Source organism: Harpia harpyja, chromosome Z (genome assembly GCF_026419915.1).
Source record: "Harpia harpyja isolate bHarHar1 chromosome Z, bHarHar1 primary haplotype, whole genome shotgun sequence".
Lineage (NCBI taxonomy): Eukaryota > Metazoa > Chordata > Aves > Accipitriformes > Accipitridae > Harpia > Harpia harpyja.
The window spans coordinates 47325293-47447188 of record NC_068969.1 but is presented as its reverse complement, the minus strand read 5'-3'; the positions used below and the strand labels follow the sequence as shown (position 1 = coordinate 47447188).

The window sequence follows — 121896 nt, the reverse complement described above, 5'->3', positions numbered from 1 at the left end:
GATAACTATATTTAAATAAACAACACTGTTAAAGTTTAATTACAAGTTCAGAACTTGTTTCAATTAAGCAGTAGGAAAAGCCCCTGAAGAAAGATACAACGAAGATTTTACCTCATATCTCAAACAAATGAACTCTCAAACTCAGAATGGCACTTAAAAGTCAAATGTTTCTTAGTGTACAAAGACCTTTCAGTTTTTCAGCATTCTTTCAGAAAGTGCAAGACAGACATGTTGGAGCACCCAGATATATCCACCAGGACAATAGTATTAAGTTCTTCAAATTGGCAGTATAATCAAAGGACAGAGATCACAATTTAACAGGCCAGTATTTTATTGGTCTCCAGAAATTTTCATATCATACATACTTCTGATAGGCTTTTCCAGCTACCTGATAAATTCATGAATTTGTGAAGTCTGTTCAAGTTTAAGAATCTCCTACTTTTTCTCAGTTGAGATGTGTTTGATAACACAGTCCTAGGATTATCTCCTCAATATTTTGTATTTTCCCCTCTCTTTTGACATTCAAGTCCTCATATAGTTTAAAGTACATTTTTACACACAAAAAAAGCCTCCAGAATCTCTACTATTTCTACAGGGCACAAATGATGTTCTTAAAAACCTTTCATTCAAGTCAGAGTATTTCATAAATGGTGGCACTACGTAATGGGACTTGTGAACCAACACCATATGAGCATACATTAATCAGCAGACAGCACACTGAATACATGAGGCAATCTTCATTAGTAACAGATGGTAAGTTCAGCAGTTGCTATTTTATAGGTTGCAAAGGATAAGGACAGTATAACAAAAATGTTCAAACAGCGGTTGTTACTTCGTAAGAAAATACCGTGGGGTGCAAATCTGCAAGAATCCTTTTTAAAAATCTCAATTTACATATAGTCTAGTCATCAAATTTAATCTTTTTCCCTTGGAATGCTGTAATTTGAGACATTTGTTCCCGGCGCCTCTTGCTTGCTTCCCACGACGGATGAAGAGGCTGCTCCAAACATGCTTTCTTATTGTCACGTTTAACACCTGCAGCTTTTGCAAATGGTTGCTTCTTGAGCTGTGGTTCCTTTTTAAGAAGAGCTGTGCAAGAAGCACAGAATAAAACATTAGCTACATCATGAACCGTCATAAAAATATGCTAAAACTACCTTGGGATTGCAGGTATTTTCAAGAATTTCTTAATGAGCCATGGGGATCAGATTCATCTGCATGTTCACAGCAAGATTTCCTCACCTTGCAGGCCAGTAAATTGTCACTTCATAGACTGCAGATAGTTAAGATTTATTATTACTGACCACATTGAAAATTTGTGTAGACAAATATTCAGCACAGTCTCAACATTTTTCTTCATAATAAACCAATGAGATATTACACAATGTAACGAAATAAGACTGAAATGATGTCCTTGATCCAATGAATTCCAAAATTGAACCATATGCTACAAATAGAATAAAATATTGAAGGAGATATTGAAGGAATTACTCATAAGATAAACGACTTGTTAAATATCATAATCTGACACCTTTAGCTGTGCACAGGTAACACTAACTGCTCAACATGAAGACAGATGGAAAAGCACTTTCCTGTTTAAACCCTACTTTAAGTATTTCTAATATGCAAAAATAGGAAATAGCAAACAATATCCACAGATTAAAATGAAAGCTCAACAATTTGACCATTTTAACAACCAATGTTAAAATATGTGCCACAAAACTGAAATGAAACAAAAACCAGACTGTCATGATTAGGCTGCAGAGGCAACAAAATCTCAAAATGTTTTTACTCTTATAACTTTACCAGGTTAAGTAACACATACCTGTTCTTCCATTTTTGAGAGGATGGTCTTTAGTATTTCTAAAAATAAAAAGAGAATTTAGGATTTTTCAGGAAGCTTGTAATATGACAAACACCTGTGAACAGAGAATTGTCATCACCAAAACATTTGTGCAATGACTTTTCAAGCATAATGTGCAAACCCCTTACACATTATTTCCTTTTTGTTAAAAAAGAAATAAAAATAGAAGTATCCAGTAGTGATTTAATTTGGATGCAGGTCTAGTTAGGAATCCTATGCATATGTCAGTGCTAATATGAATATGAAAAATACGTAAGTGTGAAGAAAGCACAAGAAGACGGCAGAATAGTTTATGTGAAAATAAGCTGTAATTGGCTGAAATTCTCCTTGTTTGGTAAGGGCTACTAAAAATCACAACAATTTCCATTACTGGGAAGGAGGGAGGGAATGGAGAACATAACAAGGTGAAATGGTTTACCTTCTTCTGTTTTGAGATTTCTGATTAGACGTAGACAAAGAAGTGCAGAACATTGATTCCAGCTTGCTTGCTTTTGCGCATGGCTTTCCTTCTTCCATGATTAAATCTCGCAGTGCCCCACTGTTCTTTTCTTTCTTTACTATGTTTTTCTGAAGTCTATCCTTTCCTTTTGCTGAAGAATGATCAGTAACTGCTGTTATCTTTTTCTTTCTTTTTACTTTGCCAATGAAGAAATCATCATTGCTGTCATTGTCAGAATCTGATGACTGGTTATAAAACCTCTCTTCAGTACTATCATCAAAGTAGTCCTCTTCATTAGGATGTTCCTGGTCACTATCATCATTAATTATTTCTTTTATTGCTTTTAATTTGTTCATGCTCATATTTTCTTTCCTTTTTTGATAGCCAAGTTTCTTTCCTGTTTTATTCTGAGCGACTGCTTGCATTTCTACTGCCTGAAATGAAGATTCTTCTGGAGTATATGCTCTCTCAATTTCCACAGTTTTCTGCTCAGATTCACTGTCACAAAGGTCTTCAGCCACCCTGTCAGTTTCTATTTTCCTACTCATTTCTGTTTTGCGTTCACATCCTTGCTGTTTCTGACCTAGTTTAAGAGCTTGGTCATCCAAATTGCTATTGAAATGTTGTGCTGATTTAGGCTGTTCTTCTGACTTAGCTTTATTCAAAGGAGTGGCTTTTGCTGGGTTCTTTCTTGCATCCTTAAAAGCTTTTACAGCAGCTATACAAGGGACAGAAGAAAAATGTTTTGTTGCAGCTGCACATGAGTTTCCATAAGTTATTTTAATATATTAAAACATTTTTGCAAGTTAAATATGTTGTACTGAGCAAGCATATTTTGAATGTCCTTATCAATCATTTACTAAACACATGGGGCAATAAATACCTTAAAGTACAGCATCAACAAAAGTTAGGAAAAGAAATTATTACCAACTGAATACACTGTTAAACTTGGGTTTAACTGTGAACTTCTCTTCCAGAATATAATTTTCAGCTGATAATCATGCTCATTTAGGGCATTACTTTGTGTGTAAAAACTGCAAACAAACAGTAAATTGCTCAGATAGAATTAAATCGGTATTTGACATGCTCTGTTATTAACAAAGTAACTTTGTGACATTATTACTAGGACTTGACCCTTTTTAACATCAATTTTAGTCCAAAACTTTGAGTTTAAAGAGAACAGGAGATAACCTAAAGAACAAGGAAAGATTCCCTAAGGATTCTGGGAACAGTTTCCAGGGAAGTTTAAGGGAGTAATTTGCAAACCCTTTTAGCTGCCTTTGGAAACCTAGTTGTAATGCTCCTTTTACCTTTGTATCTGCATGTTATTGTGCTCATTGCCAGTTCAGTCCTATATAATTTAGAGATACTCCATTATATCAATTTGATTTTTTAGAGTTCCATTTATGAGCCCTGTTTGTCCTACACCCTACACATTAAATGTCATATTGCATACTGTCACACATAAGCCCATTTCAACCAACACAAATGACTACAAGCTTGTGATACTTGGTTCACTGCAGCTAGTTAAGGTAACTACAGGCGCTTTTTTTTTTTTTTTTTTTACTTTTCTTTTTATACTGGTTGTTGGTGTCAGGAACATCCAGGAACAAGGTAACACAACAGTAAGCTACTGAAGTCATAAATGAGTTAATAAAATATTTCATACCTTTAAGTTCAATGAATCTGGGTTTCAAGAGGGGGTGTGTTGCCAGTCTTGCAATGGCTCGCTCAGCTGCAGTACAATTTGGCTATACAAAATAAATTCAAAGATGTGAAGTCAATAGAACAGTGAATACCTATACAGGTCTGTATCAGTTATGCTACAATGCATACTAATATGATTCTGGACTATGAATTGGACAAGAGGAAAAACTTATGACACTATAATATTTGAATATTTCTTATTTTTTCTTGTACTACTGTCAATTCTAAATGAGGAAAAATCTGACTGCCCAAACATTGACAGAAATGTGACAGACATGCAAATCAGCTATTTCTCAGGTACTGAATAGGGATAACATGATTTTTATTTTAAAGGCATACCAGACACATCTCTTAGAGCTAACATGCTAATTTTTACATTCACTATTTCTTACCCCTGCAAAGCAAATTAATGAAGCCCCTGAATAAAAACCATCATATTGGTAGAAGGCATTCTGCATGAAGAAATACAGCAGCTTGCAAGAGGTGCAGTATGGATGCCATAAAGTAGGTGAAATGACAGAGCAGGTATTGAAGGAATATACATTAAATGTCGTTGAGAGGCAAGGTCTAACCTGATCTTAAAGACAAACCACCTTGAATTTGATGTGGTAGAATACTGGAACACTGTAGACTGATTTGAAGAACAAATATGATCTTCATGCTTTAATTTGAAGAAAAAGGAGAAAAGTAGGAATTGCTTCCATTTCTGACTTCCTTTTTTACATATTAGAAGTCACAGGTATGACGCATTGTAAAAGCTATCTCATTTTCAGGTTCTTGTTATCAATCTGCTTGAAGAACAAAATGAGAGGTATCTAAGACTTTCCAGAGGCAGTTTTGTCTCCTTTTTTTTTGAAGGTAGGGAAAGAAGCTGTAACAGGCTTGTAAAACACAAATTTAGCAGGAAGATTTCTTAAAGCCTGCAGTGGAATTCTTTGCGAGAGAAAAGACACACCTTCCTCCATTCCTCCTAGTGGTACTGTAATAGATATATGCTTAAATTGTTGCTACCCGTGATTTGAGCTATATGCTACAGGAAGTACTACAGCAGAAGCCACCCAAACCAACAGATGATGAGCCTTGTAAAGAACTGGGAAGGTGTCCTGTGACCCAAGCTGAGCTGGTTTTGGTACCCAACAACTCAACACGACACGCTGCCTATCCTGTCCTAAGCAACTACTGTGATGCAGCCAAAGTCACAGGTATGTAAATTGTAGGGAATAAGGGGTAGAGATTGTACTGGCTCTGCCCTGGGATGGAGTTAACTTTCTCCATAGCAGCCAAGATGGTGCTGTGCTTTGGATTTGTGACTAAAACATTTTAAAGTTGGTAACACACCAATGTTTTAGTTATTGCTGAGCAGTGCTTGCACAGCATCAAGGCCTTCTCGGTTTCTCACTGTGCCCTCCCAACAAGCAGGCAGGGGGTAGGCAAGAGGTTGGAAAGTAAACACTCCTGGGACAGCTGATCCAAATTGACCAAAAGGATATTCCATTCCATATCAAGTTGTGCTCAGCAATAAAATCTTAAGGAAAGGAAAAGGAAGGGGGAGGGATGTTTGTGGTTATGGCGTTTGTCTTCCCAAGTAACCGTTACATGAAATGAAGCCCTGCTTTCCAGGATGTGGCTGAACATCTGCCCGCCGATGCGAAGTAGAGAATAAATTCCTTATTCTCCTTTGCTTTGTGTCCTTTCTCACACAACTTTGCTTCACTTATTGAGCTGTCTTTATCTCAAGCCATGAGTTTTTCTCACTTTTGCTCTTCTGATGCTGTCCCTGTCCTGCAGGGGTAGGGTGTGCAAGCTGCTGCTGGGTGCTTAGTTGCTGGCTGGGGTCAAACCATGACACAAACACTACCTAATACATCAGCAATGCATGTTTAAAGTATCTGGTTTGCTTGACGTGAGTGCTCAGTGGGGAATCTTATTTGTTTGTATGTGGATTTTCTTCCAGCAGAAGAAATGCCACTTAGTATAAACAGTTATGTATTCATTGCATAAAGACAGATGGACACTTCATGCCAACTAACAGAGCAGAAGATGACACTACAGCTACAGCAGAGACAGTACTTCTAAATGCAGAAACATTTAATTGGTTTGCAAAACACAGATCTTGTTCCTCAACCGATGCAAAGCAAATCCCATTTGTATTTCTTTTGCCATAGTTCTAGAGCATACAATACATACTCTAGGTATGTCCACTCATATTTCATGTTTGAAGTGCAGAGCATCTGGGAATTCTAGTACCTTCCTTTCTCCTCAAGCCTCTGCTATTACATCGTTATTTCTTCAGGTCAAGAAAAACTGGAAAAATATTTTCTCTGTAGACTGTCTACAGAACTATGAACACTGGCCAGAGGAGACGGGTCAAAAGATGGGTCCATTTCCAAGGGCCACAGACTGGCTTACTTTCAGGCTAGCCTAGCTCTGAGAACTTGAAATCTGGATTTTGATCCCCATGTGACAGTGCTGCATGCTGCCACCAGATTCCTGGGACAGCAAGCTCACATTTCTGAAGATCAAACGCTATTTTCTTTGGAGATTTTTCTATAGCTGGAAAATCTATTTCTGAACTTAATTAATACACTTTTTCCCTCAGCTACTTCCTGTGGGTTTTGAAAGAATATACCATGAAGTTCAGAAAGCAGCAGCAGCTTCTGTGCAACATCTGGTGTTCTTTAATTCAAATATTTATAGAACGGGTTTAAGCATATACATGCCAATCCATATGGAATAACCACATTTTTTCCTTATAGCAAAATACTTCACAAACACTACTCACACTGATAGACAGTAGCCAACAAACATACAATATGACATTCACATTCTTTAAAATTTCCCATTTTTCCGTTTTTTTGGCACATCCAATGCTCAATTTATTTTTCCTCAAGTATTTTCCAGTATATAAAACCCTGGCAGAAAATAAAACTTAACAGAAAAAGGTCAACTGTATTTACAGCATAAGCACCCTTTCCCCCTCCTCCTGCCCCCAGCACATTTAATTATGCAGATACTGGAATTGTACATCTTTATTCTCACATGTTCCTGCTACTTCTTGTATTGTTTTGCACTATTCATTTTTTCACTCAAGCATATCCCAGTACTTTCCATAGGAACACTCTTCCTCATTCAGTGTGCAACTGAGGTGCTGCAAAGTGAAAAAAGCAACTGAGCAGTGTATAATCACACTTTTCAGTGAGAAACTGTAAGCTACATACAGAACCGCCTGAAAGTCAGAGTCTCCTCAAACTTTTTGTCTTCGTGATGCATTATTTCTGTATATAGTATTAAAGACATCTGTCTATCATCACTGACATGATTCATTAAACTTCATGTGGACATTTAACTGAATTAACTGCACTGATCTCTATATTTTCAAATATCTTAAAATGAAAAGAAACCCAAACTGCATAAACAAGCATTCTTCATCCTGAATGGTAGCTGTGCATACAGATGCAAAAACCTCAAAACACAACTTGTCAGTTATCACATATTAAAGCAGCAGTTGTATAACTTACACATGTGCAAACACATACACATGCCCCACATCAGGGAGACAAACTTTGTACAATGTGGCAACGATTGGGAAGAGAATGGACATTACAAGCTTGCTAAGATAAAAACAGATTCATAACCCAAGTTTTGAGATGTGCTGGAATAGGGGTCAGAAGTATGGAATGGCTCTGAGAGGTGGCAGCACTGGGTAAAAAAAAAAGTCAAGCAGAAGTTGTGTGGGTAGTACCTGCTTCATACAATGCAGGTGATAAAGTGAGAATGAGAAACTGAGTGTTTCAGGGCCTGGGGCAGATGGGATTGCAGGAGTTGAAAGGGATACCTTGTTAGCATGCTTGACACAGTAGAGTTTCAGGAAGAATTAAAGTGCAGAAAGCTGGGATTAAGTCGGGAACATGAAATGGAGACTTCTGACCATTGCTTCATTCTGATTACTTTTCCTGCTCAAATCTACTTTTGTTTGTATGCTTTCTGCTATAATTATAATCAACAATAGGAAAGAAAGAGGTCATACTTCTATTCTTCAATTGACTTTTGCACAAAAGGGGATTGCCTTGTTACAGCTCTCACCAGAAACAAGACTGCTACTAGAAGAGTATACTACTACAAAGACTACTACTAGAATTTCAACTGGGTCAAAGGACAGTGCTACCAAACTTGTAATGCTTGGTGGCCCCGCATCTGTTATTTTAGATCATCTCTCAGTTATTTAAAATAATGACATTCACATGGAAACAGTCAGAAACCCCACTGACAAGTGTGCAGTACATGGCAAAAGCCATGACACAAAAAGTAACCTCGAAGCCATGTCATACTCAAGTTTCTAAACTAACTGGAAGTGCAGTTTAATGTCGAGGGTCACGACAGCCTGATTTTAAGCAAAAAAAAATGGCAGAGATAATGCTATCCAGGGTAAGCACTAAAAAAAAATAAAATAAAAAAAAAATCCCCAATTCTGGGCCAAAACAAGATGTCATTGCAATACCCTTTGTAGCAGCTTAGGAGAAGAGCTGTTTCTCTACTAAAAAAACCCCAGAAAACCTGTTAATCCACACGTTCCTCCCAGAGCTCTAACTAGTTACAGCTGTCCTTCGTAATAGCAGATGTGGTTAATGTGGAGTCACAGGGTGGCTGAAGGTGCCAGATCATGGCTGCCACCCAAGTCCATCCCATGACCTCATACTGCTTTGGAATGAGACCCTTGAGAAAAGTTACTTTCCGACTGTGAAACGCTGATAGTTCTCCCTCTTCCTTTATGTCTGTAAGACATACAGTAAGTGACTTGTGGCCATCAGACATGGGGAAGATTTTGGTACGAGAGGCAATTAGTTATGGGTATCGCTTGTGGCAGCATTGTTGTGTCTCAGCTCCTGACAGCAAGAGATTGTTTGTTGACCCTGGCTGGACACCAGGTGCCCACCAAAACTGCTCTATCACTCCCCCTCCTCAGAGGACAGGGTCATGTTATGTTGTCTCTGCTGCTACTTCCTCCTCAGGGGGAGGACTCCTCAACACTCCTCCCCTGCTCCACTGTGGGGTCCCTCTCACAGGATACAGTCCTCCATGAACTTCTCCAACATCAGCCCTTCTTATGGGCCTGCAGTTCTTCACAAAATGCTCCAGTGCGGGTCCCTTCCACAGGCTGCAGTCCTTTAGGCACAGCCTGCTCCAGCGTGGGTCCCCTCCAGGGTCACAAGTCCTGCAGAAAACCTGCTCCAGCGTTGGCTCCTCTCTCCACGGGTCCACAGGTCGTGCCAGGAGCCTGCTCCAGCGTGGGCTTCCCACAGGGTCACAGCCTCCTTCGGGCATCCACCTGCTCTGGCATAGGGTCCTCCATGGGCTGCAGGGGGACAGCCTGCCTCACCATGGTCTTCCCCACGGGCTGCAGGGGAATCTCTGCTCTGGCGCCTGGAGCACCTCCTGCTCCTCCTTCTTCACTGACCTGGGTGTCTGCAGGGTTCTTTCTCTCACATATTCTACCTCCTCTCCTCTGGCTGCTGTTGCCATGCAGTTCCCCACCCCCCTTCTTAAATCTGTTATCCCAGAGTGCTACCACCATCGCTGATGGGCTCAGCCTTGGCCACCAGCAGGTCTGTCTTGGAGCAGGCTGGCTTTGGCTTTATCGGATGGGGGGGAGCTTCTAACTTCTGTTGTGTTGTGTCTGTCCGCCCCCCCCCCCCCCCCCCCACCTTGCCACACAAACCCAATACACTCACCTTGATAATAGGAGAATGGATCAATGAGGGAATGCAGTAAACAGGTCTCTGCTGGATTTGGCAAGAGTTTAAAAGAGAGTGGTTCTCCCAAATACAGAAATAACAGAGAGCAATCCCGTAGTATTCAAAGGATAGAAACAGCACTAAATGCTTCAGACTCTGCACTGGCAATGGATAACCAAAACCTGTCAGATTTATAATCAACTTTTACTCAGTTTTTACTCAAGCTTTCCTAATTTTCCATGCAACATCAAAATGATGGTACAGGTGTTAGGAAGAAGTAGCTATACAAGCTTAATAGCAAGACAGGTGAGAAGTTCTTATAGCAATTACTTCTGTATGGATCTCAGGAAATCATGCAAGTTTCAACAGATTTTTTTTTTTATTGGACTATATACAATTTTTAAAATAGACTGATGAAAAATTTCCAATTGAAGCTAAAATGTATGTCCTAACAGATCTAAAGCCTTTGCAAAATAACTCAGCAGGGTAATGTCTTGTAGTAGAACAATAGAAGAAAAACTGAACAATTTCTTACAAAACATCATGATACACAAGTAAACCTGAAGTGCTCCTTGGCTTCTTGTTTATTACCCTCTTCAGTGCTTGCCACAGTTTACATTGTTTTACAGTGTTTTCTGTTATCATGGTAATTCAGCCATGAAAGTATTTTTATATTTACTTTGTCTTGCAAACATTATGGAAGTTGAAGACCCATGGCAACATGGGGTATTCTCGACAATCTTTTCGCTCATCTGCAGAACTGCACACAATAGAAGGTAAAGGTCTGGAGAATCTAGCTGACCTTGCATTGATAGCAGTAGCACTGGCAGTCAACTCGTCACTGACTTCTGCAGACTTTTGAATCCGTCATCAGGGAGAAGCACGAGATTCTTCTAAATACTATCAAGGTGCCTACATTGCCCTAACTTCACTTGCATGTCTGGACCAAAGCTGTTCTTTTCCCCATAATTTGTTCATTAGATTTACCTTCACTTGTACATCCAGTTTGGCTTGTCTTTTATCAAAAAAGAGTACGAAGTATAAATTTGTTTCTATCATTGGCTCATCTTCTTTTAAAACAAGAATTTCATAACAGGCGTTAAATTCAAACAAAAATAGATTTCTTGCTGTTCTTTGCTGCATGCATGATAAAAAATACCCACTATCCAAGCATCTGAAAAAGTTTAAAGGACTTTTAAGCAGCCTAGCACTTTACAAGTGTTAGAAGACCATATTTAATTGGAGTATAAAAGAGTCAAGAGTTTCTCTTGATTAATCTGTCACAACTAATTTAGCCAACCATACAACTGTCAGGTAAATGCTTCTTTTTCAGACTGGGAAATGGTCAAAGAGAAATGGGAGTGTTTCATCCCAAACTACCACAGTGATCTACAGCAGAGCTTGGCATAAACCCTAATCCTGCCAAAGTACAAATTATGTACTTAATCTTCTACTAATTCTTTCCTTCTTCTCTTCATGCATAAAATAATTCCTATGATTGTTTCAATAATGAAAAGTCAGAGCAAAAAAATCCTGAATAAAACAGGCATGGATTCCTAATTATCTCCTCATGGAGAACAGGGTCAACTCTAGGTGTAAACTGAAACAGCAAGATTGTGGGAAAACTCAAATGCTGCTAAGTCGTCTTCACTTCTTTCAGGGCTAGTAAGAATATCTGTCTATAACCCTCTCAGTTTGGCATTCCCACACAAACAATGCACAAATTTTTTAAGGAAAAAATGTGAACTACTTAAGGTTATGAAAGAGGACATAAAGCGAGCACCGTGCCAACTCCCCCACACAGTTGTGGTGGTCTAACTCATTGTGACTACCAACACTGAAACCTCTGCTGGCCTTTGAGAAAACATAGAAGCATGCTGAACATTACTTTAAGCTATGGACAAATGTGCCTACGAAGTGGACAAATTCCCAGTGGAAAGCAGTTGTGAAGAGAGTACTCCCCATATTAGATTCTAAAAAAATTATTAAGAAATATCTGTAATGTAAAAATATTACATAATTTGAATTGTACATCCAGTACAATTAACGAGTATAAAATATGTACAGTTCTGACTTACAGCAATGTAAAGTCAAATACGTAAAACATAACAGTATAAAGCCTACATGTTTTTGCTTTTTATATATAGCTTTGTATAAAATACATGCATTTCATATATTTTGACATTTGAACAGTTGCGGCACTATATCACTATATAAAATATATGCACCCTGCCAAACTGAACAAAAAAATTTGGCACACAGCACAGTAAAATAGATGCCACTAAAAAAAGAAGACACCACCAGTCCCCCCACCCCCTTTCAGGCAAAAGACAATCATATTGAGAAAGTAAACTGGAAAGCAAAATATGATGAAACAGAAACCCTGAAGCAAAAAATGTACTTCAGGGGTATAGAAACAAAATGCATCTCGGATAACATGCAGTAGCTGTGAATAATACAAAGAGAAAAGTCTTTGCCACAAAATTCACATAGACTTCTTCAGAGAACATAGTGAAATTTGGAGGAAAGGTCATATATAAATTAGTTTAACAACCACTATATATCAGATCTGAAACCACAACTGACTTTTGCAGAAAAGTGAAGTTGACAGATTGTTTGCTCATAACTGTCCATCTAGAATGAGGATCTGGAGACTCAAAATAGGCAGTAGTTTATTAACTGTGAACAGGGAGTTAAGCTGACCAATCTCAAAATGAAATTTGAATCAAGCACTATTTGGGAAAACAAAATTTAAAAAAATTTATTACTTATACTTATTTGCTATGGAAAAGACAGCAGAAACTGAAAGTAGACCAATAACACTCAGGCAGTGCTGCAAGCTGAGCAGGAAACAGAATTGTCCGAGTTCACTACGACCTGAATGCATCTGAGCTCCCAAGACCCAGCTGTGCATCACGGGCATGTCCAAAGACTGAGTGGAAGCAGATGATAGCAAATAAATTAGCAAGATACAAGGATAAGCTCCACATTATTAAAACTATCTAATGGACCAAGAAGTTCACAGTATTCTGTCTTGAACGAACCTGAGAAGTTTCAGAACTGAGATATCCACCAGCCTCCTTATGAAATCAATTTGGTGACAAAACCCTGTACCAAGCTTTCAGGGATGTAATCTTGAGATATCCTTACAATATTTCACTGTAAAACAGATGCTCAAATCTCAAATTATTACTTGTCAGATGCAGCCTGATACAGCACGATATGTTTAGGCACCATATGAAAGACAGTTTACAACAGAGAAAGCAGACATAGTTCACATTTTCAAATTTAAAACAGATGCAAAGTGCTTCAAAACTAGCTAACATTTGAAAAACAAGCTCCAATTTAATTCAGGTGTATTTCAGATAATTTATAACGTAAAGGTAAAAGACTTATCCCTGCCAACAAACCTTGTCCTGCTCAGACCTTCTAATTCACAAGCATTACCACCAGGGAACACACCTATACATAACTGAAGTACTGTCAGGTCAATGTCTTCAGGCAAAACTCTTGGGAGAGATGTATTTATGTTCAGAGCACTGCTGAAGGAACTAAATATGGGACCTAGGTATTTGGAGGCACAGATGACTTAAAGACTTCACGAACACGGCACACACTAACCAGGGGTAGGCCATGTTATAATATGCTATTCAAAACAAGACAGAATTTCTTGGCATACCACATTGCAATTTTCGTGCACAATTGAAAACAGATTCCTTTTAATCTATATGTTTTTCAGCCACTTTCTGAAAAAGACAATGGAAATACAAATTCTGTTCACTGAAAAACTATTAAAACATCTGAGATAAACATACCAGTTCTTTGGCACCAAAATGTAGATTTTCCATCATTAAGTCTATTGAGGGAGTATATGCATTCAAAACTTACTCTAATGATAAACACATGTCAGATATATATGGAAGCCCTGATATTACTTGAGCATATCAGCAGATGATGGATGTAAAATAAATGGAAATCCTGGATGTTCACATTTTATAGCAGGTATTTCACCATATGGCACACAGAACAGTCACCTTTATGCTTAAAGGCTCTCAGGCATCTTCTCGGCCATTACATTATTATTACTGAACTCTGGCATGCAGAATTTTCCTAATGTGTAATCATCCAACCACTTCAATCGTCATGTAGTTATTTGTATTCCAAACCCAAGAAAAACTAGACCATCACCCTTCAAATTTAATGCTATTATACTTTCACTAAGTGACCAGTTACCTCACATTTCCCATACTTTCCCTTACCTAGTAATATTGCCATAGAGGGGCAATTTGCCATAAACTTATGCTGCCATTTTACCAAGCTGTAACTTTTTAATGTAGCCGGTCTTAGCAGCTACATTCATTGACAGCCCAATAGATAAGATTTTTCTTTAAACAGAATTCCAATAATTCAAGAACATCTATTTTTTCTCCTTCAAGTTTTAAAAAGTTCAAGCAATAGTGCCTCCAGCACTTTTCATCTAATTTTCCAGTGTTAGTAGACTGATGGGCTTCATATTGACCTGAAAGAGCCCTCCTAATTCCGTAACTTTTTTTCTAGTTTTTATTTTTATAAATATCAATTTCTTAATTCTGAGTTGCAGCACTTTAAAACTGATCTGGATAGGAAAGGGGGGAAGAAGTAGGAACGGTTTTGTACTTTATTGTTATATGATATATAATGAAAAACTTATAGAGTTTTATTTATAAAAATAAAAAGCAAAAGACAGCAGCAGCTGTTTTTCATTTTTAGAAATATCAGGAATGTCATTTATTTTCTTCTGATTTTGTAATGCAATTCTGAGTCACACTACAAAGCATATGTACAGAAACAGCTTTTCCAGTTAGTAATGTGCGAGTAGCTGTCAGTCTTTAACATAAGTGATTACAATAGTTTATATAACATTAAAGACATCTTAACACTTTAAGTTCTCTAAGCAACCAAAATAATGAAAGATTCCAAATCATGTATGTTCTACCTTACGTTCTCTCTCCTTGCGCTTATCTTCTGTGCCAAGTCTATGGTGCTTCTCAAAACAAGACCAAGAGGTAATGAACTACGGCCGCTTTTCCTTCAGTGGTACAATGATCTTGGTTTCTCATACAAAAATAATCTGTTGGAAGTTAATGCTTTTAAAACCACCTCCAGTAACCTTGGTTGAAATTGCTCGATGAGTACCAATACTTAGAGGATTAGCAGATAGACAGATGGCAAGACAGGGAAAACATTTTGCTTTCTCATTTGGTTGAGCATATCCTTCTCCCTGCCCCTTCATGTGGATCCGCTTTATAAACTGATTGCTTTCCCTACGGATACATAAAGCATGCAATTCAAAGATGCTCTCTTTAGTACCCAAATGAATTAAGGGTAACTGAAAACTCTCACTATTAATATCTGTCCTAAATTTGTAGCTTCTCTAATCTCATTTAACATTTTCTGTTCACCATCATCATTCTGGCTGGAGGCTGTAACACAGTACTAGTACCAAACTTTTATGACAGTTGGAACTTCCATTCAAAAGGCTTCTTAGTGTTTCTCTTTTCCTGCAATACATTTGTGCTGTTAGATTTAAATACAGTGCTTCACAACACAGCACTGTCATGCACATACATCCTACCCCCTTATCCCTGTAAAGATGGTACCTTTCATTAATTATCTTGAAGACCTGGTGGAAGGAGGATATCTATTAGATCTGTGATGACGTTATGTGTCAGGTATTCTAGTTTCCCCCCCAGTCATTTTTTCAGTTCAAGGATTAGTATGGAAGCATTCATAATTTACACCCTTTCTCTATAGCTTAGTATTGGAGGTGCTAATCAACTGGCACTGTAGGCAGTTTGATTTACCTTCCATATTTATTGGATCAAGCTGTTCCCTCCTTGGCCTTTAAGAGACATCCTGAAAAGCAGCCACATGCTCCCTGTCGGTCATGTAATTGCGAACCAGATATTAAAGGAATACTTAATGACCTTTAAAATTTTCAGTGCCAGCAGCCTGGCACAATTTTGATTATGATGCAGCTCATCTTTCCTGTTCAGCTTCTCCTTGCCCCACAGGTTCCCCAAACACCTAAATCTCTTTCTATACCATACTCTCATCCATGCACTGAGATTCTGGACCTCTGCCTGCCTCTTGGGCATTGTATGCAAGTCTGAACAATATTTTGGAGAAGGATACCAAGGAGATTCTGGACACCAGTAACTTGGCCTTCCTTTATTAAAAAAAAGGCCATAGCAACCACCACACTTTGAGAACCTCTTCCTACGCTACATTTTTTTCTGCATTTTCTTCAAGGAAAGCATAAAAACGAAATTGCTTCTAATATTTTCCTCTATTGTTCCCAAGACAGCTCATATCCAGTAAGATATTTATACACATCACTTAAATGCTCATTTAAAATAGGAATGAAAGTTGAGAGTTGCTTGTCTTTTGTAAATGCTGTGATATAAATCTTTCTGGGACTGAAAAAATACAGCCATGTGGTTGTGAAGCACCATGCATCACATCACTACCACAGGCACATCTGACCTTAAAAACACTGCTCTTCTGCACCACCTGTTTGTCCATTTATGCTCTTGCAAGTGTGTTTATTGTATCTGAATTACCTAGATGATCCAAGGCAAATATTGCTTACAAAAATGTGAATGGACTCCCTCTGAGCTTTATCGACAACAATATGCCTGCCCACATTCTGGTCTGGCACCCCAAATAAGTTAAATGAGCATATTCAAATCAAAAGCAATCCCATCACTTTTGAGATTGAGCCTTGTCCAAGGACAGGAATACACTTTAATAATCTTGAACTATCAGTTCAGCCAGGCAACAAAAATCAAGTAATACAGCTTCAAAGGAATGCAAATGAGTGGTAGTAAGATCCCTGGATTAGTAATTTAAAATTTGACAGGAGACATCCTTTCTGTGTCAGGCATAAACATAGTATCTCTGCAAAAAACTGCCAAAGTTACTAGCAGTTTATTTCAATAGCAAACTTTAAAAACATTCTTTCTAGAATGGACAAAATCCAAGCTGTAATTAGTCTGAGATCACTGCTGTTGAAAATGATGGTAACTTTGGTCAAGTCTATCTCCTTGCTCTCAAGTGGTGACCCTACTGAGGCACATGTGTGGTGGCAGCCTAGTTTGAATGCAAAGGGGCTAATGGAGAAGAGATCTACAAATTGGCCCAGAGAAAGTAAGGGAAAAAGTGCAGGGGTGGGAAGGAATGGCTAACCAAAGGTGGGAGGGCAATGGACAGAACACAGCATAGACAGGAGCCTGAACTCTCCCATTGGAAGCCTGGGAAGGAGTTGATACTGGCTGGGCTAGCAGACAGATGGACAATCAGGTGGAGAAGCAGGTTGGAGAAGAGTGGAGAAAGATTTATCAAAAATTGACAGACTTAGTTTTACACTGACATAAAACTTCAGTTGCAGCCATGGCAAGAGATTCTAGGCTCTAAAATATAGAGTATATATAAAAGACATGCTAAACAGCTCACAGTTCAAGTGATCAAATTTGGAAGATGAGGAACCTTCAGGGAAAGAAAACAAAAAACAAATCAGACACACAGAGAAAGTATTTACGCCTGAATGTGATATTCATCACTGAATGCAAAATTCTTCACTTCATCAGCAGTCTTAGGAAGACCACAGACATTCCTGTTTAACGTTAACATCTGGTGTTTGACATGGAAAATTCTCAGGAAACAGTGGCTTCATACATGCTGTGTAACTTCCATTCAAACAGAGTCAAAATACTCAGGACAAAAAGAATTCAACTCTGCAACACCGATCCCAGTATCAAGCCAATTATTTTAGCCTGTGTTACAGGAAATTGTGCTATTAAATCAATGCCACACATTTCCAAAAACATAAGAGGTTGACAGATGCAACTATTACATAGAGAAAAGTACATCTGGTATCTGATATGCAAATGAATAGCTTTATTTCCATACTTAAATAAGAAAGGAACATAACATTTTAACATGCAGGAAAATAAATGGAGTATTATTATTTTACTATTTCAAGCATAAACCCGGTCTTGGAGAATGGAAACATCTTTGCATGTACAAGGCAATAAAAAGCAAAAGTAAGTGAAGTTGGTAACACTGTTTCCAATAATTGATACTTAGAAAGGAGCGGGGAGGGAGGGAATGAGATGGAGAAATGGAGTCCAGGTAGGTGATCATTAAGCTATTAAATTATCACATATTCTTCTTATAATTATGTTCTGATTGTCTATACACAATTTCTAATTTAAGAAGAGCGTAACAACCAGAGTTTAGATAAAAAAAGAGAATGAAGTTTTTCACGTGTCCCTCAAAACCACCAGCCTTTCACCCCCACATTGTCAAAATCAAACCACAAAACAAAGTGCAAAGAACTAATGATAAGCATATTATACAAAGCTGATGGACTATCACATCAGTATTACACAAAAGACTGATTCATACAGTAGTCCTCTCCCTATGGTTTATGGATTGCAAACAAAATATTTTCATAAGCAAAGAATGTCAAAAATGCACATAAGTAATTATCTAGTTATGCTTCTATTAAAGGCACTAACAACAGAAACAGAAGTTTTATATCCATAATAACATCTATCCTAATCAGAATGTTTTTGTAGTGAGTAGAATTCTTTAGGGAGGCTCAAGGGGGTGGGCGGGTGGGAGAAGGGAGGAGGTTGTGGAAAAATCTCCCAAAGCCCAAAAGAAAGACAGCAACTATTCTGTGCTTGATCCAAAGCCTTTGAAGTTAATGGAAAGTCTTCAATTAAACTGCAAGAGACTTTGCATCAGGCCCCTTTTATGATTTAGTGGATTTCCTCAGATTAAATCCACAGAGAATATGGAGGTTTTGTTTTTATCTTTTCCTCTAGAAAGTGTATTTTTAAAGTAAATTAAGGCAAAGATCACAAGTATACATTTAGGATTGACAGTTAAAATAGAAACCTTTATATTTTTCAGTTAAAAAATACAGGTATGACTCTTCATCCTCGGATGCAGATGTGTTTAATCAAAAGTTCTACTTGATTCAGAAATTACATCTTCCTTTCTTTCCCTGACACACAGTTAAAAAGTACTAGCAGTATCAAGTTTAAAATTTCCTTAATAAGTAAGTGTATTTGTTAGAATAGGTGTTATGCATTTATTGATTGTGTAACCACGTCTTGTACGTGTGTCTTGTAACCAGAGATTACAATCTAGTGATATACTCTAGGAAACCTGATGCTCCAAGTAATTACTTACTATTAATTAATGCTTCAAAGTTAGCAGCCTTTCATAAATTGCCTTTCACAGATAGTTGGTGTGAAACATGTTTTCAGTGTAAATCTACAAAGAAGAACATAAAACAATACAAACACTGTGACTACCCTTGTCCTTGCTCTTTTTTCGTTAGTGATGGACACTAATGTTGTGGACTAATAAACAGACTAATCTCAGGCCATCAGCTGCACGGTTTATAAAGAAATGGTATTTTGACACATGATTTAAACACTTTTCTAAAAGAAATAAAGGTAATAAATACATAATCAGTCCTGTAACTGTTCCCGTCTGTCCTGGGCAGAAATACCTTTCTACCTCTTTCTCATGTAACTTCTTGCCTAAGGACTTCCTTAATCCTGCATCAGAGATCCAGTGAATTCAAGGAGGAGTTTGGGAAGTGAAACAGGGTCTTCTCACACGTAAAGCAGTAGAACTCTCTAAATCACAGAAAACCTTTTCTTATTACTGTTAGTACTTTAGCTGGTTCCCCAATCCCAAATTCATTTGAGCCACATAGGTAAAGAGCCATAGATACTAAATTCACTCACTCCTGAAATAACCCCCAGAACTTTAACTGTGGCATAACAGCCTTTGGGCATCCATTAAAAATACCTGGACCTGAAGCTAGACAGCACTAATGTCATCTATTCAAAATCATGTTAAGTGCAGCTGTCCTCATCAGGCAGCTTTAACTTTCAATGATCAAAATCATACTCTGCACCAGGCTGCTCAGTCAAATCCTGGCTTGTCTCTCTATGGCCGTGCATGAGCTGCCTGAGATCCTGTTTCTAAAGCCTTTGAATTCCTATTAAATTCCAAACAAGACAAAGCTGGTTCCTGAACATGAAGCAATCCAAAATAAGCTCACCAGGCCTTACATTAGCAAAAAAAAAAGCTTCTAAGAGCTAGTAATGGCTTACATTTCTGGTCTAGAAGAAATTTCTCAACACACTTAGAAATTGTGGCAAGCTTTTCAGTAATTGTGAGACTCAGAGGGATGTGGCATGGCCACAACAAACTTTGAAGATCACAATATACTCAAAATTTGCTATGCAGAATCCTCTTTGCAGACAAGCATCTGCATGATTCAAACACCACAGGACTGGAGTAATAGGTGAAAATACAGGACTTAGTAGGAAAAAGTGGTGCTCTTCTCAAGGACCACAGATTAGAGCTCAGTGCAAAAAAAAGGAAAACTACGCTACTAAGATTATGTGAAGATTGTATCTGGAAGCAAAAAATAGAGGATGTATTTATCTGTGAATATTTGTTGGTATTTCTGCAAGTCAGAAGCATGTGCTCAATTCAAGCTCTGACAATAATGTATACTGGTACGCTAGTCTTCACTCAAAGAAAAATACAATAGTTCTTTGCAGTTTCAGTTGCACGCCCCCCCCCCCCCTAAAAATCTGAAAGTTGCTGAATTTTTAAGCACATAGACTTTATTATTTAGAAAAAATGAGAAGTATTTTGACTTAAGGCAAGATGACAGTCCAGGTTGTTGCTTGTAGTACCGAGTTCCATTATGCTGGAGCAGAATTCTGTCATTCTCAGTGTTTAAAACCCAGGTGTTTTTTTTTCTCATGTCCTATATACCAAAGACTTACTGGAAGAAAAACTAACTGAGATGCTACAATAAGTTAGTCAGTATCTGTTAGCATTAGTGCAAAGGCCACAAAACCAACTGTGGTTATGATGAAGGTGTTCACAGGTGGACCGAAGTCTCCTTTTCTGGAGAAACAGCACAGATAATACATATAATTTCTCTAACACTGGAAAAATATTGATACACATTAACCTACCTATCCTGCCTATCTTAACCTAAGTTACCTTAAACCTAGGTTAGCAATAAGTTGAAGACAACAGTTCAGACCTTTGTCAGTTCCCAAGCCAGCTTCCTGCTTGTAATGAACAGCATTTTTAGGATTAGGTTTCTGATTTTTAACTTCGGTGTGCTGGAGCACAATACTAATGAACCAAACCTCCCATAAGAATTCAGGTACATATGCTGTAAAGAACACTTCAAAATGCAATCACAGCTGGAAATACCAGTTTAAAAGAAACATTAGACAACAGATCTGCCACATGTTTTTTAATTTTATTAATGACTGGCAAATATATTTGTTGCAGACAGTACACAACTGTGTATAGAAAGTGCACAAAAACTTAGTCAAAACCTAGAAAAGACAGGTTCCATTTTTCAGTGGCTGTAACTAAGCACCAATAAGATAAAGGCTAGTTTAAGTTGCATGGCAACATTCATTACAGTTTTTACAATAGAATTTATCACTTGTTGATAGCAATGGTGCCAGGTGCAGTAATATTAAAATAGATTAAAATTATTTCAGCAGAGGTGCACAAAGAACTGTTCACCTACTGCTTCTTGTCTTACAGTATTGTGGAAGCCCTATAGCATTTTTATAAATTAGAAAAGGAAGAAGTCTTGTGTCATGTGGCTGGTGACTCTTGCCAACTCACTCTGCAACTATAATAAATCTGATTTGCCTCCTAGCAATATTGCTAGTAATATCAACACCTAAATCATAAGAACTCAAGTTAGAGTGCCACTTGCTAAACACTTAGCACAATTTTATTGTACTTGACTGAAATCTATGCAAACTCTTTTTAAATAGAAAAGTATGCTTACCTTATTCTGAAAAATATATGGGAGAACATAGAAATGGAACATAAAATCTCAGTGGGCAGAAGGAATTAAACAAATATCTTGACTACATGTCCACTACGCAAAACTAATATTCAGCATTCCATAGTAAATTAAAAGCAGATTGCCTTTTATCAATGAAAACAAACCTATTCTGAAAATGAAAACAGCCACAGGATGTTCTCCTTCAAATATTTCGAAACTCAAGTTAATGAGAAGGTAAACAGTGTGGTCTGCATTTCATGTGACCTACAGAATATTGCTAGGGATAGAAAAATCAATTATTTAAAAAATTTTTTAGTTGTATGTTTAATAACTAACTGTGTGAAAAGAAGAAATAATATATTGGAAAATTAACTTTTGTTAAAGCACGGAAGGGATGTCTTCTTTAGTTGGGGATATACTATGACCAACCAATAGCAACAAATAAAGTTATGATGGCTTAGCCACCACTTGCCAACAGTACTGTAATAATTAATTGTACATGTTCTTCTACTGTAGTGAGGTTAAAAGCCCTCTATGGGTTTAAAGAAGCATCAGCACCCATCCATAAACTTTATTTGAAACATGAGACCCATTCACTACAAGGTGTAAGATTAACAGACTTTTATACCACCGAAAAACAGGACCAGCAGCAGAAAGTAACAGAAAACCCAAAACAATTCCATGAACATGTGCTCTGTTTTCAAGGATGACAGCTAAATGAAAGCCTATTTTAAGTAAATATGGAAAGCATACAGTCAGACATGACTATGAATACATCAAAAATATTGGGACAAAATAAACTAGTAAGATTAATAATATTCCTTCTGTATTCTTGGCAATAAAATTGTCCTCTTCGAAAATAAGATTCCAACTGTAAACTCCTTTAAAAAAATAGCATCAATTATTTCATTTTGGGGCTCATATACTTTATGCAACCAGCATGAGCCTGATGCATTCAAATTCTTGGCAGAAGAATCTCCTACAGGAAGTGACAAAATGTCTTACTTGCATTTAGCATCCCTCTTCAAGCATGAAATCCCTCTCCATGTGTCCTCACACATCCATAATCTTCACTTCTGCACCATTTCTAACATTACAGTAAACAGTTTCTGACTAGCTCACCTTCAGACTGGAAAATCTTGGTCAAATAAATTTAAAAGAAGAATGCTGCTTTTTAGCTGCATGTTAGTATATCTGTGACCTTTTCCTTACTCTCTTCTATCATTAAGAGAAAGAAAAGCAATAAGAAGCTTCCATCCAAACACTGCTCCAGAAATACCAAATTCCCATATTTTCCTATTAACTTGATTTTGCTCACATGAAGCATGGAAATCCTGCTGCACACTATGCTAATATTTGAACTGTATCACACATGACTGTGCTTTGCAACAGCAAGCTAATTACAAACTAATGATGCCTTTATAGGAGGAAATGATCCAATTCTACATTAAAACTTAGCCTGTGGACTATAAACATTTCAGATTTCAGACTCCCTCAGTGGGCCACCCATAGGAATTTAGGATAATGTGGAGGAAAATATACAATTTCATGTACTGATATTTTGTGATTCAGAATTGCTTTCTGGCATCACTTCTGCAGCACATCCCTTAAAACAGTACTTATTTCTGCTCTTCTTCACTCTTCTTTTAGACTGAGAGCCTGTCTGCTCTCAACCTCAACTGCTCGTTTCAACAAGCATCTTCCCACTTGTATGTCTTCATTTCGTCTCTTACAGACATCCCTAGTTAGTTAATATTTAATAATGTACCATCAGTGGGCTTCAGGAGAAATATTGCACTGAAATTAATGAGTCACAGGGGTGTTAAAATTCCACCTTTATTTCAGCCTCATGTTTTGTCATGTTTTGTTCATGTGGAAACTCCTCCCTGAATCTAAAAGTATTTAGAGCCTTTTCCCAACTGTTACTGAAAGCTTAGATTATTTACACTAACTAAACCATCCATATGTACTACATAAACAAAACAAATCTATTCATAAATACTCAAAAACCAGTACTATGCTTCCTGGTATTCTATTCCAGTTACTAGAGAGTAGCCCATCAACCTAGGTGACAAGCCACTTGTACTAAACAACTACACAATTTTTTGTAGGTATGTCCGAGTGGATAAGTTTCCTTAGAAAAGGAAGTAAGGTCTACAATGAAGATGCAATATAACATACAGAACACACTGTGCAAATGGACATACTCCCACCCACATATGCACCTTTTCCTAAGGAGCGCTTTCACACTCATGCCAGCAGGGGAAAGAAAACAAAAAACAACAAGCCTTACCTTTCTGCAGACACTTTCAAAATTAACTTCTGTCCTAAGAGCAAGTCTGGTAACTTCATCTGGCTTTATTTCCTGTGGACAAAAGATATACTTATTCTTCTTATGATCAGACTTTATAAAATCTTTCTAAGGTTTACCTTCCTCATAAACATTCTAACTTTATGGCATTTCTCACTGATCTCAAAGGAAAAAAAATTAGTTTGTTATATAGAGATTTTTTTTGTGTGTATGTAAATACTACGTTTACTGACTTCCAAAACATTACTTACACCTAATCTGACTGTATCTACTACTACTGAGGGCAATAGAGACTTTCAACAGTGAAATATGCAGAAGGGTGATTTTATTTACAGAAATGTTTAAACTGCCTGTATTGTTGTGCTACAAATAAACTTTGGAAGGCTTGAAATGCCCCACTTACCTTAGACTCTGAAGTTACATCAGAACTTATCAACATATGTGAATACAGAAGTTTGAGACAATGAAAATAAAGTTGAGAAGAAAAAAAAGAATTCTCTTTTCTGAAGAGACTGAATACACATGCAGTTTTCATTCCTGGACTTAAGCATTTCCATTGGCAGCTGAAATAGAGGAATGAAAACCCTGGACAAGTGGATTTTGTTACAAGTTGCATATTTTATGAAACATGCCCCCCTGACAGATTTCTTGTTATTTTTAAAATACATACTTTATGTATGTTGTATTACAAAATGCCCTATTAACCTTATCAACTGAATGTGCTGAATATTGGCTTTTGCCTCCTAGGCCACTGCGTCAAATAAATCATGTTACATACCAGTTGTTTGCCAGATGGCCATTTTAAAAGCAGTTTAACTACTGTTATGCAGAGCCCAAATAACTTCCACACATTCATAGTTCTGAAAAATAAAAAATTTGTACAGAGAAACCTAGTTATTCTGATAGCGTTCATCTAGATCTAGCCTATATCACAATGCTGGTGGCTTCAATACCTGAAGAAAATTATCTTTTTGCTGAATTATCTGTTCGCTGAATTTCTAAAAGTCCAGGAAAGTAGATGACTTAAATATAAAATACAGTAATTTTGCAATGCCTGTGGTCAATAAAGAAGAAAACCTAAACTGGAAGTGCCCATGCAAAGTATGACAGTTTGAGAAAATGAAACATGTCCAGGTGCTTAGGCTGCACCTGTAGTTAACATTATGCTCAGACCTGGACAAGAAAGACACTAACTGAAAACGCTTAAAAGCAACTACTGTAACTATTGGCTCAGAATAATTAATGTGTTAGCAAAGACTCAAATGCAAATCAAATTATGGGAAATACAATAATTTACAAATGTCTAGAAAAAAAAATGGTTTTTTGATGTTCAACAGCTAAATTATACTTGTTCCTTTCTCTCTTTTCCCCTACTTAATCATCCTTGATAAGTATTCCAACACTTTCATTTAACATCCTGCTCCATTGCTAAGTTTCCATAGTCTACCCTGTTTCTGTCCTGAATCTGGAGCAGTCTGCACACTTCCTTAGATGTAATTTCAGGAAGAACCAAGTAGCTTAGTTTCTTAAAAAGGGTCATACCTTGTGTTTCAAAACCTTATGTTGTCCTTCCCTCTATATATTAGATACTTTATAGAGAGTTTGCATCTTACCTAGATCTTTAAGGTGTTGTGTAAATTGCATATGTCTTAAGACTATAAGTATGCATATAATAATGGGAATAAAGTAACAGAACAAAATTAAATTAACAACAACAACAAAAAAATCTCTTTTTATGACTGTCAGAAGAGCTTCTTGACAATGAGGTCTAGAAGTCTGCAAAATCATCTCCCAAAGGTATTGGTGGAAGTGCAATCACTTGGAGGACAGAATCCAGACTGGAAAAACACTGGTGGATGTAGGAAACAATCTCTACTGGCAGATGGACAGTTGGATGACCTAATAGAATCTAGAGATGGAAAAGACCTATGATTCAGTTTTCCACGACCTTCCAAAGCGTTTCACAGATGGTGAAAGTAGGACACGGTGGTTAAGCAACATGCTTATTGTCACATAGTTAGTTGGGAGCTATGAATGAAGCTCTGGAACCCAATACTATTCATTAAATCCATCTGTTGCTTTATTAAAAAAAAGATAATGTATATGATCTTCATCCCAAATAAAACTGCCTATTTCCTGTCTCTTTATAATTTAAATGCAGCAACCTGGTTCAGAGAGGAGGCAGGTAAACTTTAGCAATCCCTACACTACAATGTCAAAGGTTTAATTTTTATATGACAATATCGCAGAATTCCCTTAACATTGCAGAATCATGCACAATAATGGAGAAAGAATTACAGTTTGGAATGTGAAGTCATGAATAGACCTTCACTGAAATGTTTAGTATACAGAATGAGGCTAGGAACCTCCTGTTAAGGCTTAAACCCCCCAAATTTATAAAGCATCTCTGTCACTTCTCTTAGATTTAAGGCAAAACAAGCATTTTTGACTTACATATTCTTCAGCAGTGCCCTGGGTTTGTAAAAGCAGCCACATAAGTCAAGCTACTGAAATAAATAGACATTTCTTTTGTGTCTACTAATGGTCAGCAGCAGACAAGAAAATAGAAAATATAGCGATATTTTTCCCAGCAGGGTTTTCTCAGCTTTGAGATGCATGTATCTCAAGTACTCCTTACTCACAAAGAGAACCTTTGTATTGAATATCTATTACAACATCTTTTACCAATTATGTTAAGGGATGTTATAGGTGGCTGCCACCTCCAGCATCTCTGGGACCAGTCCAGGGATTCTTCCTGCTCTGCTGCTGGAGCCCAGTCTGGTGCATCCAGAGCCTTGGAGGTCTCTGTTGCAGGTCCATAGATGTGGCAGTTGCTTTCTCATTGGCAGGTTCAACCAGTAGTGAAGCTCAGCTATGCAGCTAGCTGCCATAGACAAGGCACTGCCTTTGGCAGCACCCACATGTTAACACCCCCAGGACTCACACGAACTTAAGTACAGTCAGCCAAGACTTCTTCCTCCTTTTCATCTGGTCAGGATTCAAGCTCACTATTTAGACTATGCCCCCTCCCACCCCCTCTAGATTCACGAGCACATGCACACTCCTGGATCCCTCAAATATCAGCACAGCATATCCCTCTGTCCATCTAATACTCCTTTGCCTGGGTCCAGAGCCCTTTTATCCATCTCATGGGCCTCCTACTTGCTGGCTGGCAGCAAGTTACTAGCAGGCAGATGCATGCACTCACACTCTTGTCTTACAGATACTCTTGTTATATAGGCACCCCGTGCTCACAGGTCCCTCCTGAACACCACCAGCATAGGTCCTCTACCCACCTGATACTCCTGCCCGGACCCAGCGCTCTCACTCACTGCTAGTCCGGCTTGAAGTTTGCTAGTGAATTACACATGACAAAGAGACACACACATGGGGTCAAACCACATGAAGTCAAGCCACGTGAAAATACAGACACTTCACCTGCCCCCGTCAGCAGCAGACACGTGTGGTCCCAGTCCAGATGCTGCTCCAAAAGCCTCACTTGCTTCACTTGCCCCAGTCTCAGCTGTAGCTGCATCCAGGACACACACTGTCCTGGCCTCCCAGTTGGGACAGGTGCTGCTCCTGCCCCTGTGGCTGCAGCTGAGACCCTCACCTGCTCCTGCTGCTGTTACCACAGGCTCAGGGCACCTACACCCCTGGTCTGACTCCAGTTGCTGGCCCACTGGAGTCCATGACCATCCACTCATGCTGGTCCCCCCAGTAGCTGGCACCTAGTCCTTCCAGCAGTCGCACACACAGGATAAAGAGTGAGATTACACAGAGAGTTAAGAAAAGATTTATAAAAAGTTGACAGTCTGTGGTGATCAGACACAGGGCTTGGTCAGAAAAGGGTACTGACTGGCACTGGTTGGGACTGGCCCCTCTGATAGCCGCTCCCACCTATTAATTGTTTAGTAAGTTTTGCATAGTCCACAGGTCCTCCCGTATCCCCAAATCCTCATGTCCATCTTGTTCATCCTTCTTATCAGTTACAAAGTCCAGGCTGGCCTTCCCCAGAGCAATACCAGTTGTTTCTTAATGGCCCGTTACTTAGTGACTGGAGACTTTTTGTCTTTGTCGCTGTCTCTGTTATCCCTTGTCCACCAGCTCTGTTCCTCGCTGTGTTTTTGTTCACCCCTTCCTCCTTTGCCTGTTATCCCCTTAGCATTGCAAAGGTCCTTTACTGGAGGCTCATAACGAAGAATGCTCTCACCACCTTTCACATGCCCTCACAGATTATAGCTGCTTTCTGAAATCATGTTAATGCCTGGTATCAAAACATCCTGTGCCAGTAAATTTCCAAGATTAATGAGGTGTTATGTTCCAAGTGAAGAGGGAATACAAAAATTAAGAGGGAACCAGATAACTATGCTACTTTATGAAGTATCTAGCCCACAATAATCCCAGATTAGGTAAATACAGACAAAGACCCCCTACCAACCAAGACACACACTCTCCTCTCCTTGAAAGTCATCTCTGACAAACATTTTAAACAACCCCCAAATACCTAAAAAAAAAAAAAGCCTTAAAAATAGGGTGTTGAAGTACTGACTGCCTCTTAAGGGATGTTGAGAAACAACTGTTGGGATCAACAGATCCTTCTGCCCTGCATACTGACCATGTTTTCTCTTGTGGGAAAGAGACTACAATTACAACAAGAGCTACTGACTTTCAGATCCACTGCCAGCACCAATGGCACCAATGCCCTAGCTGGCAAACACTGGCACGCTGATGGATAATGGGTAGTAAGCAATAAGGGAAAAAGATTGTTGTCTTTTAATTACAGACTGCATCCCTATCTCAACTTCTGTCATGAAACCCTTTAAGAAACAGGGACCTGAGCAAGGGAAGATTCTCTGCAGGCTGATGTACATAATACAAAGCACAAGAGTGTAGCTCTCTTTGTCCTGGTGCCTGAGCTGAGCCAAGAACTGGCACATGAGCAACAAAGATAAGACTGGAAGGAGGTGGCGAAGGTGACAGAGCATGATCAGCAACCTGCCCCTCAAGGGCTGGGATTTGCACAATTTTTCGACAATTTTCACAATGTGGAGACTGAAACTCCTCCAGGCATTCACTGCACGAGCAGCTGTTCCATGCTCCAGCAGGTGGTGGGGGGATGTCGGGCGAACCAACCCATCAGCCAGTTGGACCACATCACAGCTGCAGGCAGATGACTAGGCCTTGGCCTGAGATTAAGCTGAATAAACAGGATGCGAAAAACTACTGGACGTGACATAAGAAAACTGCTGGACATGGCAGATAATGCGAGAAACTGACAGAGTGGCTGGATTTTACAGATCATTGAGGGAGAGTTACGTGAAAAACAGACAAGCTTCACGGAAAGGTGGAGTACAGGGCACCTTTTGAGGGGAACATCTTGCAAGGCTTGACAGTACTGAAGTAACCGAACTGGTAATAGTACATGAAACCAAGACTGCCTATGAAGTCACACTGACATACCAAGTTTGGGGAAAAAGTAACTATGGGTGGGCAAAGACTAGCCTGGGCTGGCAAAAGGGAGTGCTGAGGCACAGGAAAAGACATGGCAGCATGCAGTGGGGGTAGCTGTGGGGCAGCTATGCAGCTCTGAAGCGACTCCCGGTACCAGAGGCAGCGAGCTTACCCCACTACTTACAGAAACTTAGAACAGCACAGACTGTTTTTTTCATTTTTTTAAAACGATGAACTTATTCTACAAAACCGTAACTGTCTTACACAGAAAGGCAAGACTATATTGAACATAAGTATGTCAAGCATAAATGGCATCTGAAAATATAATTTTGTGCCAATATTGATTGTGGTTGCTCAGACGACACTATCCAAGTGATACTGAGGAAGATACAGTTTCTAACTTACTGGGTATGGAAAAGTAATTTATTGAACAGCCTTTGGAAGACAGGAAAGACACAAAAAACCCCTGTCGGATGAGGCTTTGAGACACCTCAGAAATGCAAGATTATTCACATAAAATGCATTCCCAGCTATGCTGTCTAAGGCAGTTCTAGATGACTCAGAAAAAAAAAAAAAGTTTGCCAGTAGTGGCTTGTGGAAGAAATTTAGGAACCCTCACACTATTAAAAACTACCCAATTTCAATTTTGTTTTGACTAGTATTTTTGTTTTACCTTTATCATGCAATTCATTCATTTTCCTAATCATTTTTTCACATTTCCTTAGCTGTAAGAGTATTAAGCCTTTCCTTATGAAATCACTCCTTACACACAATCTTTGTAAGATGATTTTTGTCTTAAAATGGAGGAATTTCTATAAAAAAAAAAGTAGTAATATAATCAGGTTGTATAGGAGTAGATAACAGAACACCCATACCAAAAATAAAATGCTTCTGGTGAAATCTTGACTGTAGTTTGTTACCCATTACTGCACTTATATCTCTTAAAACATTATCATAATTTTTACCCTTGGACAGGTGTTTGAGACTACTTTCTTGCAAAGTTTCTTTTATTTTTCCACAGCATTCAGTCTCCTTTTGCTGTTTTCTGTCACTTTTATACATTCCTTAGTGAGGAGAAAGGGATAGGAAAAAAAAAAACCAAAACCAAAACACGTCATTTCAGAACAGGTCTTCAGCTTCTTTCGTCTATAATTTAATCACTGCATAGCTTCCTGTCATAACCAATTTGTTCCTCTAAGTCTGTAAAAGTTCAGTATTTCAATCATTCAGAGCAAGAGTAGTCTTTGACTCTTAGTGTAAATACTATCATTGTGAAAGTACACAAAAATGGGATCATGCACTTACAAGCAGGAGATTTTCAAAGTAGTGAAATAAATCAGCCATGGTTCACCTGAAAGTTTACATGCTTTTCAAAAAGATGCTAAATCCATGGTAAGAGTACAAGTTTGTCTCAGCTGTGAAGGCCTGTTTTCAAGAAATGCAGTACTCTAATTGGTTATACCAAAGTGATTATGAAGAAAAAGTCACACTTGTTTCCCCTGACAGTTTACAAATACAAATCCTTTGTCAGTTAACTGTGAGCCAAATATATATATACACACACGAATTTCTACAGATGTAAGTCTCACTAGCGGACTACCATAACAAACTAAATGGCACTCTGCCTATGTAAAAAAATAAAATAAATCCACCCCCAAGCCATATCCCCCCAAGCCCCTATTTTACCAGATGTGAAACCAAGATGAATAGTATTGCCAGGAGGGGAATTTGGATAAAATTAATAAACAGAACAGTAGGACAGACAATTTAAACAGGTAAGTAAAAATCTGATATTGTCTAGTTAAGTGTGGCTTAAGCTTATTAGTAAGTTCATTAAACAGATCGGTGCTACACTGAGATATCTGCTTTATTATAAAATCACTATGTAATTTTACCAACAGACAAAATTAAGCACTTTCGAGTAGCTGGGTGCCTTCCTGCCAGTACTTACAAACTATTACCAAGTCACCTCTCAAGCCCCCTTCTGAGTAATTAAATGTCCTGAACTTCACCTACCACAGAATGAAAATTTGTCCATATATAACCTCCGTAAGCTTTTTCTGCATTTGCTCTCATTTTTTAAACTACAACTTTGAAAATAGGAATAAAATGGAATGCAGTATCTGTCTTGGTAATATCATACAGAAGAAGAGAACTCTCATTCTAGACAAAGAGCCTGTAGCCTTCCTTACTCCTGGAAATTTAATCTTCCATTTGGCTTTACTTTTTTTCCTCAATGGAATCTAGGCAATCCAGGTCACTCTCATCTTTGTCCATTACCTTTAAATTACATAAAATCCTTCCAGAGAGGTCTACTGATTTGTCTCAAATTTCCCTAATGGTAACCTGATGTTAGGTAAACTCAGAGCACTGTATTTGCTATTTGTTTGTGACTGTACCTTCTGAAACCTTTTGACACCTAAAGACTCAAACTTTTGTTTTAATGATTTCCTTCTTTGTTGACTGTGACAAGTAATCCGAAATCCACATTTATCTCCTCTGGCTGAATGACAGCATGAGAATGCCCAAATGATGCAACCGCACCATTTATTTTACTTGGTGCTAAGAAACAGATTGGATAATCATTAAAATGTTTCATTCCTAATTAACAAAAATATAAGCTGATACATTAGTTTAAATGGATATAGTAGCACTACATTGATACTAAAAATTCTGTTGCTGGCAGCCCCTAGAAATCTCTGGTCTTCGCACCTCTATATTTCTACTAAAAATACAGCACAATCTGAAAGTGTGACAAGTAAAAGCCAGATTTTTTTCATCAGGAATTCAATCCAGCATTTCAGCATTTCAATTCCAAAAAGACCTGCCATTACCTCCTGTTGCAGCAGACTGCAAACAGACACTTTACATAACACTTCACATCCGTGGATGTGAAAGCATTATGCCACAGTTACCAAGAGTTTCAAATTACTGCTGAGGAGGACTGAGGTTTTCAATCCACCGGTGAGAATCTACTGGGGGCCAAACCCAGTCTCATTAGAGGTAGATTGATTGACAGGGAGTCTAGGATGTTAGGGCCATCCCTGTCACAGGTCTGAATTTGACTGATGCCCAGAAAGTTAAGAAGTTATACAGACTGCCAGGTCACTTGCTCAGAATATTATTGCCCTTCATGAGTCAAGTAAGTATCGAGGTATCTCCACGTAAAAGCTTTCATAACTTTTTTTTTTTTTTTTTAAACAGTCATTTGGAAAAAACCTGCACTCACCAATCCTGGAAGTGTCAGCTCACCCACTGGCCCATGCAGCTGAAATGGGGATTCATTCTTGGGTGTAGTATCACACTTGGGGCTCAAGGCAGAGGATGTGCTGGGAAACTTCAGCACTTCATCTCCCCCAGTTTACAGAATCCTTCCATACTACACAGAGAAGGGCCTTGCTATGCCTCTCAAGCTACACTCAGTTCATGCTAGATTTAAATAAAATGCAATTTAAAGCATTTAATTGTCATTCTCGAAACAAAACATTTATAAAATGCTTAGGTAAAGAAATGAAAGACAAGATATGCTTAATCTACTTACACTAAGGTTAAAGATCTCTCTGCCTTGCTCAGGTTGACTCACTGTTCTTCCTGGCAAGGTGACACTCAGGATTTTCAATGTTTGTGCATATTTACACCACTCCCTGCACTTTTCAGATAGAGAAAGTGAGGGAGTCTATTTGGGAGCTACTGTCATGGTTTCTCTGGTGACTCACTGGCACCTCAACAGCATAAACACTTGCTTTTTAAATCACAGATGGACACAAAATCTAAGTGGTGCAAACACGTAAAGCTTATAACTCTACTGGGTGCTAACAAAGACCATAAAAGATAATAATTAACCACTGTAGGCTGAATCTGTTTGGGAAGATGGATTCCCAAACCTTTTCATCTCATATAATGTAATATACTGACAATGTAATATACTGACAAAGTAAAGGCTGTGTGTTGAGGCATATGTGCACTCAAAATTAATATAAACAAGACAAATAAGAAAGCGTATTACTAATGTATTTTTTTTACTAAGTGAAAATGACATTTCACATTACAATGGGGGTAGGAACGTCTTTCCAGTTAGCAATGCTCTGCATGTTGTGGGAACTTCTTGCTATTGAACTGTTTTCATACTACCAGTCTTACAAATATTTAGTAATATTGTTTGAATAAATATTATTTCATAAGTTTGCACATTTTCAGGAATGCCATCTTCTTTTAATAAATACTTCAAGAAGTTAAGCTTTTGCTAAGCTTACAGGTAATGTAGTAAGTCTGATAAAACTTCAAAGTCTAGGTATACAGCTTTAACTTTCCGTAGAAGTCAAGTTTTACTGTAAATACCTGTGTCATAAAGAACAGACAACTACAGGAAAGCAAAACCACAACAAAGAAGAATTCCATAGATCTTTTTTTGTTCCACCAGTCTAGCCAACAATGCTTTTCCCGGCAACCTGACTGGATGACTTGATTCTATATCATCACATACTGAAACCAGAGGTTTTATCCAGTAGAAATGAAGACATTTTCTCTCTAATTGCAGACAAATTAGGTGAATTATAATTTAAATACATTCCCCTGTATCATTAGGGTTTAAGATTATTATTATGTCCTACAGTAATTACAGTATTTTTCACTTATCAAATATCTAGATTCTGTATTACAAAGAGGAAGGAAAGCATAAAAAGAAAGGGTTCTACAGTTGCTAATTTTCCTGAAGCATACACTACAGAAAATGTCATGTATTTTTTAATGACTTTGCACGTTTCATCGATTGCCTTACATTTTCAAAAGCTTTACAGAATTTAATGTTGTTTTAACTTGCCTTTTATTTTAATATATGACTTCTCAAAATAAAAAATAATCTTCCTTGAAATCATTAATTTTCAGCCTTGTTGGATTAATAACAACTTGGGCAGGAATACTACAGAACAGATTACGAAAAAATTGGAAAACTTAATTCTCATTTTAAATTAACAAAACCAAAGAAGTCACTAGAGGAAATTATCAGAATAGAACTTCCAAAAAAATTGGAAGCTGTACAACCATCTCACTTTAGATGAATATGTGGCATTTGCTTTGGGAATTAACTATTACTAACCTGTTAAAAAAAGAGCACTCCAAAATTACAGTTATTCATTGGGAATACAAGAACGTATTTCAAGTAGAACTTGTCTCGCAATTGTTCTTTTTGTAAACTACACTGGTGTCAGGTTTTTGCTGGCACCAATTTTAAACATTACTAAATGTCTACAGTATTGCTGTCTCATTTTAGATCCAAGTGAAATTCAATGTCAACCTGTGAGTTTTCATCTACTAAGTTTCACACTACAAAATCTTACAGTTTTCTGACTTTATTGTTCTCTGGAAAATCAAAGTTATTAAAAGACCCATCAAATAAAACTATACATTATTCCTATAAATATAATTTTGTCCAAATGGTTATCTTTCTCTGGCTAAATATCCTTATTCTGCTATGCTGTACAAGCTTTCTTAAAAGCAGAGCACGCAGCTGAAGCAAACACTACTTACTCATGTAGTTTAATAACAAAACAAAACGAAAAAACAACTCCCCAGAAGAAGAGTTAACATGGCTAGTTTGTTTAAGCTGTTGTAAAATACCCAAACTTTATTTGGCAAGTATAGGCTGCTCTTTTCTGCCACGTTTATAAACTAATTTAATATTTCAAGAAGTATGCAAGTCAAACGCCAGCAATTACATCAGCCTACTGAGATGAACACTGTGAACTTGGCATTTTACTTAGTCAATTATATTAAATGAATTGTTTAATTTCGGAGGTTCCCATCTGATTCAGTAGCCACATTCAGGGAGCAAGTCACTGTTTTCACCACAGGATACAAATAAGTTAGCAAGCCTGTAATCTTGTGACAATTTCAGAAGTAGAAGGTATTATGAAAGTAAACTACAATTACAAGCATTCAAAGAAAAGTTACAAAAAAAGGAAAAAACAAGCTCACTGGATTATTCAGTACAGCAAGCATAATGATGCCAAAATTATCATTATTAGAATTCTCTTCAAACATCTTTTAGTTCTGAGTTGTCAGTATTCACTCGCACTGGTACAATCTGTAATTTCACTCTGTACTGGCAATTTGTTGCACGCTGCTTTTCTAATATTAAAATAACAACCACATACAATTTCAGGGTTAACATATTTCCAAGCAGTCCTGTGTTGGCTGGAACTATCTTCGGTTTTGAATTACTATCCCCGGTATTCACAACTGTTGCCAGTACTGCTGGTTGCCAGATGAACTGTTTTTGTAAAAATTAGAAGAAAAACAGCGTTACCTGCCAGAAGGGGACGCTATGCACAACTAGCAGAAAGCTGCCTCTTTCTCAGTTTAGCCTCTTTTCTCCAAGCAGGAGCTTGAGCCAGCAAGACTGCCACCAAAGCATCCAGAAAAAGGATGTGCTATATTCTCTCAACGTTCCCAGTGAAGACAGTAACTGACAAATGGGTCCAATGCAGCTAATAATCTCCACCCACTAGATTCTGGTTTGAAATAGACATGGAAACAGAAATGAATAATGAAGACAGAAGAACCTGGAGAGATGGAGAAAGAGGTAGAAGAGTGTGAATACACAGAGCTGTACACACAGCCCCTTTGTCTGCTTCCAGAGGTCATAAAAGAAAAAGAGGTCAAAGATTAGACACAATGGAGAAAGAATGAATCTCCTTTTTCCATTCTTCTTCCCAGTATGCACTATCTGCAGGAAAAGTATTCCTCCTCTGGTCTTTTAAAGCGCCATGCAGAAGAAAATAAATTACTTTTTGTCCATTTTCCTAGAGGTCCTGAAACTTGAGCAAGACAAACCTGCTATCTCATTTGCACAAGGTGAGGGGTAAAGGTGGAAAGAGATCTGGCAACAAAACATGAAAAATGTGATTTTTTTCAGTACCTACAGATTTCCAAATTGGCTGCTAAAAGCTCCTGAGCAAAATGTTGGTATACAAAGTGCAGAAGAACTATCCAGGACAAATACATGAAATGTGTAAACCTCCAACATCAGTAGTTCACCTTGTATCCTGGGGAATCCTATTCCAATTTTCTTACACCTCCTGTAGATGCTATGCCATATCTCTGATCATCCTTGACAGTTTTCTTTATAGTCATACTAGTTTTCTTTTTCTCTCTTTTTTTTTTTTTTAATACACTAAGAAGACTTATGCAGTATACAGTAAAACAATTGATTTAATTAGGAACAGACTGTCTTCTGTCTGAAGACACCAAATCACAATACAGCATTTTCACACAGGTATCTATGGTAACTCCAATATCCACCTCCTCACTGGTAATAGCCAATTTCAATCCAGTGAAAATGAACCATTGGAAATGTAATTCTCACCACCACCACATGCATTACTTTGCACTCATCACTGTTGAATTTCTTTAGTAATTTTATTGCCCAGTTAGTCTGTTTTGTAATATTATTCTGCAGTGTCTTAGTGTTAGTATCCTCACTATCCTGAAATTTGGATCATCAAGCTCTGTCATTCATTCTGTTTTCCTGAATCATTTCCAGCACTATCTCCACAGAACTCCACTGTTAGCTTTCCAACACTATGAAAGCTAACCATCTATTCCCCTCTTCCACTTATTATGTTTAGTTTTGCGACTAAAAGAAGAAAACTCATATCCATGAACAGCTTTTTAAAGAAAAAACAAAACCAACCCACCAGACAAACAAAAAAAACAAACCACAAAAAACCACCAGAGGCTTTGGTGAAAGCTGGACAACGGCTTTTTGGAAATGTGAAATAATATACAGACTCAATCAGCAACATCCACTGTATGTATTTATTCCTTCAAAGAACTCCCACTGATTTGCAAGGCATGACTTTCATGACTTTAATCTCCTAAAGGTACAATTATTCTGCATCATATATTCATCCATGTGTTCACTAAATCCACTCTTTAATAAAAGTGCCAATGAGTCTGTCCAGCACTGAAGTAATATTTACATTAGTGTTACATTCCCAGAACAGACTTTATGTATTTTCATAAGCAGGAGGCAACCATGGGGGAAGTAAGATTTTACACACAAAAGCATCAATTAGAATAGGAGCCATAGCAGCTGCAGTCACCTGAATTAGTTTCCAAGTGACTATAAAAGATATTTATAGTAGGTATCCAATTTCTTTTTTTCTGTTCCCCACAATCCCTCCAATTAGAAGAAATAAGAATAAAGCCTTTACTACAATATTCAAGAATAATTTCTTTTATAACTGTGAAGAACAAAAGACCTAATTTCTGTGGGAAATTCCTTCAGAAAAAGAGTCCCCAAAAGAACAGTTGATTAAAGATGTTGAGACAGTTTAATATTGATCCGCAATACTAAGTAGATTCACTATTTACTGGAGATAATTATTTTTAGCTTCTCCAGAATAAATTAAGTACAAAGACCAGCTAGTATACAGCAAGAAATTAACTAGAACTGCCTCAGAGATGTCACAAGGACCATCTTATTTGGTGACTATTAGTACAGCTCAGCATGCGATGGCCAAAATGTAAAGAAAAGGTATGCAGCACTTACAGAAACATTCTTTTCTATCTCAAGTTCAGATGAATTACAGAGAAGGCTAATGAAGAGGCCCAAGTTGGTGTACTAAAGTGAAATACATGTTGGGATACTGAAAGAAGTCAACAACAAAAAAAGTATCTATTTGGAATATGCATAAATATCTTCAAAATGAGTGCAGCAACATACTGACACTTCTGTCATTTTTAATAACAACAATAGTAAGTATTTTGGTTTGCTGTCACTGCTCAATTTTCAAATAAATTAAGGCATATGGGTTGCATTAATTTGTTTTTTTGTACTACTGCAAAGGTTGCCTCTTTATTAAAATAAACAATAAAAATACTTATGCAGAATTCAGAAAGGAGATGGAGTCTCATCTGCAAGCCATATTTTTTAAAAAGTGAAAATAGCTTATTTTGCATCCTTACAAAAAAATAAGATAGTAAAATTCTTACGCAAGACTTGAGGAAAAAGCTTCATCTGCAAGCCATATTTTTAAGAAAGTTGACAACCTTTACTTAGAACCTACTTTAATATTTTCCTTAAGTTGTCTCAAATCCAACAAAAAGCTGCCTTTGTGATCTGTTTTCACTTTGTAACTAAGAATCTAGTGCATAAGAAAAAAAGCACATGGTTACTGCTTCTACTTAAGTATCTTGTCAAGGATGAAGTCTTGAAAATGAAGCTGGTGATATTTTTACTGACTTTTATATTTAAGAAATGCAGTCCATCTTTTTTTAGGCAATCCAAAGCAGTATTTGGTGTGGGGAAAAAAAAAAAAATCATTACTTCTGTTATCATAATAGATAGGGCAATGAAGTTGGTGAGGGGCCTGGAGCACAAGTCTTATGAGGAGCGGCTGAGGGAACTGGGGCTGTTCAGTCTAGAAAAGAGGAGGCTGAGGGGAGACCTTATCGCTCTCTACAACTACCTGAAAGGGGGTTGTAGTGAGGTGGGTGTTGGTCTCTTCTGTCAGGTGTCTGGAGATAGGACAAGAGGAAATGGCCTCAAGTTGCGGCAAGGGAGATTTAGGTTAGATATTAGGAAAAAGTTTTTTACTGAGAGGGTTGTCAAACATTGGAATGGGCTGCCCAGGGAAGTGGTTGAGTCACCATCCCTGGAGATATTAAAAAAGCGAGTGGACAGGGTACTTCAGAGCATGTTTTAGGGGGCATGGCTGATGGTTGGACTCGATGATCTTGAAGGTCTTTTCCAACCGAAATGATTCTATGATTCTATGAAATCAAACAGTAGGAATGGCTGTCAGTTGTTTTCTCATTCTAAATTAAAATTGTACAGTACAAGGCTTCCCTCCTATATTTTCCCCTCAGTTTTCCTTACAATTCTAAGTATTCTTTCATGCTCACTATCTAGAAAAAAACGTATCATATCCTACAGCTTTCTCACGCTGAGATTGTTAAGCTTGCTCAGTTAAGCTATTTTGACCCCACAAGAGAGGCAAACAGGAGACTGACTTCAGAAAACAATTAAATATGGGGTTTCTTTTTTTAGCATAAACATGAATGGAAGCAATGTATCAGTGAAAATAATATGAAATACTATGAAGATTAAGAACAGAACAGAACTCAGTCAATGAGTATACCAACATGCCTTTTTACCATTTTAAGAATCATGTTAGAAAAAGGTGGTAGGTAAGAATATTCAAGGGAAGAGGGTATACTGAGGTTATGCAGTCTCCTGACAAGGCATTCTTCCCTCATTGTTATTAATCAAGAATATCAAGAGCCAAGCCTCAAACCTCATAAACGCTGAGAAAGGCATCCCACCAGACAGTCATTCAGCTCATCACTTCTGTACACTTTTATTCCACTTCAGCTACGAAGACCAAAACATTTGTGTTTTGATAAAAAGAAGTTGCCATCATTTGCTTCTAAGGATAAGCTCATGTACATATTGCCATGAAGTAAATTCCATTTGGAAGCAAAATCCTTACTGTCTTGACTGGAGAGCAATTACAGACACCAGCATTTGCTCCAGGAATAATTTGTATTTGTTCAGACTCTTACTTCTCTCTGGAAGCGTAACATTCTCTTTGCTCATTATTTCAATGTTATTGTAATGTTTTTAATTTCAGAATCAGAAGGAAAGAAGTTTTTAAAGTAAGAATTTGTTAAATATCAAAAAGTCACAATACTTCTGAAACAAAATGCTCATGAATTACTGAGGAATTATCTCCTACAAGGGTATCACAGAAGAGGAATTCCATGGAACTTCATGATTAGAAATAAGTAGAAGGTACCAGTGAGCATGTTCAACCACCTATCATGGTCTTGATAGATGAGCTGGAGAGAGAGCGTATCGTAAAAGTGAAAGACACAAAACCCTGACCTTGACGTTACAGCAACCAACCCTTTTTCCCTTCTAATCCAATACCCAAGGTGCTTTAATATTCATATGGGAAGGATGATAAAACACTATGCCACAACCGATTAAATACAGAAATGCAAGATGCTTTCTTCCCCACTTCCAGTCATGAGACACTGATTGTCATACAAATATCTTTGCCATTTTTGCATGGAAAAATGTACTAAGGACCACTTGTTTACATCTTCTCTGAAAACAGGTCTATTTATGGATAGTACCAGTTCAATAATACGAACTAGCACAGAACAGAATAGACTATCTGTAAGTTTATCAATTAAAGCAGTATTAAAGTCCACTGTCCAGACAAGTAGAGGTACAGTACTACTCCACACAGCATATTCTTAAGCACCTGATCTAGCTGCCTATACTCAATACTGTTTATGATGCTCCTACACACACTCTTTGGAAGGTAAATATACAGTATAGCACAGTTATTCATGTATATCAAAACCTAAGCATGGAACTCTTTTGACTTACTCCCAAAGCTATTTCTTAAAGACCAAAAATAAAAACTGACTGAATGAGACAGTTTTCACCCCTAACTAGAGCTAAAATATTTTATTGTACATCTACAGTTTTACTGTTCCTAACTTTAAAATCCCTCCTGCTTATGATTGTGTAAACAGAGACTTACATAGGCTGGAAGAGACCTCCAGATCTAGTTCAACCTTCTGGCCAAAGCAGCTCTAGACAGAGAAGGCTGTTCAGGACCCTTGAGTTTTGAACATCTCTAAGGACTGAACACCCATGCCCTCTCTTTGCTACCTGTTTCAGCATTTTATCATCCCAGTGGTGAATTGCCCCCTTCCTCCCCACACAAGCAAGTCAGAAGTCTCTAGGATGCAACTTATGCCCACCATTCTTCCACTGGAGGTCTCTGAAGAAAGAATGACTCCATCTTCCTAGGCCATCCTAAGTAGCTACAGACAGTAATAAGGTTTGCCCTTAGCCTTTTTTCATTAATCGTGAACAAACACAGTTCTCTTACCTTGTACATGATACCCTCCAGCCCCTAACCAGCTTGGTGGCCATCTGGTAGACTTGCTCCAGGAATCCATATCTTTCCTGTACTGGCAGCCCAGAACTGGACACAGCACTCCAGCTTCAGTCCCACCACAACCAAACAGAGGGGAAGGACCCCCGCCAGCTACACTAATGCAGCCTACAACGCAGTTGGTGTTCCTTTCCACAGTGGCACTTTTTTTGTCTTATGTTCAACTTCTTGTCCACCAGGACACCCAGGCCTTTTTCCACAAAGCTGCTTTCTAGCCAACTGGTCCCCAGCCTAGACTGTTGCATGGAACTATTCCATCCCAGATACAAGACTATGCATTTGCTTTTCTTGAACTACATGTGGTTCCTCTCAGCTCATTTTTCTACCCTATACAAATCCCTCTGAACAGCAGCCCTGCCTGCAAGCATATCATCCGTATCCCCCAATTTGGTATCATCCATAAACCTGCAGAGAATGCACCTCATATCATCATTTATGGCATTACTAACACACTAAACAGTACTGGTACTAGTACAGACGGCTAAAGGACATCACTTGTAACCAGCAACCAGTTGGATGTTCTACCACTAATTATAACCCTTTGAACCTGACAGGCCTTCCTTCTTGCCATGTCGACACAGAAATTAATCAGGTCAGTCAGGCACAATTCACCCTTGGTAAATCCACTCTGGCTATTCCCAGTCATCTTCCTGTCCTTCCTGCTCCTGGAATTAGCTTCCAGAAAGACTTGCTTCATAACCTCCCCAGATATTAAGTTGAGACTGACCATCCTTTATTTCCTCAGATCCTCCTTCTTGAAGTTAAGCATGATGTTTACCTTCTTCCAAACATCAGTAACCTTTTTCAATTATTGTGACCTTTCAAAAACAATGAAAGCAGCCTCATCTTGACATCAGTCAGATCTTTCTGCACCCCAAGTACAAGGTATCTGGTCCCATGCACTTGTACCTGTCCAACTGAATTATGCATTCCTTAATGGCATCATTTTCTGCTGTAGGTAATGCTTCACTCCCACAGACTCTGCTCATAGGGTCTGGAAACTGAGAAGCCAAAGGGCAGAACTAACCACTAAAAACCAAGAAGAAAAAAAACGGCTCAATATGTCACCCTTCTCTATGTTCTCTCACTGAGCTATGGACCCTTGTTTTCCTTTAGCTTTACTTTTGCTCCCAGTGTACTTACTCAGTAGTTGGAAATCCATCTGAGTTTTCTATTTTCTAACACTATCTGTGTGTGTTCAGGCAGCGTGTCTACATTCCTCCCAGGTAGTCTGTTTTTGTTTCCACCTTTGGTGGACTTCCTTTTTGTGTTGGGCTCAGGAACACACTGTTTATCCATGCTGGCTTCTTCTGTGTTACGTTAGATGCTCTTTACATTGTGTTTCCTACTTGGAAGAGCTTTCTACTTCAGTCCTGACAAAATCAGAGCTGTCTGTTAAATGAATATTCAGAGTTTGTACAACAAAAATAACCTGTCTTGCTAGGGCATACATTACCTAGAAAAGCTGTGTAGTGCCACTGACAAAGTAGAACATGCTGTTGAGAACACAAGCAGTAAAATTCAGTGTTTCCTAAAAGTGCCTGACTTCTTGCATATGTACGCCTGACTAATGCACACATGGACCTACCCACCACTCAAAGCATCAAGTTGCCTGCGTTACCGCAGGGAAATGCATCATGCATGGATAACTAGTCAGACACTTGCCAAAGCAAGGATCTGCACTGCTCCATTGAAAGAGGGCTGAATGACTTTAAGTACTATCCCTTCTTCCTTCCCTGAAATGGTCTGTAAGTGGCATCTGGCCCATACCATTGTGAAAGCTGGACACCCCCCCCCCCCTCTATCTTTTGTTGGGAAGTATCAAGGACCCTTCCTGAGCTGATTATACTACAGTTTAAGAGCTTCCCATTACTCTTTCAAAAACATTTAAAGGTTAAATATTCTATAACATTAATATGAAAGTCTGTGATCTATTATGAAGGAAATATGCAAGACTGTTGTTGGAAACATATGCTAGGAGAAAGAAAAAGCAAAACAGCAAAAAAGTGCATGAGTCCTTACTCTTACTGAAAACAGTTCTACAGTGAGATGTTAACTGAGACCAAGGCTACAGAAGATGAAATCATTAACCAAAAAAGAAACCGCTACTGTTAGAGGAAAATGATAAGGGTTTTTGAAAAAGCCTGATATTTCAGGATACAAAAATTCCATGCAAAAAGACCATACTAAGAGAAAGATCTATCAAGCTCCTTAGGCTGACCTACTGTAAAATCATCAGTTACCTAGTCCTAACCAAAAGCCCTTTCTCACCCATATCACTATTACTTTGATGAAATCAGATTATTTTTGTTCCAAGGCCAAAGACTGTGAAAACATCCTTCAGACTGAAGCTCTACCTTTACAAAACAATTTGGCTTTCAAAAGCTTAACAGTAATACTGGAGTTCATACTTACCTCTACTTCTGTTCATATCTTGCTAAAATATAAAGTTTAGAGAAAATAATTTAGAGTAAAGCATTATTTTTTTCCTGTATCTCTTGTACTAAACTCATTATTCTGTGATAAATACTGTGTTTTAAGTGCACTAAAACAAAAACATTGCATTATCTGTTTCTCCAGTGATAATTTTCAGGATACAGAACATACTTTTCCAAGCCATTTAACAACGGTTGTAACCAAGTGCTGCTCATTCCCAACAACTGGAAGAGATTTTCCCTTTAAGCACTGCAAATAGTCTTTCTTCCATATCTTACTAATGGGCACCCTCCAAACATGGTATTGCTATAGCAACACCTTCCATAATACCAAGGTTTTCACTGTAAGACAAAGGCAAAAACTACTCCTAAATACACAGTAAAGCAACCACATGAAGTTGTATTAAGACCTAATTTCAGCAAAGAAATTTAAACAATTCAAGATAAGCTACACGCTGCTAAGAAATCACTAGACAATCAGTTATTTTTGTGTACAGAAACTTTTTAAAATATTATAGCCTCCTAAATATGGTAAGAAGTACTCTACAATGGATTATCAATCCATTTTGACAGTATCATCAAGCCTGACAAACAAGTAAAAAAATTCCTGCAAGTATACGCAATTTTATATTTCAAAAAAGTAGTATCATAGTAGGACTAGAAAGGATCATACTGTTCTTTTTTCCCATCTTTCATGAATCATTAAATAAATATTTTATACAGTTTTGGCAAAGCAAAATCTGAGGAACTCAAAAAACAGTGTACTATTCCAACAGCTTTGAGAACTCCTGCAAACAATTAACCCAGTTCCTGCATCCACGTAGCTGGAATTTTTCACTGCTCTCATTTCCCACAATGTTTACTTCTGATTGTTGTGCTTGAGACATTATTGTATTTGCCAATTAAGTTATTTTTAATCTCCAGTTCTAACAATGAAAACATATAGAATCAAAACATATAGAATAAAAAATTAAATGTCATTCCAACAATAACACAACAATATATGTTATTTGCAAATTCAAGTAACAAAAAGTTTCTTAATACAGCCCAGCACCAACACTTCCTAGGTTTTCAATATATGCAGAACTATGCATGAGTATGTATAGCATATAAAAAAATAAGGAGACACAGACACAGTATTTAACCTGAAAAGTGAGCATCTAATTATGTCCCACTCCTAGGAAACAGTGTAGGTACAGTGAAATTATGTCAGCAGTGTCTGTTTAGAGTCTGCTAGAAGACAGGAAAAAAGCATCCCAAGAGTTAGTGATAAGACAAGAGTTATCAAATAATAGCAAGCATTTTGTCCTTCCTGTAATATCAGATTGTAATTAGTAAAGATCCACACTAGAAAGAGATGTTAAGATCTTGTAACTGAAAGTTCACATTTGTCTCGTTCAGAAGGACAGCAGCTCTTACAAGTCCTGCTGAGCTGCAGGCAGCCATCCTCTAACAACAGATGCACCAACAGGCAATTAAATTTTGTTTGTTTGTTTTTTTTACAGTCTGGATGAAAGATAACAGTTGTTCCACGAAGTGGCAGCAGCCATGTTGAAACTGTGCTGACCAAGAAACTGATTCCCCAAGTAAATGAACTAGTATAAAAGGTTTGTGGGTTTACAGGCAGCTGAATGAAGAAATGTAATTCTTAAGAAAGCAAGGAATTCTCCCTTATCGGGATTTCAACCCCTTAGATTTTTTTCCTGAGTAAGAGAAACTTAAGCCATCACATTAAAACCTTCAGTAAGACAGACAACTGTGTCAATGTCCCAGAATCCTAGTCTCTTTTCCCTGAGCTTGAAACAAATTCCCTGTGAAATGGAATCCTCCTCTCATGCCTTTGGACATCATCATGATACGTAAAGTCCTTCACAAAAGACCCTGTTCATGCCAACAGTCCCCAGAAGGCTTTTTTTTCCTCTGGATATGTGGTAGGGGAAGGTGGTCTGGGTCTGTTCTTGACTGATGGAAGAAAAATGCATTTTTAGAAAGAGGTGTGCTGTCTTTGGCAACTGGGAAAAACTCAGAAAAAAAATTGTACTATTTTCCTTTTCTTTCAAAGATGTATTTTCTTCAACCTACAACAAGCCTTCATGTCTTTGTCCAACCATGAAGAAGTTCTAGAAGTTCTAAGTAGCCATCTCAAGAAATCTTTTAATCTGAAAATATACATGGTGTCAGACTCTAGTCTGACACTTTCTGGCTCCAAACCACTTTGGCTGGTGTAATTATTTTTGTTGGTTTTTGTCTCTTCACCTGAACTTCTCTTTGCAGCTTGCTAAAGCTCAAGACTAAACATTCAATAAGAGAGAAGGCAGACATTTTTTCTTACATAAAACATGTGAGTAGAAGTTTATGGACTATTCCTGCATGTTACATGGAAAATGACCAATTCCTATATTCTGCACACAGACAGTCAATCAGTTTTGAAAGGATTTGCATCTCCTCTGGTAAGTGTTTGGGATCCACACACTGCAACTGCTAGAATAGTCTGGATAATACAAGCCTGCTTTAAGTTGCAACTTCATAGACCGCTTACCAATTTACCTTTTTAACCATCTCTATTCTGTCCATTCTTTCCTAAAAATTCTAAAATATCCATTCAGGTTATGCAAAGAGTTCTTTATGAATCCTATGATTAATAACTTAAGACAAAAGGTTGCTGGGAGTAACGTATACCAATATAAAATCTCCCACTATCTCAAATAATATCAATGATTTCTGTGAAAGCTGCCTTGTAACTCTTCTATGCTCAATGAGGAGTATTTCTGCACCAACTCTAAAAAGCTCTCTTAGTCTAGAAATCAACACTGGTGAAAAAATATGTAAACAACCAGTGCCTTTTAGGCTGTGATTCATAAGAAACGGGAATTTTTCTTTTGTCTAAGAAACAAATACACTGTTGAGCTAGTAAGTGTCTATTTGTTCATTTTTAAAGACTAAAAAACCCCAAGAAGACCAACCTTTATTATTAATGTAAGAGTGCATTTTTTTTTTAACAAAAAAGACCACTTACAGCACAATTTCTGATAACTGAGAGTATTTACTAGTTATTTGCCTGAGAAGTGGGAGAGCTTTTCCTCTTTGTCAGCTGCTCGCTTTGAAGACTCCTCCCTTTTTATAAACCATTTCAAAGCAAAATTTATTTGCCTTCAGCTCTCCAGATTAAAAATCTATCCTTCCTTAACAATCGCTCTTGAAGTTAACACAACTCCTACACTCATTAATGCCAACTGAAGAAACAGCTTGAATGTATTTGGCCAACGCAATCCTGAGTGCAGGCAGCCTTTAAGATATCTGCATGAGCCAATCGTGGAAGGAAAAGCACAATGTGGACAAAGCGAACACTTCTGGAAGATATGTGCAAGAACGGATCTTGCAGTGAAACCCTCTCAGAAGCCCTGTAAAACATGAGCTTGTGAGCTCAGTGCTGCACCACACCTGATCACGCGATATATATACACTCCCACAAATTGAGAGACCTTTCCAGAATCCTCATCATGCTCCACCAAACACGTGTCATCCAAAAAAGAAAAAAAAGAAAGCAATCACAAGACCAAGTTTAAGACTGATGGCAAGCCAGAAAAGCAGAATGCCTCAATATGACTGTCATGCTGCATGCTGCTTGACCAGTGCTTTTCCCTTTAATACAGTCCTGCCCCTTCACTGATTTGTGAGGACTCTTTTCTAAGTACTGTATTAAAACCCCCTATGACTCCACACGATCAGTCTGACACAAAGCACATCTAAATGGGTCAGTGAAGCCCTTCCAATTACCAGCTTTTTTGAAGATTAAGACTTGTGCAAGAATCAGGAAAGAAAAAGAAAAAAAAAGAGAGAAGGGTTAAACCCCCCCCCCCCCAATAAGGGTGATTTCATCATTACAGTCATCGAGGAAAACCAAACAAAACAGACAATTATGTGAAAACAGCTTTCTTGGCCTGTACAGGACTCTTGTGCTCAAACCTTATGACTGGAATTTGTACCTCATTTCAACATACACCATTTTAAGCAGCATCAGCTAAAATTGAGATATGACTAGTACAAAACATTATGAAGTTATAAAATTTCTGAAGCATTTGCTGATATGTCATAACGTATCAGATATAAAAACTGTATCAAATGACAGTAAGGCTGAAGATAAAAAAAAAGTCTGGCTCAAGCACTGCCATTCCCTTGCAGCTAAAATTTCAAATTACTACAAAACCTTGAAGTTGAAAGTAAAATACAAGTAGCATCATACTTAAAACTAAAAGAACCGACAATAAGGATACTGTACTGTCAGGCACACAAAATGCCTTCCATACTCCTGAGCAGCCTGAGATCTTTAATTTCTGCGCTTTAACTGTTACAGTAAAAACTTCAAGCACCACACATTTCTAAACAAATTCACGTTTAGCCTGGCAAGTTTAAGACTCAAACTAACACCTTGACAGATGCAGCAAACATGGAAATATGCAAATATTCATAATTTTCCAGCTATGTTACAGTAATGACCAAGCTGACTCTGGAAATATTTCAAGTTAAGTTTCAGTAATGCAGTCCCAGAAAACAAAGCTTTTTGTTACTAAAATTAATTGCCTCTAATATTATAATAATATCTAAACATGGTATTACCTTCATGGCATGGATTTCTTCTATTAACCTCTCAACTCGTTTTTGGTTCTTTAATTTCAAGTCTTCTGAACCCCTGCAAATGAAGTCTGTCTTTATTAAAAAATATCTGGGTTTTGTTCACTTTATTTCCCCACGGGCTAATACTAAGTAGCAAAATAAAAATATCACAAGAGTGAGCATAAACACATTCCCTTGTTGTTAAATGAACATTTTAGCAAAGAGTTGAACATAATCTAATGCTTCTGCTGTTCTGAACAGAGGAAAAAACACTGAGGATTTACCAGAATAGTAAGACAAATGTTACTTTATTGGAAAATAGTAATTACGATTCCTACCAACAATACATAGGAGACACTGATATCTCAAATATAATTACATTTTAAGATCTGTAATATGTAAATATAAAAGGTCATTGGGCTTGCTTCTTATTTCACACAGTTTGCTAAAATTGTGGGAGAAGAGTACACTCAATTTACACTTTGAACACAGTAACAGATATATCTTACATCTCCTCCAGTAAGACACGTAGTAAGTTACTTTGGGCCAGTTACCTTTCAAAACATAATCTACAAAATGTTTTAACTATTTACTTAAACATTAATACTAATTATTAAAAATCAAGGATGACCTGTATATCTATGCCAACTGAACAATATTTTTTGCTACAGAACCTTGCAGACAACTGCAGAGAGAAAATGTTGCACAACTTAAGTTCAACAGCAGAATAGCCTAAAAGTTAAAGCCTAACACTTTTAAAAGTGCTGTAAAAGGTTCTGTAAGTGATTCAGATTAGCTTCCAATACACTAAATCCCTTTAAAAAAATGTTATCCCAATTCTGCTTTATGAAACTGCTTTTTAGTTAGTAATTTTAGTCCATCTAAAGCGATGTAAAAATAAGACAAATACAATTCATGCATCACAGTGCCTTAAGTTTTAAATGTAATATGTAATGTTTCTCCCACTTCTCTGTTTTGGGAAAACAACTAAGATACTGTGTCATTTATAAACACACAAACAAGAACACTGATATTTAAAACTGACTTTTTCAACTTTAATTTCCCGATGTGTCTGGTTAGTCTGCGAATAGTCAGGACTCTTGCCTTCTTCACATCTTTTCTCATCTTCACAACCTGTCAGAAAGATGGAAGACATTATAAAGTTTGTTTTCCTTGATTAGTTTCCATATACAATACATTCATTATATTGACTTAAATTTTAGAAATTAGTTCAACAAAAAACCATTTTGAAAACAGAGTGCATTCCCCTGCTAACCAAATCCCAGTTCAAATTAATTCAGATTTCATTTAAAATCAAACTGCTTCCATAAACATCAGAGGAAGAACAACCAACAGTCTAAAAATGTGTCTGAGGTCTAAACAGAAGACAAGACATTCCTAACTAGCCACACTTTAATATTTTTCTTAGACCTAGACTGTGCTTGAGATTTGAAGAGACTCACCTTTTGCCTTCACTTTGTTTATTTTTGTCCCAGTGAAACAGCACCAGTACTTTTCCGTTAGTACATAATACGTAAAACCATTTTCGTTATGAAACATTTTGAAAGACTAAGGAAAGACTCCCAAACTAAACTTTATTTATTATAGAACAGAATTTGAGATATGAAAATCTTTTTATGTATTTGAATTGATTTTTGTTGAAAATAAAATCAAAGTGATTTCCAACCTACTACAGTCTCTTTCAACTTCCTATCCTACCCAGTACTCTGCTCCCAAAATGTATTTCAAAGTAGACAGTATTAAAGAAAACTTGACAATGATGTTTTGGTGTTATTTCTTGCCCCACAATAAAAGAAGCAGAATTTTAGTTATTATTAGACAGATGGTACAAACAGACAAATCCTTGGAATCTTTTGCTATTAAATTCTGTCATGGGAAGCCTTAGGCCTAGGCATTGTCTTGTCAATGATGCACATTTTGAAGATACAGGGAGTCAATAATGACTTACAACCTTGCTTTTTTACAACTCAAAAAACCCCCTTATTTATTCAGATATATCTTAATGTCACTATTAAAATTTTGTATTTAACAGTTAAACTTAGAAAATCTGAAATATTAAAACAAACAAACAAAAACCAGTCTTCCTGACAAACAGCCAAATTTCTCTTACATTTATCCAGTGGGATAAGTTTCAAAATATGTTGGCACCTCTTTCTCAAGGAAGTTCTTTACCTCAGATTTCTGGTATCTTCTAATTTCTTAGAGATAACGTAAAAATGATTGCTTGATGGCGACTGCACCATCAAGTCAGTTCTACGAGGAATATTAGTATTATAAACCTGCATCAAGGTTGACCAAAAAAAGAGAAAAAATAAATCTTCAAAGCTCAGAGGAGCATTTCACACCTACAATGGGAAGCCTGGCTAGTATATATCCCCTGTGTAGAGACCATAAAGGTAAGACTATCTGATTTACCTGACACCCCCCCCCCCCCCCCCGATTTTGCACACCTGATTGTGTTTGTAGGTTACTGACACAAGCAAGCAGTTAACTCCTGAACTGTACTCAGCACTGGCTCTACTGAAGGCTGAATCAGTAAGAGCAAAATGATTTCTAGAGGAGGGGCATGTGGAGCAGTGCCCCCGCAAAAAGTAGGGGAGGGGAATTCTACTGGGCGAGCGTTACTGGCACTTGCACAGAGAGCAAGGAAAAGGCAAAGAAGGTATTTCAGGACAAGAATGAATGACTTAAAATTGGTCTCCTGTTCTGAAATTGGTACAGCAAGGTCAGTACTTACCTCGGTTAACCTAGTAAAAATAACTGTGCACACAGGTCTACCTACAAGCATTTCTACTTCTGTTAACAGCAGAAATCTCATGCCAGAAGGAACCTGTGCCAAGTCTCTGCTAGAGAGCAGCACTGCTCAAGTCTCCACGCACTAAGGAAGAAATCCTTAACATCACCATTGTGCCATTTGAGCCTATAAACATTTCTTTTTATAAGATATTGAATGGAATTATCACAGCTCTCTGTATTACATCTTCTAAATGGAAGAAAGAAAATAAAACATCTTCTGGTTGAATACCTCTTAGATACTATGTACGTTCAAAGAGTTTTGCACTTCAGATGCAAACTGGGTATGCCGCCTTAAAAAGTTTGAGGAGGGGGGTTGTTTGTTTTGTTTTGTTTTTAAATAACCATTAAAAACTTCCATAAGCTACAGACACATTTGAATTTAAATAACTCATACTTTACCTATTAGTTACGGTGTATCCAAACACAAAGCATATTTAACTTTCTCTCAAAAAATATTTTGTAATGTGTTTTTTAACAGAAATATTAATGCAAACACAGCATGTTTCTGGGGCCTACAAGAGCCAAACCCCAGCCTCCCCTGCTGCCAGCCAGTGAAGGCTGTATAGAGATATGACAGCAGGAATGAGGGAAGGTATTCACTCTTTGGCAGACTAGGAATATCAGTTTATGTAATCCACAGTCACTTCTTTCACATGGGACAGTATGCATCAACTGTGTTCTTGGAAGTACTCATAAAGTTCTCAAGAAAGCAGTTAGCTCTTTGAGACAGAAATCAAAAAAGTTTTGCTTTAGGTTTACAGTATGCCTGAAACAATGGGGCTTAGACCACCATGGTGGCACCCAGGACTCACTGAGCTATCTGCCTCTCCTGTTACAAAGTGAGATAGGCAACTTGCTCTTGAGTAAAAAAAAGCAATACCACCACCATCCCCGAACAGTAACAGATTTTGAAAAATAATTACAAATATTTACTCATAATAATTAAGGTATTTTTTATAATAACTATTCCCAGAGATTTCACTGTCTTGTGTGGTAGTCCAATCAAGCCTTCCCCAATCCTCAGCATGTCCAAGACCTTCTCATGCCCAAGTAGGTGGAATAGAATGAGAGAAGCTGACACAGGATTGTTTAATTGTACCTTTGATCTCTAAGTTTCCTTCTAGGTTTTTTTGCAAGAAAGTAGTTTGGTTTGAATACTGATATTTCTGTCATAGTTACAAACTACTTAATTTCAACTAACAAAAATCTTGGAAGGGCTGAATCAGTGCCTGAATCAGTGTTGGACTTCTGATCACATACATTATCCCTTTTAAATTAATGGGACATGGTTATTGTGTATAATACAAGACAAAACACATGTGTAATAGAACAGAAAGTTATTTTAAGAGCCTCCCACACAATTAAGCTGCTGCAAAAAACCTTTCATGAAAATTTTCATGCTTCCTGAAGAGAAACCTAAGGTATTTTTAGATGAAAGAACAAAAAAAAAAAAAAATCTGTTTTAGGTTCAAAAAACGTAAATCACTACAGAATGGTCCTCATATTGGTGATGGCAACAAAAACACACCAAGCAATGTAGACAATGTGACAGTATAGGTGCAATATTACATTCAAATTCACATGACTAGTCAAAGGTATTTGCCTTCACATTTTTAAGACAACAGCAGCAAAGTTCTCAAAGGAACACTACATTAGAATAAAATGTTATACTTGGCCACTTCTGAAACTTGTTTTGAGGTCTGTACAGGCAACATGCCTCCAAACTAAGCTAGTGTTCAGCCAATTAGAAAAAAGTAAAGGAAAGTGTGACTAAAGATTTGTAGATGTATCAAGAAAGGTATGTGTCTACTCCGAACTATAGCATCAAGTATACTTGACCAACCCCGCCCAAATCAAACCATTCTTCAGAAAATATTAATCCAATGGATTAAGAGAAAAAAATAAGCAATAACATATTTCTGCCCATGACTTGTTTAATGTATTCTATTAAAAAAACACTGAAATACTAGAACTGTGTAGATTTACAATTTGAAAAGTGGTTTTTTCACGTTACCATGTACAAAAGCTAGTACCATACATGAAAATACCTGGAAGACCCAGAATGTCTTAAATTCCTCTTAACTCAAAGTTAATAGAAGTTTACTTATGCAGCTGGCCCCAGCTATCCAAAATGCATGAAAGCCAATAAGCTGACGGCCATGTCTTTTTCCTCTGAGCAGTGTGAAGCACATATAACTGTTCTCCTTGGGTTTCAGACCATGAGGTGCTGAATATTTTGGTCCTGACCCAATAATGCACTTAAACAAATTATTAAATCCTTAAACAACCAGCACTAGACAGACTGGAGTTTCTTCATCCACTTCTGCTTTATGCCAGCAAACAGTCTAGTCCTAGTAGTTGTACAAGTAACCAGAAAAGACAAATCATTCTGTTCTCCTCAAGGAATGACACTGCACCTAACCTCATCCAGTGAAAAAATTAATTGTAAGAGTTTATAGTGTTCTGAAATATCCATAATGTTATACAAACACACACCCATTAAACAGAGGTCTCCCTCCTCTCCCCCAGCATGGTAAAGTCTCTCTTATACAAATTGTCTTCCAAGGTCCAGAAACAATTGCAAAAAAATTTCATTTACAATTTGAAAATATCACTCCTAAGCAATGTTCTGTAATTTTACATAGACATGGCCAAATCCACTTTGCAATATAAGGTCTCTTATGTCTTTTCTATCACTTGATGCCTGAAAAAAAAAAGAGGGTAGTTCTGAGTTTACTTTTCTGCTTCAGTTTCTTCCCGCACTCTCAAGGCTAACAGGCTTTATCTGAGATGAACGTCACACCTGAGAGTGGGATGACAACCAGAAAACATCAATAATTTACTTTGTAAATTCTATCTCAGGAAAGAATCTATTTTAAATATACCTGATCATATTGCTATCAACAAATTACCACATACCTGCACAAACTGGGTCTAGTGAATGAATGATAGTGATAATGAAATCGTAGATACAAGCTATACCTCAGTCCAAGTGGAGCTCTTTCATGCCAGGAGAACCCTAGCAAATTGAAATGTGAATCTGATCCATTAAGACCAAAATGGCTCAAAGCAAAAGGAAAGAATTATTTACATGTGCCCAAAGGTGTACAATAGCTTTTAGATTTTACTGCATTAAGAAATTTGCTTCTGAACTCCCTCAAGTTTAAGCAGCACTGCTAAAGTGGAAAGGGAGTCATTAAAAACACACCAAAACCAGTTGTGTATGTTGCTTAAATTATGCATCAACAAATGTCAAAGTAAGAAATCCTTAGCTTAAAAAAGAATAAAGTGAAATCTATTTACGTTGAACATTCAAGGTCTCTCCAATACCTACAAGAAAAACATGGAACTAAGTAATTGTTTCAGTTCTCACTGATCTTCTTTCCTTTCCTCATTTCAGGGCACACCAAAAGCATTGGTTTCATTTTATAGTTACTTGGCAGTCTTCTAACCAAGAAACTACCATGGCAACAGAGTATTCTAAACGTTAATTTTTGGTGCTATTTGGCAACAAAGGAGTTTTAAAATTCAAAACACCTGCAGTTGGATCACATATTAGCCAGAACTAACAATAGTACATAATCTTTTGAGTGAATAATTTAAGTGAAAAAATGTTTCTGGAACTTCATTACAAATATTTCTCTCTATTATCTGGAATGTCAGCTTGAAAGATCTAATGATTTTTAGATTCTTAGGAAAAGTTAGGAATTGCCAAGTTTACTTTTTTTTTTCTTTTTTAGAAAAAGAATCACTATATTACAGTATATTTTTTACACATGTCAGAATATCTGGAAATAGCCAGTCTTAGACTTACTACAGCTTCATATATCTGCATTATAAAACCATGTATAAGTAGGGAGGTAAAGGCAGCAAGAACAACATAAATGCACTTATGTGGAGTATCAGGGTTCAGTTGTTTAGTTCCAGGACAGTTTTACACAAATATATATCCACAGAAAAGAAAACCCCCACACATTCTAACCTTACAAAAAACCAAAACAAGGTGAGTTTTCAGCCAGATCAGTTTCCTGAACTGTTGTTTCTCCTTACGGTCCCATGAATGCTAGCTAGTTCCAGGGCAAAAGAGCAAAGTGAGAACATACAGAAAGAGACAGAGAGATGGGCTACAACAAACCAGACGATGATAAATGAGCTATGCCTGTATTTAATGTAACAATCAAATCCCAGCATAGAGTGCTAAGGAACACAATTTCTTCAGCTAGTGTCTGTGCCATACCAGTGTAGCACTAATCTTGCCTTTGCCTTCCTCAGCTACATGCAAACAGGTTTGAAACAAGTGGACTGAGTTATATCACACAATACAGCTAACAAAATGTAGACAAGCTCATGAAACACAAGGCAACTTCTTCTGGATTAAAATATAGCACCCTGCTGCCCAAAGCAGGCAGAAGCGCCATCACTAGCCAGAGGCAACCCGCAAAGCAAAACACCCCCAGCCTCTCAGGCCTCTGGGCACTCACCCCATCAGGTTCCTGAGGGGGGGTTGCTAAAGATGAATGGGAAAAAGCACACTGCCCACTTGGGCATGTTTCCGCCTTTCTCATGGGAAAAGTAATGCACACACTCCTTGTGAGTTACTGTCAAACACTTCCTCCACAGTCTGTCCATGCTGCTTTCTTTGTACTTTCTCAACCGAAGCACTGAAATACGAGTTTCTTTTTTTAATACAGCACCGTATTTCCTCCTGCATGGAGAACAGTTGTCATTTCTAGCATAATTTCTCCAAGTGGAAACCACAATGAGTACTCAGACTGCTAGCAAAGATCACTTTCATCTAAAGGTTTTGAAAAGCAATTCCGAATATCTCAGATAGTTGGGAGGGAGTAAGGCTATTCTAGAATTACTTGTTTGTTGCCAGAGACCAAAATTTAATGGATTTACTGCTTCAAAGTCAGTGTCTCACTGTATAGAGTCAGGCTTTATGTAGTACTTCAGAAAGCATTTGAGCTCTCAAGTCCAAACCAGGATCATGAGCTGGCTAGACACATTTCTAAACCCTAAACAAACAGCAGTAGTTCTAAACGTCCAGATAAGAAACAACCATGATAAACCAGCCCAAAGATGCTATATTACATAAATCGGTGCATAGGTCACCACATGGAAATAAAAGTTAAACAAGTCTTCCAAACCAGAGGACTACCTCAAGGCGATTTCTAACCCTGTATTTAATTGATCAGTTGGACATGAGTTTGAAAACCCCCAGCTAGCACTCTGCTAACAATACTTCCATGGAATGTTGCAGGGGAATGTGATCAAGGCAGTCAACACAGCCAAGCTCAAATCAATGGATTTCTTAATTAGACGAGAGCTCTAGCTAGAAGCCACATGTGAATTTCACACCCCCTTATTCTTTGATTTCACAGGAAGACAGTAATAGCAGAAGCTACAGTAGTGATGTAAGAATTATCAGGATGAACACACATGAATAAACAGTAAGTGGTGAAGGGTTTTTCCCCCTTTCTCTTCAAATGGCAAACTGTTTAAAAGCAGATGAAAAACAGAACACTGCTCCCATGGCAACATTATGAATCTCTACATTACTAGCATAATCTGAAGCATAACACCATACCTTAACTATACTGACTTACAAACAATCTGTGTAATTTTTTGCATTAATTATACAAATCACAAACATTATCCAAACCTGTAAAGTTGAACTGCTATCATGAAAAGAAAATTGTGGCAAAACTGGGTATGACACCTTTCACATAACCAAGTCAGAAATGCAACAACAGTGTTTCTACTATTAACTGGGGGGGGGTGGGGTGTGTGATTGCTTTGTCTTGGAATTGTTATTCTTTTTTTTAGGTGTTTCTTCTCCTTTAAAGATGCAGTGTCATGTTGCTACTTCCTCTTCTTCAAGTAAGATAGGCACATTTCTGCAGAAACTGCACAGTTGTTAAAAAGAGACAGTCAAAAGAGGTTTACAAACTTATAACCCTGTTCTGAGGATATTTAAAAAATACAACATGACTCAGGTTAATGTATAGTTTTAAAAGATTAACCTCCTTTTATCTAAAAATGAGCCTGAGTAATGCTGTTAGGCACTCACCACCCTTTCACTTACCACAGTTCATGAACCACAGTATTAGCCTAACCACCAGCGAGGAGCTAGAACTCTCTCTTCTGATTGCCTGGTACCCAATCAGCAAGTGCTTTAAATGCAAGTTAAATTCAGTCCATCTGTAAAAGCCCCAAAACATCACAGAACGGGTTTGTCTGACAGAACTAAGAGATGCAAGACTCCTTGCTACATAAGCCAGCAAGATGTCTATTAAGTACAAAACCCTTTGCAACAAAATGTAAAACTGAAGCATCTGAATAAATATCACTCCATCTTGCAAGAAAAGCAGCAGCAGAACAACCAGTTGGCAGTTCAGCTGAAAGGACAAACCAGTGCATCAGATCATCTTCCCTTATTCTACCTCAGTTTGATTGTCTCAGTCATGGGGTATCAGTCACTTGAAAAAGTGCATTGCAGAAATGTTTACAAGAGGGGAATGCCAAGAGAGTGAATAAACTTTGGCAAACTGTATACACAGTGCTGTTTCCCTTATATTCTTCTCTACCTTCCCTCATTTACATTTACCTCCACACAGCACCTGACTGTTGAATATTCATAAAATCATAGAATAGTTCAGGTTGGAAGGGACCTTTAGAGGTCACCTAGTCCAACCCCCCTGCAATAAGCAGGGACTTCAACTAGAGCACATTGCTCAGAGCCCCGTCCAGCCTGACCCTGAATGTTTCCAGGGATGGAGCATCTACCACCTCTCTGGGCAACCACTTCCAGTGTTTCACCACCCTCATTGTAAAAAATGTCTTCCTTATGTCCAATCTAAATCTACCCTCTTTCAGTTTAAAACCATTACCCCTTGTCCTATTGCTACAGGCCCTACTAAAAAGTCTGTCCCCATCTTCCCTATAAGCCCCCTTTAAGTATTGAAAGGCTGCAGTAAGGTGTCCCCAGAGCCTTCTCTTCTACAGGCTAAACAACCCTAACTCTCAGCCTTTCTTCACAGGAGAGGTGTTCCAGCCCTCTGATCATTTTTGTGGCCCTCCTCTGGACCTGCTGCAACGGGTCCATGGCTCTCCTGTGCTGAGGACCCCAGAGCTGGACGCAGTACTCCAGGTGGGGTCTCACCAGAGCGGAGTAGAGGGGCAGAACCACCTCCCTCAACCTGCTGGCTATACTTCTTTTGATGCAGCCCAGGAGACAGTTGGCTTTCTGGACTGTGAGCGCACATTGCCGGTTCATGTCCAGTTCTTCATCCACCAGTATCTCCTTCTCTGCAGGGCTGCTCTCAGTCCCCTCATCCCCCAGTCCATACTGATACTGGGGCTTGACCTGACCCAGGTGCAGGACCTTGCACTTAGCCTTGTTGAACCTCGTGAAGTTCAAAATAAAAGGCTAGTAAATTGCACATGATTAGATGTGCATTTCAAGCAACCTCATACCATTCTTCTGGCCAACCAGTTGTTCTTTGCATGCTACAGTTCACTTTCAAGGAACTACATGACTTCAGCATTCGTGGATCATCCATCCCTCATCAACAAGCCTCCAATATCCTATGGCCAAACAGTTAACAGGTCAACTGTCATACTGACTCACTCAGATTAGCATGCAAGTGTGCTTTACCATTAAGTAAAACATCAAGATTAATTTTCGAACCACAACAAAGCTGCTCAGCTCCAGCTGTAAGATCAGTCTGCTGAGGTAGGGTACTAATTAGAGATGGAATGGGAATGGGGCAATAGGGAGGGTGGCAGTTGTACGCCAATTAGCCATACAAGAATGCATGCTGCCCCTTCTTTTTGCACTGGTAGAACTGATCTCATATTATTCATGCATTCATTTATTTTGGAAGTGCTTTGTACAACATCCACTGAAAGCAATTACTTGCATCCAGAAAGGTGGCACAGCTTATGATGGGCTTTAAAAGCAAGCAGAGAATCAGCACCTGAGCTGACTCAAAGCTTAAGATGGAAATTCTGAAGACTGCCAGCCAAGCTGACTCTTCTATGTATAATTTTGATTTTTAATAGTTCAGACTTGAAGTTCTTTAAACATTACATCAATTTGTATGGCTAATTTTATGTAACACTAATGTTATGATAAATTATTTACATGCTCAAAAAAAAATGAAGGAAAGCATAATCTATCCTACATTTTAAACATACTGTGTTCGCATCATCTTGTAAGTCCCACCTTCTCAACTTTGTTTCAAAATTTAGATTTTCAAAATTTGTTTGCTGCTCAGTGTTTCCAACTGAGTTTAATTAATGATCATTTTTGCAAAGCGATGGTGGTATTGGCCTCCTAATTCACCAGAGAAAACCTCAAGAGTCCTGACAGCCAATACATTACAACTTTTCTCAGCTATCCTGAAAGAGTGGAACATTAAAACTGTGTATTCTCAAATTAAATTTGTCAACCTGGTTTCTGAGGAAATTAAGTTTGTCAGCACATTGTTTGCCTGTCAGTATCCCTCCCCAGTAACTTCCGGGCTTACTAAACAGAAACCAAGTTTGACAAATCAGCACAGGCCAGAGCTCCTACACATTTTGTAAAAACTGGTAGCCAAGTAGGAGATAAAGACTAAAATTAGCATGCCTAGCATAGAAGAAATACACAAGCAGAATTCAAATCTTTTTCATTTTCGCTGCCAATTAGTACATGCACACTCATTCGCCAGCACGTCTGGCTCTGAACCAGCCACAGAACACCAGTCACATCTCCTGATCAGCCAAACAGATGGGAAACACAGGCCGTAACTAGTTACTGATTAGCACTCAAAAGGAGCAACTCCAAGGATAACAGACTGAAAAACTACAGAGACAGAGGAATAACTGAGGATACTGGTATGAAGTTTTAAGGAATACTGGACTCAAAGCTGTAAGACGCCAGGTATCATTGGGTCTGCAACTTCAACATACAGTATGTTTTATTCTTACCATGATCTTTGGACTGATGTTTTTGACCTTTTGACCTTCAGCTTACACTAGTCTCACATGCTAAGAAAACAGGGAAAGAATGGGAAGTCTGTGCAACATTATAGTAGCACAATATTTGCCAAAAACTCATATCTTAGTATTACTAGAAAATGCATTATTTCTGTGAATCTGTCATTCAACACAACCGTTCATTTTGTACTAAGACTCATCCACTTCAAAATTTCTATTTCAGTGTCACTATGTAGTTGTTGTTATGAAGGCATAAAGGAATCATAAAGGAAAAACAGTTTCAAGTTCATTAAATAAAACAAAACTCAGCATCAGCTGAGGAGTGATCAAGTTGGAGAAATACCTATTAAATCATTTCTCAGTTTCTCTATAAATCCGAAGGATAAAAAATGAACTAAATACCACCATTTTTAGATTGTCTATAAAGTATATGTATAACGTGTTTTTGTGAAAAATTGAAAGTAACTGATCTTACTATGATAAAAAAAAAAACCAAACTTTTTTTAAAAATCTAAACTACTTTTCTTCAAACTCCTCCTCAGGTAAGTTTGTCCCTGTCCATACATGGAAGAGGAATAAGTATAGGAAACCAAAAGGGAGGAAGATTCTTTAGGTATGTGAAAACTCCCATCAAAATATGGGAAGGTCTCAACTATCAACTCCTGATGCTGAAGTGAAACTCAATATTGAGTTTAATTAAGCTTAATTAACTTTTGGACAGAAGCAAACACCACCTCAAGTTAAATCTTGCAACAGTTAAAGCTAATTTTCATCATATGAGTAAGTATCACCAGTGCTGATGCATGTCAGAGGAATAAGCAGTTCTCCCCGGGCTACACTATCTTCACAAGCCAAAGGAATTTCTGTTGTGCAAGTATACTTTAAACTAAGAATAAAATTTTCTCCTGTCTCTAATCTGTAACTCCCAAGAGTTCCTGCTTCCTTGTCTGATGCTCAAATATGACACTTGTAAAGTTTAGACTGGAAAAAAAAAAAATCTATATAACTAGCGTCACAAGATCATAACAAAAACCATCACACAGAAGATAAGTAGAGAGGTACATCATGGAATGAGGGAGTATAAGGAAAGCAAGGAATGATGTCTAGTCCAATAAAATGATCAAATAAAAGTTACAGTGAGTGAAGTTCTAGGGAGGGAAAAAAAAAGAAAAAATCATAAGCAGTTTTTTCTATGCCTGGAAAAAAAAAGCTGTGGTAATAAACATGTAATAAGGATTTCATATTCATGTCTTCAAAGGAAGAAATCCTCTATTAAAAAAAGAAATGAAAGAACAAGAAAATAGGGAAAGAACAGAAAAGATGTGTACATAGTTTTCCACTTTCAAAATATTTTGTACCTTTGCATACCTTCTTACAAAAACTCTTTGTCTATTCCTTATTTAAAAAATGCTAACAAAAGCAGATTTCAGACTTCTACTAATGGACTATAAAGTCCAGCACAAGGTTTTTCATGTGCCCTAGCACAAGGCCACTAGCATGCATATAAAATACACATATCACAACACATCCAATGAGCACAACCCCTCTTCAGACCTAGGGTAGACCAGTGATGGTCAAAAGCCATGGCTTCAGGGACCCCACTGATAACGACTGATGTAAGGGAAATCCAGATTTGCATCACAGATTTTTCTGACTTACTCAAACAGGATGAATACTCAGCCTCTGTCAAAGACTACTAAAATCACCAGAATGGGAGATGAGCTTCTGTTGGCTTCAAATGTTCTTCAATATTATTGGCCTGCCAGACTCTGAAACAGTATACTACTACCCACAAAAAACCTGCTCTTCCATTAAGGTGATTTCTGTTATCATGTCTGTATGACTTGTCTTTTTGTGGGAACTCTTTATCTCACACAGCAATTACAGATTAGGCCAAAAAAGTCTTAAAAAGTGAGGTATTTTAACAGCACTACCATATAACATACTTTTCAGTTTTTCTGGAAGGACAGGAAGAATTACCTGGAGAATTACCTTGCTACATCAGTTAGTGTTCTTCCCTGAGAACAGATAAAAAAAAAACCACCACATTTTAATTATCAGAATTTTTCATAAACACAAACACATGGGAAAGTCAGTGTTTGAAAAAAAAAAAAAATAGAAAAAAATCTAATAATCTGCACTCTTCCTGGAAGTTTCTTCATGACATAAAATAGAAATTGGTGAAAAAGGACAAGTATGAAAAGTAGAAGGAATAAAGAACTTAAAATATCCCTGCCAGATGTCTGACAGACACTATTCTTTTGTTTAAAAACTATACCTTCAAGCAATTAGTTCTCCACCAGGCAGCTGCCAAGACACCAAATCCACAAGAGGTTGTGTAACTATCCCAGTATTAGTTACTAACAACTTAGAACAGTGCTTGAAGGTTCCTGCAAAATCTTCTTTTCTGTAACAGAACAAGGGCTTTCACATTACCCATCTATTTTAGGTATGGTATGTTTATTGTCCAGCCATTTAGATCTTCTCTCCCACACCAAGTGCCAGTTCTGTTGGGGGATTCCCTTCTTCTAAAGCTTGTTGCTTTCTTCTTCAGTCTCCAGCTTTTTCATACCAAACACGTCTCCCTTCCTTATGAGCTCTCCTCATTCCTCATCCTACTTCCTCTTGTTCAACACACTGCATTACCCACCTATCATTTTTGACTGTTGCAATACTTAAAAAATTACCAGCTATCTCTCTCTTCCCTTCCTTCTTCTATCAATCTCATTATTTCTGAACTGCTCCACAAGCAAGCAATCACTTAACCGCCCTTTTGCTTTATATCGCCTGGAATTCCTATTTTATCGTGCAACTAAGTGTCAGTTATGCTCTCCTGCTCCTACACGACTCATTTCCTTTGCAGCAGTCCCTCAGTGATTTTTGCTTCTGGATGAAATCCCTTATTCATTCCTTTGAACCAGCTGCTATTAAAAACAGTTCTTACCAGCCTCTCATGCAACCAGTCTCTATTCACCCATTCCTTCCTACATTAGCATTATCTGTACATGACCTCAGACTTATTCTGATGTGCTCTCATAAAACAGCAAAGAGGAATTGTAGAATCATTTAGGTTGGAAAGACGCTTAAGGTAACCACGTCTAACCGTTAACCTAGCACTGCCAAGTCCCACCACTACACCATGTCCCAAAGCACCACATCTACACATCTTTTAAACACCTCCAGGGATGGTGACTCAACCACTGCCCTGGGCAGCCTGTCCCGGTGCTTGACAACCCTTTCAATGAAGAAATTTTTCGTAATATCTAATCTAAACCTCCCCTGGTGCAACTTGGGGCCGTTTCCTCTCATCCTATCACTAGTTACTTGATAGAAGAGACCAGCACCCACCTCACTACAACCTCCTTTCAGGTAGTTGTAGAGAGCAATAAGGTCTCCCCTCAGCCTCCTTTTCTCCAGACTAAACAACCCCAGTTCCCTCAGCTGCTCCTCATAAGACTTGTGCTCCAGGCCCTTCACCAGCTTTGCTGCCCTTCTCTGGACAAGCTCCAGCAACTCAATGTCTTTCTTGGAGTGAGGGGCCCAAAACTGAACACAGTACTCGAGGTGCAGCCTCACCAGTGCCAAATACAGGGGAACAATCACCTCCCTGCTCCTGCTGGCCACACTATTTCTGATGGAGGCCAGGATGCCGTTGGCCTTCTTGGCCACCTGGGCACACTGCTGGCTCATATTCAGCCGGCTGTCAACCAGCACCCCCAGGTCTTTCTCTGCTGGGCAGCTTTCCAGCCACTTCTCCCCAAGCCTGTAGCACTGCATGGGGTTGTTGTGACCCAAGTCCAGGACCCGGCACTTGGCCTTGTTGAACCTCATACAATTGGCCTCAGCCCATCGATCCAGCCTGTCCAGATCCCTCTGTAGAGCCTTCCTACCCTTGAGCAGATCAATGCTCCTGCCCAACTTGGTGTCACCTGCACAGTGACTGAGGGTGCACTCGATCCCCTCATCCAGACAGCTGATAAAGTTATTAAACAGAACTGGCCCTAATACTGAGCCCTGGGAAATACCACTTGTGACTGGCCACCAACTGGATTTAACTCCATTCACCGCAACTCCTTGGGTCCAGCCATCCAGCCAGTTTTTTTAACCAGCAGAGAGTACACCCATCCAAGCCGTGGGCAGCCAGTTTTTCCAGGAGAATGCTGTGGGAAACGGTGTCAAAGGCCTTACTGAAGTCTAGGTAGACAACATCCACAGTCTTTCCCTCATCCACTAAATGGGTCACCTTATCATAGAAGGGGAGCAGGTTCGTCAAGCAGGACCTGCCTTTCATAAACCCATGCTGACTGGGCCTGATCACCGGGTTGTCCTGTACGTGCCATGTGATGGCACTCAAGACGATCTGCTCCATAACCTTTCCCTGCACTGAGGTCGTACTTACAGGCCTGTTCTTCCCCAGATCCTCCTTCCTGCCCTTCTTGTAGATGGGCATCACATTCACTAACTTCCAGTCAACTGCGACCTCCCCAGTTAGCCAGGACTGCTGACAAATGCTTGAAAGGGGCTCTGTGAGCACTTCTACCAGCTCCCTCAGTGCTCCTGGGTGGATCCCAAGGGTATAGCTGATTCTGAAAACAATGAAGATAGCCTGTCATCACAGTAAAATTTTTGAGATTCCATATGACACATCATAATGGCTACAAATTTAATGGAAAACGTTCCCTAACCACTTAGAGATTCAGATATCCATACTCAGCATTTACTGGTAGCTCTATGCCAGTGATACACTGTATGTATTGCTTATACAAAAATCTCATTTCTGTTTGCCTTGCTCCACCATTAGCTTTAAATAATTTGTTTTCTTTAAAAGGGGTGGGCCTTCTTGTGAACACTTACTTTCAAGACAAAATAAATTTAATTTCAATATTTTTAGTTTAAAGAGTACTAAGAGTTATATCCTGAGGATTAAGTTTTGTTTTCCATTGTCAATTTTATTCTTCTGGCTAGTTTTCATTCTCTGTTGAAATTATCAAGGTCAGAATCTAGAGAAATGAGCTAAGAACTACTGAACTGCAGAAGAAAAAAAAAGAACAGATATAATGAAGGAATAAACACAATTTTATAACCATTTTAAAGCATGTTTGGAGACTTTTATTTGAGACTGGCCTGTTCTCTTTATTAGAGTTATTTGGAAACTGAGTAAGCCAAATCATAAGATGGCACTCTTTTTCTAAAATAGCTTCCAAAGAAAGAGCTATTCCAGATTCACTACTTACATTTGCACCTTACACACATATCTTTTAGGAGAAAGACATCCCTAATTCCAACATTTGACTCATTAAAAACAGGAAACAAAAAGTCCCTCACATTCTACTCCTCACTGAGCTCCTGCTCCTACTGGAATATTACTCATTTCTGCTCCTAGTAAGGGTAATAAATTTTTGAGACTGAACTCTTTCACACTGTATCTATCTTAAAGACCTTGTAATGTAACTTGTCACCCTACCGAGCTGCTGTACAATAATATCTTAAATTCATAGTTGTCTAATTCAATGTTTGCTTGACCACAGATAAAAAGAATTTAAACAAGTCTACAAACATACAATAAACTAGTTTCCAACACAACTGAATCCAACCAGGTCTCTAGATAGTACACTCAAAACTTACAATTTGTGAATTAGAGCCCCTAGTTTATATTTGGTGTCATGGAAATCTCAGTATCAAGCTTACTTGTGATTGAAAGGGAAGTTCTCTAACAGCCATTATGCAAATATTCTGCTGGACCCAATTTTGACCTGTTTACTCAACACAAAAATTACAGAACAGAAAAGCATGCCTCTAAGTCAGGTGACTGCAGAACAGAAAATACACCAGAATAAAAATGAACAGAATATTTGCATTCTAAAAAAATGATAATTGATTTACATTTTAAGGGGTTAGTTTTGAATATATTTATACACACACACACACACACACACACTTCATTTGGTATTAATGCCATATGAACAAACATGTATCCCTGACCCATCTTTGCAATGGAAATAATGTAATGGTAATTTTTTTCATATAAAATCAGCACAAGAATTTAAAATCCCTTTCTCTTATGCGATTTAAATGACAATCAAAAAAGTCACTGAACTTAGTAGCTGGCTACTTTTGTGCTGAAAACCCTAACTAAAAAACTTTTCCCTTAATTGCTCTTCACTACTGACCTCAACAGCATAAGACAAACTGAAAGGAATTTTATCGTTGCCATACCAATTGGCAATTTGCAATAAATTCACAACTGATTACTATTCTCTTTCTAGGGACGACCCCCACCAAAGACCCCAAATTCTATTAGGAAAAACCCCACCACCATCCCTTCCCTTCTACGCCCATTTCAGCCTTGCTTCATTCTTCATTTGGCAGCAAGCTTCAGGCCCAGCAAAGCAAAGGTTGCAGAAAGATGTCTGCAATGACAGCAGTAAGCACATTTACTGTAATAGAACCATTTTTTAAAATTGTATTTTATGCATGCATATATACCCATAAATTACAGCTGATAAAAGACTATACTGTGTCCTGCAAGTATCTCACAGTTCTTTTAAAATAAAAGTTACAAAGTTTCCCATGACCATGTTTGCATGTTTTTTTCATTATTGTACACTACCACACCAAGGAACCACAGATGTTTTGTTTTATGAGAGCATCTTACTAGTCTACGTGGCCTACCACACACACTTTATATAAACCACTTGAGCTAAGGAAAAGTTTTCCTTTCTGTCCTGAAGTACAGTAGTTTGATAATGGCTGTATACAACACTGCCAGAAGCAAAAACCTGCATAGTTTGCCATGTTTAATTGCTTCAGTAATGTGCTGAAACAAAATCTGTGTGAACAGCAGATCAGAATTTGCTGTTAATACTAGTATAACTGATGATGTGGCAACTCTAGAAACTTTAAAAACAGCTGCTGGAACAGTTCCTAGGGAAAAAAAAAGCCACAATTCCTCAGAATTCTATCTCACAGAGTATAAGTTTGGAAATTTCATAAGCTTTCAAAAGACCTTTTCCTTAGGACATTTACATGGTCTGTAAAAGAATGTCAGTAATTTAACACTTGAACTGTTTTAAGCAGAATTCAAGCCCAGTCTAGCACAACTTTCTTCTACTTCAAGAAAATGTTGTGCTTAGAATTATTTGTTAGTAACACAAGTAATGCAAGAATTTTTACATGCATTTCCACAGAGCTAAAATGACTGCTGCCAAGTATTCCAGAGTTTAAAAAGAAAGTCCTGTCTGCTTTCTAACTTTGCACAGACTTGTAATTTACAGAAAAAAGTAGTGATTTGCCAGTATACTGAGAAATAAACTGATGGAAAAGATTAGCTATTTGGTTTTTAATTGTGTAGAAATTTATTCTTTCTCAGTTCTCATAACTTGTTTATATGCCTTTCAAGACTTTAGACTGATTTCAGTGACATATATGAGACTGTATGACCAGCTTCAAGGAAGTATTTAAGACCACATGCAAGCCAGGGATATGCAAATCTTAGCAGTGCCAGAATTCAGCCACAGCTTCAGTTTTGACCACAGAGGATCCTAGGCACCTGTACTTCTTCCAAAGTATCTAAGTGCTAACCACTTTACCTTAAGAATAATTCTGAAGTGGTCACAGGTCACAGCTGACTTAAGCTGCCCAAGACACAGTGTCTCTCTGATACAGCTTAACAATACCGTCAGATAGCTGAGAACAGTACTAGAACTCGTGTCCACCGTCTGAGGAACAGCCTAGATGTTGGGACACTTACCAGAACTGAAAAGCCTAAAATTACAGGCCTTCTTCAATGTGAGGGAGTCTAGGACAAATGCTTCTACTTCAAGCGAGTGGCTTGGCCAGTATGCTGGATAGGTGCTGGAACAAACAAGGCTCATAAGCCAGAGACAAAATAGCAAAAGGGAACTCATCTGTAGACCAGCAAGAAGAATTTCCTCAGGGCTAGAGAGTTCTAAGTTCCAGTATTTCCTCTGAGGGAGCTCATGCATTTTATGTTAATTGTTGGATAAGCAGTCTTTGGAACACTGCCAAGGACTTTTCCTGTGGAAATGCTCCCATCAGTGAAATACATGACCAGGCTCCCCTCATCCCATAAAATCTCCCTTACTTGCCTGACAGTAGCCCAGCAGTAGTATTTGTTAGTATTTGTGATGAGTGCACTCTGCTGGTCATTGAGATCACAGGATTCAACACATCTCAGATTGAGGGGACCAATATACCAGCTTTCTCAACTACTGGAAAGTTTTCTAACATCTAAGCCATTAAACAAAAAATGCAGGATTTTCCCCATCAGAGGCAAGCCTTGAAAGAAGGCATGATATTTTGAATTACGAGCAGCAAGACATCTCACAGCTCAGTCCAATACCAGATACCTGGCCAGATACCTCACCTCATGCCTTACCTCCCCTTTAGGTAGCTATAAAGTCAGTGCACAGGAATATTAAATTGCCCTAAAGGAACTCCTAGATTCCCACACAGCCCCGGGGATAGCACACAAAACCAGCTCTTTGGAGGTAGCTACTTCATTTCAAAGAGAAGCCTGGATCACCACACTGGGCTGGCTGCCCAGTATTTCAGACCGCTTTAAACACCGTAATACCTACAGCACTCAGTCACTGTTATTTTCAAAGTTTCCATCTAGGATTTTTTTTTATCACCGGTAAAGAAGGTCCAGGAATGCACTTAAAAATATCACAACACACCCGAGGTAACACTAGCCTTTTGGATACACTAAAAAACTGAATGCTGACATCAGCTTGTTTATGATAGTGAAAAGCAATTTTAAAGAAAACCCAAGAAAGAAGGCCTAAGCGTTCATTTCTCTGATAACTGTGGGAAATACAACTCCTGAAAAATTACATTTTGCTTTACTTATTACTGGACTGCAACTTCTTTTAAGAGTTCTTTTGCAACAGGTAAGAGACTAGGGGTTTTTTTTCCCCTTGATATATCCTTGGTCACATTTTCCAAAAATAAATACAAACGTATTTAAGTATAACACTGAAATTATAAGATTCTTCTTTCAAGCTGATTTGTAACTACTTTCCAATGAACTCACTGTATAACATTATCAAGATCAAACAAATACAAAGGCTCCTTTGGCTTCCTATTTGAACCCTCCAGTTCTCCTGCCCTTACAGCCTTATCACTAGTTAATTTCCTTAACCTAAACACCTGCCAGACAATGAAACTGCATATCATATAACCATCCTGACTATTTTAGGTTTTGCTGGTTGAACACCCTCCACAAATCTTATGCTTATTTCAGAAAAATGCCACTGCCTAAAGAGAAACACTTAAGTGAGATGAAGAACAGGACGGTTCTACCAGCCCCACAAGACAACTGAACGTCTCACTGTGGTGGAAAGGGGACAGTCCGTCTCCATCCCTCCTCCATGCCCCTCCGATTCACCCCTGGTCCTATGTTCCTGTTGCTCTCATTCTCTGTAAGACCCTGCTACCTTAAATCAGGAGCTGTAAACTACCCTAGCAAAAAATTTACTCTGCTCATAGAAGAGGAAGGCTGGACCATCTGGCTGGAATGTTTGAGGAGCAAGGAGAGTGAGAAGCCGTAGCTTCAGAAGCAGTGAGTCCAGCTGTCCATGAAACCACAGTCAGAGAATCACACTCCTTCGGGGGCACACCACATGTGTCTGCAACACCACACACTGAACAGGAAAGCAATTCTCCACAAAATGCCTTATATGAAAGGACTTTCAATGTTAAAACTGTCCCAGTATCTATAGTCTAAAATGTGGGGAAAAAAAAAAAAAAAGTCATTAATAAACAAAACCTCGAAGTCATCTTAAGTCAATGAAAACACAGTGAGGTGTATCACTGTGAGTGATGTGGCAGTCATAATGCTGAAGAAGGCTGAAAATAAGGAAGATCTTAAGTAACTGCAAGTAAATACCATGGAGAAGTCTTAAACTCACTTTGTATGGAATGTTTCTCTGCAAAAATGGTAATCATTCAATGACAAGAAAACTTCAAGTTAATTTCATTTTGGATCAATTTAAAATTGACATTTATACAAGCATGTTGGACCTACTGTATCAACAACAAAAACATATAATGCACTAAGGACTAGCATGGGTAAATAATCAGGTTTTTCACATTTAAGGCATCTTACAAAAATCATGATGCAGTTCCTGGCTATACAAGTCAATTCAGTTTCAGGAGGAATGCATGACCCTCTTCAAATTCTCCCCTTCCCATTCTTTAATAATTCCACCTGATATCCCAGTCAGACCATGTTTTTTTTCACTGCTATACAGAAACTTTGATTAGCAAAAGTGATTTATTTCTAAAAGCATGTACTTGGCATTTCAGCAATTTGTGAGTGAAGGCATGTATAAATGCAATTTCAGTAACTGTTTTTCTATTTACATTTCTATCTTAGCTGTGTCTGACCACCTAACAACAAACATGACACCTACCCATGCTACACCAGACCAACCTAGCCTTTATATAAGCATCTCCAAATATACATTTACTTCTGGGTGCACTGTGATAAAAGGTGCAAGTTTCACAGAATAACAGATACAACTCAGACTGCAGTTTCAGACTTTCAGAGACTGTATGTCAGTCTTTATTCACAAGGTAAGGTTAGTTCCCATGGCTTTTTGTCTGATATTTTTCATTATCAGCCACGCTATCCATCTCTGACGTTGCCGTACACCAGTCTAAATCCTTAGCCAAATGTCCAGGTTTCTTTCTAAACATGTCATTCATCTAAATTGCAGTCCAGATAACTCAGAGGTCATGACGTCAGTCCTAAATCTAAAAAGGGCCTGACTATTGCCACACTGAGTATCACAGCAAAAAGTGTTGGGACCCAAACCACTACTGAACGGAATCCACCACTTTGAGCTTCGTTACTAAGCTCCCTACATAACATTTTTTAAATCTGCACTTTGTTTAGCAGATTGAAAAATGTGTGTGCACACTATTACTCTGAAGACATATTTTTTATCTTGACTCTACCTTTTAGGAAAAAAAAAAAAAAAAAAAAAAAAGCACTTCAGTTGTGGATGACAAGCATTACGGAGACATCAGCTTTTATCATCTAAAAAACATAGCTTTGTAAATAAAGCTCAACCTTTTCTAATTCAGTAAGAGGTCCGTAACATTTTTATAGAGAGAAATTATTTTGGATGCATGCAATTCATTATTAAATACAAATTTAAGAGAAAAATTCACCTATTCATCTGATACCACAGCTTCCATACCCAAACAAGTTTGGCAAATTCAATTCATACATCCTATGGACAGAAACAACTCTCAACTCTGAGATTTAAATTTGCATCACATAATATGATGCCTTACTAATATTCAACTTCAGCCATTACAGTGCTTGTGTAGATACATACTACAATACTTATTTTTTAAATGATTCATAGAGAGATCATTTGCTTTAGATTCATGGGCTTTCTGCAGCTTAATTCCTTAAGGTAGTTGTAAGCAGAATTTAATTCAAAAATAAATTAAAAAAAAAAAAGCAGAGCAGAGCGAAAACTGTATTTGTTGTAATCACACCATATTGATAGCAGAGTATGACTATAAAAACAGAACAACATAATTTAAGAAGCATGGGTTCTGAAAATACACAAATCTGGGTTGGTTCCCATTCAAAAGCTTCAGTTTTGTACTACTGTATATTGCTGATTGACAATGATCATTTTTCACATTAAACATGAGCTATCTCCCTTTAAACTTGCCCTTGTCCATGGCAGTTGATGATAACGTGCTGCCATCTAGCAAATGTTCCCAGAAAAGTTTAACTTTGGAAGCTATCCTGGGACAAGACACCTGAAAATTCTTAGAAAGCTTTTTAAAATAGGAAACTTATACACGCAGCAATAGTTTTTTAAAAAGATTCCTTCAGCCTGCATCCTTATAAAATTAAACATGAGATGAGAATCAATTAGGCTTAATACAAACCCTACAAAAGCATGATCATATGCAGTTGATACATTACCATTTCAAAACTGAACTTTTTCATTCTACAAGTTATATTTTCCCTTGTATAAAAGAACATGATGACAAACAAAATGGTATGATATACTGCATTTTCCTCTTCTTTCTCAAAAACTCTAGTCTTCATTGTTTAACTTTGTTCTAACTTTCTGCAGTCTTTACTTCCTCCCCACAGTCCCCACCTCTTCCTTGGGCACAGAAATGAAAATGCAGTAATCCCGTACAGGAATGGGACGTCTGAATTACAAAAACATTTGTGTTTTTTAACTCTTTTCAATCTTAATTTTTCAGTCATGCAGTCACACTGAAACTGTATGATGTTATTTACCAGCAGCAAGATGATGGCTTCTTAAAATTACTGGACCTTGCTAACTGTGGGTTTTGCCAAGATCTTGGTTTTTTTCTGTTATTATCTAGGAATCTATGCAATTAGAGAAAAAGAAAAAGAACAGTTATACACTTTTGGCACAATACCCATTTGTTAACATGGACATAACGTGAGTTTCTGAAGCTGTTACACTGATATAAACAACTTTACATGAAAAAATAAAATAAATGATTAATAGAATGTCTAAACTAATTATTCTGTGAATAACTGAATAATTATGACTGATTTCGTATATTTTTCTGTCTTATTTCACCTCATCACAACACCTGCAATTCCCTCTTATTTTCACCCAGGATCCGCACCACCGTACAGTAACTTCAGATCCCATTCATATAGTCACCTAAACAGTATGACATTTTCATTCTTTGTTCCCTATTAGATCAGAACAGTTGGGAGCATGTCGCTTCATGGAGGCACTATTCTTTAACCAAATGATAATTTAACAAAAACCCCAACAACTTTTGAGGTCTCTACTCCTTTCCAAATTCTCTGAAATTAGCCAATGAATTCAAAAGCTGTCAGAAAGGAGACACACATCACACTCCTTTATTTGTCTTATTTCCTTGGAGGATTAGATTTTCATAGTAATAAGATTCAACTTCCAAGTTTCTTTGGTGATAAGTTAAATCATCACCCAATTAAATGTTGTTTAATTTCAAAACACATATACACTACTTCATTATAACACTGGAACCAAAAGCTTGATTTTTACACTGTACTAACAAAACGTCCCATTAAGAGTGTGAGGGTTCTTTTGTTTTCACCAGGACAGTAATACCAAAACAACTCCTGCCATTGAATTACACTGAACTGAAGCTACCTACTCAAGTGGTAAGTAATTACCCTTCCCATTCAGAAATAAGATAAACAAGTATATCTTATCTGTAGAAAGCAGATGCTGTGCAATTTTTACCTATGACAACACAGTTTATAGGAATGTTGTAGACACTCCAGAACAAAGAAGTGTTTGGACATCGATAACTACTTGTTTTGTTAGTTACTAGTATCAAACATGTAACAGGAAGTAATGAAAATAAAGGTCAATTAACATTAAGAAAGGTGCCAAATTATGTTACTGGGAAACACTGGTCTTAGTCTATATGTTCTTCCTGTAATAAAAAGATGAATTTGTAAAAAAACTTTTGAAACCTGTCATCCTAGAATTACTTAAGACTCCGTTATTTAGCAGGCTATTATAGTTTATGATATTAATGAATAGCAGAAGCCTGTCTTTGCCAGAATTAAATACTGGAGTACGTAAATATAATACAGCTGAATTTACAAGGCCTTACACAGAACTACTGTAAATCTAGCTAAGACAAACAAGTTTATCAGCTATGTAAGGGTCACAAAGTTCTTTCTGCAACAACTACCATCACACCTATTTGATATAGCCTAAGGGGGGAAGAAACTTCTATGATCCCTAGCATTGGTTGACTGCAGAATGCCAAAGGTGTATAGTGTAGAGCTGCTTTGTAATTACAGTAAATCTTTCCCTTAGCAAATTGGAAGAATACACAAGAAAAATCCAACAGTTTGTCTAAAACATTAGACTTTGTAGAATCATTGCTTTATTCATGCTCAAATTCCACCATTTCACCTTTATTAGAGGAAGATCAGTATTTCTTACCAGTAAAATGCATTCTTACAAGGGCATCTCAGTAATAAATACACAGAGGATAGCCAGGTATTGGTAAAGAAAACATTTATTTCAGATTTTATGATTAGTCACCACAGTAATTAATACAGCTCTGATGCTTATGAAAAGGCATAGGTGTAGAAATGGAAAAGTTGTTTAATCTGTTCACAGTAGGTCTCCATCCTACTCTTAGCCAGCTGACCTTATCCCTCTTGATGAGATGGCATCCAGGATTTCAGTCTCTGTACTACCTTACGTCTTGGATGGACCTGTTATTAGAGAGTGCCTACTTTTTGTCCGAGCTCTGATGAAAGCTTCCACCTCCAGAAAATCTAGGAACTTACTTTCATTTTCCTCTTAGGATAGGGTGATGTTTGAACCATATGAAGGAATGGCATCCCCAGTGTCCTTACAGAAATTTTTCAATATTTTGTACAGAAACTCACTGAATTCTATCTTTTTCTGAAGAAATGTTTGAGCATTCCTCAGTCAAATAATGTGTCTTTTTTTCATGCCGTATTATATGAGTATCTCTTTGGTGAAAGACTATGAATCACCACCTCAATCATTCCAAAAAGATCCCCGCTTCAACAATAAATGAAACACTCTGTTCTTTCTTTGATGACTCACTGGTGTATTTCAATGTGAAATCACTCACATTTGACCTTACATTTGTTAATAGCAAGTACCAAAAGCTTGTAATAAATTACTGAGTAGATACCTGTATTTTACGTAGTATCAAACTACATTTTCTCTGATGAACAGGCTACCTCTCACTAAATTCTTGACTTGCAAATCAACCTCTCTCAAGAGTTACTATATGCCTAGAACTTAAAACTTACTTTAAATAAAAGTGCAATCTGAGAATGCTTGTATAATCTGTCATTTTGGTTCCGCTGATGACAAATAGTAATTTTAACCATACTGTGAATTATCTAGGAATCCTGGAAGGGCACAACGCCATCTGCAGAAGCTGATACAACACATGCTCAGCAGAACTGTCAGCTACTCTTTACGTGTTGCAGCAACAATTTAAAGAGGCTGGTTTAGTTGTGCCAGACTCAACATACACAATGATTTGCAAATGTGCAGTCAAAACCTACCACAAATGAAATGCACCTAGCTAATTTAATTCACGCTATAGAGTGGGAAAAAATTCTGAAAGAAATGTGAACCACCAAACTTCTTACAGAACAGGAAAAAGTTAGCTCTAACCCACTGATTTCTCATTCTCAGTCCCTCTGCCTCCAAGAAAATAGGGCAACATCATATCTTTGCTATCCAGGAGACAGGCAGCTGAAACTTAAGTAGGTCCACTAGAATCACCTGCAAAACTTCAGTGTGAACACAAACACGGTAAGACATGACATGACACGAAGATGACAGGACACCCAATGACAGAATGTTGAACCGAAGCACACGTGCCGACAATTGCGTAGCACTCCCCTAAAGGCAGTTTATCTTCGCAAGACAGATCCTTATTTTCATCCCATAGCGCTTTCGCTGAGAGCCAGCAGAGCGCGCAGCGTTTCCCAAGGGGACGGCGACAGCCGCGGCCGGGGCCGCCCCGGGGCCTCCCCCACCGCTCCGGGCAGCCACGCCGGCCCTGGGGAGGGTCGGGCCGGGTCGGGTCGGGTCCGGCCCAGCCCGCTCGCAGGGTGACACGCCGCTGCACAGCTCTGCCACTTCCCTGCCCTCCTGGTGCCCCGGCCCCCTCCAGCGGCCTGCCCCGCCGGGCCCTCCCCGGCTCAAGCCTCCCAACCGCCCCCGACGCCCACCCCAGAGGACGCCTGTGCGGGTGGCTCACCTCGTTGTTGAGGTTCAGCACGGGAGCCATGGCGCTGGCCCCCTGCCCGCAGAGCTCCGCCGTCCTCCGGCCCGGCCCGGCCCGGCCCGGCCCGGCCCGGCCTGGCCTGGCCTTCCGCCGCCGCCGCCGCCGCCTCCTCCCCGAGCTCTCCCCACGCCGCTGCGGAGGCAGCGCAAAGCGAAACCGCGCGCATGCGTCGGGCGCGCCGGGGCAGGCCCGCTCCAGGCTGAAGCTCAATGGCCAGAGCCTCTCTAGGCCAGCTCTCGAAGGCCTCGGTCCTCCGGCCCCGCCCCAGCCGCGCGGCTTCCAGGGGACGCCTGCGCGTCTGGCTCGGCGGCGGCCCCGCCGCGGCTCTGCCCTGGGAGGCGGGCTGAGGCGGCTGGAGGGTCCGCACGCCCCTGCCCCTGCCCCGCCCGCCCGGAGTCCCGTTTCCTTCAGAAATGGGGGTAAAGAAGGTTTTCTTCTGGTTCTCGCGGGTGATAAGCGGCGTGGGCAGGAAGAGGATCCCGACCCTAACCCGTCTGAGGTGCCTCGGGGGCGGCTCTTGGAAAAGAGCTCGCCTCGCATGAGGTTGATCCTGAAACTCGTGCCTTGCGTTTTATGCTGCTGCGTTGCATCATCAGCTGGCTGGATCATAGACCTGAAAAAGGTGTACGCATCTGAATCCTTAAACTGCAGGGACATCTGCCCCTCCGAATTGTTTATAATCTTAGGAATATTCTGGGATTCTTGCTTTTCTCATCTTGCTGCTGCCGTTATAGAACCAGCCTAAAAAAAGCTCCATGCGTAAACGGTGAATGGTGCTGCATTTCTAGACTTTGTGCCTTATCCTCCCCTTCTCCTTTTCCCTATGACACAAAACCAGCCTCCATTTTCAAACGGCTTTGAAGTTTTCAGATTGATTTTTCCATTTGTGCAGAAGGCAGAGTGTGGGTTGTGCAGAAATGAAGTCGTCTGATGCTTCAGCTCTGTAAAATTTTATACACAATTTTAGGCAGTTGTAGTGAAGTGGAGCTGAGCATGTGTTCTGGACTTTGCAAGATCTCAGTCTGAAAAGTTTGGCAAAGTGTCATGAGAACTTTTCCTCATTATTTCGTTTATTGTGCTAGAAGGAATTGTTTTAAATTGTTACAAATATTTTTCTATTTTACTGAAACAGGATTTTACACAACTCATGCCTAAACATAAGCAAGTCTTAGCATGTCTAGAGAATGAATCAGTTCTTGTTTCACATTACTGTTTATCTGTTGCAGTATTCAAAAGAACTGAGATCATATTTGAAAATATTTGGGGAAATTGTTTTAAATAGAAAACCTTTTTGTTTATACGAATTAAATCAGTTTCAGGAAATTCTTCGGACGTTCACCAGCAATTAGTTGGCCCCTGGATGGCACTGTTGTGCCTGGAACTCTGCTTTGAAGTCTGACTATTTAAACAAATACAACCGTTGTCAGCTCTGTAATGCGTTTTGTCTGCAGGATCTAGCATTTAGGTCTTGTTATATTTTAATGTTTGATTTCTAACTAGTGCTCGGGCATCTCCTGTAAGTGAACTGCAGCTAAATCACTTTTGACTGTAATTTTTATCAAGTCTTACATGCAAGTAGGATCAGGCCAGGCAAGTCCTTCAAAGTAAAACTTTTGAGTTCCATTTAGGATGTTTCAGAAAGTGGTAATGGTTGCTCAGTAGCAGGCTAGGTTTCATTTGGATCAATAAAGAGCCAGCTGAAACTACTCTGAACCCATCCTTTCATAATATGGTAAATTTATTTTGTTCCAACAGTGGCTGAATTTCAGGTTAAACATATAGTTGCTGAGAATGCTTTGGCTCTAACTGCAGGGGAGGGGTATTTACCACAGCTGCTGTTTTGGAAAAATTCTGACTTGAGCCGTTATACCCAGCCTACCTAAGTCAGCTGACCATCATAGAGTATTCTTTGATTTTTAGCACTACTGATGGCAAGCAGCTATAGTGTTCTACGTGAGAAGTAGCTGCATTTGATTATGTCTGTATATAAAGCAATCTTGGATGTGATGCACTCAATAGCATCAATATATTTTTAAAAATTAAAGAATATGCTCTCATACCTAGATTGGATTTGTATGCACTGAGTGTAGAATTGGAATCAGAAACTCAGTAAGGAAAGATCTTCCAAGGAAAATAAAGAGGTACTTCCCTTTGTCTTGATCTTTCATGCAAAACTAATTCCTAGATATGCCAGTCTTATATTCCATTGTGCACCTTAACAAAGAGAAAGACAAAAGCAGGACCAGGGAGCCAGCTGCGGTTCTGTGACTCCATCCAGTGCCAGCCTGGCCTCACATCAGAGTTGTTCCCTGTCTGTGTAGCCTACTGGGTCATAACTTCAATATTCCTTTCCATTTCCTCTGGACACTGAAATAACTTGCTTTGGAAGTTTCTCATAGACCCTAATGACATACTTCTGGCCCTTCTTCATCCAACAATTTTGTTCTTGTTACTCAGTCAGTCACTGACGAAAATATGTATTTTTGTTACTGTCATCTTTTTAAACCTCAGTGGCCTTCCAGAGTTCAGAATCGCTGTGCCTCACAGCTGGTTCATTGGCTCTTTGTCATACAATTTTTTGACTTAAATTCATTCTAAGTCAAGATTTTCTTGTCAGCTTATCACAGTCAGGATGCTTTGAGGCATTGCCCCATATAACACTTTCATACTTTGATGCTTTGTTCTGACCTTGCTTCCTTTCATGTCAGTATTTCAGTCAGATATTTTGGCGTGCGTTCTCAGTGTTTGAACACATTTTTCTGGACCGTCTTCTCTACTTCAAGAACAGCTGCCTGTGTGTGCACATGGCAGAGCAGCGTGTATTTGTAGGACATAATATGTTGCAGAACAATACAGGAGAGTCGGAGTGGTAAGCTATTTAAGGAAAAAGGGGGTTATAACTAGGTCCTATTTCCCTCCCTTTGTCTTGGCACTCTCCAGGCTTACGTCGTGTGGTAGCAGCTGTGCAGAACATCTTGCAGCTACATCTGGCCTTAATCCCAGAGGCCATGCATATAAGTCGTATTTTTGGAGTACTTACTGAAATTTGTGGTTATTGCAGACACTTGCACTCATATGCACAGTACAGATGTAATGAAATACTCATTAAGTGTGTTTTGTATTGAAAATGACAATAAGTAAATTTTAGCAATTTCAATTAATTGTTCAGGTTTTGTGAACCAAATTTAAGAAGTTTCACAGAATGCAAGTGCCAATAATGTTAACTAGACATTGAGGACCACAAAACCAGAAGGTGTGCTATGACTTGTAGCTTCCTCTATAGCAGCTTGTGCTCTGACTTTTCCCAGAGGAGTTTCTTTTTGCTTATACCAGGGCACCTCTTCTGGGTTTGCTCCCTTTCTTTTATTGGACATTATATTATTTTTTGGAAATTATAATAAAACTTAAAGGATCTAGCTAACATTAGGATCCTGTTTTTTACTTAGCTCTCTACATATGTGTAGTAAGAGAAAATTTCAGCATCACACAAGAAGCAACTGAAATAGCCAGGTGAACTACTGAAAATGCTTCTTATAAAAGGAAAAAGTAGGGTGTAGGAGTTAAGTGATTTATGATGGGTTGCAGAAGAAAACAATGTGCATTACGCATTTAAACTTAATGTCCCAAATTGGAGTTCACCACAAGATCATCTTTCCAGGCTCTGTTTTTCATATACATCAAAATATTCATTAAATTCAGAAATATTTTTGAAATTTAAGCGCTCACAGTGTGGCTGAATGTTGAATGAATTCTAAGTAGGACGCAATCTCAAAGTTAATTCTGCTTATTTGATAGCAGCAGGATGTGATCCCTTAGGATTGATATACAGTGAATTTCACTGAAGAGCATGTTCTAGTGTATACATAACAAGGGCAGTAGCCAGTAAGCATGTATGAAGACACAAAAATTTTTACAAGTGAAGAAATAAGAAAAATAAGTCTGCAATAACAAGAGCCAATTTTCCTATTTTGTCCTAAAAGTAAAAATAACTCATTTCATAAGATGTTTTTATAAACTACCAAGGCATTTTTTTAATATATATTTTTCAATCTTTTTATTACATAAATAAGGATTCACATTTCAATATGATAATTAAATTTTTAACCAGGTTCACTATATATTAATGTATGGCTTGTTAATGTGTTAAAAACAAGGCCAGTTGCATTTTCTGACTAATCTTTTTCTAAAGAGCATGTTGACTAGATTTTTGCTGTGAATTAATGCATTAAATCACTCATATTATAGCAACTACATAGCATTCACGAAACACACCTTTACAAAAATAATGACTAGCATTTTGTGGCATGCTGTCTTGACTGGAATAAGGTCCAGTTATAACTGGACTCATACATACACGTATGGCATAGTAGATTCTGTGTGTTGAGAATATAATACAAGAAACTTAAATGGAAAGCATTTCACATGTTAAACATAATCTTTTTTTTTTAATATGATGGGGTAAGACTTTGTAAAAGTTTAAAATATTAAATATGGGAGAGTCTAGAAATACTCCATCAGAGGAGTAACGTTGTCTGGTATAGCCGTTTTTGTAGCTGCATTGCAAGTGGTGGATTCTGTCAATGTATCCAACTGAAACTGCTATTAAAAGGTATTCCAGAACAGTGGCAGTAATTCCAAAGGCATAGAGGAAAACTTCTTGTGAGAAAGGTGCCAGCATTTTAATAACATTTCTAAGACAGTAAAAAGCCTATTTCAAAATATATTAAATATGCTTTTTCAAATAATACTAAGAAATCAAGATTCTTCAAAGTATAAAAGTAGCTTGACATCTGACAGAGGAGGAAGGGCACGTAATAGTTGGTTTTCTGCAAAGAATTATTGCCGCCTTGCATTTCCTATTTTAATGCCATTTTAATGTGTGTTTGCTGTCCTTTTCATACTACCTTGTAAATACACAATACATTGTGAATAGACATGAAAGTGCTGTTCTCCCATTTCAAATGCTGTTTGCTCGTATTTGAAGCAGACTCAAGCTTGTTTTGCTCTGAGTTGTCCAGAAGCCATATGAATGTCATCTTTATGGCACTGTTACTTGCTTGCACTAGTGAGCAACACTGAGAGGCAGAGCTCAGGTTTGACACTGCTTGCTTCCTCACCTCACCGTAATAACTGTCTATACACAGTTTTCTGTTGATTCCAGTTGTGTCTGGGAAAGAATATAAGATCTTGAAAGTGAGGATAAGAAGCTTGTATTTAATGCATAGGGAAGTCTGCAAAGAGAAGGGTGGTAAGGTGAAAATTACTTTTTAGGAAGATGATCTATACATACAGTGCAAAGGCACAGAACTGCATTAGTCAAGGGCACGGACTACGATATGGCAATAATTGTAATACAAAAGTGGTAACAGAACCTTTGATGAGAGTATCGGCTCCATGAGTGGATAGCAGAGACCGTATGTTTGAGGCAAAATCATTATGCCTTAGACAGCAAGTTCCCTGAATACTCAAGGCCCAGTATATGGGCTCTGATGCCCAGTATATGTCTATTGAAAGGATGGTGCTGCTGTCGTCAGTTCAGGAAGGACATGGGAGAAATGGCCAGAGGGTAAAATTAGGGCAGGAGCCCATTGATGGTTAGACTTGACAAGATAGCAGAAAGATAGGCTGAAACACGAGTTTGACTGAGAGGCGAGTTTGGAGTAGAAAGGTACACCTGTATGGTTCAGTCCAGAGATGACTGCTGAATTTGTGATAGCAGAAAAGATTACTTGACGGTAAGATTCAGGGGGAGAAAAGGACAAAAGACCGAGCCCTCTCCAATCCCTTGCAGGAGGATCACTTGAAAATTAATGCTGCAGAAGCACTCTTAAGAGAGCCAATGAGCAGAAGCTGCGTGAGCATACAGTATCAAGATTAATAGTGGGTCTTTGCCACAGTACACAAACAGCTGACGTGCTGGAAAAGATGAGAGTGAAGCAGGTCTGACTCTTGCTTAGAGAGAGGTTGTTGGAATTCATAGTAAAAGATGCACTGGGAGTGTATATGTCATCTAGGGTGAAAGCTATATAGGAAGAGTCCTAATACCGAGTCCCTGGAAGGGAATTCGGAAGTGGGCAATGGAGCTTGGAGGTGGACAGGGAAGGGGTTTATGGAATAGTAGCTGAGGTGACTGATGGGATTAGTGGGGCTGTCTGCTGACTGTATGGTAAAGCAAAAGCTGCAGAGAATGAGTGGGCAAGGAAAGGATAAATTGTAGTATGAAACTGAAAGTAAGTGGGATCAGGAATAGCATGGAGTCGTTAGTGCAAATGGAGAGGTGTGAATAGGCGAGTAGGTGAGAAACTTCTTGGCTAAAATGGAAGAGAATGTAGCATCCATAGAAAAATGTTAGTTACTTATGCAAAAATAAAAAGCAAAACATCATAGTTTAATTGTACTCTGACAATTCAGAAATCATTTTATTGCAGTATTTAAATTTTGTAAGCATAAATTTTCTGTATTGAAAAGTCTGAAGGCCAGAGTTCGTTACATCCAATGTTAGGCTTTTAAGCGGGATGCTTAATGAGGAGTCAAATCAGCATTAATTGTCCCTTCCATTCCATTCAGAGGGAGACAGAGGGATATTTCCAGAGAGCACTTAAGCTTATCGAAGATCTTGTTGCTGAGGGTAATAGAAGTCTAGGGTGACTAGATTCTTAACTTACAATACCTCAATTAAAAATTAGTTAGGTAGGATGAATCTTGGCATGGGTTGTAGTTGTGAAGAAAAGCTCAGAAATGTGAAGAGTGTAGTTGGTATTTACTGTCTGCCTAAGTCTGAAATCATAAACAAATGTGATTTACTCCAGATATCACAAGGTGTTTCTTGAGAGCTCCCCGGGGTAATTAAAAGTCAGTGTTTGAATCAGTGTCATCTCTCATCACGTTTATGTACAAAAGCGGTTGGGCGATTGGAGTCTCGTAGTGTATTCCAAGGGGCATCTGACTAATCAGGCTCGCTCTCTGTTTTCTCTCTCCTTTAAAACTGATCTAGGACTTAAGTCTGTGGAGCTGAGCGGAATTTAGCCAGCATTCCTCCCTCGAGAGGAGTTGAGTCAAAGAACTCCTCAAACTCCACAGACCAGAAGGTGAACTGGTGGAGGCTGCTCGCTTTTCAAGTGAAGCCTTAGCTTGGTAACTCAAATGAGTTTTTCATAATCAGAGTTTGGAAGAGTACTGCTTTGGAATTGCATATTTGCACAATATTGTTAGGTGGTGATTAATGAGAATCCTGTTTCAGCATTGACACTTGCTTCTGTACCAACAACTTCTGAAGCGGCTCGAACCCCCTCATATGCTGCTAGTATCTCTTTTTCAGTCGGGGTGTAGTGGGCTTCTGATCCTCGGTACCCCCGGCTCCAAAACCCTAATGGTCGACCTCGGGTTTCTCCTGGTGTTTTCTGCCAGAGGCTCCAGTTGAGACCATGCTCCCCAGCTGCAGTGTAGAGCACATTTTGTACATCTGGTCCTGTCCGGACAGGCCCAAGAGCTACTGCACGAGCTATTTCCTGTCTGATATGCTCAAAGGCTTGTTGTTGTTCAGGGCCCCATTCAAAATAGTTCTTTTTCCGCGTTACTCGATAGAGAGGGCTCACAAGCTGACTATAGCCTGGAATATGCATTCTCCAGAACCCCACAAGGCCTAGGAAGGCTTGTGTTTCTTTCTTGTTAGCTGGTGGAGACATAGTTGCTATCTTGTTAACCACATCCATAGGGACATGATGGTGTCCATCCTGCCATTTTATTCCCAAGAACTGAATCTCCTGCGCAGGTCCCTTGACCTTGCTTTTCTTTATGGCAAAACCAGCTTTCAGAAGAATCTGAATTATTCTTTTTCCCTTCTCAAACACTTCTTCTGCCTCGTTGCCCCACACGATGATGTCATCTATGTATTGTAAATGTTCAGGGGCATCGCCTTGTTCTAGTGCCGTTTGGATTAGTCCGTGACAAATGGTAGGGCTGTGCTTCCACCCCTGGGGCAGTCAATTCCGGGTGTATTGGACACCTCTCCACATGAAAGCAAACTGTGGCCTGCACTCTGCTGCCAAAGGAATGGAGAAAAACGCATTGACAATATCAATTGTAGCATACCGCGTGGCTGCCTTTGATGCCAGTTCATATTGGAGCTCTAACATGTCTGGTACAGCAGCACTCAGTGGTGGTGTCGCTTACTTAGTTTACAAGGTTGTCGAACCAGCACAACTTGCAAAAAAGGTTTCATTTAAAAGCACTCTGTATCATTGCAAAAGAGTACATTATGTGATATACCCAGAGTTTATGTAGCACGTGATCCTTTGGCAAAGATTAAACTTACAGAGCTTTCAATCCACAAAATGATAGAAAAATTCTGTTGTCTTTCCAATGTCAAAGCAATTGTTGAATGTTTGCTGTGAAACCATTAAAAACTGGACATAATTTCCTGAATTCTGAAGAATTATATTATTTTTAACTTGTAATACACCTTTTCTCTAGTGCACCAATGTTTCAAAGTAACATCAGTGGCTACACACTAGTTTCTATATTCGGTTTGAAGAGAAGTGGGTTTGTTATGAAAGTGAAGATAGGAGAATCACTGCTGTAATATTTATGCTACAGACAAATATATTCCTTATTTTTGAGCTTCCAGGAAATTTGCGGTGCTGACTTTATGTTTCAGTTTTGTTGTGTTTTCAGTGAAAAAATTAATTCTTTGTGGGAATTTATATACAAAATTTCTAGCAACAAACAACTTGTATTTCTTAACCTGTTCCACTGATTACTTCTAATTTATGAGATAATGAAATCTTTTGGTTATTCTTTTCTTTGGGATTTGTCTGGTTTTGAAAATCTAGCAAAATCACACATTAACAAACTCGCTGAACTTTTAACTCACTTTCAGTATTGCCAGCAGAATCCAAAAATTAAAGAGTTGTTTTAAAAAGAGTCTTTCAGAAATTTCCAATTAGGAAAAATCCCTTGGTTTTTTTAATGTCACAAAGAAAGAATTGTTCTGGGATTCATGAAGATTGGAGTGAGGATTCTGAATATAGCTAAGTGACCCCTTGTCACGTCCCTGTTTCTCAGGACGATGACTCAGGTTTGCTGATTCCCAAGTCAGGATTAAGGTAAAATGACACCAGGGATCCTTTAGCTCACAAAACTCAATTTTTATTTCCTCACAACAAGAATTGGCATGCTCACCACCAAAATTGGTATGCTCACAACAAGAATTGGCATGAAACTATGTCAGTAAACTGTGTAACATGTGCTAACCATACATCACCAAACATATACTACAGGCCTTGCTTATTTGGGAATCAGTTCAGGGAAGACAATAAGGAGAGCCCTCCCATTGAGTCATGAGGTTCAGAGTGGACCCCCTTGCTTTCTAGACTCCTTCTCAGTGAGGAGCCCAGGGGTGGCTGAATCCACTCCTAGTCCTAGACTTGGTCAACAGTTTATGTCTAAAGGGATGAGGTGCAGGGATTACAGAAAAAGGAAAAGGGAAATAGAGAGAGAGAAGAGAAATATTTCACCAGTCCTGGATCTAGCGTTGGTTCAGTCAGCCAAGGAGTCCAGTTGTGGTGGGATTGCACACATAGGGCTTCAGTTTGTGTCCTTTTATCATCCTTGCCCCTCCTTCAGGCGGGCACTCAAACTCATTAGGCTAATTAGGTAGCCCTTGGGCCATGGGCTTGGGGGTCGTTTGGGGAGTAGCTTCCTCTTCCCTGTAGATGTGATCTTTGGCCATACACGGTGAGCTGCCCTACTCAACATATCAGAACAGCACACCAGAACATGGAGCTGTGCACCCTCCAGCACGCCCTCCCCCTCCTGTTGCTGATGGGTGCTGAGGGGCTTCTTTTCACCTGTGGTTCCTTGCTAGGCAGAGTTCGTTGTTATGCAGAGTTAGTCGTTAAGCAGAACTTGCCCCACCACAATGTTTGAGACATTAACTCCTTCAGTCTCTCACCCCCCTCACGCAGGTGGTATTGTTTTTTTTAGTTTTGGGCTTTGTTCTCAGGTAATTAATAGAGTCATAGAATCATTTAAGTTGGAAAAGACCCTTAAGATCATCGAGTCCAACTGCAAACCTAACACTGGCAAGTCCCACCACTACACCATGTCCCTAAGCACCACATTTACACATCTTTTAAACACCTCCAGGGATGGTGATTCAACCACTTCCCTGGGCAGCCTGTTCCAGTGTTTGACAACCCTTTCCGTGAAGAAATTTTTCATAATATCCAATCTAAACCTCCCCTGGTGCAAATTGGGGCAGTTTCTTCTTGTGTTATCACTTGTTACTTGTAAGAAGAGACCGATACCTCGCTACAGCCTCCTTTCAGGTAGTTGTAGAGAGCGATAAGGTCTCTCCTCAGCCTCATTTTCTCCAGGCTAAACTACCCCAGTTCCCTCAGCCACTCCTCACAGGACTTGTGCTCTAGACCCTTCACCAGCTTCGTTGCCCTTCTCTGGACACGCTCCAGCACCTCAGTGTCTTTCCTGTAGTGAGGGGCCCAAAACTGAACACAGTACTCGAGGTGCAGCCTCACCAGTGCCGAGTGCAGGGGGATGATCACTTCCCCGGTCCTGCTGGCCACACTATTTCAGACACAAGATGAAGCCCCCCTTCCAGATGACTTCGTGTGCCCCATCCCCTCTGCAAAGCACAACTTCCCCAAGTTCCAGAGCTCCTGCCATGCAAAGGCTGCCCACAGCGGTGCACTGCGCTGCGGGCCAAAGCACCGTAGCTGCCTGCCCTCTCAGGGTGCCGTGTACCAGCAAGGCCCAGCCTAGGTTAGTGTTCGATTTCCGCCGTGCTCGCCACCTGCACCCACAGCACTGGCGCTCTGCCATCAGTGCCCTGCCTGCCTCCTCCTGCCCTTGCGTCCCACCACCTCCCAGGACATCACACGCTCCATCCAGCCCAGGTCTGGGGACTTGGCCCAGCCCCTCAGAGGGAATGAAGGAAGCTCCCCTGCCACCTTGGCCGGGCAGAAAGACCTCCTCATACCTCCACCCCCCCCGACTCCAAGGAGGTGGAGGATGCGTCTCTGTGGCAGTATACTCCCCCCAGCAGGAAACGAAACTTTTCTAGGCAGGGAGAAGAGAAAAAAAAACCAAAACGTAGAGGCCGTAGGTTGAAAGTTGAACTGGCCAATCGAGACATGCCAGGTACACTGAGGTGACCTTCTTGGCCAATAGGTATTAAATGACCACAGGTCAGATTCGACAGGGCTATAAACGGGGTCCCGCTGGAGGACATGTGGGAATCAGTCCTCCTCGGAGCAGCGGGTCTGCAGTCAGGGACGCCTCCTCGGGTTGGGGCACCACCTGAGCTAACTCCTCGAGGGAGGGAGCCCTCAGCTTTTAGGTGAGTGATATGTGCATTTTGAGTCATCACCTTTAAATCTTAAGGATTCTTAAGTCGGCTGTGTAGTACTAATTCCCCTTACATCATTGAGCCTGTGGTTCACTAATGTTATAGGAGTTCTAACTAACTTTTTACTGAAGAATAAATATGACTTTTAACACCTGTTGTATTTGATTGTGTGTGCCTCCTTAACAGTCTCCCAGCCTACAGGCCAGCACGAGAGGTGCTGACGCTGTGGACCACAACACCAGCAGGACAAAAAGGAGGTGGGAGGATGGCCCTACACCCGTTAGCACCCATCTGGCCAATTTCCACATAGTGTGTGAGGAAAACAAAATCCAGGGCAAGAGTGGAAGGGGAAAAACCAGAATGGAAAGGAGCAGAGGCAAAAGGGTGTCCCTGGACTCCAACCCCAGTACTAACCAGACCCGTCCCTGTTTAGCTTTCCAGACTGGGCACATTAAGGGTAGTGTGGCTGCACACACTGTCCCCTGCCAGCACTGGCGCCAGTGCTGGCCTAAGCCCCCTCACCCGGCTCCACTTTCCCCACCATCAGCTTTCCCCTGTGGCTGCGCACACCCTCCCTAGGGCATAGGTGAGGCCTTCTTCAGACAACTAAAAGAAGCCTCATGTACACAGCCTCTTGCAGAATTGAATCACCCCACTATCTGCAGCAGCAGTACAAGCCACAGCTGTCAAGCAATGCAGGAGAATTTTGGAAAGCGTCGATCATAACTCTTTAACACAGGTGACTGAGGAGCCAATCACAGAAGATGCTCTGCTGGACCTGATATATACAAACAAGGAAGAACTGATCAGCAAGACGAAGGTCAGGGGCAGCATTGCTAGCAGTGACCTCGAGATGGTGGAAATCAGGATCCTGAGAGAAAGGAACAACAAAAAAAAGAAACAGGATCACAACCCTGGACTTAAGGAGAGCAGAATTGGGCCTTCTCAGGCAGCTGCTTGGAAGAATCCCATGGGGGTACAGTTCTGGAGGGGAGTCCAGGAGAGGTTGATTTTTCAAGTATCACCACCTCCAACGTCAATAATGAACCATTCCAACACAAAGAAATTCAAGCAAAGGCAGCAGGAGGCCTGCAGGATGAACAAAGAGAGCATGACCAACTCAAATGTAAAAGGGAAGCATACATGGTGGAAACAGAGACAGATGGCCTGGGGGGAATACAGAGACACTGTCCAGGTAAGCACCTGTAGTTGAATATGGTGAGGGACATGAAAGGCAACATGAAGGGCTTCTGCAGAAATATCAGCAGCCAAACGAAGACTAGGGAAAATGTGAGCCTACTGATGAGTGGTCAGGAGACTTCTGATAAAGGACATTAAAAAGGCCAAGGTAATCAATCATTCTTCCTGCCAGTCTTTACTGGTAAAAGCAGCCTTCAGGGATGCTAGGTCCCTGAAACCAGTGGGAAAGTCCAGACCAAGGAAGACTTATCCTTGTTGGAGGAGGATCAGGTTTAAAGGATCAGATTTAGGGAACATTTAAAGAAAGTGGACATACACAAGTCCATGGGACCTGTTGGAATGCACCCATAGTTGATGAGGAAGCTGTCCGTTGTCACCAGTCAGTCATTTTTGAAAGGTCCTGGTGGGGCCAACTTGGGAGGAGCAGGGGGAAGATTCCTGACAGCTGGGAAGAAGCAAATGTCACTCCTATCTTCAGGAAAGGCAAGACGGAAAATCAGGGGTACTGCAGGCCAGGCAGCGTCTCCTCAATTGCTGAGGTGATGAACAGAGCAAATAATAGTGAAAACCATTTACAAAAATATAGAGGACAAGCAGCTGATTGGGCATAGTCAGCATAGATTTACAATGAGGAAATCACATATGACTAACCTCATAGCTTTCTACAGTGTTGTGGCTAGCTTGGTGGGCGAGATGAGCAGTGGTTGTTTATCTCTACTTCAGTAAAGCTTTTGACACTGTGTCCCATTAACATCCTCACAGAGAAATTGAAGTAGGAGGGACTAGTTAAAGGGAGAGTGAAGTGGATCAAAAACTGGCTGGACTGCTGAGCAAAAATGTTTTCGATAGCAGCATGAAGACCACCTAACTGGAGGCCAGTAACTGTTGGTATACTGCAGAGGTCAGTACTGGGTCAATAGTATTTAATGTCTTCACTAACAGTAGGACAGAGTGCATGCTCAACAAGTTTGCAGAAGATAAAAAATTGGGAAGAGTACACCAGATGGTTATACTGCCATTGAAAGGGATGTAGGCAGGCTGGAGAAATGGACAGAGAGGAAATCTCATGAAATACAGCAAAGAAAACTGTCAAGTCCAGTCCCTGGGTAGCAGTAAACCCTTGCACCTATCTATGCTGGAGGCTGACAGGCTGCAAAGCAACTTTGCAGGAAAGAACCTTGGTGTCCTGGTGGATACTAGCTGACCATGAGCAAGCAATACACCTTCATGGCAAAGAAGGCCAGCTGTCTCCTGGGTTACATTAAGAAAGGTGTTGCCAGCAGGTTGAGGGTGGTGATCCTTCCCCTTAACTCAGACCTGGTGAGACACATCTGAAGTGCTTGGGCCAGTTCTGGGCTCCCCAGTGCAAAAAAGGTGTGGACATCCTGGATCAAGTTAAGTGAAGGGTCATGAGGATGATTACGGGACTAGAGCATTAAGGAGTAGGTGAGAGAGTTGGGACTGTTCAGCCTCGAGAAGGGTGAGGGGGCTCTTAGCAATGTGTATAAATACCTCATGGAAGTAGTGGTGCCCACTGATAGGATGAAAGACAGTGGGCACAAACTGATAGTAGTAACAAAACCTGGGTATAAGTAAGTTTTGGGTGTTTATTTTTATATTTGGAAATAGAGCATAGGTAAGCGATGGAAAGAAGTATCTATGCAGTTCCTAACTGATCAGTGTTTATGATGCAAGTCTCAATTCTTTGGGTTTTTTTGAACAATTGTAATGTCACATCTTGGGGGAACACATCAGTGGTAGAATCTAGTATTTTGGTCATCTGGCTTTCTGCTGGAATGGTAAAGAGATGTCAGTCAACAGACTTGAATGCTGTGGACAAAAGAGGATGCATTCCTATTTCTGACTTTTCACTTTCCAACGTGATTTTCTAAGAAGGTGGACTTCTCTTTCTGTAGCAAGTAAGTGGAGGAATATGCTAGAACATGTAAGACTCATGGATGGTATTACTGCATAAATAGTTTGGGGACCTGCCATAGTTTTCTTCACACTTTCCAAATTAGGCCTGGCTTTTCAGTCCATTGAAAGGTAGACTGAGTACAACCTCTGCCTGGTGCTTGTCAGGGATGTCCTGATTTTTCTTCATGTCTTTTTTCAAATTGCCTAAATTACATACATCTCGTCTTGGTTCTAACTTTGTCTATCTTTTATTTCTGTAATAAAAGCCTGTCTTTGATGCAATAAGCTGTGAAACAATGTGTAAGTAGTAACATCTGTTGTTTTTTGTTTTCTCTTGCAAATGGTTGATGTTTTCAGCCAGCACTTCAGCAGTTTTATTAACCTCTGCATTTTAATTTATAATAACTGTAGGAAGAATATTCTAATTTATTATTTGCTTTTTTATCTTGTTTTTTTAGCATTAGCAAATTTGTCAAGCCTGCTAATAAATAAGATATACATTAGTGTTTCTTTTTTATCCCTGTTTGAGTCCCATGTGTGTGTGCACATGTGCGCTATAGACCTGTGACTTTGTTTTGATACTACATGAGAGAATAAATAAAAAAGTCTTTTGTACTACTGAGAAAAATTTACAGGAATTCATTCACAAGGTCTTCATAAGGCTGGTGCAACAGCATCTGCACAGCTGACAATGCAGACACAGCTCTGCACAGATTTTGTTTCTTTTGAAGCAAATAGAATAGGGGAGGAGCTAAGTTAATTACTTGGCCTCTCTGTTGCTTCTGTTGCAACAGAAAACTCCTCAAAGCATTGACAACAGTGGCAGGCAATCGTTCAGTCACAATATTTTGGGACTGGTTGTAGGCTCTTGGTTTTTATTAGTTTTGGAAAGCGATGACCGGTTTGATATAAGTAAATATGCATATGAGTTCTCCTGAAAATGGTCACCATAAGTGAATATCCATAAGTGGATGGCAGTTATGGTGATATAAGGCTCTGAATGAATAGTAGTTATTTTATGAAGAAATGCATGTGCATAGTGATCTTGTCTGGTTCTCTGCCAAGGAACGTACAAAATCCCTACAGCCCATAATAATATCTTGATGAATATCTGATTGTAATTCTTCCATTCATGGCAGTCAAGCCTGGAAAATGAACAAGTATATTCAGTTTGTTCCAATCAGAAAGAAGCACATTTCAAGAGCAATTTTCAAATGAATACATGAATAAGAAATCCTGTGAAATGACTTCACATCCTCTGATTTCTTGCTGTCCAATGACGCATACCCACCTCAGGATAATTTTAGAAGGACAGCCGTAACAGACATGTTAAGAAGGTCTTTTCAGACTATTCAGGATTTAAGTATTTAACTTGTTAAGGTCCTAAGTGGCTTGCTCAAAGTTCGTGCTCAAATTTATGATCAAGCCAAGGAAATAAATTTGGTGTCTGTTTTTCAGCTTGATGGCCTATCTACTGCATTAACAACATTTTAACTACTAGTTTCCAAAGGAAGGTTATGTCAGTCCTTCTTCTGGTTCCTCATTCATTTATTTATAGGTGAAAGGCCTGACTCTGCATGACTGTTGTGCAATGCAATGATTTTGGAAAGTAGATAGAAAGTTGATAGCTCAGCCTCTATATGACTTCTCTGCACAACTTCTGATTGTACTCCTCACCCTGAAGTGGAAGCTCCTGGGGAAAGGAAGCAAGGTCAGGATAGCCCTTAGCCAATGAATTTTCTCTGCAGTTACTGGCAGCAGGCTATCAGGGTGCTTTAATTTACGTGAAGGTCAAGTAACCCAATTTCAGTGCTGCTGGAAGTTCAAAACTGGCAAAAACTCATTGCTGAGCATAGCTCAACTGGGAACCAGAAAATCTAGGCTGAAATCGGTGTATCTGAAATCTGCAGCACACAAGCACCCTTGTGTGTCGGCTTCACACATAAAGAGTTTGGCTTCAGCTCATGTAAGTAATTCATTCACTTAGCCAGACCTTTTTAATACAAATTAATTTCAAGTCTCTTGTTAAAGCTCACTAATTAAGATTACTCTAGAGTCCTGAGTGGTTTGAGAGGGGCAGAGGGTTAGTCTCATTATAATGATCTGACCGATGGGGATTTTTCTGCTACTTCTAGCAGGTATTACTTTTAGAAATGATGAGTTTGTTTATGATGCCATTAAAATGAAAAATCAGTGAAAAAGACCAGAAGCCAATTTCTACACTGCTTTTTGAATGATTATACAGTCATTAGAGTAATACATGAGCCTCCATGGACTATACAAGTACAGCAGAAGGAATGAGGAGATTCACCTTTCACATGTAGCCTGAAAAATGCTGCATGAATAATTTATTTTTGTGGCCTAGTGTCAAACCTGGAAACTTGAAGGAAAAAAGTTCAAAATTTACTGATTATAAATTTTAATAGTGGTCATTTACACCAGTTTTGCACTTCCCATTTAAACCACATCTTTCCTATTGTGTGGAATAGCATTTGGAAGAGCATCTAGAAAAGAAGAATTTTTCATGTTATACCTTTCTTTGATTATTGTCTCACAAATCATTGAAAAGTTATCAATCAATTACCACCACTTTATTCAAAGAAGTTGCTGTACAGTCTTTGGTTTTCCATATTGTTTTTGCAACGAATGTCTGAATGGTTAAAAATCCCCAGTTGCTGCCATGTGTGATGCTTTGGATGATTCTATTATTGACTCATAAGATGCCTGCTCCACCTGAGGCCCCTGATTTGGGTTGTCTGTGGTAGCTTACTCTTGTAACGTTATCACTACGAAGTGATAAATTCTCAGTTTCTGATTTTATCAAAATTTAGATATCTTCAGCAGTTTTCCCTTTGCATCCTGAACATTAGAGAAAGCATATGTGTTCTTGATACACAAGAAGATATCTCCTCACATCCTTAATTATTATTAATATTGAATATTTCCATCAAGTCTGTTATAGAAACTTTATTTTAAATTTGATCATGCATTAGGAACTGCAGTTTCTCTTGGTTTGTCCTCATAGATCTTATAAATGAACTTCTGAGCTATTCTATGAATTGATCTCGTATCTGCCTTCTGAAGTTATGCAAATTTACTGTTTGCTACAGCAAGGTATAGAGTCCAGGTTTTGGTATTCTCTGTGTTATATTCCTTAAGGAATGGGTTATAGAGTCTTCCTCACTTTCTCTGTCTCTCCAACCCAATAAGAACATTCATGGAGCAACCTCAAAAAGAAAAAAATCTGCCTTGGAATATAACCTAACATGATGTTTAGAATACTATCATAGGAAATAGTTGTTCTGGTGCCTGTGGTGAAGGATAAAGTAGAAATAGACCCAACCATTGGACTTTGAGTAAATGATACAATCTCTTCTCCCTTAGTTTCTGAATTCCAGTTTCTATTCCTCTGTTTTTCTTCTCTGAAATGAGTAAGATTAACCCAAATTTTGATAGCTCCGAGTTGGCTACAGCTGGATTTTTCAGCAAATAATTTATTAAAATTTGCTCATCCCTGCAGGATATCATTTCGAGCCTCTGTAACTAAATTTCTTTCATTGTTATGTTTGTCAGTTCAATGGCAAGAAGTGTTAATCACATTTTGAACACATTCAGTAAATTCAGGAATGATTATACTGGCACCAGAAGTCAGTACTTCCCCTAATGGTTTGAAAGCTGAAAAAATGCACAAATCTTGTAAAAACTTATTTTGTATGACTCTCAGCCTATTTGCAATTAGGATAATGCATCTAAATGAAGAAATCCTACAGAGTTTGTTACTGGCTATTATCAGTGGGAGATCCAAAAACCACCAACATTAATTTACAAGGATGTTCAGATACATTTTGTGGCATATTTTTTGTGATATGTTGATCAAATGGATTTTCAGTCTGCTTAAGTCAGCAGAGAGAAAATAGTTTATGATAGTTTTAAAGCAATACTGGCCAAATTCTGTCTGCTTTATGAATACAAAGCCATGAAAGTGCTTGTTAAAGTACAGTGAGCAGGTTTTATGTCACATGTCTGATGTGTGGTATTTCTACATGATAAGAATAGTAGTCTGTGAAAATAGTTAGTGACATGATACGGGCTATGGGGCACACCACATGTATTGGAACAGTATGTGTTTCCTTTCTTTTACAAGAAAAAGTAAAAATGTAAAGCTGATATTTGTAACTTTATGTTGTGCAACTACTAATTAAGGTGGATATGGAAGAAATTCTCCAGCTTTTAATATCACCGAGCAATGCCCTCAGACATCACTCAACAGTCAGATCTAATCATGTATTACAGTTGTTCTTACAAATTTTGCCCACTAACAAACAGCCTGTCTTCTACCACCAAAACCTGGAATCACCTTGGGAAGGAAGTATTCACTGATGGAAAGAGACTTTTAAGTGTTTATAAGCATGTATGTCCCCTCTTTTTGTGTTGATACTGAAATCCTTTTATTTATAAGAAAGAAAATTAAGACTACTGCTGGAGTTATTGAAGGGCTTAGCACTGCTAGAAGGGACAGCTTTCTATAAGTTCACACAAGTTTTCTGAAAGTTCACACTGTTTAAAAGAATTATTTCTTTTTCAGTCTTCAAGGGAAATCTTGACAGCAGGGGTGAGATGCAGAGCTGTTCAGGTCATGAGAGATCCCTTTTTCAAGATAAAACTCTTAACACTTGTGTATCATTAGCTGATTTTACTGCCCTGGAGTTTTTTCTCTTAACTGTGTTTAATACCTAGGACCCAGAAAATACCTGAGTAAATTAAAAATCTATGAATAATTTTTTGAAAGCTGAGTTCAATCAGAAGATCCTTGATATTATTTAAAGTTACAAGAAACCAGCCAAAACTTTGTTTTGAAAGTAAATATTCTCTAGTATTATAAGTTTAACATCTGTTCTTCCAAAATTTAGGCTCTGGTTTATTTAGAATATATATTTACATATAGTAGACATATATAAACTCATATGTATAAAATACATATATGCATATAATGTAATGCTTAGATATGATCTTGAGTTTAAGGATGTATTTCAGTTTTTATGAAGAGAGAGGGACTTAGTTGTAAAACTGCCTTCTTTCATGAAGACCTTGCAGCTTTGTACAGTGGTAGAAATCACTTTTGTATATACATCCTTAAATCCTGTACTTTCTTGGGAATATAAAACTTTTCTTTAAAAAGTCCACCAAGGTTTGTCTAAAGGTTACTTTAATATTCACCTCTTTATAAGTAAAAATAAATTATGGTTAGAACTTTGGGATTTTCTGAAATATGTAAAATCAATCCTTCTATCTACAAGTCATTGTTATTCAGGTTTAGATGTGAACACCAGCTCATGTCTGTAATCTCTAGTTCTCAACAGAACAAGAAATGTGAGGAACAGAATTGTACTAACAATACTATTAGTGTTGATTCACTCCAGCTGCTTGATACCAGGGTGATTATTGCAGCAGCCTTCTGTAGGAGAGCTGTCATTACAAATGGTTGTTGCCAATATGGTTTGTGGCAAAGAATATGATGAGCAGTACCTGAAAGCAAAATTGCAACATCAAATTACAGCAGCTGAAGTAAGAGCGTAGAGTTTAAAAATTACTCAAATATTTGAACTCTTTTAGAAAAAAACCTCTTCGCTACGGCAGAAAAAGTGGCAAACCTCAAGATTTGTAATACATGAAGTAGTGAGATATATACTCTAACACAGCTCAACCAATATAATAAATACATGAACATGTATATGAAGTAGTCAGATATATAACCAGATACAGCTCAAACAAGGTAAGAAATATATTTCTTCAGCTGTTCCTTTTGACTTTACATGGTATGATAGCAAGCAGTAATGGGTCTGAGGTGGCATTCCCTTCAGAAAACTACAACTGGACAAATTGCCCTTGAAAACCCCTTAGACAGCCTAACCAACCACCTGCAGTCACCTGGATGCAACATAATATGACATAGAACTCTTACAAGGGAAGAAAATGAAGGAGCAAGTATTCCACAGGGCATGTTCTCTTCTCAAACTCATGTATCATATGGAGCAGGAAGTATATATAACAGTGTAATAGAAAAGCTGTCTTGCTATACATGCTCTGAGATCCTCACTGGAGACATGACTATGTTCCTCTAAATAAAAAGGGCAGTTAGCTTGCCTGTAGAGATAAAAATGATGCATGAATATCCTCAGTTGGGTCAGTCAATATTGCAACTTTTGAAACAAAATAGGACTTTCAGTTCAGAAAAGTCTTTGTGGTCATTATTGATTTAATATTATGGCATTTAGTTTACTCTGTGGGTACTAAAACCATGGTAGTCACAAAAGCTCCTGCTGGAGCTCCTGGAAAGTTAGCATTTAATTGCTAACTCTCATTTCAGTTATGTTTTTGCCTATGAATTTAACTTCAGAATAATTTGCTGTCTAATAACTTACAAAATTGGGAAGGGTGGCTGGAAAGCTGCCTGACAGAGAAAGACCTGGGGGTGCTGGTTGACAGCCGGCTGAATATGAGCGAGCAGTGTGCCCAGGTGGCCAAGGCCAATGGCATCCTGGCCTGCATCAGGAACAGTGTGGCCAGCAGGAGCAGGGAGGTGGTTGTTCCCCTGTACTCGGCACCGGTGAGGCCACACCTCGAGTACTGTGTTCAGTTTTGGGCCCCTCACTACAGGAAAGACATTGAGGTCCTGGACCATGTCCAAAGAAGAGAAACCAAGTTGGTGAGGGGCCTGGAGCACAAGTCTTATGAGGAGCAGCTGAGGGAACTGGGGTTGTTTAGCCTGGAGAAAAGGAGGCTGAGGGGAGACCTTATCGCTCTCTACAACCACCTGAAGGGGGGTTGTAGTGAGGTGGGTGCTGGTCTCTTCTGTCAGGTGGCTGCAGACAGGATGAGAGGAAATGGCCTCAAGTTGCAGCAAGGGAGATTTAGGTTGGATATTAGGAAAAATTTCTTTACTGAGAGGGTTGTCAAACATTGGAATGGGCTGCCCAGGGAAGTGGTTGAGTCACCATCCCTGGAGGTATTCAAAAAGCGCGTGGATGAGGTACTCCAGAACATGGTTTAGTGGGCATGGTTGATGGTTGGACTCGATGATCTTGAAGGTCTTTTCCAACCTAAATGATTCTATGATTCTATAAAATCATAATACCAAGCTCTGTATTGTTAGGTTAGAATGTAATTATGTAACTCACAAATCAATTAGTTCATAAATAATTATTTAAATATGGAATACTGTTTTCAGTACCTTTTACTTTATAAGGTTACTTTTAAAAGCTGATGTGTTATTAATTTCCATCACCATACTAATATATGCTTTGTTATAATATATTTTCATGACAATCTGGGGATATTAAGGGTGCTGAAACAAATAGCTGTTGGGACATTGAGTATTGTTTCAACACTTCTTCCCAACATCTGTTTCTTATTTGAACTTTCTGTACTCCCTTATTTCCCTGCCCTGTCTGGGCCTCACTGTGAAATGGAGCTGCCAAAAGGAAAAAAGAAATAAAAAGAAGTTTCTGGTCCCCTGAAACTGTGGTCAGGCAACAACGTTCTGCAATGTTTTCTCTTTACACCACCAGACATGCGAATGTGCACTCACCTTTATTCTACATATTTTCTCTCAGGAAAAACTCTAACCAACTTCATGATGGAAGAAAGGCAGCAAAAAAGGCTGAGAGGTTATTCTCAGGTTCCAAAAGATGTTTTAGGGATTGTGGTCTGCAAATAGATCTGCCAGTCTATTGATCTGGACTAAGTCACGCTTCACAGGAAAATCGCCTACTGGGACTCAGTGGGCAGCAATCCTTTTGAGAGCACTTGCCTCACAACAGCCAAGATGCTCCAAAGAGTTGTCAGGATGTGGCACTCTGCTAGAGCTGGTCCAGGTTTCACTGACAAGAATTTGCAGTACTACTTGTCTCCCACCTCATCAGACGCTGGTGGAAGCATTTTAGGAAAATGCTGTTTCTTAAGGAGATTTAGTGAAACTGATATGTCTCTGGATCTTCATTACAAAAAAAAAAGGCAAACAAGTATTGTCAGAAAATTCTAAAGGTTTTTACATATAAACGGGGTACAAGAATAAAATTGTATAGGATATTTTTCTAAAAGAGTGAAATTTTTCTTAGAATTCTGTGAAGCTGCAATTTCTCTAGAGCACATTGGCAGGTCACTCATGGGCTGCCAAGAAAAAGGACTCTGACAGTGGGAGTCTGACACAAGCTACTTCAACACCGAGAATGCACTTAAATGATAGCAAAGTTGGTGTATTTGCAGCATGGTCCAACACAGCAAGTGAAATCTGTGCTACGAGTTAAAGGAGTGTAGTATGCACAAAGTGTGGTAAAGGAGGATTAATGGAGGCTAGCATCTGTATTGTCCAGACAGAAGTTCAGACAGACACTGCTTTGAGAGATACCAGTCAGCTCTCAGCTTTTTTTTCTTTAAATTAATATATGATGGCATTTCAGTGTTTCAGTAGTCAACAAGGGAAGAAAAGACTAATGTGAACACATTATGCAATGCCTCTGCATCCAGGGTCCTTTCTGCTTTCCAGTTCCTTCTGTGATGAATTCAAATTTTTCTCTCACATAGCACCAGCCAGCTTGAATGGAGAGAAGTTCATATTGCTTTGTGGGAAATGTTATTTGGAGACCCTAGGCCAAAATGGAATGGAAGCCTGACATATAATTTCCATAATGCAGTATAGTGCCTGGGAAATGCTATTTAATATTTTGTTATTTCAAAAATAATAATGTCCTTTTTGGCAAACCTACAATGAAATATTTGATTTTGACTTTACATCAGAAAATCAGTTTTTAGGTAAAATAATTCCATTCCTGTGGAAAATTCACAATAAGCTTTAGGAGTAATATTAATAAAACAACTATTTATTCACTAAAGGTGTGGAACTGTGGTAGCTCTAGTAAATTTTTAATCAGAATCCAACAGCCTTCAGGAAGAACAACATTTCATTAGAAACTGGTGATCTAACATCAGTCATGTTCTTTCTAGTAAAAATTAACAAGAAACTTGTTTCTAAAGATTCCATACAATTTCTGTCATTGACATGTTTATACTATGAGCATTGTGAGTACTTACACTGAATGGAAAAGAGAAGAGTTTTGCATGTCAAACATAAACATGCAAAAACAATGAATCCCAGCCTTTCCTTTCCCCTCTGCTCTTAGCCCCCCCACACAGAATTCAGTTCTTCCAAATTTTGATCCTGAAGCATTTGTAGGCACCATTTTCTCCACAACTACTTAGTCTGAAAGTGTTTTTAACTAGAAGCTAATATTTTTGGGCAATAATCTAATTCTGAGCTGCTGCTCAGTCAGTTCCGTAGATGGCATCTGCCTAGTTTCATGCTCAAATGTGGATCAATTTGTACACCTTCACACTCTGCAACTTTGTTTTCACAATACTGTCTTGCAAGCAAGACAATACTGTCCTGTGTAGAGGTATGCCAACAATTGTATATCAAAAGTCATCTGCACACTTTGGAAACAATAGCAGACAAGGTTAAATGATTATAGCATTAGTCAGTAATCCTACATTACTGCTATAAAATACAGAAAATCCTGTGGAGAGCAGGTAGGGCCTTCTCATTTTCTGTTCAGAGAAGCAGAGAACTGAAGTGATACTTCAAAAACTGTTAAAAATGGGGGATTCCCAGGTGTCAGTCTTAAATACTTGTAGACATGAACCCAGAATGAAAAGTGGTCATCCTGCCAGATGTCATGGTTCTTACAGTCCACTCTATGTGGAAAGAGTAGTGTTGTGTACTTCATTGCCTTCTGACAAACACTTCATTGTTCTTAATAGCACTGAAGAATAAAGCCTCATGACTACTTTTAGAGGCTGTTAGGCAGTTATTATCGTCATTGTTTTCAGCTGTGGAAAACATCCCAAGGTTATTAAGAATCTGAGACAGAGCTAGGGAAAAGACTGACATTTGTTGGCTTCCAGTCCTTTGCCTTGACCAGAGGACAACCTTTTCAAGACTGTGTCTCCTATTTCTGGGTGTTTTCTCAGTACACAGCTGAAGAAAGAAAAGGGTTGTTTTTATTTAGTTTATTACTTCAAACTTTTTCTGTTAGGTCTGAATCTCCTGAAGGTAGTGCATTAGCCGACTTGCATATCCTGTGTTACTGGATGAACATCAGGAGAAAAACACTGGGAGGATATGGTAAAGAAAGAGTAAAAAGACTTTTAAAGAGAACTTGTTTCAAAAGTTCAGGTCTTAGTAGCTTTTGTGAAAATACTATGTGATCAAAGTCTGAGACTTACTACACCACAGATACTAGACTAGTGGCACGTGCGATTGAGGCTACTGTTATGTGTGCAGGAAGTTCCTTGATCAGTGCTATAAGTGTAATGTTATCAGACTTAGCATATTGAAATTCTGAATTTTATTACTGCCTAGTGCAGACTAGCAGTGTTTTCAGAGACCCCATCAGCAGTTCTGCTCAGTCTGTTGGACAACAACTTTCCAGATGGTGCCAGTTGTATTACTGAAAATGTAAAATTCTTACACATGATCTGAAACACAAGTGGCTACTTTAGCATTTTTTATGACATGGAGAAGAATGTGATTTTAAAACAAGATCTATGTTGCTAACCTGACTTTTGTGAGGTGAAAGTATGGAAAGAGGCTTAGCAGTATCACCTAGAATTTCTTCTAGCTGTCCTCCCGTTGAAGAGCTGCTTTACTAGTTTTTGAAAGCTATTGAACTGGCAGCCCTGTGCAGAGTCTGCATGAAAAGATACTGCTGGTGCTAGCCAAATACAGTGTTTTTATTCAGAGAACCTGGAGTTTGTGATTTATTATTAAGACAAATGAGTGGCAAAAGGAGATTGCCTCCCGTTTATGTTCCTGTGCATTTAAGGAGCACACAAAGTACCACTGAAGCAATTCTCTTGTAATTGGGCTAGACTATTGCATAGACCCAAAAGAAACTCTTAGCTGTTACATACTCTAGCTTTACAGTTATGAATTATAATTTTTTATATCTATCAAGATTTTTAAGTAGAAATTTTCATAGAAAGCTGTTGAATTATAAAAAATCTGGCACAGAACAAAGATGTATCCATGCTCCATGGGCACTAAGTTTTAAAAAGCAGAAGACTTGTTTGCTTTATTAACTTCCTTAAATGCTTGATTGCACATTGCCTGTGTTGGAGAGCTTCCAATTCAGCTAAGGACACTGAACTATTGCTTGAATAACAATAGCTTATAGGAGGTTTTGAAGACTTCCACAGTGTTTACATTAATAGGGGTTGTGACTACTGTTGAAGGAAAAAGCACTTTTCACTTCCCTCTCCACTGGTGCATAATGATCAAAGTCAGAAAGCTATATTTTTCTTTAGAAACCAATTTAAAACAAACAAAAAAACCCCAAGTGAAATGCAGTATTCTCTTGTAGTTACTCTTAGGCTGCCTGCCTGTGCTGTTTTACATGTCAAAAAATCCTTTCATCTAGGAGGCATTAGTGTAAAATTTAGGCGGGCATCTAGTGTTTCTGATGGTGTGTTACTAATAGCTTCAAGCAAGCACAGATTGTAAAGTATTGAGTCAGTTTTAACATGTTCCTAAACTCTTTTGCTCTATCTCTCAGAGATGCACCAAGATGAAGTACTAACGAAAGCAAAAAGATCAAAACTTCATAATTCTCAAACAAATAATAAATCAAAAGCCCAACACTTAGAATGAGTACTTCTGAAGTGTCAAAGATTTCTTGTATTTCAAGGTAAACAGGAAATTATGCTGCAAGATTTTTCTGCTTTAGCAAGAACTCTTCTATGTAGCTGTGCATTGGGATAAAAGTCATCAAGTCAGTGGTTAGGAGATGTAAACCATATTTTATAGAGAGACTCCTCTAAACAGCTTGGTGGTACAGAAATACTCATAGTAATACCCTAGAAAAGATAATAGAGTTACAAAACATTAAAGGAGAGGGAACTTGAATATCCTTTTGAGGCCATGAGGCTGATTTATTATAATATGTTGAAGTGCTAAAGTAGACACGTGATACAAATTCTTCCCTGTCATAATATGTTACAATGAGTACCTTGTCAATTTTACCTAATTACCATTGCCAGTATTCCCAGTAATACACTACTTTAAAAATAGCTGATGGTCTCATGGGTACTGGAAAATTAAACTTCCCTGCTGCTATATCTATCTATTTTTTTCCATCTATCTACATGCAACTTGTAAGAAAACTTTAAATTCGTGTAATTTTTTGAACATAATTGTAGTACCTTAGTGATTGCGCATGTCACTTCTGGCTGATGAATTTGAATACAATTCCATTCATTCTCCTCTGAGTGAGTTAGTAGACTTTGAACATGCTACACAGGGAATAAACTGAAGCAGGGGAAGAGCTATTGCCTTTTGTTCTTATTTTGAACAGCTCAATTCTGACTAATCTTAGAGGTTTCTTGGCACTCTCTGCTGAGGGATTAATTCAGCCTTTGTTTTACTTTTATTGTCATGCATCAGATCTAGTGAGTGTATCACTCCTTTCAAAGAACACCTCTCTACAAAAGATAAATACACCATGAGATGTTCCCTGGATGCTTTCATTCATTCGCATTCTTTTTTTAACTAAGACGACTACTGCAAAAAGCAAATATATTAACCAAAACACCATCAGACATTATTTTGCATTAAAATGGAGCTTTCTTACTTTGACTGGAAATAAAAGTGAAGACTGTTATGTGGAGAAGGCTCTTCAGTAGCTAATGGGAAAACAGACTCTGGAACATCAGGTCTCTGTGTTTGTGTTGAACCTGAGACAAGGAATTAACTACTAGCTAAACAGAGCCTTGAAAAATAATTTTAAAGAGTTTCAAAGTAAAAAAAAAATAAAACAAGTGAAATAGATTAAAATGAAAGAACAAAGGTAGAAGTCAAGAAATGACATTGCATTGCCAATGAACTTTCTGCCTTTATTTAAGTGCAAATGAGTAAAGGGAAGAAGTTATTAACAATTCAAGGTGAAATCTAAATTAAATTGAAGGGGATAGTAAAAAATTAAATGGTTGCAGTATTAAATCTAATTTTCCCCAGAGGGAAGACATGACTAAACCATACTAGCTTCATGGGTAATAAAGCATAGGTGATAAAGGTTGTACAGTGAAACAGAGTAACATAAATGTCAGTGAATGCCTATACTTTTTTAAATTGGTGTTTTTTTTTTTAAAAAGTATATATGCACTTTTGGAATAAAAGATTAATATTTTAGGCTTGCTTACTATGATTTAATTTTAGAAGGTAAGAAAGAATGAGTCATGGCAAGAATATCAACTAGGAAAGCATAAGACAGAGTAACTTTTCCACTTGTCTGGTGTTCGTCCTGAATAAAAGACCATGCAAAATGTTAGAGGCCAGATTCACAATTTGTGAAACTGTACTGATTTATGCAAAGAGCCATTTTTTTAGCAGTAGTTACAAAGGTTCAGATAGAAAAGGTAGGTTAGAAAACAGCTTAATCTTTGGATAGCTCTAGCCAAGTCCAGAACAAAATGCTGATTAAAGCCAGCAGAGGAACTTACAGTGAGTGTTAAATTTTGCATTACAGCTCACTGCAAATGAAATAAGCTTGAAGATCTCACCTAAGACCTTAGTAAATAATCACAATCAGCACGTCTGTGTAGGGCCACTCTAAATGATACTTTTATCAACATGAGTGAAGTGTGTGTTTCTTGTTCCAAAGATTTTGCAATTTACACAAGATATGAGAAATAGCTGCATAACTCTGAACAGCAATGAAGCAAAGGAGACTGTGCAGTCAGTTTCCAAGGTACAGGAGAAGAGGCTGACTGTTCTAGCTGTTTGAAGCTCAGATTTGCTATCTATCTGGCACATTTCAAATATGCGGAATGGCTTTAATGGCCAGTTGTCATGCACGGACAATTATAGATCATATATGTACTGTTGCACCCGTTTGTCTGAGGTGGCATTTTTCAGCAGATTAGGACTGGTGTTGGAGCCGTATTAGAAGGCATGAAGCCTTAAGCAGGCAAAGATGTAACACTGAAGAATTGGTAAGATAGTGAGGTTACTGGGGAAAAACAAACAAGAAAAGAAATTAAGGAGGATAACATAGGCTTATGAGAAGTCAGAAATTGTATCACAAGAGTTAAGAAGCCAATAAACAGATAAAAAGGAAGGTGTTCTGTGATTTGTAAGTGTGAATGATGATTCTGAGAGCGACTTTCTGAACTGAAAAGGGACAAACAAAGGTAATAATAACCTGGACAACTGGCAATAAAATTGCTATAGGAGAAGACCAACATCTAGCAGGAGAGTTTTAATCATAGATATTATAAAAAACCCTAAATTTTGAGGAAGTTAAAAGCAAACAACAGCAGACTGGATATGGGACAGGAGAGGACAAAAATATTTTAGTTAAGGAGCTCTTCAGAAGAGCTCTATTGGCTATTGATGCATGTTAAAATTTTCTGTTTGAATTAGGCATAATGCTGCAAACTCCTGCTATATACTGACTGCATACTGTAATATGTTTGATATTGTATAGAGGTGTAGAGGTGGGACCCTTGGAAAGCTCAAGAAGAGCTGATTAAGGTAAAAAACTGTATAAACAACAAAGTAATGAGAACATCCAATTATTGTGGAAGCAAATGTTTCCTGGGGTGAGCTGTCAAAATTGATAAAGCTGAACAGTCTCTTTACTACTTACATAGCTTACTATAACGCTTTAATAGTTCATGACAGGAGATAAAAATGAACTTCTTTTCCAGTCAGTCACAGGAATTTTATTGGTTGACAGTGTAGTGACATTTTGTGCTGCAATGGTCAGTTAAATCTTTGTGAAGTTATGATTGATATTAATCTAATTTGCATTATTTGACCTTTTTTACATTTGTGGAGTTTTTCCCCTACAAAGCTACTGGGTTTATTTTCTTCTTTTTCCAAGATCCTGGACCCTGACCTGGGTCTGACACCATGATTCTGAAAATAATTACTTAACCCCTTTGGGTAGGTGAGATCCACAAGTGAAAATGTGAACTGAATGAGAGTACATGAAGTATGTGCATTAACTCTGACTCATTATTTGGCACTTTTGCAAATTTTGAGTTCTAGAATAGCCTAGATGAAGAAAAAATTTCTTGAATTAAAGGTATAGTTAGGTTTGACAGTGCCATTGGGAAGGTCCACAGTTTGCTTAAGAAAGTCTTGTGCCTGTCTTGGGTTTTGAGTTCTCGGTCAGTTAATTACTGTGGCATTATAGTGGCAGTAAAAACACAGTTAAGCAAACATGCTGAATTTCTGTGAGCTCCAAGGGTCTTTTGGTTCTTATTATGGTAGATACTGGAAGTGTGAACCAGTTGAAATTGTACACAATTTTTATGTTGACTACAGGCCTGTGTTTAATGTTGACAAATAGGAGATTAATTTAAACACATAGACTTCCAGCATGTGATTGTGTTTTTCGTCCTAATTTGTCATATCTTTAACAGCCATAAATAAAAAGTTCACACCTAATTGCTTTTGAGCATATAAGACCAGATCTGTTTTGAGTACAGGTATCAGGCAGCAAGAGAGCAGGCAGCTCCACAAGGGCAAGGAGGCCGGCCGCACCAGCAAGAGCAGAGGCCCACCACCCCAATGAGGACAGTGGTGTGGTGTCGGGACCACGACCAGAGACAGCCAAGGGACCTGTGACCATCACACCAGTCCCAGCCAAGGGGCAGGTCCAAGGCCAAGCCAGGAAGCCAATGGGTTCAGCAAGGCGTGCGGCGGGGAACAAAGAGGCAAAGGATGAGGGCCTGAGCTGAAATGCACCTTCTGAGTGAGGGCAGGGAGGTCCCAGGGAGGTTCCTTGCAAGTTTTTGCCTGCCAGCAATTTCCCAGCAGGCTGCCCCAAGGCCACGGGGCTTCAGCACACCAGGGTGGGCTGTGAACATGAACCACTGGGAGAGTGTAGAGGCTGCTCTGCACCTCACCCCACTGTCTGACACCGTGAGCTTAGAAATTCAGATATGACTTCAGGTTTTTGTTCACTTTACTGATTTGAATTGTAAATTTAGATGTATATCCCAAGGAGAAGTGTAGAGTACAATCTATTTCAACTGAAATATGGACTGATAAGTTTTCATCATTGCTGTTTTTGCATAGTGCTTCAATTTCTGTTTATGGTTCTCACATGTTCACACATTTCCTGCTCAACCCTCAGGTCTTTTTTTCTTCCAGCAGTCATAATTGCCATTGGACATTGTAGAGGACCTTCTGCTGAATAAACCTGACTCAAATAAGAAGGCGCAATTGTGTAACTGATTGAAACTCCACATATGAACAAATCATTATTAGCTCCATTTTGAGCAGACTTAAGTATACTTCTATTCTAAATTAAGTCTCAGTAAAGCAATGGTTTTTTATTATCTGCATGTGTAATGAACTGGTTAACTTTGTTCATGAAATCGCATGTGGGGGTAGAGACATTCCTCGCTTATCTAAAACCACAGTATCCAGTTAAGTACCGATGATTAACGAAAGACGGTCCACCTAACAAACAAATAACGGCGCAAACGCACACACAATGCAGAAGATACCAGCCGCCACCTGAAGGCAGATTACGACCACCTAGCAACTGACGGCACAAACGCACACACAATGCAGAAGATACCAGCCGTCACGTAGACAGAAACTAGAAACTGTATAAATAAAGGGACTCTTCCCCATTTTCGGCGCGAGCCTTTGGCGGAGCACTGTCTCCCCGGCCGCCCAGCGCTGTTTTGCTCTCTTATCGCTTGCTAATAAATTCGATCTTGTCATTTAATACAAATTGGCTCCTCCAATTTGTCACGAGCGTCTATAACAGCATGTGTTCTAAGCTTCGTCTCTTTGTTTACAGAAATAAGAGTTTTTTTAATGTTTGCTAAAAATGCATAGTTAAAATTACAGGAAAGTAGTCTGGAGTGATGTGGATCTGCAAATTAGTTTGTATTTCACCTTAGGTATTGACTAACTTTCAGTTGCAGAATGGTAACTTTGCAGCTTACAAACCTTGCAGCAAACCTATTTTGCCTTAAAATGCATCTCAGGTAGGTTATATTATTGCTGTTGATTAGAAAGAATAAAAGAGTAGTTTACAGTTAGAGAAACATAATAAAAAAATATTTACAGATTTCCTTTTCAGAATAGAACTGCATTTTAACTTTACCTTTAAAAATAATATCATTAACTTAAAATAAGAAAACAAAGAAGTAACTGGGACCAAATTTCCTTATTTCTTGTAAGCAGCTGGTGGAACAAGTGCATTCAGTTCAAATTTCTGTAGAAATGAGTCCAGCCTATCTCCTCTCATCTTGCAGAATAGTACTTTTTGCACGTAAATTTAATTTACACATGAAAAGAATGGAAAAGCTTTTAGTCCTTGAGATAATGTATACATTTTAGATTGGTGTGATTATCAAAGTCACGGATATGCTATTTTACTCAAATAGTTACAACTATAATCCCTAGCATGAATGGAGTGCTTTATCCCTGTATGTTCTGAGAATGCACGTCCCCTCAGAAAGCCTTTCATACTGTAAAACTGCATTTATATTTTGGCAGATTTTCCTTTTCCAGCTATGATGGTACTGCTACATCAGTGCAACTTGGGTGTTTTACCTGTGGTGTTTGTCAATTAAAATCATGGTGACTGCCTTACGCAAACACTGAAAGTGTGAGTGACAGATGGACACTGCCTACTAGTGTGTTCACTGGCAAGGAACATGCTGAGCCAGTTATTTTGGATAGACAATATCAGGTCTTAAACTACAGGTCATCGACATGTTTCTGTTTATGGACAGCAATGTTTTCCCCTGAGTTCATCTATCAATTGTTATGCTTATAAATATTTAGTTGTACTGGAATCTAATTAGAAGCTCTGTGTGTGCCAATCTGGCAAAATCACTAGATCCACATGGGGACTGTGGCTTCAGGAATAATCAGATCTCTAGAAGGGAGATGTTAAGAAACAAATATCCAAGACTGAGACATGATTTTGTGCATCCTGAAGAGACAAACTTTGTTGTATTTTGTTCAAGTATTTTGTTCATCACAAATTGACATGCCAAAACACTTCACAAAACCAGCATTAAGTAATTTGTGTTATATTCTCAATTCATCTTTTGCTGAGGGTATAATTGTCCCGGTTATCTGCTAAAGCTGATTTATACATTCTTGCAATCTCTAGTGGTCTTTAATTATGTATGTACACAAAAAGTATTATGTCAAGACACCTTAATCTAGTGTTTCTAGTAGCCATTAAAGAGTGTTAACAGATGATTCTCATCATAAGTCACCATGACTGAATATTGACCGATGCATAAATGTTATATACAAATTTGTTAAGCACATTTTTTTTAAAGCAGTGATTTCACTAGAAAAGAGTACATTACCCTGTTTTGTTCATTTGTTCATTCACACATAGATAAATCTCTCTCAAACTTAGAACAAGGCAAATTCCAATGCAATTTCTTCCTGTGTATCAGAAACAAGGAAGCATGAATAACCTGTTGCAGAAGAATGCCCTAGGATATGTATTCCTAAATGGGCGTCTGAGATTCATGGTAAAGTATTGACTATTTTTTCCATATGGAACACATAAAGTTGGCTGTAACCATGGTCAGAGCAAAAGGGGCAAATGTTTAACCCTCCATTCTTCATACTTAGTGTTCCCACAACAGCCATGTGAGGTGTAATAAAAAACTAGCAAAGTTTTTGCTAGGTCTGAGTTGAAAAATGCGGATGCTCTTTGGATAATCAGGAAGACAGAAGACTCCCAAGTGTAATGCCATGAGACAGATCTAACAACACCAAATCCATTTGTCCCCACTGTTGTCTTCCTTCTGATACCAGCCATGTCTTCCCATCCTGTCCTTCATTAAGTAAGTGATAAAGTAATCTGGCTCTTTTACTCGCCATGTAGCCAATTTGCCACATAGACAGATCAGCTCCAGAGATGGTGGGAAGGAGATGGCCAGGAACAAGAGGGGAAGGAGATGAGAGAGGGGGTGGGCAGAGCCCTCCTGGGTTCTGGATGCAAAAGCCTGAGCACATGGATGCCTGGGAGGAGCAGGGCCAGTATTGCTTGCACAGAAAGGTGGTACCAGGGCAGGTGCAGGACAGCAGGCCCCCCATGTAGGGATGGGGTGCCTGCCTGGAAAGCACAGTGTTGCAGTCAACATGAGACTGACCATCTTGGAAGTGGCCTTCAGCCTTGATCTGTCTAATTGTGAGGAAGACTGGCAACAGTTGCACAAGGCTGCTTGCCTCCAAAGTCTGCTGCAGGCATCTCTCCTGAACTGTGGGCCCTGCTGGAGCCCTCACAGAGCTTTGGCCCTCACTGAAGACTCAAAGTTGTGTGCAGGATAGGCAGGTGCCAGGCTGAGGATGGCTGCAGAGAGGGACCTCTCCTCCAGGAACTCTTGACCTTTCTGCGAGGGTTTGGGTGTGCTCCATGCTGCAGCCCACTAGCTCTTGCTTTATTTAGATGTGGACTTCTGCTTTTAGTTGCTTCTGGCTGAATCTGCATCTAATGGTTTCTGTTAGGTGTTTCCTGATTATCTGGTTCTTGATTAAGGAAATGTTTAGACTTTAACTGATGCATGATTTGTGTATATCAGATGACTGGCTGTGTGGGAGCATTTATCTTGTTAACAGGATTCTGGCAGACAGGAACAACTAATAGCAACTTGGCAGTGAAGGTGGATGTAAAGGGCACTAGAAACTCTGCTTTAGACAGCATGGGATTGCTTGACACTGTGCAGTGATGCAGTGGTGATGTGCCAGCATGATGCCAGCACCAGCTAGAGAAGTTGTCCTGACACATCAGAGGTATTGAACTAACTGGAGTTCTGGAAGGAGGATGTTGCTGTCCAGGTCTTGGGGTTCATGAATTGCCTGTTGCCTCTGCTCCTCTGGAGGTGATGATGGGCCTGCTTGGGTTGCAGAGGAAGAAGCTGTGGAAGGGGTGAGCAGACTGTCTAGTGTCAGGGTGGGCAACGAGGAGGCTGACAGAGTCTTGAGTTTCCTTCCCACCAGAATGACGCTGTGATCTTCATACAGGCTCTGTCCATTTTATTGTCTGTGGCAAGGCACAGGGACAGGGAAAAACAACAAAAAAGGTAAATCCTTAAACCGTTCCATTGCAAATTGCCAGAGCTTATGAATGGGCAATCTTTCGTAAAAGAGGGAGTATGGCTAGGTCTGACAAAGCTTTTTTTTGTGTTATTTGGAGTCAGCTTACAGTAACCCATTTCCAAGAGGGATGTCTGCCTTCTTCCTGCACAGTGAGGTAGCCTTCAGCTCCATCCTATAAAATGCTAGGCTGCGTCTTTGTCATCTTCAACTTTCACTGGCCTTACTTGGAGAAGAATATTCATTACTTCTGAAGTCTCTATATACTTTAAATAACTGAGATGAGAGAGTCTGGAAGTCTATTTTTCCAAAGCAGACAAAATTTAGGAGGATAAGTATATAGCAAGATTTCTATGGTGGCATTTTCCCCATTCCCAATGTACGAGTAAAGAGAGGTTTGTAAAAGACTGGAAATGGTTTATACAGTCTTTGCAAATAGACCTTGGGCAGACTTGATCTAATAAATGGAGACTTAAATGAGATTCATGCGTGATATTTCTACATCATTCAGTGTTCAATCATCCTGGCAGAGTTATGATGCTAATAATGATGTTCATTTGTTATATACCTGACAATTAAGACAAATTGTGTTCAGAGGGAATAGTGCTGGTTTTGAGCATGCCTGAAACTGCACTTGGATGCTCTGGGGATTTTGAGAATAGTATCCTGTTGGTCAGCTCTGGCAAGTAAACAGGAATGTCTCCAGAATTATTCCCCTATTTATGAAATATTATATAAAGTATAAATTTTATAAATTGTTACATAAATTGTCAAAAATTCAAATTAATTTTGGTACTGAAGCTCTGTTACATGTTTCTTGGCATATCCTTGCATCTCAGCAGTTGTGTACTTGTCAATACATGTATGCTTGAATGGAAAATATGAAGATGTTTACATTCTGTTCCTTAGACTGTCAGTTTAAAAGCCTGCCTGCTATGATAGTGTTGGATAGGCTTAGTTGTTTAAGGTGTGGAGAGCAACTGTCACATCAGAAATCAAACCAATTTAACTGAACGAAGTGAAATGTTATTGACCTCTCCAAAGAGTACTTTATATTGCAGTATACTGTCAAGGAAACAGTAATACAATAATATGCTTTTCACTAATGTAATTCTGGTAAATGCCACTTTGAAATAATTTAGCAAATTACTCTTTTCTAGATGAACTCCATTATTCATTCAGCTATTATTTAAGGATCCCATAAACGTTTACCAAACAGAATAACAACTAAATGGTCAGGCATTAATTCACATTTCTCTAAAAGAATTTAATATTGCCAAGGGGTTATATATCAGCATCTTTGACAAACAACCTTGCTTATGAGTTGAATATATAGGAAATCGGAAGCAACAAGATAATGCTGCTACAGTGCTTCAGATCTGATTTGGAGGAGGTATTATGTGGTCTGTTAATATGTAACAGTGTTGATCACATCTGATTAACTTAGCAGAGGTCACTCACTGAGCTGTAGGTTGGTAATAGTTCATGATAGACTGTGGCACAGATCAAAAAATAATTTCTCAAAACTGGTTTTGGATGTCAGGTTGGATCCCATGTGGGAAAAATTCTGCTGCCTTGATTATAAGAAGAAAGATTTACAAATAGTCCCGCTGAGATAAACAGTATGTGGAAGACTAGAAGAAAACCTGCTGGATCATCAGTCTTAGTGGAAAGATTTTAGAGTCTAGGTCTTTGTGCAGCCTTATCTTCACACTTACTGGTTTTTATTGGACAGGCTCAGTTTTACTTGCAAAATTATCTAACAGTGCTTTGATACATAAACGATCACAATCTATTTTTAAGATTTCTTTTAATTCTATGTACTTTTCTGGAATTACAGCTCTTCTGGATCTGGCTGGGCTGGAGTTAACTTTCTTCATAGCAGCCTTTATGGTGCTGTGTATTGGCTTTGTGTGGCAAGGTTTTGGTAGTGGGGGGGTTACAGGAGTGGCTTCTGTAAGAAGCTGCTGGAAGCTTCCTCTGTGTCCAACAGAGCAAATACCAGCTGGCTCTAAGACGGACCCGCTGTAGGCCAAGGCCGAGCCCATCAGTGATAGTGGTAGCGCCTCTGTGATAACATTTTTAAGAAGGAAAAAAAGCTGGGACAGACAGAAACAGCAGCCGGAGAGAGGAGTGAGAACATGTAAGAGAAACAACCCTGCAGACATCAAGGTCAGTGAAGGAGGAGGGGGAGGAGATGCTCCAGGCGCCGGAGCAGAGATTCCCCTGCAGCCCATGGGGAAGACCATGGTGAGGCAGGTTGTCCCCCTGCAGCCCATGGATGTCCACGGTGGAGCAGATATCCACCTGCAGCTGGGGGAGAGAGGACCCCACACCAGAGCAGATGGGTGCCCAAAGGATGCTGTGGCCCCGTGGGAAGCCCACGCTGGAGCAAGCTCCTGGCAGGACCTGTGGATCTGTGGAGAGAAGAGCCCACAGAGCAGGTTTTCTGGCAGGACTTGTGACCCTGCGGGGGACCCACACTGGAGCAGTGTCCTCCTGAATGACTGCACGCTGTGGAAAGGACCCATGCTGGAGCAGTTCGTGAAGAACTGCAGCCCATGGAAGGACCCACATTGGAGAAGTTTGTGGAGGACTGTCTGCTGTGGGAGGGACCCCATGCTGGAGCAGAGGAAGAGTGTGATGAGTCCTGCCCCTGAGGAGGATGAAGCAGCAGAAAATAACGTGTGATGAACTGACCGTAAACCCCATTCCCCATCCCCCTGTGCTGCTGGGGGGGGTTGGTAGAGAATCTGGGAGTGAAGTTGTGCCCGGGAAGAAGGGAGGGGTGGAGGGAATGTGTTTTAAGATTTGGTTTTATTTCTCATTACCCTACTCTGGTTGATTTGTAATAAATTGAGTTAATTTTCCCCAAACTGAGTCTGTTTTGCCCGTGACGGTAATTGGTGAGTGATGTCTCCTGTCCTTATCTTGACCCACTAGCCCTTTGTTATATTTTCTCTCCCCTGTCCAGCTGAGGAGGGGGAGTGACAGAACGGCTTTGGTGGGCACCTGGTGTCCAGCCAGGGTCAACCCACCACTTGCTGTGTTTTGGATTTGTTACCAAAACAGTGTTGATAACACTAATGTTTTGGTTATTGCTGAGCAGGGCTTGCACAGTGTCAAGGCCTTCTCTGTCTCTCACTCTGCCTCACCAGTGAGTACGTTGGGGGTGGGTAAGTGATTGGGCGGGGACACAGCTGGGACAGCTCACCACAAATGGCCAAAGGGATATTCCGTACCTTATTACACCATAAGCAACATTAAAACTGGAGGGGAGATGGGTTTTGGGTAGGTAACCATTGTTTGGGGGCTAACTGATCATCAGTCTGCTTGTGGGATGTGACAAGTTCCTTTGCATCACTTTTTTCTTGTTCTTTTTTCTTTTCTTTTCTTTCTTCTACTTTTCTTCGCTTATTAAACTGTCCTTAACTCACTTACGCTCTTCCAATTCTCTCCCCCATCTTGTGAGGGGGAAGTGAGTGAGTGACTGGGTGGGGGCTTACCTGCCAGCCAAGGTCAATCCAGCACACAGTTTGTTGGTAAATATGAATGCAATTTTGAGAGTTGAAATACCAGTAAGCTTCTATTCTTACTAAACAACATTTACTGTAATACTCAGAACTTAAGCAGATTTCAGATATTCCCATTGTCAATTTTTAAATTTTTTTGTGTGTCAATTATCTGTCAAGGGAATAATGGAAATGTAAAACCTTCGTATCTTATCTAGCAAAGCACTGACACATATATTTCACTTCAAACTTAGCTAACACTCTCAAAAATAGGATGAGGCTTAATGTTTGCTTCAATGAGAGTGGGATTACTCATAAAGTTAAGAATGCATTTTAATCTTTTGCTGGATTAGCACCATGCAGCATGTGTCCTATCTAATCTGTGGATCTACAAATGAGAAGGTCACTTTGAAGTACATATACTTACAGGAGTGAAAGAAGGAATTTTCAGAAACCAGGTGTATTTAACCTTAATTTGATAAAAGGCATAAAAAGAAAAAACCTGTCTCTGTGCAGTTATATCCACTTGACTGGATTGCATATGACTGTCTGGCTGAGCTCCATATCTCTTTTCATTACAATTTCAGCACTGTGGAATAGTTAAAGAGTAGAGGAGAAACAGCCCATGTTTAAAGTAATGTTGCTTATATTGCTGCTTAGCCAAGGAATTAATAGCTGGCCTCTAGGGAACGTGGTTGGCATCTGGTTCATGGCACAATTGAGAGCGCTACTACGGAAGCTAGAATACTAGTTATCTTATTAATAAGTTGCTCTCAAGTGCATATTTATTATGTACTACATCTTCTGTCAGAACTATTCTTCCTGTGCAGAAGCTTTATTTATGGTTCTAATTCCTTTTGCATTATTTATCTACAATGACCAAAGATGAACACTGAAAGGTAGATGTACTATATAAAATAATGCCTGGCTGATTGACTGACTGAATAAATATTCATATTTTTACTGTATATATCACCCAAGGTCCCCTCAGGGCTTTCCTGTAATTACGAGAAGTAATAAAATATTGCCTTAAAGAGCCAAGGTAAATGCTAAAACCTGAATTTATTAGCCTGAGAGCTCTGCATCAGCACTCTCCAATCTTAAAAGTGCCAATGCAAAAAACTTTTCACGTGTCACATGGTTTAGAAATAGCAACCAGGGATTTTTAACAATCTGGTGGAAAGATAGCATAGAAAAGATAGATGTATGGAGACAAAATAGTAATATGACTCTAGTTCAGATTTAATTTGTTGCCAAGAGGAATATTTTTATGGCTTCATTTTCATCACAACTGCCACCCCTGCCCATGCTGTCACAGCAAGTCATTGGATGTTGCTGCCATAGTGACAGCAAATGGGGAAAAAAATCTGCTTTTTGCAAAATGAATCTAACATTGACGATGATCATGTCAATATCATTGGTTTAACTCTAACATCACTCCACCAGTGTAAATCAAATTCAGTTTCCATGAAGGTAGTGAAGTTGTGCTGCTCAAAAATTAGTCAAAATAAGATCACAGTCAGATCCAAAAATGAGAAGATTGGAAGGAGTAGAAGTAGACCCAGAAAAAGCATGTGTAATGAGGGAATAGGTTTCATAATGGCAATGGATGCAAAATGATATCTTGAGTTAGAAGTTCAGATTCAGACTCACATTTTGCAGCTAGTCACATTTTCTTCAGTGGGTCTTCTGGAAGTTGTGGATCTGGACACTGTCAGTCCATATGGCTGAGCTGCCTCTCCAGTGCAACACCCAGTCTGGGAGCTCTGCTCTGTCGTCTGAAGTACCAACTTCTTTAGAAGAAAGGGATATAAATAGTATAATATTGAGAAACTAATAGATTGTTCTGGGCTAAGAATTGCAGATGCAGTTTTAAATAACCTGCTTCAGACAGGTTTATGTGTGCCTAACAAGTTATTTCTGTGGCTGGCTGGCTGGAAATGTTTTGTATTATCAACAATTTAAATTCTTGGTGCTCTACTGTAGCTGCAGATTTTTTTCAGTGTAGTTACCACCTTTGTCTCAACTGAAAGCCTTAGAATCTAGTTTACATTAAATTTTACTGTTCTTCTTGCATTCCAATATTTATCTTGCCCAATACTGAATTCACCATGTTTATTCTAACTTTTTGCGGCTCTGAAAGGTGAATACAGCTGTCAACACATTGCTTCATGTTGCAGAAGCAGTGACCAGAAGTGTCTGAATTGAGTGACTAATCAGAAGTGGAAATGTGCTACAGACCAGCTCTCATAAACATAATTTTCTTTATGCATACATACAATCCTTTAAAACTTGTAATGCTCAATATGGAGAACTGCCAAGCTGTCTATGATGCCCATTGGGGCTTATGCAGCCCAATGTCATGGTATCTCTATCCAGCAGATCACTGGATGTCTGATCAAACAGTCAAGTTATACACAACCATTTTCAGTGAAGAAGGAAGCAATTAGCTCAAATATAATCTCAAACAGCTCAAATGTTGGCAGCAAAGGTGATAGAATCAAGGATTAGTTTGCAAATTAATGAATTAAGGCATGAGAACTCAGCACTGAGTATGAAAGCTGTTTGGTGATCCCAGTTTTGCTATGGGATTGAGCACTTTGCAAGACTTCTCACCTTTAACCGCAGTCCAGCAGTGGGGAGTACCTTTCATTGGGCATTCTGCCCCATACTTCATTTACTACTCTTAGGGATGAAGGGTATTAAATCCTTCTCATTTTTGTTAGAAGTGGTAAACTCCTCTCAACTGTTAGCTACTCCCATCCATCAAATGACACCTAAAGCTGGATATTAAACTCCTGTATTGTCTGCTTTTGAAAGTGTCATCCACTGGTGTATGTTACGCTAATAAGTAATGATAAGTTCACAAGGATATGAGCAGTAGATTGCCATACAAATTTATTTGAGTTCGTTGTAAACACACTGGAGAAAATCAAGGTATTACAAATGATCTGGGACAAATTTAGCAGTAGCATATTTCCAAACTATATCCAATACTAAAATTAACAGCTGTAAATATGTGAAATTACTAATATGGAAGACCATGAAGTTCTGATGTCAGAACTTCAAGAACAATGTTATAGAACATACACACAGTGGCAGAAAGAAGAGTGGTGCAAATGAAGAATAGAGCAACAGTGAAACTTCAAGTAATTTCATGCATGTGAGAGAATAAATGAATAATTATTTGCTGATGATAGATATGCCACAGTTATAATGATTTCTTGGCCAGAAAATGACTAATAGGAACATTACTTTTCTGTAATATTACTTTAGGTAACTTTTATAATTTCTTTTAAAAAAGTTTTTATTCCTGAAAGACTTGTTAACAGTCTTTCATTACATATGAATTATTTTAAAGATAATTTGTCCTGTGTAACTTGAAAAATACTGTGAAGATTAGATGCCACTTTAGGCAAAGACTTGATCCCACTGAAGTAACTGTGATTTTTGCCGTTCATTTCACTCTAACCAGAATCCTGCCAAAATAGGTCTTCTTGTCATAGACACAAGCTGCATATAAGCTGGTCTAGGACAAATTTTATTTCTTTTTGTGATCAATACCTTCCTCCACGTTATCGTTACTACTAATATTCAATGCATTTTTAAAATGCTGGAATGAAATTAGAGGTCAAACTTTCAAGTAATGAATAAGCAAGGAACAATAGCAGTGAAATATCTTACAACAAAAGAAAAGATGAGGTAATTAATGTCTAGAGAAAAAAGATAAAACAAAATCACTATTTATCATTTTCTACACTCTGCAGAAGGTAGTCTTCTTTTAATAATCAAGATACCTTTCTTACTACTATGCTGCAGCTTAAAATAATTTTCCTAGGTTTTGATTTATGATAACAGAAATGTGAAGTAAACTGTTTTTCTGTGAGTATATTACTTGAAATGTTTTTGTGTCCATGTGCTGTTTCACAGGTATAAGAACTGCTTAAAAATTACAGAAGGGAAAAATGCAGTTTTCAGAAATGTTAAAGCGTTATTAACATCAGTTATGAGAAGCTTTTTAATTAAGAGATTCCAAGATGGTTTATCTAACATAAAATTTTTTGTATTCTTTGGAAAATATGTAAAGTAATATATGTCAATGTATTTAATAAAAGCATGCAGATATTCTGTATTGTTATTTGTAGAGTTAGAGTGTTTTTGAAAATCTCTTCAAGTTCATATGAGATTTTCTAGTACTTCACTGAAGTCAGCTGGAATTTTGCCTTTGACTTCAATGTACAAAGGAATTGACATATAAAGGCAAGGGAACTGAAGTTCTTAAACATTTGATCTGAAAACCGCAAATATAGTTAAATGCACCCATAGCTGAGTTTTGAAAAGAAAATGGACTTGGTAGCTTCTTTCTAGATTTGCACTTAAAAGCTTAAAAGTTTGATTTTTTTATCATAATCAGATCATGAAGACAAGCATTCCAGACAAAAATCTTGATATTATGAGCTCTTAAAACAAACACATTAATTATTAAAAAAAGGCAAGAGAAATGCTAATGCATTACATTTTTATGACCTTGTCCTTTAGGAGAAGTGCTCTGTAAAACAGAAATGGGTGATGATGCATTCTCTTTAATATTTTTTTTCTTTTGTTTTAAAATCTACTGTATTAATATTCTCTGGCATCTTTCAAAATTATGGCTCAGTGTTTGTAAATCTACTTTTCACATTAGCCAGTAAGACTTTTTTCAAGAACAAATAGTAGTCCATATTGTGAAGGATCAAAATAACTATAGCAAAACCCCAATAGTTTAGCATATAAATACAACTAGTTGCTGTGTAGTTTCTGTGTGACTATGCTGTTTTAGAACAGATATTTACTTGGAATGGGTCCTGATTTACTTGAAATTGCACCAAAAGTTCAAAGAGAAGCAGGCCTTCTGAGAACTAAAATGAATTAAATGAGATCTTGGTTGAAATTCATATCACAATATACAAGTTGTTTAAAGAATTAAAACTTCAGAAGAGAAGCCAACTATTATGTATAAAACTTCAGCTTATAATTTTAGACAAAATAAATGAACAAAGTGCAGGTTCAAATGCAGAATACTGTCATGGTACTCTTTTGTTTAAAATAAGCAAACCTGATTTTCCCTTCTTAGCACTGAGAATATTTTAAGAAGGAATATACATGTCAGCATCTGTTAAAAATTTAAGCTCATACTTTCAGTAAGATTCTCAAACAATTACTGTATATTGTAACTGCTTCCTTAATCCCAGGTAATTATTATGTGACAAAAAATACTGCTAATGTACCATTACTGATAGAAGTGATGTATGATTATGTTGTGCCTTATTGCTCTGCCACTATGGTATGTGCACCATTTTGGTGGATCTTGCCCTTGTCATATCTCCACATAGTACATTCAAAACAGAGGTTAATCCCAAATCTGAACTTCATGGCCCTATACATCACCATGTATTATTCATTTTCTGAAAGTAAATGTCAGAATTGTGAAAAGTCTTGGCATGTATTAAGGTAGATTTCAGAAGAAGTTGCAGTTAATTACTTAGTACCCATGTCCTGCTGGGCGTCATTGCATGGATGTATGTGGCATGTGAGAGAGAAGTGTTTGTCAGGGCAACTTTTATTAATGGCAATAGGCAGAACTTTCCACATTAAAACTTCAACAGTTCATTGCCTTGAGCATCTGCTAATTCATGTTTCCAAATCACAGAATTATACAGAATAATTTAGCATCTAGTGCTTCTAGTCATGCCTATTCAGCTCAAATTTTCTCTTCTTTAATCAAATGTAAAACTTTCCATAAATGTCACTTCTGTCTTTGAGTAACCTTGACCTTACTGTTTTATTAGCAGGTTTGCCATAGTTGCACAGAGTTGATCATGAAGTATTCAACTCGTATTTATAGGGACAACACCAAAGGGGCATCTGAGCTGACAGTTTACACAGTAGCATTTCTCTCTCACACATGAAATGACAGAAGTTGGAAAATCAGTTGGCCATGCCCTCAGCTCTAAATTGGCTCAGTTCCATTCACACCAACTACACTAGGCTGAGTCAATGTTAACAGAGAAGCTTTCTTAATAAAATGAACATAATCTTCCTAAAATCAAATTAAAAGCCCTAATAAAGGCTTTTTTATGTGTGTGTTGTAACCTGCCTTCTCACTTGTGTACATGATCTGTCCTTCTGTAAGTATCTAGCTACTGACACATACCTCCACTGCTAATGAGAGGAAGTCTGACTGTGCATACTGTGGTGGGAAACCTCTCAGTGGAGAAACAAGAAAGTGTGGTTTTCCCACTGGTGAATCAGAGCTTCTGGTTGGCAAGAGACAGAAGAAAGATATCTTACTTCGGTAACTTGTTTGGTCTCTTGTCCATTTACTGTCCCCTGTCTTGTCCATTTACTGTCCCCTGTCCTCCCAGCAGCAGCAAATTCTGAAGGGGGAGATTCAGGATTTCAGGTACTTTCATGTTTGCAGATGAATATGAAACAGGATAAGCATATTAACTTTACACAGCAGTAGAAGAAAAAAACCCGCCACAACACTGACAGCTTCCTTTGTGCCATCTCACCAGTGAAAAGTGTGACAGCAAAGAGTTCGCCCCTCTCCCACATACATGCATTGACTTGTAGGTGTTTCTATTGGGATGGCCCACTCTTTTGTTGTGAAGGAAAGTTACAAAACATTGCTGAAAGTTTTGATGATGGCATTGACATGGTAACAGTGCACTGATGATGGGCCGAATTAATTTGCCTATGGAAAGCCTGGCAGATGCAAGATACTAATTGTGGAGCACTAGGGGAATGATGCACTATAAACTTTTCCCAGAGACTGTAACCAGTTTCTTTTTTTTTGTTGTTTTTATTAGTTTGTCCCATGTGAGGGGGAAATCAAAGAAGATAATCCATTTTCAAAAAAACTTAAACTTTTTCAGCTGTAATCCAGTGTGCAACAAAGTGTAATATGTCACACTGAAGTAATTTGTTACACATCTCAATAGCTTGAGTAACACAGAGAGGAATTTGCAGGTTGACAATATGCCTCATTGCCTACAGCGAGCATGGATCTGGCTGTGTGTGAACATGATGTTCTAATTTTGTAAATGGCTCTCTGAAAAAAATGAACCAGTTCCTATGCAAGAGAAGTTGTAATATAATTGCACATGTAAAATGGGCCTAATCATGTTTTCACACTCCATTATCCAGAGTAAAAACATTTCTCTTGTGTCTTTCTCTAGCCTCTCAGCCTACTTGAAATGAAGCAACCTGGAGTATCTTCTCTTCGTAGTAACATCGTTATTTAACAATTAATTTGAGAAATGTTTTTAAAGCTCTCAGCCTTCGTATACTCTAGCTAGCTGACAGACTTGCACTGTCAGTGGCAGAGCATGACTTGTTGTACTTTTATACCCTTGAAAATCAGTTACCAGACCTTAGAAATTCTTTATTCCTTCTCCAGCAAATCATCACTATACTGGACTCTAAATGCTGTTTGGAGCAGAGGCCCATCCCAGCTGTTTTATCAACGTTCAGTAATGCTAGGCTTGAAGACAGTCTTGTTTTCATTACACTGTCAGCATCTTCGGGTGGTATTCACCTTACTCTTCTAATTTGGGCAACAGATGTCAGATATTTGTATCTGTTATTTTCTGCTCTTGCTTTGTATAGTAATGTCACTTACTGTATTGCA

General features: G+C 38.8%; 1 protein-coding gene across 2 annotated transcripts; it reads right to left on the bottom strand.

Moving 5' to 3' along the window:
- Positions 1-313: 313 nt before the first annotated feature.
- On the bottom strand, positions 314-76145 carry SRFBP1 (serum response factor binding protein 1). Of its 2 annotated transcripts, XM_052775648.1 has the most exons (8): positions 76055-76145; positions 49488-49576; positions 48446-48518; positions 23944-24015; positions 3973-4054; positions 2283-3021; positions 1826-1863; positions 314-1089 (listed from the first exon to the last, which is right to left on the bottom strand). In XM_052775648.1, exons 1-8 carry the CDS (start codon positions 76082-76084, stop codon positions 902-904), a joined length of 1311 nt encoding a protein of 436 aa, XP_052631608.1. In that variant the 5' UTR covers positions 76085-76145; the 3' UTR covers positions 314-901. The 2 variants fall into 2 exon arrangements, with proteins under 2 accessions (XP_052631608.1, XP_052631609.1); XM_052775649.1 differs by lacking the exons at positions 48446-48518; positions 49488-49576 and having other exon boundaries at positions 76055-76119.
- Between the last annotated feature and the right edge of the window lie 45751 nt (positions 76146-121896).

Coding starts and splice junctions, on each gene's coding strand:
- SRFBP1 (XM_052775648.1), bottom strand. CDS start 76,084: ATGGCTCCCGTGCTGAACCTCAACAACGAG. Junction 49,577..76,054: donor TGCTGAACCTCAACAACGAG/GTGAGCCACCCG, acceptor TCTTTCTGACAG/GTTGTGAAGATGAGAAAAGA. Junction 4,055..23,943: donor TTGAAAGTGTCTGCAGAAAG/GTAAGGCTTGTT, acceptor TATTTTGTATAG/CCAAATTGTACTGCAGCTGA.